The sequence below is a fragment of the Salvia miltiorrhiza genome, chromosome 4 (assembly GCF_028751815.1).
Source record: "Salvia miltiorrhiza cultivar Shanhuang (shh) chromosome 4, IMPLAD_Smil_shh, whole genome shotgun sequence".
Lineage (NCBI taxonomy): Eukaryota > Viridiplantae > Streptophyta > Magnoliopsida > Lamiales > Lamiaceae > Salvia > Salvia miltiorrhiza.
The window spans coordinates 40,812,540-40,914,708 of NC_080390.1; the positions used below are offsets into that span (position 1 = coordinate 40,812,540).

At 39.0% G+C, this 102,169-nt stretch overlaps 4 protein-coding genes, 4 long non-coding RNA genes and 1 other non-coding gene across 14 annotated transcripts; 4 read left to right on the plus strand and 5 right to left on the minus strand.

Moving 5' to 3' along the window:
* Positions 1-12,829: 12,829 nt before the first annotated feature.
* On the minus strand, positions 12,830-12,936 carry LOC131024016 (small nucleolar RNA R71). Its single transcript, XR_009101612.1, has one exon. It is a non-coding gene; the product is annotated as a small nucleolar RNA R71 (small nucleolar RNA).
* Positions 12,937-18,123: 5,187 nt separating this feature from the next.
* LOC131023439 (uncharacterized mitochondrial protein AtMg00310-like) lies at positions 18,124-18,744 on the minus strand. Its single transcript, XM_057952980.1, has one exon. The coding sequence runs from the start codon at positions 18,742-18,744 to the stop codon at positions 18,124-18,126; it is 621 nt and encodes a 206-aa protein (XP_057808963.1).
* Positions 18,745-19,141: 397 nt separating this feature from the next.
* Positions 19,142-21,518, minus strand: LOC131021669 (uncharacterized). Its single transcript, XR_009101027.1, has 4 exons — positions 20,549-21,518; positions 19,921-20,044; positions 19,633-19,701; positions 19,142-19,425 (listed from the first exon to the last, which is right to left on the minus strand). It is a non-coding gene; the product is annotated as an uncharacterized LOC131021669 (long non-coding RNA).
* A 33,295-nt stretch (positions 21,519-54,813) lies between these two features.
* Positions 54,814-57,969, plus strand: LOC131021670 (probable mediator of RNA polymerase II transcription subunit 26c). 6 transcript variants are annotated; one of them, XM_057950924.1, is made up of 10 exons: positions 54,814-55,687; positions 55,792-55,860; positions 55,942-56,024; positions 56,144-56,214; positions 56,369-56,427; positions 56,571-56,604; positions 56,713-56,799; positions 56,909-57,042; positions 57,365-57,455; positions 57,553-57,969. In XM_057950924.1, the coding sequence occupies exons 1-10, from the start codon at positions 55,196-55,198 to the stop codon at positions 57,660-57,662; spliced, it is 1,230 nt and encodes a 409-aa protein (XP_057806907.1). In that variant the 5' UTR covers positions 54,814-55,195; the 3' UTR covers positions 57,663-57,969. The 6 variants fall into 6 exon arrangements, with proteins under 6 accessions (XP_057806907.1, XP_057806908.1, XP_057806910.1 ...); XM_057950925.1 differs by having other exon boundaries at positions 56,144-56,211; XM_057950929.1 differs by lacking the exon at positions 56,369-56,427 and having other exon boundaries at positions 54,817-55,687; positions 56,144-56,177.
* Positions 57,970-58,754: 785 nt separating this feature from the next.
* On the minus strand, positions 58,755-60,011 carry LOC131023440 (F-box/kelch-repeat protein At3g23880-like). The gene has a single exon (XM_057952981.1). The coding sequence runs from the start codon at positions 60,009-60,011 to the stop codon at positions 58,755-58,757; it is 1,257 nt and encodes a 418-aa protein (XP_057808964.1).
* Positions 60,012-64,981: 4,970 nt separating this feature from the next.
* LOC131021673 (uncharacterized) lies at positions 64,982-68,262 on the plus strand. The gene is made up of 3 exons (XR_009101030.1): positions 64,982-65,543; positions 67,399-67,465; positions 68,067-68,262. It is a non-coding gene; the product is annotated as an uncharacterized LOC131021673 (long non-coding RNA).
* Positions 68,263-73,784: 5,522 nt separating this feature from the next.
* Positions 73,785-78,295, plus strand: LOC131021672 (uncharacterized). Its single transcript, XR_009101029.1, has 3 exons — positions 73,785-75,497; positions 77,351-77,417; positions 78,019-78,295. It is a non-coding gene; the product is annotated as an uncharacterized LOC131021672 (long non-coding RNA).
* Positions 78,296-79,316: 1,021 nt separating this feature from the next.
* LOC131021671 (uncharacterized) lies at positions 79,317-84,780 on the minus strand. Its single transcript, XR_009101028.1, has 3 exons — positions 84,466-84,780; positions 79,885-79,982; positions 79,317-79,640 (listed from the first exon to the last, which is right to left on the minus strand). It is a non-coding gene; the product is annotated as an uncharacterized LOC131021671 (long non-coding RNA).
* A 10,099-nt stretch (positions 84,781-94,879) lies between these two features.
* LOC131021674 (probable mannitol dehydrogenase) lies at positions 94,880-97,743 on the plus strand. Its single transcript, XM_057950931.1, has 5 exons — positions 94,880-95,072; positions 95,898-96,011; positions 96,197-96,710; positions 97,100-97,253; positions 97,412-97,743. Exons 1-5 carry the CDS (start codon positions 94,990-94,992, stop codon positions 97,612-97,614), a joined length of 1,068 nt encoding a protein of 355 aa, XP_057806914.1. The 5' UTR covers positions 94,880-94,989; the 3' UTR covers positions 97,615-97,743.
* Positions 97,744-102,169: the final 4,426 nt, after the last annotated feature.

Below are 102,169 nucleotides of genomic sequence, written 5' to 3' on the forward strand. Positions count from 1 at the left end.
AAATTGTAAGTCAAACTTTCATTTTTTATTTTGTTTTATTACAATTATTTTAAGACAAATGTTATTTCAATTTTCCTTTATTTTTATTGACTAATTAGTAAGGGTAGCTTTGTCTTTTAATAGCATTTTGACCCCTAAAGTCATAGTTTAAAAGTGGTGGCCATCAAAGTCTCAAACTATATGCTTTTGGTTAGTTGTGTCTTTCTCCCAAAATAGAATAGGTTTCTTTATCAAACACATAAAGACACAGAAGATATTTTGAACACCATAGAACTCAATTAGAGATTTTTTAGCTTTCAATTATTGGATTTTGCACTGTCATTTCTTTTTATATGGGATCTACAATATACGTGGATGTCATATGCATATCTACAATTATTTTCTACACAATTAATAAGGTGTTCTACTCCTAAAAAAAAGGGTTAATTGCGCCAAATATCACCAACTTTACCCGAATTCCATTTTTCCCATAATTTTTAAAAATTCCATTTTTTATCACAGATTTAATTAGTTTTTCATTTTTCCCACGATTTTTTGCTCCCCCCAAATCCGAGATGAGTCAGATGACGTGGCGCTGATGTGGCTCGCCGGCACACGCCACACACGTACCACTCCGGCGATTGAAAAAGTTGCATTTTTTTATTACACCAAATATCACAAACTTTGCCCGAATTTTATTTTTCCCATAATTTTTTTTTTCATTCTTCCCAGAATTCCTCTCTACCTTACTAAGTATTTTTCTTCATTCTTCACCCATCCACGCACCCAGAATCCCATAAATCCACTTTTCAAAGTAAAATTATAAAGGAGCAATGTGTTTGGAACTGAAATCATACACTTGAATATATGCAGAAACAATACATATATATGCGCAATAGCATAGTCGACATCTGAATTCGAGAAACCAGTGTTGCTACTACTTCGAGAACCAAAAAGAAGCCACAATTTTCCAATATTAACCACCAAGACTCTTGGTACATACTTAACATACGTAAATGTTCAACATTCCATATGCATTCAAGATATTTTGCAACTACCTCAGTTTCAAGTCAAAAATTTGTAAGGGCATTACAAGATTTTCGGTTAGTGCAGCCCCATTACAAAAAGTTGAAAAAAGAGGCGTTTAATAACAGCTACAAACAGTCAAAATCAAAAAGCTGAATAAGCCTATGCCGAAATCAAAATTCTAACTTTTATCCATTAAAATTAAGTAAAACTAAATAGCTACAAACAGTCAATAACCACATACCAAGCCGAAAAAGTTAGCAGAATCAATCACTATGGGGTGCTCGACGGCAGTTACAGCTCCGCCACTATGGGGTGGCAGCGCTCCGGCGACGACGGACTAGAGGTCTCAGGTGGCGGAGTTCGCGAGGGGACCGGCGGAGATGAGCGGTGGCATGGAGAAGAGGGGTGCCATTTTTTTGTGAAGAAGAAGACAACAATTTTTTTCTAATTCAAGTGATATTAGGGTTTTTTTTTGTGTGATTTTGCTATTTGATTAATTTTAAATTTATATATATATATATATATATATATATATATATATTACACATCAATATTATGTGTAAATTTAAATCCACATCAGCGCCACATCAACTTTCCGGTCATCGGAGCAAAAAATTGTGGAAAAAATGAACAACTAATTCAATTTGTGATTAAAAAAATAGAATTTTTTAAAAATTATGTGAAAAATGGAATTCGAATAAAGTTGGTGATATTTTGTGCAATTAACCCTAAAAAAATGTTCTTATTATTGCGTTTGTTATCTCCATACATAAATCAATTATTAATCTAAATAGCATTTTTTACTGTTTAGTTGCGTGGCTTTAAATGATTTCAAAAATTCTTATCAAAATTTTGATAGTGAAGACTTTTAATAGATTTCTATGGATTTTAAAAGTCTGGGTGTATTCGTTCCAGACTTTTAAAAGTCTGCAGAAATCTGGGTGTATTCGTTCAAGACTTATAAAAGTCCATATAAATCTGGGTGTATTCATTTCAGACTTTTTAAAATCCATACAAATCTAGGTGTATTCGTTATTCCATTGGCTTCAAATCCGGAATGAGTTTCATGGATTTCATCAAAAAAAATACACACGACGAAATCCGGCCAAGAACCACGAGAATTGAAATCCATGGATTTTTGAGCGAGCGCTGAGTTCCAGCGCCCGCGGCCAAGAAGCCAGCGAGCGCCGGAACTCAGCACCCGTTGAGAATGTCCAGCGCTCGCTGGGTTTGAGCGTGCGCTGGGTTCCCAGCGGCCGCTGGGTTGCAGCGGTCGCTGGGCCCAGGCAGCCCAGCCCAGCAACGCTTTTAAATACCCAGGTTCAGGGTTTTCCTCACACATTCGCCAGACGCCTACCACCCCTCAAAAAAAGAAGACAAGTTCAGTTCAGGGTTCTATATTAGCTTTTAGCCAGGTATTTTTTTCATAAATTTTATATCTTCATAGTATTTTAATTATGCAATTTTTCTATAACATGAATCTTGTACCTTTATAAATTGTTAGCAACCGTATGCTGTGTTTCTATTGCATGTGAGTTGATTTTAGTTTTTTGTTGATGTTTTTTATTTTTTTATTTTATTCATTCATATAGTACTGTTCGGTGTCTAGTAATATTATTATGGGAGACTCTCAACCACAAGATTCCAAAAAAAGGGCAGTGTATGAAGCATGGACGCAGGAACAAAGTGATGCCTTGTTACGAATTCTGGCTGAATCTGCAATTAGGGGATGGCGCGATAATAGTGGTATATTTAGCAAAGCAACAGTAGAGGAAAGGATATTGCATGTTCTCAATGAAAAACTTAGGTCCAATAAAAATTATAATCACTACCAAAGTCGTATCAAATGGTTTAAGAGCCGTTGGAATGCGTATTCAACACTGTTGAAGTTTAACTCTGGTTTTGGTTATGACAACGACACCAAAAAATTCACGGCCCCAGATGAAGTATGGGATGCGTATATAGAGGTAAATTTGTTATCAATTATTTTTTAAACACAATTTAATTTAAATAATATAGTTAATTAATAATTTTCTTATTTATGTTTTTAGGCTCACCCAAAAGATGCATACTTACGCACTGGGAGTTTTTCGGATTATGATGAATTGAGGCTTGCTGTTGGAAACGGTGTAGCTGTAGGAAGAAACGCAATTGGAGTGGGCAGTGCTACTGATGCTAGGACAATAGGAGTTGATGAAAGTAGAGGTCCGCTCATAGAGGAGTTGAATTACGATACTGCTACTGAGGCGTTTGTAGTACTGGGTGAAGATGATCCACCGTTATCCGCCTCCAAATCACCTTTGGAGCCCACTGAAGTGCCTGTGGAGTCCACTCAGAGAAGAGCTCCCGCCAAAAGAAGCAGAGGCCAGTTTGAGACAAATTCAGGCCACACTGAAAATAGTTCGCATCAGGAGCTCATGGTAGAAATTAAAAAAGTCACTGGCACAATGGATCGAGTTGAAAGCCTCTTCGTGAAACGAGATACTATGATGGAGAAAGGAGAAAAGAGAAAAGGAAAAAAGTTTTACAACTTGGGATGCTATCTTAGAAATTCCTGATTTGAGTGAAGATGACCAATACACAGCATTTGACTTGCTTGTTACAAAGTCACAAAAAGATGGATTTATGAAAATGACTGTTCCTCAACGCAAAAGATGGATAGAATTCAAGACTAGGAAATAGATGATAGTTTAGTCATGTTTTTTGAACTATGTTTTTATTTTTGTTTCACCATCTTTTTATGAGTACATTGTTTTGTTGGTTTTATGTTTTAATACTTTATTTTGTTGATTAATGAATGGTTTTTTATGAGTATTTTTAAAAGGCTATTTTTTGTGAGTCCCTTTTATTCTTATTTCAATTATTGTTTCATTGTTTTAAATGGCAGCATGAATTATGAAGATAAAATTAACATTGCAATTGAAGAAGACATAGATGAAGAACTTGAGGATGAAATCGAAACAGAGATGGAGATTGAACTTTATGATCTTGTTAGGCAACTGATGGAAGCAGCTAAGGTAGTTATCACTCTATTGAGAAATATTATGACGCTACATCCGACTGCTGACTCTGATGCGACGACCAAAGACTAGGGAAGGATTTCGTTTTATTACGAGAATGATGGATGGAGATTCGAGCCAGTTTCGACAGTTGTATAGAATGTATCCTGACGTCTTCATCAAATTATGCCAGATCATTAGGGAGAAAGCCCATGTGGATGATACACGATATACAACTGTTGAAGAAATGTTGGCAACATTCCTCATCATTGTAGGGCACAACGATCGTTATTGTAACGTTCGTGAAAGGTTTGGTCGTTCGCATTTTGCTACTAGTCAGAACTTCAACAAAATCTTGAGAGCATTGAACACCATAGCACCGGACATGATGGTTAAGCCGACTGGCGCAATACCCGCTAAAATTCGAGAAAGTACCAGATTTTATCCTTACTTCAAGGTATAATATTTCTGCTCTTGTATTATATTAAATATTTTTGGTTTTTGTATAACACATTCACCTATTATTTTAGGATTGTATCGGGGCTATAGATGACACTCATATCCCGGCCACGATAATAGATAAAGACGTGAGCTGTTATCGTAACCGTCATGGGGTGAATTCGCAAAATGTTTTGGCAGCTTGCAACTTTGATTTGCAGTTCATCTATGTGCTTAGTGGATGGGAAGGCTCAACCCATGATTCCAAAATTTTAAGTGATGCGTTGTCTAGACCAAATGGACTCCACGTGCCTCAAGGTAAATATTTTCTAGTAGATTGTGGATTTGCTAATCGTCGTCAGTTTTTGGCTCCGTTACGTGGCGTTCGATATCATCTCAAAGATTTCGGTGGTGACGGTCGTAATCCAAGAAATGCAGATGAGTTGTTCAATCTTCGACACGCATCATTGCGAAACGTGATTGAACGCATTTTTGGAATCTTCAAATCACGTTTCACAATTTTTAAAACAGCTCCTCCGTTTCCTTTTCAAACACAAGCAGAGTTAGTTTTAGCTTGTGCTGGATTGCATAACTTTCTCCGAAAGGAGTGTCGTTCTGATAAATTTCCAGTCGAAGTTGAAGAAGGAAATGTTGCAGCAGATGTTGAAAACGATGCAGACATTTTGGATTATCTTTCTCAAAGCCAGCTGTCTCAGAGGAATGAAGCTAATGCATGGAGAACAAGTATTGCTAATGCTATGTGGGAAAATAGACAAATAACTGAAACCAATCAAGACACACAGGCGTAGACCGAAGATAATAGTTAGGGAGGTGTTTTGATGGATGTCGTTGAATTAACGCTTTTTTTTTCAATTTGGAATTTTTATGGATGTTGACGTTATTTTGTTTTTTTAATGGATATTGGTTGATTTTATTGAGCATGAATTATATAATTAGGGGTGTATTAGTTGGGGATTTGATTAATTCCACGGAATTGAGCATAAATCAGGGGGTATTTGTTTGGGATTTGAGTAAAATCCGAGAATTCGAGCATTCTGAAATAGGGGTCCAGCGGCCGCTGGAAGGCAGAACACGCTGGGTTCCCAGCGCTCGCTGGGTTCCCAGCGTGTTCTGCCTTCCAGCGGCCGCTGGACCCCTAATTCAGAATGCTCGAATTCTGTGGATTTTAATCAAATCCCGAACAAATACCCCATGATTTATGCTCAATTCCGTGGAATTCATATTTTTTTGGGTTGCTTATGTTAAGAATTTGTGTATTTTTTTTATTTTCAGTTCATCATACGTTATATTCATGTAAAATTGTATGATCATAAAAATTCTTTGACATGATTAAAATGTAATGAAAACATGAAACTCATGAATTAAATGCAAACATAATTCATGAAAACAAACATTAATCATTGTTCAAAAGATAAAATTATCCAAACTCATAAAACAATGTCAACATTAATATAAAAACTCAGAAACGTGGTCTCCAAGAATCCCACTGGCGCTGCAGCTCGGCAATCTGCTGGTCTTGTGCATCAAAGCGAGCATTCATATCATCCATCATTGATGTCATCGATGAGTCAAAATGAGCTCGGAATGCTCCCATGGATGAATCAAAGTGTGCACGGAATGATGTGAGATCATTTTGAACCTGCTGATGGTAGTATCTCGACATTGAACCACCAGCTGCTCGCTCTCCATTCCCCTCGTCTTCTTCCTCTGCCTCTTCGGCTTCCTCTTCAGCTTCTTCTTCGTTCTCCTCTTCTTCATCATCACTGGCGGTCCCAGATGGACCAGCACCAGGATCAATGCGGGGACGACGGCCTGCTGCAATCTCGGAGTGTATGTAGTTAACTACACAAGTCTTCTTCTCATGAGGAACCAGCGTGTATTGGTCAGAAATCAATTGAGCTGCTCTGAGCTCATCATAATTAATGTACTCAGCATCCAGCTCACCCTGACCATGGATAGGCCCTTCTGTCGCAGCAAGAACTCCATTCTTGTGTGCCAAACCAGTGATAATAGCAGCGAAAGAAGCATGGGCAGTAGGGCGCTTCTTCGCCCGAATCATAGCAGCCCAAATAAACTTTGAGATGCACACTTTTGTGCCATCTAAAGCACACTCCAGCAAAAATACCTCAACTGCATTAACCTTATTCGCCTGTTCCTTTCCAGACACATTATATGCAAGAAATTTATGAACAATAGCCAATGCCGGATCCTTAATGTACCCACTAGGAATACCCGAACTATCCCAATTATCACAGTCAGTCAATCGATTCCACGCTTGATTAACATTCCATCCCCGAGTTTTATGAGATAATCCACCAATACTGAAACCAAAAACAGCTTTCATTCTAGCCAAACTAATGCGATACTCTCGCTCATACATCCTAGCTTTAATCCATTTCATATCACCAGCCATTTCCACAGTAGTCATGAACTCATAACATAGAGGATCATAGCCAGAAAAATCAATATTTTTAGCATATTCTTTCATCCCTAGATTTTGCAAATACAACTCAACTTGCTCCTCAAGATTCAAATCAGTAATCAACTCCCAATCCAAGTAATGCGGAGGAGTAATATAGTTATCGTTAAATTTCTTAAATATTTCTCCCTCTAATTCGCTTTGCAATTCAAATGGACATTCATACCTTTGGTTCAAAGTAAGCTCTTCTCTACCGACGTTTGCGTTCTTCGTTCGGACCATTATATCGTTGAAGGTGATTTTAGAGGGTAGTGGTATGGAAAAATTGTAGTTGAAGGTTATTTTTTGGGGAGGAGGTTCTGGAGCGGTGCTGGAGAGGAGAAGAATGAAATTAGGGCACCAGCGCTCGCTGGCCCTTTATATAGCAGTTATTTGGTCCCAGCGTTCGCTGGGTTTCCAGCGCTCGCTGGATTCCCAGCGCTCGCTGGGTTTCCAGCGGTGCTGGGACTCAGAAGTCGTTGGCATCATGGATTTCAATTCCAGAATTATCCCCCAAATTCTTCGAAAATCAGTGAAAATCGGGGTGAAATCCAACCACGAATTCTTTGAAAGTCGTCTGGAATCTATGTGAATGCCATGGAATTTAAAATCCATGGACTTTTTAAAGTCTGTGGAAATCCAGAACGAATACACCCCCTCAGTTCAAACTTGTAGAAACATGATTGCGAATTAAGTTCATCTCCTTAGAAAAAGTTTATTCACAAATTCTATTTTAAGAATGGAAAGTTCGTTAAATGTATAATTAAGTCATGGTTTTCACCCTATTTTTCAAATTGAATTATTATTAAAATATAACTCGAACTTTGATCTCATGGTGATTTTTTAGCTCAAATTTATAAATCATAGTATCGTAAATTTTAGATCTGCACTGTAGGTATAATGATCTTGAGTTGATCTCATGTGAGACTTGAGTGTATAGGTGAGATCGGTTCTGACCCGACCCTACCAAGGATGCGAGTGTGAGGATGTGAGAGCAGCAGAGGGCACGGGCGCTGGTGCAGCTTGGGCAGAGCAACGAGGGCGCCGGTGGCTGGCAGAGCCGCGGAGGGCAAGCGCGGAGCGAAGGGCACGGTGGAGATGTACTTATTTTGGTAAAGTAATTGTTATTGTTAGAAAAAGTAATTATTGGTATAAAGAAATGTAATATTTCAAAACTATCACTTTGCTTCATGTTGATTATTATTTTTCATCACAATAATAATTACTTTGAATAATTCATATTTTTCAACCAGTCCTGATTGGCAGAGTAGTGGAGGGTGTGGGCGCGGCGATGGTGTACTTATTTTGGTGAATGAGCAGCAACGACAAAACTAGCAATTAATGATAAGCCGTATAAAAATAGTCATTTCGATCATTAAACCATCTCCAATTATTTACACCTCATTTTACAGTATATGTCACTTTCATGTAATTTTACTTTAACTATTTTGACTAAACTCAAACCCAAAAAATATTCCCCCTTTTTTTAATTAGAATTACAAGAGATATCTAAATATCATCAAATAAGCAATTTGCACGCAAACAGAACCTCTACATCACGCAAAGGTGAAAAATAACCGCACGCTAGCGGGACCAATACCCACACAACAGTGGGTAAATTACACCACACACAAACAGAACTGAACCCAAGACCTCTTACAAAGGAGAGTCTTTGGGTACCTCAACTTTGACACTTGAGTTATGCCTTATTGACACACAAAAAATATTCTTTAAATATTCTCTTTCCATTTACTTTATATACTTATTCTATCATATCAATATATTTATTCCAAATTATACATGCACCCTCAAAACTTTTCAATTACAAATTTCATATATCGAAATTTAATTACTAATAAATAAAATATATTGAATTTATTATATATTAAGCAAGTTAAAAATTACAAAGTTTGAAAAATAAAGTTCATAAAAATCACACAACTTGAGATATAAAATACATCAAACATATGTACATATAAATTTAAATCAAACTGAAAATAGCTCAAATTCAAAACTCAAAATCGGTCCTATTAACTAGTATCATCTCATCTGCAACTTAAAAGATAAAAACTGACTTTGAGATTTGAAAAAATATGCTTGAAAGAAGTTTACTTATGGATTCTTGACTTTATTCAATAATTTGATTTGTAAAGCTTTATGAAAAAAAATTGAGATTCAAAATTTGTTTAATCAAAATTGTATAAAGTATATACTTTTGTTTAGGCTATTAACTGAAAAACTATCATAAAAATCAATATGATCAGATTCAAATTGTATCATTTTATTTTTACAAATATGTTTGTATATAAATTTTACATTTGCTAAAATATCGTAAAATTAAATATTGAATTATAGAATTAATAAAATATAAATAATATAAGAAAAATTAAAGTTATTAATTCATTATTTTAATATATGGACTCACATTATTCAATAAACTTTCTATATACTAAATAAAATAATCCAATCTCATTCTGAGCATTTCTTTCTTTGGAAGAGACTTTTTTTTTTTTGGAGGAAAAGAGAGATAACTTTATTAAACACAAGAGCATGGTAAATGGAAATGACCCTCTACAGCCATCGCGGGGTTCATTCCAAACATGGTGTGTATCGAAATCTCTCGCAGCCTTAGCTAGAAAATGAGCTATCCCATTATGTTCTGTTCTAACATGGTTCACTTGGATATCCGGCATCGACGCTAGTTCATTACGGCAAAAGGCAGCAAGAACACCCATCTCTCAGATATTCCTCTCGCTCGAACATAGCGCCTCACAAGCTCGCTTGCAATCGGACTCCACCCAACCAAGCAACAAGCCAAGAATCTTTAACCAAGAGAGCGCCTCTTTGATACCCATTAGCTCCCCCTCATCCACCCGACGAAGCCCCGACACTTTCATAGATTTTTCAGTCACAAAGTTGCCATCATGGCTGCGCACAACAATTCTGATGCCCATGGCATTAATATCAGAGAAGAAAGCTGCATCTACGCCACACTTAACATACCCCAGCGGCAAAGGGTGCCACCCGCCACAAGTGACAGCAGGAGACGAAGAGGGGTGCTAGGCAGACCTCTTCTCCTGAGCCAAGAGCCACTCAATCCGGGCCTCAGCAGCCTGCAAGGCCGAACGAGTCGGGGACGAAAACACACCCTTCCATACCACACCGTTCCTATCTTTCCAGATCTGCCAGAGCACCATACAAACTCTAGCTGTCAACTCTTCATTATTGCCTCCAATAATACGAAAGAGAGCCTCAACAAAGGAATCACAGTTGTTGGTGATGTCGCTGATATACTGCCCCAAATCATTACACCTCCAGCAATCCTCAGCAAAAGAGCAAAAGAAAAAGGTATGCCAAAGGTTCTCAAAGCTGTTTTTACACGTCTCGCACTCGCATCCAACCGTGACTCCTCTAGAAAGCAGACGCTCCTTGGAGGGGAGGTTGTTGCGAGCAGCTCGCCAAAGAAAGCTTCGCACTTTTGGAGGGACATTAGTTTTCCAGAGTCTCCCCCAGGGACCATCAACACCATGCATAGGATCAAGAGTGAGAGAACTCACCAACCTATACGCTGATTTCACAGTGTAACGCCCTTTGTCCTCAAAATGCCATACCACTTTATCCGGCTTCGGGTCAGGGAGGAGCGGGATACTAAGAACACTCTGGATATCAGCCTCCTCTAAGAAAAAATGCAGCGAATTGATAACACTCATGTTTCCATGGTTTTTAGTGTTCATATGATGTTATTTTATAGGAAACTGAGTGTTGGATGATTGTTTTATACTTAATTTGCTTTATCTTTTGAAACATGATTCTTATTCGAACTTTCAAGGACATTTCAGGTTTATTGAGTTCGAATTTGGAAAACTTATCTGAAATAGAAGTTGTAGAGTGTCTCGATACGAGTTCGTGAGCATAAACGGATCATAAATCGGAGTTCGGACGAGAAAGTTATGACCAAAACATGAAAGTCGCGCGCAGCAGCGAAACGGCGGCGACCCCGCGGCGACCGGGCGGCGACCGCCGCCTGAAGAAGGAAAATTGTGCAGCAGCCGGCGACCGCCGCGCAGCCCGCCGAGAAATCGGCGTGGCTGGCGATCAGGCGGCGCCCGCCGGGCGCCCGCCGCGTAATGAAGGAAAAACGTGAAGAATCCGGCGACCGCCGGGTGCCCGCCGTGCGATCGCCGTCAGCCCGCCTTTTTACGTTTTATTTCGTTTTTAAAGTCCTTTTCGAGCTCAAACTCTGTAGTTTTACCCTGACACTATATATAGGTCTTCCTTGTACCTATTCAGGGTTCCCAGCTTTAGTTTTTCAGTTTCCAACTTTCATATTTCAGTTTTATAGCTTTAGAACTTTTCAGCTTTCCAGTTTTCAAGGCTTGGATCAAGATTGAAGATTCAAGCCGCTACAATCGTTTTAATTCGGTTTTTATACAATTTGTTTTTACAATTGCGTTCAATTTAATTATGTTTATGTTTGATTTTATTATGTCTGGCTAGTCTTTTAATCTGAACCTAGGGTTTGTATATAGCTGATTGATTATGTGTTTTTGATTTATTGATATCAATTTGCCCTCCAACTTATGATTCATGATTCCTGGTGCTTAATCTCTTGTGAATTATCTGATCAATGATTTACATGTCTAGCTGTTCAGTTTGAGTCTTGAATGCGATAATTGTTCAGCCGATTCAGGAATGCGTGATATAGTGTTAGCCTTGAGTCTTGAATGCGATAGGTGAAGCTATAGGAAGCTATTCTTTATGTGCTATTGGGAGTTAATTAATTCCTTGGAGTCTTGAATGTGAAAAGGGATTAATTAATCTACGTTCATAGGTGGTCGTTAGAGACGCTTGTGGATAATATAGTGATCTTTCATCAGGGTTGGATTAAAATTGGTAATTGAATCAATAGGTTGAATGCATGTAGTTGATTGGTGAAAATACATCCCTAGGGTCAGAGTTTTCCATATTTGAATTTCTCTACGTATTTTTATTAGTTTCTATTTGCGTTTTAATTTACGTCAACCAATCTCTACCTTTCGTTGCCTGAATATTACTATAGTTTAATTAGGATTACTTAGAGTAATTCGTTATAATAGTCTCTGTGGATACGATACTCGGTTACTGATTTTGTGCTGCAATTGCACCGTGTTAGTTGCGGTAATTTGTTGCTAATATTTTAGTGATCAACTTTTTGGCGCCGTTGCCGGGGACTATTTAGAATTAACTTTAATATTTCTGATTAGACTTAAGCATTATTTCAGGCGTTATAAGTTTTAATTTTTTTTTTTTTTTTTTTTAGTTTTTAAATTTCTGTTTTTGTTTGTTGTCTCAGGCGTGCATGATCACGAGATCCAAAGGAAAGGAACATCTAGTACCTTTGAACTTGGAAATCGAAAAACAGTACAAAAGAGACAACCGCGAAAAGAAAAAGCAAGCAATGGCAGAGAATAACATGGACCTTCAAACTCTTGTGCAAGTCGTGACAAACCTTCAGAGGCAACTAGATGAAGAAAGAGAGCGCAACCGGGCTCCTCCAACAGAGCCACCACTGAATCACATGTATCAGCCTAGGGTTGATCAATTTCAAGGAGGCAGATGGGGACCAACTGTGCAGGCTACCACGTTCGAACTGAAGCCGGGATTGATAAACATGGTGCAAGCTGAACAGTTTAGTGGAATGGCTGATGAAAATCCGCATGTCCACATCACTCAGTTTCTAGATATCTGCGACACTATTAAGCAGAATGGAGTGCCACCAGATGCCATCAGAATGAAGATGTTTGGATTCTCTCTCAGAGATAGAGCAAAGGAATGGTTCAAGTGTTTGGACAGAGGTGCTATTACTGGATGGGAGGATTTGTGTAGAGCTTTCTTGGCAAAATACTTTCCTGCCTCTAAAGCTCAGAAAATCATTGCAGAGATTTCTCATTTTTCCCAGCTAGGAGATGAGACCATTCATGATGCCTGGGAAAGATTTCGTGAGCTGCTCAGGAAATGCCCACAACATGGTTTCACAGAGGATCAGCAAATCATTCACTTTTATAATGGTTTGACTGGTCTAACAAAGAGTATGGTGGATGCTACTGCAGGTGGATGTCTTCTCCATAGAAATACAAAGGAGGCGTATCGTGTGATAGAAGAGATGGCCTCCAACAGTTACCAATGGCCGAATGACAGAAATTCCACGAGAAGAATTGCAGCTGTGAATGAGGAGAGAGATGATTTTAAGGAGAAATATGAAGCTCTTCAAAAGCAGTATGAGTTGGAGAGAAAGACACTGCTAGCTAAAATTCCTCAGCAGCCGAGTTTACCTGATGTGTCGCAGTTGGAAGATGCTAATTACGTCCAGCGGCAGTACCAATTCAATAGACCAAACTATCAAGGACATCAGGGCGGAAATCCACCGTATCATCCAAATAATAGGAATCATCCAAATTTTTCCTATTCAAATCCCAACAATGCTTTGCAGCCTCCACCTGGATTTTCTGTTTCTAGTGGGGGAGTCATCAATGAGCCAAAGAAAGATTCAATAGAGGAAATGATGAAGCAAGTTTTGGTGAAGGTCACCGGGATGGAGACAAACTCGGCAAACTTGGGAACCAAAATGTTCAACATGGAGCAAAACTTTTCAGCACTGTCCAAACAAGTGCAAATGTTAGAGAATCAAGTTGGTCAGATGGCCAACCAAGAAGCTGCGCAGCACACACCAGGAAAGTTTCCTAGCAACACTGAAATAAATCCCAAAAATCAGTGTAATGCGATCCATCTTCGAAGCGGGACTGAGTACCAGAATTTTCCAGAGCTGCAGAATGACAAGGGAAAAAGCAAAGTAGTGGAGGACGATGATGATGACTTGGAGGAGCTTGCAGCGAAACAGCCGCCTACCCCTAAGAAGGATTCGAGCTCTTCTGCTGTGAAGGAGCCCAATCCTACTCCTACGTTTCCCAGGCCAGAGTACAAGCCTGTAGCGCCTTTTCCGAATAGCCTGGCAAAGCCGAAGATGGATAAGAAGTTAGCCAAGTTCATGGAGATGTTTTCAAAGCTTCACATCAACATTCCTTTACTTGATGCTTTGAGAGATATGCTAGGCTATGCCAAGTTTCTCAAGGACGCAGTCTCCAACAAGAAGAAGTTGGGGAAATATGAGACGATAAATCTTTCCGAGGAATGCAGTGCTGTGCTACAAAGAAAGCTACCATTGAAGAAAAAGGATCCTGGCAGCTTTACCATCGCTTGTATGATGGGAGGACAGAATTTCTCTCGTGCTCTTTGTGATTTAGGGGCTAGCATCAATTTGATGCCTCTCTCTATTTTCAACCGGTTGGAGATTGGAGATATCAAGCCTACCTCTATTGCATTGCAGATGGCAGATCGTTCCATCACATATCCCAAGGGAATTGTGGAGGATGTCCTAGTGCAGGTGGAGCAGTTTATTTTTCCTGCAGATTTCGTAGTCTTGGACATGCCGGAGGACAAGAATACTCCATTGATCTTAGGACGTCCGTTCCTAGCTACCGGCCGTGCGCTTATTGATGTGCAGGATGGAGATCTCACATTTAGAGTCAATGATGAAAAATTGACTCTATCTATCTATGATGCTATGAGAAAACCAGCCGAGCCGCCGTTGGATGAGTGCAACATGATCGACTCTCTGATAGCTTTTCCTGCAGCTGTAGAGGATCCTTTGGAGGAGTGTATCACACAGAAACCTCCACCAAAGGAAGTTCCCCAGAATGAAATGATTAATTTGGCTGACAGTTTTCTAGCAAATTTGGAGGATGAAGAGGTTGAGAAGAATGAGCTCCCCAAGTTTGAAGCCAAGAAAAAAACTCAAGAACCAAAAGAAGTTCTGACTTTTGAGAAGTGTTTGTTTTTGGAGTATGATGGGGGGTCTTTGAAAACCCATACCCCCAAGAAGAAGAAAGTGAAATTCCGGATTTTTCGGAATAAGAATGAAAAGGGGGCAATGCTTGTGGAGGATGTCCGAGCCAAGAAAAGTGTTTTGGTGGAGAGGGCACCTAAGAGTAGAAAAGCTTTCCAATGGTTAGAATGCTGTTTCCGACCTCCATGAGTTTTTGAGGTATCGTCGAGCTCTAGACGTTAAATTAAGCACTTGTTGAGAGGTAACCCAACCTTTTTCTTTGTTTTGTTTTCCTTTCGTTTAGTTTCTTTTTGTTTTCTTTTGTTTCTTTGTTTCTTCGTTTTGGGGTTTTAGTGCAGTGTTGAGCTTGGAAGATGCGGGAACTCGCGCCTTGTTCATATCACCACCGTGGAGCATGTGTTTCTGTGAGTAGTGACACACATATCATCATCCCTCCAAACTTATTTTCGAACTTATGTTCTGTAATAAGTTTGGGGGAGGGGGGTGAGAGTAGATATGTGTATCACTTTTATTTTTTTTTTGTTGGCTTTATTGTTTCATCTTGCTTGGTTGGTGGTGGGTGTTTGTGATTATTTTTTAGATGATTATTGCTCCATTAGATTTTTTTGGTGAGATGCCAATGATGATTTCTGTAAAAAAAAAATATTGAATTTGATTTTCTTTGATGATTTGAGCATAATTGGAACTAATTTGCATAATTCTAGAGTGATTTTAACCTTGACTTTTGGACGTTGAATAAACCTGTGAGATTTTGAGCCATAACTGTTTATCATACACAGTTTATTCTTTGTTGTGAGTTTTGTCATGCATATGTAGTGATCTTCTAGAACTTGCCATGGTTTCTGTGTTGAGGTTGCTGTTGTGCCAGGATTAGGAGATGATTTTAGGCCATCTTTTGTTAGCCACATTTTTTCCCAAACACTGTCATTAACGAAAAATTATCCTTTGTTATCCACTTTGAGCCTATTTAGCTTTTATTCTTTAGCCGGATGATAGGGGGTGATTAAGTATATGGGGATCTTTGTGTGGTGAATATTCATAGTGGGTTGTGAAAAAAGAAGGGATGATTTTGTGTTACTATTTACTCTTATGAGCTCTAGAAAAGTTGTGGAAAGAAAAGAGAAAAAAAAAAAAAAAAGTTGTTGAAAAAAAAAGAGAAAAAAAAGAAGAAAAAAAAAAGAAAAAAAAAAAGTGTAAAGTCGAGTGTTTATTGAGAAATTTATTAGAAAATCGGCTTTGTTTGTTGGAAATAAATGGAGAGCATAAAAGAGTGTTTAGTTTTGTATGGTGATGATTAAATCCCTTGAGTTGTGTTGATTATGGTGATATAGTTGGGTGGAAGATGGAATTTATTCCATGCTTGATTAGTGAAACTATAAGGTTGGTGTTCTTGATCTATTTGAGTCACTTAGCCTATATTTCCCTACCTTAACCAATGTCCCTACATTATAACCCGAATAAAAAGACCTTTTTGATCTTAGTCCTGGCACACTATTAGCGATGGAGATTGTAGACGATTGGCAAGCCTATGGTAAGAGATCTGCAATGTATTGAATTTCGATGAGAGTATACACGTCCTATTCCATCAAATTGAGAGTTGAGTGATACACATACCTTGTGAGATTCAATTGTTTGGAATGTCAAGGTTGATTTTACAATAGGTTGTGTTTATTGGTGAATTTTGTGCTTAATTATTGAGGATTTGAGAATTTTATCATTCTTTATTATTCGGAGGCATCGATGAACTAGATTTCTTACCCATTCGTGTTATTGATTTTATTCTTCCCATTATTCGAGGACGAACAATGGCTTAAGTTTGGGGGAGTTGATAACACTCATGTTTCCATGGTTTTTAGTGTTCATATGATGTTATTTTATAGGAAACTGAGTGTTGGATGATTGTTTTATACTTAATTTGCTTTATCTTTTGAAACATGATTCTTATTCGAACTTTCAAGGAAATTTCAGGTTTATTGAGTTCGAATTTGGAAAACTTATCTGAAATAGAAGTTGTAGATTGTCTCGATACGAGTTCGTGAGCATAAACGGATCATAAATCGGAGTTCGGACGAGAAAGTTATGACCAAAACATGAAAGTCGCGCGCAGCAGCGAAACGGCGGCGACCCCGCGGCGACCGGGCGGCGACCGCCGCCTGAAGAAGGAAAATTGTGCAGCAGCCGGCGACCCAGCCGGCGACCGCCGCGCAGAGAAATCGGCGTGGCTGGCGATCAGGCGGCGCCCGCCGGGCGCCCGCCGCGTAATGAAGGAAAAACGTGAAGAATCCGGCGACCGCCGGGTGCCCGCCGTGCGATCGCCGTCAGCCCGCCTTTTTACGTTTTATTTCGTTTTTAAAGTCCTTTTCGAGCTCAAACTCTGTAGTTTTACCCTGACACTATATATAGGTCTTCCTTGTACCTATTCAGGGTTCCCAGCTTTAGTTTTTCAGTTTCCAACTTTCATATTTCAGTTTTATAGCTTTAGAACTTTTCAGCTTTCCAGTTTTCAAGGCTTGGATCAAGATTGAAGATTCAAGCCGCTACAATCGTTTTAATTCGGTTTTTATACAATTTGTTTTTACAATTGCGTTCAATTTAATTATGTTTATGTTTGATTTTATTATGTCTGGCTAGTCTTTTAATCTGAACCTAGGGTTTGTATATAGCTGATTGATTATGTGTTTTTGATTTATTGATATCAATTTGCCCTCCAACTTATGATTCATGATTCCTGGTGCTTAATCTCTTGTGAATTATCTGATCAATGATTTACATGTCTAGCTGTTCAGTTTGAGTCTTGAATGCGATAATTGTTCAGCCGATTCAGGAATGCATGATATAGTGTTAGCCTTGAGTCTTGAATGCGATAGGTGAAGCTATAGGAAGCTATTCTTTATGTGCTATTGGGAGTTAATTAATTCCTTGGAGTCTTGAATGTGAAAAGGGATTAATTAATCTACGTTCATAGGTGGTCGTTAGAGACGCTTGTGGATAATATAGTGATCTTTCATCAGGGTTGGATTAAAATTGGTAATTGAATCAATAGGTTGAATGCATGTAGTTGATTGGTGAAAATACATCCCTAGGGTCAGAGTTTTCCATATTTGAATTTCTCTACGTATTTTTATTAGTTTCTATTTGCGTTTTAATTTACGTCAACCAATCTCTACCTTTCGTTGCCTGAATATTACTATAGTTTAATTAGGATTACTTAGAGTAATTCGTTATAATAGTCTCTGTGGATACGATACTCGGTTACTGATTTTGTGCTGCAATTGCACCGTGTTAGTTGCGGTAATTTGTTGCTAATATTTTAGTTATCACGAATCCAAATCCCAATTATTAGAGTCCGGGGACATAAGATCACATACACGAAGACCAGCAAAGCCAGACGGGCAAGGAGAAGAAACCCAAAAAGAATCGTCCCTCCTCAACCACGGACCATCAAAAACCCGGACATTCATCCCATTACCAATCCTCCAGCGCACTCCCCTTCGTACCAGCTCTTGTGCGGAGCAAATGCTCCTCCAAGTGAAACTCGGACTGTGACCCACTGGGGCAGTGAGAAAGTTACCGTTTGGGAAATACTTCGCCTTTAAAACCTTGCAAAAAAGTGCATCTGGATCCTCAAGCAACGTCCAACCCATTTTTCCGAGAAGAGCCAAATTGAGTAGCTGCAAACTTCTAAAACCCAATCCACCTAGCTTCTTGTCCACACAGATCCGGTCCCATTTCATCCAGTTTATCCCCCGGCTCGATCCACCCTTGTTACTCCACGAAAAACTATTCATGAGCCTTTCCATTTCATCAGTCAAACTGGTAGGTAGAGAGAAGATAGCCATGCAATAAGAAGGTATTTCCTGCACTACAGCTTTAATTAAGATCTCCTTCCCGGCTTTTGAAAGCTTTTTGCCCTGCCAACTTTGGATCTTATTCCACATGCGATCTCGAAGATATTTGAAAATGTCTCTCTTCTTTCTACCAACAAGCACTACAACAAAAATGCTGATAGAAACCGGTTTAAAACCGGTTTCTATCTATTAAAATGACCGATTTCGTAACTAGCGGTTTCGTAGGGGTCCCCAAAAAAACGCTGATAGAAACCGGTTAAAAACCGGTTTCGTAGGTATCTACGAAACCGATTTTTAACCGATTTCTATTAGCATGACTTTTTAGCGATTTCATTTGTGTAAATAGACACCACTAAAAGTAGCGCTAATAGAAACCGGTTTTTAACCGGTTTCGTAGGTTATGTGGGGAATAAAAAAAATATTTTATTTATTTATTTTGTATCCCCTATAAAATTAATTTTTTAATAAAATAAAATCTAATTAATAATAAAAATAATAAACATCAAATATGGATTTACACATCTAATTATCATTTACATTCATTACAATTATCTAAAATGTTTCAACTATGAGTCTAACAATTTTTCAAAATCTAACAATCATCTAGAATGATTTGCATCAATTTCCAACTATGAATCTAATAACTTATCAAAAATCTAATAGCAAGTTTCAAAATCAAAATTCCAAAGATGCAATGTTCTTCAAGCCTCAACTTTTCAACAATTAATTTTTTTTCCCCTTTGCTTCCCAAGCTACCATTCATCATATTGCCTGCAAAAATCAAGCCAATAACATTCTCATACCAACAAAGAACATAAGCAACCTAAACTAGAAATTTCAGATAACACGCTAGACTTTTTCTTCCTCCTGTGACAATCAGAAAACAAATTGAGTGTAGATACTAAATAAAACAAGATCAATTGACCAAGAGCCAACCTTGAGATTTTCAAACAGATACTTCACCAAAAAATAACGTACCTCTGAATAGTGCTCCTCAATCTTGTCAATTGCTGCATTATAGTATTTGCTATATTGGTCATATCTATTCTGGAAACGAGATACAAAGTGTATCTTAGATTCAATTAATACTTGAAAAAATAAAAAATAAATAGATTCTGCTGATATACATAAACAAAGAAGATTCAAAATCAGAACTAATGGAGATTAAACCATATAAGAAGCAGAATATAATTAGAGTTCCAATTTTAGTTATGCAATAGTTTCAGTCGGCAAGCAGATGTTCAATTTCAAACATTAAGAGCTTACGCATCAAGAAAAACCCTGCATCACTTAGGCACTTGGCACTTGCATTTTGTGGCAAATAACTAGTGAAGTTGTCAAAATGTAGAAAGGTGGCCAAACCCCCAACAAAGCAACCAGAAAGCAAAGCCTGCCATAATAAACGTACATCATGCATGAACTCTTATCTTATGCTGCAATTTTACAAAATTTCTAATTGATTAATTGACTACACAACAACCATGATCCGTCCACATTATTTCGAACAATAAGAGAAGCGAAAAGACAATATCAGACAACAAGCAAATTTCAAGACACTGAATATTAAGTGCTAATCAACAAAGAGTTGTTTAAGTCGCATACCAAAAAAATTCAAGATTATATATTTCATGTTTCAATAGTGCAATTCAATAAAAATAAAATAGTATGGTTCCAAATAATCCTGCATTTGAAATAAATCTTAAAATTAACACCAATCTAGAAGAAGCTATTTACATCCAACAACACCCAAAATGAGATTCAAGTGCTCAACTACTTAATTCACAGTAGGCCTATTTCTAATTTTCTATCAGCACACTTGACCCCAAAATGACATATTGCTGGAAAATGTAGTCACGACAAGGTAAAGAATTCAACAACATAAACAAAAACTAACCTCTATTAGGAAAATGTAGTCACGACTGGACGACCCGAGAAAGGCTCAGGGTGGCAACGAAGCACGTCGGACCAGGGTAGAGAAAGGCAGATCAGAAGCTCAATGCGCGCAAAGAATTATACTCGGATGAAACAAGATTGTAGTGCAGCATAAAATTTGAACATCTTAGTTACAAGCAAAGAATTATACTCGGATGAAACAAGATTGTAGTGCAGCATAAAATTGATTTTCTGCCAGTAATTAATAATGAAATTAAGCTACACATAAACTAACCTCAAGGAGCAGCGACCAAAGAAAGCCTCACAGCAGCGGCTAAGTCGAGAGCAGACCGGAAGAGTACTGCCCTCTGATTTCAGCTGCTACTTCTGCTCCTGCCTCGTCTAGTATGTTAGCAATTACAACATTCGCCGTCTGGTGTACAACAAGGTAAACCAGAGCAAGCTAGGGCGATCGAACAAAGGCTCAGAGCAGCGGTGGCGGAGACCGGAGAAAGCTTCAGAGCAACGGCGTTTCTGGAGTACAGCAGCTCAAAGCAGCGGCGAAGCACGGCGCTAGGGGGATCGGACAAAGGCTCAGAGCAGCGTCGATTTTCGTTGCTTGCTGACCGGTGGAGATTGGGGCGGCGACGACGGCAGGGACACCTACGGATTTAAGATTGGAGCGAGGCGGTAGAGAACGTGGTTCGTGGCTTCGTTGATTGTTGAGATAACGACGGCGGCGGAAGGAACGAGTGGCGTTGGTCGGCGTGAATCGGCGCCGGAGAGATCGACGTGTTTAGGGCTGAAACTTTGGAAGAAGATGGTAGGCGGCAGAAAGGGGTTTAGGGCTAATGACGTGTTTGAACTTTGAACTCAGACTTTGGATTTATTTTTTTTCTTTTTTTTTTAATTCTGAAAAAGTCTTTAAAACCGGTTTAAAAACGGTTTAATATGTTAAATTAAAACCGGTGTCGTAATATAACTACGACACCACAGAAAAGAAACCGGTAGTAAATAACCGGTTTCTATTAGCGCACTTTTTTTTAAAAAGAAACCGGTTATACCTACGAAACCGGTTTTACGAGCTATGAAACCGGTTTTGAGCAAAAATCGGTTTCTATTAAAGTTTTTGTTGTAGTGAAGAGATGGAAGACCAAAATAGCGACCGGTGTTCAAAGGAGAAGAAACACCCAGAACCGAGGAAGCCTCAGCGCGATCCACATCAGTCGTGTTGGAGCTAAAAAATATGCCAGACTTTTGATAGTTTATAGCCTGACCCGAGGCCTGTTCGTAGGCACCCAACACGCGTTTAAGATTGGCACAATCACTCGGAGTGGCGCGACAGAAGAAGATGCAATCATCCGCGAACATCAAATGGGAAATGACAGGACCACCGCGACCAAGTTGAATACCATGAAGGTTCCTGCTAGCCGTCTCATGTCGAACCATAGCGGAGAGACCTTCGGCACATAAGATGAAAAGATAGGGGGACAACGGGTCCCCTTGCCGCAATCATAATGAAGACTATTTATACGAAAGGTGAAGAAAGAAAAAGGTGTTGGAAAAAGACAAAAAAAATATACGAAAATAAATAAATAGAGAAGATAAGAATTTGGCGTAGTCATAATGAAAATTCAACTCGAAAAAGTGGAGCTTTTTTGGCATTCAAATATTTATATATTTTACATTTTTTTGAATATAATATAAGGTCTAAACAAATCGTACTTTGAGATACTATACTTATTAAGACTTAAGAGGAGTTCCTCTAGAAAAAAAAGTTTAGGGAAATGTATCTCTTCAAATCTTTTTCGTCTGCATCAAAACTTTAACAAACTTCATCTCCAAAGTATTCCATATTTTTCAAGAGTTTGACATTCTACTCCTCTCTTTAGCAAACTCCATCTGCAGATTCACAAGGCCCATTCATCATGGGCCTTAAAGTTGTACTCCCTCCGTCCCAGCCCAATAGGCTCGTTTTCCTTTTCGGGACGTCCCAGCCCAATAGGCTCAGTCTTAAAATAGAAATAATTAGGGCTTTAATAAAAATCAATAGTTACTTAATTAAAGGGGATATACCCCTTAATGAACCCTAATCTACTCATTCAAGAAACTTTCGTCCCAAATTTTTCTCCTCTCTCTCTGTAAACCGCCCCGTCCCCCTTCTCTCTCTCTCAACAACAGAGCGGCGCCGCTGCCTCTCTAGAGCTCCAGCCACACAAATCCGCCGCCGCCTCAAGATTACAGCCTCTGTTGTGCCGCCGCCGCCGCCTCCTTCGTCGGTGGACGGTTCGGAGCCCCTCTCTATCTCGACGGGAAATTCCCCTTTCCCTTCGCCTTTCCCTTCCCCTTCCCCTTTCCGTCAATTCCCCTTCCCCTTCGCCATTTCCGTCACCGCCGCCCCCTCCCCCTTCTCTCTCTCTCAACGACGAGAGACGAGAGGTGCCGCTGACTCTCCAGAGCTTCGGCCACCAGATTCGTCGCCGCCTCCATCGCGTGTACCGCCTCCACCGCCTCTACCCTCCACCTTCTCCACCTCGTCTACGGTCTCCACCACCGCCATCCGCCTCGTACATCGGGATCCCCAGATCTGGTGAAGGAGACGATGTGGTGGCTGAAACCGCTGAGTTTTTGAATGGGGTTGCAGATCTGGAATTTTTTTTTCAGAGTTTGATTTTTAAGTTCTTGATTTAAGGTTCCGTTCTTGATCTGGAATCTTCTCTCCACCCTTTTCTTTCTCAAAGTTCCGTTCTTGATTTTTTTGGAATTTTCTCTCATAATTTGGTGAATTGTTGAAGCTTGAAGAAAATGAGCAAAGTAATTTATGTATTGAATTTTTGTTGCTGAATTTCTGCATTGAGTTTCATAGTTTGCTGAATTTTTTCCATTATGAAACGATAAGATGATGAGATTTGCTGAATTTTTTCCATCATAAAATTTGCTGAATTTTTTCCTTCTCCCCTCTTGATTTTGATGCATCGAATATGCTCTGTTGGATGATGCTATGTTGAATTCATTGTGTTTGATTCCTCTAATTAATTTCCAGATTTTCTCCTAATTAATTCGTGCAGTAAATATCAATGCAAATTTAATTTAGTTAAATTAAATGAAAATTGAGATAATGAAGCAAATATGATTAAGGAAAAATTAGGGAACATTTAAATCCTTAATTATTGGTGGACCACACCATTTACCTACTAAAAAATGAGTTTCTTAATCTCCGTGCCGAAATGAACTGGGCCTATTGGCCTGGGACGGAGGGAGTAGTACTCAACTTATTTATTGGTGGGGTAATTTTAAACACAGCCTCCAATTTTCTCAATGTAGCCCCTTATTAAAAATAATAATAAAAATAATTATAAATTTACTATTATACCCTTATAGCTTATTTAAAATTTGTAATAAATTAATAAGTTCTTGAAATTAATTTTCAAAGAACACTGCGTATAACCTTAACTTTTTATAACCCCATCCAAATATTTCTAAAACTTCTTATTATAGCCTCAGCTAAATTAAGAACATGATGATGGAGAAGAAGACAAAGCTTTTTCTTCGTCCAGAGAGAGAGAGCCGCTGCGCTACCGCATTGCCGCCGGCCAGAGACAATTGGGCTCTAGCTGTCTGCATTGCCGGAGGAAATCCTTCTGGGCTCTGTTCTACTTGCCGTTTTGGGGGTTTTCCTCTTTTGTCGCTATGGGTTCTTGAAAAAGATTGAGGATAGTAAGCAATCGGACAAGGGAGATACCGCTGCCGCCGCCACCATCGTCGACGAGAGGGAATACAGCCAATTTAGGAAGCAAATACCCAGACTTTTCACGATCTTTTTATGAATGTTTTAGCGAAATATCTAAAGTTTTCGACAATTCTTTGAAAATTTCTTGTTTCAGGTTTGAGCTCTTGGTCTTCGATCAGGAAGCAAGCGAATGCGATGCTTACCCATGCTTACTCATTGAAACTCCTCTGTAAAAAAAAGAAATTCACACACATTCGTAATGAAACCCTAATCGTTGAGTGAAGGCATATATAATCTCGTGAAATCAATTCCCCAAAAATTCAATCCCGACGATTCTCTCTGGATCGCTCTTCACCAGGATGAGAAGAAAGAGAGAATAGAGAACGAAGCAGAGATAAGGAGAATGAAAGCGGAGCTATATAAGCAACAGAGAGAGAAGGATGCTAATGCCTAAGCCATCATTGCTGTCGTGGTATATCTTTGTCTTGTCATTTTTGAATTCCGGCAATAATGGTCGACTGTATTCAGATAAAAAAGTATGGATCTTGTACCATATATGCAATTAACACCAATGTACTTTGATTTGCACATTAAGACGTTTCACTAGGAATATCAGTTGGCTTTACATTTTTTGTGCTTTCATTCTCAGCAATTGCTTTCAAGTTGCTATATGATACCTTTTGTAAAACTTGTGATTGATCCACACCGTGGTGTGGAACCATTGCTTTTTGTGATTCAAGGCTTCATCGTTTTGCTTGGTAAAAAAAAAAAAAAAAGTCCAAAGTATTCTGCTAGAATTCAGCCTGATCTCTTTGCTCGATAAAATAATTCAAGAACAAAATTGATACCTATAATCAAGAACTATCCAAGAAGACAAATGCAAGCAACATCAGCATAAAGCCTTTCAAACATGAAGAACCATAAACAGCAACCCAATAATCACAGCATATAAGCAAGTCAATTAAAGTAGTAAAAACACAAATAACATATGAGTGCCAAAAACCCAGAATTATAAGAAAACATACTCGCACGATCAATCTCCTTCCTCGTTCTCTGCGTCTGCGTTTCTGGTTCTATTATCTGACGTGTTTAATTAAATTTTTGAGTTGGGGGCTATACTGATGGAGTTATTAGGGTTATTTATAAGTATTTTTAATATTAGAATCAGAATGGGGCTATACCTGATTTATTTGTTAAGAGATTGTATGCATTCTTCTTCTTTCAAATTAAATTTTATAAACTTTAATTTATTACAAATTTTAAATAAGTTATAAGGGTATAATAGTAAAATTATAATTAATTTTATTATTATTTTTAATAGGGGCTATAGTGAGAAAATTGGGGGCTGTGTTTAAAATTACCCTAATTGGTGTGTCTTTTAGTTCTATATTAAATCAAATGGGCAAATTCTGTTTGGGGCAAATAAATTAATCTAACCTAATAAAATTCATGGTTTCAAATCTAATTCAATAAATGACTATTTATAAAAAAATAAATAAAATATTTCCATAATTCAATTAGGTCAAATCATTGGGTGCTGAATTATATATCTGGCAGCCGAAATCACATGACTTTTTCACTCAAATATACTTAATGAGATGGAAAATAAGATTATATTCCTCTAAAACAAAAGCGCATGTGATTTTCGGTCACTTTCTACACAATTCGGCACCATAAAATTGATCCAGAGTTTTTTTTTTTTTTGGAATTAAAATTGATCCAGAGTTGATTTGAAAATCTTTTCAATTCATTATGAATCTATTTTTGTAAATAGAGGTTTATTTAGCTAAATTTGAAATCACAAACTTTTATTAAGTTGGATTTTTGTTTTCCCTTTTATTTATAACCCAATATGGAAATATTTCTCCTCATAGGCCCCCATAAGAAGCATATTAAAGAATCGCATAAATTATTTACTTAACTGATACTGCTAAACCTACATAATATATACATACATAATGTCCTTGAAAATTTATTAACTAATTTAAATTATTATCATTATTAAATTACCTTTAATTTATATTAGAAAATTTTCAAAGATTTTTTTTTCTTTCTTTTTTTACTTCAACAATTTTGGAAACAAACTATTGGCATAGCCACTAATCAAATCACAATCCTATTTACATGTACTTTAATGAAATAATCAAAGAATGTAGCTAGCATATGATATTATACCATTATAGCAATTCCTTCCTATTTTATATATTTTTTTATTTCCATTTTCTTCTAATAAATTATAATATAATGTACTATGGAGTATAATTTTATGAATTAATGGATCACTGGGCATAATGTATAACATTATTTCACAATTATAATCATTTTTTTTCGAGTTCACTCAATTTTTTTGTTGAGTTCACTAATTTATTACTCCATAATACATTTTTATGAACTAACCAAAGAATGTAACTAATATATGATATCATTACTATCATCATATCAATTCCTTCCTCTTTTTTTTCAAGTTCACTAATTTATTAATATAATGTCATATAGCATAATTTCATTGATTAACGATCAATGTGTTCAATGTATGATATTATTTTCACAATTATATTAACTTTTTATATTTTTTAATATTAAATTTTTTTATTTCACTTTCACTAATCTATTATAATAATATTATTCTACATTATATTTTATTGAGTTATCGATCAATGTTCTCAATGTATGACATTATTCCCACAATTATAATCGTTCATTTATATTTTTAAATTTTTATTTCAATTTCACTAATTTATTATGATTTTTTCATTAACATATAATTTTATGAAATAATCAAAGAATATAGTTAACATAGGATATTATTCTAACCATATTATAGTAATTTCTTCCTATTTTTTATTTTTATTTTAAGTTCTCTAACTTATTAGCACAATAAAATGTCCTACAACTATAAGAGTAATTGTGTTCTTCATTGTATTGCAAGTATTACTATTGGATAAGGTGGCAAATGACTTTCTTAAAACTCTTGGAGGTTGTGTGTGTTTGAAATATCTTTTTGAAATATTATTAAATTGTTATTTTCTTATGTTTTCTTTCTTTGGATGTTCTATATATTTGATACTAAGAGCATTTCCAGCCCTTGGCGCTTAGGGGTGACGCTAATTGGTGATCTCCACCTTAGCACCACCCCTCTTCAGTGCATTAGCGCTCAAAATGGCGCTAAAATCTTCATTTCCAATTAATCCAATTTTTACTCTTTTAATTTAAAATTCTACCTTTCATTGAAATTAAAATTAAACATTACAATAATTTAAATAAACTAAAAATTACATAAATTTAAATAATTAAAATAAACTAAAATTACATAAATTTAAAGCAATCTTCTATGTCGCATCACTTCTTCAAACATGCTCTTGTGCACCGTCAAATGAGCCTCCAACATCTTCGACGTATCCGCGAAGAGGATTTTGCTTTCAAACTCCAGTCGTCGTACTTCGGCTTCTTTGAGCCTCGCCTCGGCCTCTTTGTCTCGCATCGCGACATCTTTGGATTTTGACTGGCGACGGACTCGGTGTGAGTAGCATGTTCCTTAATCCTCTCGGCGACGGATTCAAGTGCCACATAGTACGCTGACTTGTCCGACGATGATTCCTCTTTCTTTTCTTTTCCTTTGTCGCGCTTCACCGCCTTCTGGCATTGGGGTCGCGTCGTGATGCTCAGCTCCGAGGATGTTGTAATGGTCGTTCCGTTGGATCCCTTTGACTTCTTGGAGGAATGAACATCCTCGTCCTGAGATGCGAACTTTTGACATTCGCGCAAAAATGTGCCAACATTTGATGTACTTGAATTGAGCTTTATGGTTGGAATGGCCTAGATTTCTTGCGCGGCTTCAGTGATTTGGTCGTCGCTGATCCCGCTTCCCCAATTATCTTTGCACTTTCGTATATTGCCTCCCAAGCTTTAACACTCTTTTGAACGCGTTGAAAGTGGAATTTGATAAGTCGGAGGTCACGGTAAATAGTTTCCGGTGGCCTTCTCACGTTGTATTTATCTGTGATGCTACCCCAATATTCGGTAGCCCTTTGCCCATCTCCCAATATGGAGTTGTGGGTAGCCTCCGCCCATAACATGCATATGAGCTCCAACTCGGCGGGGGTGTAGCCACTACGGGACCCCTTTGTAGCCTTTGGCTTCACTTCGTCGACAACATGGGGTGGGTTCGCCGGGGGTGGAACATTGCTCGCCTCGAACACGTTGGACGCTTCAGAGAAATGAGCAAACCCCATCATCGGGTTGGTACTTGGAACGCTAGCATCTTGAGAATACTTCTTGAAAAATTCATCAAAACCTTTCTCCATTGCTTGAAATTGAGATGAAATTTAGAGAGAGTGAAGAGAAATTGTAGAGAGATTGTAGAAAATGTGAAAAAGAATGTGAGAAAGGTGTAGTATTTATAGAAGAAAAAAGAAAAAAAATGAAATTCTTTAACGGTAAAAAAAGGAAAAAAAGAAACGAAAAAATAATAATTTTGACCATCGTCAAACGGTACAATTCAAATTTATATATATATATTTTTAAATCCCACGCGTGTTGCACACGCGCCTTCTACCTCCAGCCTCATGCCGAGGCACGAACGTCCATGCCTCCCTCGAGCCAAGGGGGGTCGCCAGCCCTGCCTCCTCCAATTCGCGTCGCTTCGAGTTGGCACCTCTAGCCATAGCTGGAGGTGACGCCTCATACTACTATATTTGAATTTTGAACTTTTTATGCACTCATTTGAGGAAAAATGTGATTGTCACTCACAACAATAGAATTTTTTTTAGAAAAAGAAGAAGAAGAAGCTCTTGAATGAAATTGATTTCAAATAATTTCATTCACCAAGGCTTACTTGCGTGAAAAAAAAAATCGAACAAAGAATTATATTTAAATTCTTACCATTGGCATTTATTGCTGTTAGTTGAAGGAAATAAATTTTAAATTATTAAGAAAGATTATGGGTAATCTTTTCCTTATTTATTAACATGGATTATCATGTAAATAGTAAATTTAATTAAAATAAAATTAATTACTTACTTTATGAAAATGTGTTAAATGATACAAAAGTCCAATTATGTACGTAAATTATGTATGTTTAGCATTATTGTTTTAAAAATAATTATCATTAGATCATTTTGTAGTTATAACGTGACTTTAATTTTAACACTTTTGCAATCACAACACCCCCAAATTTAATTTGATGAAATTTGTCGAACAAATCTCTGAAAAATTTTATGTTTACACTCTACATGCACAATTATATGTAACATTGACCATTTTGCTACGAAGAAGAATATGTTGATGGAAGACAAAGATTTAAAGTTCCCATCTGTTAATGGAATAATGCACAAGAATATCAATTGTGCAATGAACTCGATTAAGCTAATTATAAACACAAAATGTAAAAATCGTGATACTAAAAATTATGTGATTCGATTATAAAGAACTTCCATTCACAAGAAGTTATATGAATAAGATTTTGGACAAGAACACTTCCTTGCTCTCAATTTCCAAATCTGATTTTACTTTTTACGTAAATCTATCTTCTCATATTAAAATAAATTTTGAATGGGAAACAAAAATAATCTGCTTGCACAAAGACTATGACTATTTATAAAAATAAAAGTGCTTACAAACTTCGTCAGCTGACAACCTTTTTTATCATTTGACTAACTTTATCAGCTAACCCGTCAATTAACAACTCTTTATCAGCTGACTAACTTCATCAATTAAGTGTTTGACATATGTTGACTCAATCAGTTGAATAACTCCATCGGCTGACCTAACTTAGCTAATCTTCATAAGTAACTAAATTTTGTTGTCACACTTCATAAATCTCCACCTTGATAACATGAATTCCCTTAATTAAACTTAGTTTTAATCCAATCCAGTTTCATTACAAGACTTTCCCTTTATAATATTATTGCGTTGACAGATTTTATCAACCTTAAACAGTGCCCAAATTTTTGTATAGATAATGCCCTGGTCATTGGTCAACACATCCACAACATTATCTTCAGTAGTCACGTTTTCAACTTTCAAAATTCTCTTGCTGACAATATTTCTTATGAAGTGAAGTCTAACATCTATGCGCTTACTCCTTTCATGGAAAATTTGATTTTTCACCAAATGAATGGTTATCACACTTGATAGTAACACACATTTATGTTTGATACTAAACTTAGCCAATATCTTTTTAAGTCACACTGATTATTTTACTATTTCTGTGAGAGCCATATATTCTATCTGGATTGCGGATAATGTTACTCCCTCCGTCCCATTAAAGTTGACCACATTTCCTTTTTGGTTGTCCCACTATTGTTGGCCACTTTCCTAAAATGGAACTATTTACTAGTTAATTAAACTTAATTGGTTAATTTAATTAAGTTTTCTAATTAAACCTAAATACTTAAACACACGCACAGACACACACAAACACACACAAACATCGCTGAAGTCTTCTTCTCTCTTATCTCTTCTTCTCCTTCGCCCTCCCCCTTCTCTCTTCTTCTCCGGCGGACAACGGCAGCGCCGGCCGCCGCCCAGCCCCGCCCCCTTTCACTCGCCTCTGCTCTCTTCCTCTCTCTCTCGTTACAGATCTCATGATCTCTCTCTCCCTCCCTCTCATCGTCGCATCCTTGGGCGATTTGGGGGTTCGAAGCTCGCCGCCCAAATGCATGAGGTCGTGCGCCGATTTGGGGGCTAGGGTTCGCCTGTGCGCCGATTTGGGGGCTAGGGCTCGCATGTGCGCCGATTTGGGTGAGGTTGTCGCATCTTGTGCACCGATTTGAGGGCTAGGTCTCGCCTGTGCGTCGATTTGGGCGAGGGGCAGGCGCAAACGCCAACGCCGGCGTCGCTGTCGTCGTCGCCCAGATGTGGGGGCCTAGGGCTCCAGTTGCCAGCGTCTTGGTTGTCTGCCGGCGGTGGTGAGGCCGCCGGTCATCTCCCTCAACCTCCCTCTTCTTCTCTCTGAAACAAAATGAACACAGCCACTATGGTTTGAATTGATTTTTTGGTTTTTCGCTGAAAATTGGATTGAGGAAATTGAGGAAAATTGGATTGATTTTCTGCTTTTTGATTTTTGGCTATGCGAACAAGGGGTTTTTTGGTTTTTGGGACGACCGTCCGGCGACGGCGCCGCCGTCACCGTTGCCGGCAGCGAGAAGGTGCAGTGAGAAGTAGGATTTGGACTATATCTAATTAACTCTTTAATTTTATTGGACCACACTTAATTAATACATAACAATTTCCTTCTTAATCTCCGTGCCGAAAAGAATGTGGCCAACATTAATGGGACGGGGGGAGTACTGGTGAAGCATGAAATCAACAGCTAAGCTAGAAAGCGATAAACGAGATAAGATGTACGTGGTTCGATCATAAATGATCTACGTCCACGGGAGTTCTTCGTTGTTTTCACTATACTTCGAGGTAATTACACATTTTACAAGTGTGTTGCTCCCAAGTGAACTATCCTCCTAATGCTAATGCTAACCTTCTATTTATAGATGTGAGAGTGAACCCTAAAGGCCTTAGGCCCATGAACTTTAATGATTGGATTTAGGCCCAAAACTTAGTACAATGATCTTAATCCCCAAGCTGAACCATCATACGTGGCTGCGTGGAAAGGCACTTTGGTGGCGCTGCTCGCGCTGCTCTGGTCTGCGCAACTCTGCTGTGCTACTCTGGTCTGGCTGCGCAGCTCTGGTCTGGCTGCGCAGCTCTGCTGTGCTGCTCTGCTCTGGTCTGCGCTGGTGGTGTTGTACTTTAGCAAGGCAGCACCTCTGCACTTTGGTCAAGGCTGATTGACTCTTCGTATTCATTTGTTAGCAAGTCTTTTTAGTTAGCCCTGCGTTCATTAGTTCCTATTATAATTAATAACAATAATAGTAATCAAGTAAGATGCTTTTGTATTGCTAAGCACAGCGCTGATGAGTATTCTAGTCCTCATCAGCTACTCCCCCTAGTCTGGTTGAACCGTGTCTTCTTTGTTGTTCAACCAGTGGTATGTGATATAGAGTCAGCGCTGTGCTGCTCTCCCGTGTCAAATTAGTATACATGATTCCCTGTGCTTGTTAGATAAGAACTTGTCAATCTTTGTAAAAAAATAGTAAAAACAAAGTATTTCAACGCTGCAAATGAACTAAGATAAAAGAGAGTAATTTTTCCTTTGGATTATTTGGATGTCATCAATGATGACTAACTTAAAGCTCAAGTATCCGCAGAGCGGCTGAGTTGCCACTTAAGGCTCATCCCTAGTCTAACTTTCGCGGCTTACGATGTTTCTGCGCGGAGCATAGACATTGAGCCCTTCGTTGTGCAATTAATGCCTTGAATTTTGCAATTAATGCCCTCGTCGTGCAATTAATGCCTTGAATTTTGCAATTAATGCCTTGAATTGTGCAATTAATGCCCTCGTCGTGCAATTAATGCCTTGAATTTTGCAATTAATGCCTTGAATTGTGCAATTCATGCCCTCGTCGTGCAATTAATGCCTTGAATTTTGTAATTAATGCCTTAGTTAAGATAACTTTAGACGATCTGTGTCGGAGGTAACTTAGGTAATCTGTGGTAGATTAAACGAGACAATCACACTGACTGCACTGAGATAGCCGTACTAGTTGCACTGATACAATCGCACTGACTGGGCTGAGCTGAGATAGCCACACTGGCTGTGCTGAGATGATCGCACTGGCTGAGCTGAGCTGAGATAGCCACACTAGCTACGCTGAGATGATCGCACTGACTGAGCTAAGATAGCCACACTGGCTGCGCTGAGATGATCGCACTGGCTGAGCTGAGCTGAGATAGCCACACTGGCTGCGCTGAGATGATCGCACTGGCTGAGCTAAGATAGCCACACTGGCTGCGCTGAGATGATCGCACTAGCTGAGCTAAGATAGCCACACTGGCTACGCTGAGATGATCGCACTAGCTGAGCTGAGCTGAGATAGCCACACTGGCTGCGCTGAGATGATCTGGCTGCGCTGAGATGATCGCATTGGCTGAGCTGAGCTGAGATAGCCACACTGGCTGAGCTGAGCTGAGATAGTCACACTAGCTACGCTGAGATGATCGCACTGGCTGAGCTAAGATAGCCACACTGGCTGCGCTGAGATGATCGCACTGGCTGAGCTGAGCTGAGATAGCCACACTGGCTACACTAAGATGATCGCATTGGCTGAGCTGAGCTGAGATAGCCACACTGGCTGCACTGAGATGATCTGGCTGCGCTAAGATGATCGCATTGGCTGAGCTGAGCTGAGATAGCCACACTGGCTACGCTGAGATGATCGCACTGGCTGAGCTAAGATAGCCACACTGGCTGCGCTGAGATGATCGCACTGGCTGAGCTGAGCTGAGATAGCCATACTGGCTGCGCTGAGATGATCGCACTGGCTGAGCTGAGCTGAGATAGCCACACTGGCTGCGCTGAGATGATCGCACTGGCTGAGCTGAGCTGAGATAGCCACACTGGCTGAGCTGAGCTTAGATAGCCACACTGGCTGCGCTGAGATGATCGCACTCGCTGAGCTAAGATAGCCACACTGGCTGCGCTGAGATAAATGCGGAGCTGGCAGTCCCCAGAAATTTCGGTCAGCGCTGTCGCATACCGCCCACTAATTCGAGAGTTCTCGTGAATAAATATAAGTGTGGAAATACCCATTTTGATGGCCCTTGTAAAGAATAAAGTAAAAATAGAGCAAAATTAGTTCAAAGACAGATTCGAACCCAAAGATTATAACCAAAGCAAGTAGACGAAGATAAGGATGAGCCAGAGTTGGCTGCGCAGCTGAAGCGCTGCGCTGCTGAACCGCGACGAGAGAGAAATGCAGCGCTGGTTGCGCTGCTGAATCGTGATGAGAGAGAGGGCAGCGCTGATGTGCTGCTGAACCACGGCGAGGGAGAGGGCAGCACTGACGGGCTGCTGAACCGCGGCGAGGGAGAGGGAAGCTTCGCCGCTGAACCACGGCGAGGGAGAGATGCAGTTGCGCTGCTGAACCATGGCAAGGGAGAAGGCAGCGCTGACGTGCTGCTGAACCGCGGCGAGGGAGAGGGCAGCGCTGACGGGCTGCTGAACCACGGCGAGAGAGAGATGCTGCTGCGCCGCTGAACCACGGCGAGGGAGAGGGCAGCGCTGACTGCGCTGCCGAACGGCGGCGAGGGAAGAGGCAGCGCTGGCTGTTCCAGCTGGCCTCCGACGACGCCGTGGACGTGGCGTGGAACGAGCGGGTCCTGAAATTCCGGCCGCCGTATCCATCCGTAGAGGAGACCGACGAGAGCCTGGGACCGATGAGAGCGTATCATGCGGCATGGGCTGCTTCTTGATCATCTCTTTGGGGTCTGAATTCTCGCTGAAATACTTCTGCGCGTCGAAGATGCTTATCTCCGTGTCGTCGACGGCGGCAAGGATCTTTTGTTGGGATTTATGCTCGTTGGATTTGAGGTACGAGGAGAAAGATGCATCTTGGAAAGAGGTGGCGTTGTGTGGGGATGAAGAGGATCTATAATGAAGAGGAGCTTCCAAGACAACAAACATGGGCTGCTGCTGCTGTGTGGAACTGTACTTGAAACTTTTGACCATTGATGCTGGATCCATCTCACACACTGAGGGTGAGAAGGGACTATGAGAAAATATGTGAGAAGGGACCATTGATGCTGGATCCATTGCTGTTGAACCGCGGCGAGGGAGAGAAGCAGCTGCGCTGCTGAACCGTGGCGGGGGAAAGAGGCAGCTGCGCTGCTGAACCATGGCGAGGGAAAGAGGCAGCGCTGGCTGCGCTGCTGAACCGCTGCGAGGGAAAGAGGCAGCTGCGCTGCTGAACCATGGCGAGGGAAAGAGGCAGCGCTGGCTGCGCTGTTCTGCCGAGCGGCAACAAGAGAAAGAGGCGGCCAGAGCTGGCTGCGCTGCCGAACTTCTATGCTGGATTCCGATATGAGAAATTTGAAATTTCTTGCAATGGAAACTCAAGAACGGCGGCGGTGCTCGCCGGACTTCGATTGCAGAAAATTACCGGAGATCTGCTTTGAAATACAAAGAAATACAAAAAGATATCAGGCTTTATCAAGATTTGTATGAAATTGTTGAAGAATACGTATGAATAAGAAAATTGGGGATTTTTCCCTCTTCCAAGCAAATCAAGAGATTCATCCCAGAATCAGAGGTGTTTATCGATCCTTAATTTGGGATTTTTGTTGCCGATCAAATCAACAAAACTCCGGCAATGACGCTAGTAATCGTCGATTTGCTGTGAGAGAGTTAGGATACTCGATCTGGGCACGACGATAATCGCCGATTTGAAAATATTTGAAGAGATCTGGATATTGAGCAATTGGTGTATGACGATAAATAGTACCCTCGATGAACAGTAACCCTCCGATTTCCCATTTTATTTTAGAGGCTCGTCGGAACTCACGACGTAGCCCCCATTTCCCACAGACGGCGCCAGTTGGTGAAGCATGAAATCAACAGCTAAGCTAGAAAGCGATAAACGAGATAAGATGTACGTGGTTCGATCATAAATGATCTACGTCCACGGGAGTTCTTCGTTGTTTTCACTATACTTCGAGGTAATTACACATTTTACAAGTGTGTTGCTCCCAAGTGAACTATCCTCCTAATGCTAATGCTAACCTTCTATTTATAGATGTGAGAGTGAACCCTAAAGGCCTTAGGCCCATGAACATTAATGATTGGATTTAGGCCCAAAACTTAGTACAATGATCTTAATCCCCAAGCTGAACCATCATACGTGGCTGCGTGGAAAGGCACTTTGGTGGCGCTGCTCTGCTGTGCTACTCTGGTCGGGCTGCGCAGCTCTGCTGCGCTGTTCTGCTCTGCTGCGCTGCTCTGGTCTGGCTGCGCAGCTCTGCTGCGCTGTTCTGCTCTGGCTGCGCAGCTCTGCTGCGCTGCTCTGCTCTGGCTGCGCAGCTCTGCTGTGCTGCTCTGCTCTGGCTGCGCAGCTCTGCTGCACTGCTCTGGTTTGCGCTGGTGGTGTTGTACTTTAGCAAGGCAGCACCTCTGCACTTTGGTCAAGGCTGATTGACTCTTCGTATTCATTTGTTAGCAAGTCTTTTTAGTTAGCCCTGCGTTCATTAGTTCCTATTATAATTAATAACAATAATAGTAATCAAGTAAGATGCTCTTGTATTGCTAAGCACAGCGCTGATGAGTATTCTAGTCCTCATCAAGTACTACCGACTTCCAGCTCATAGCTATTCCATTTAAAGTGAATACATAACTTGATGGAGACTTTCTTGAATCTATGTTCATTGCATAATCTGAGTCAAGATAATCAAGTAATGCTTAGAGTGGATTTTGAAAATGGCCTATTTGTTTTAGTAAAATTAAAAATTGTCCACTAAGATAAAAAAATTAAAAAATGGCCATTGTTACCATTTTACCCTTTCAACATCACCCCTTTAAAAATTCGCGCATTTCACAACCAGTGGAATTCACAATCAGTCGAATTCACAACCAGAATTTAATTCACAATCAAAATTTTTTGGTTGTGAATCCACAACCAGAATTTAATTCACAATCAAAATTTATTTTGATTGTGAATTTGAGTTTTTAAAGTTTGAATTCACAATTAAAACTAGAATTTATATTAGTTGTGAATTCGAATATTTGTTGTGAATTCATAGATCTGGTTGTGAATTGAAGAATATTAAGTTGTGAATTCATAGATGTGGTCGTGAATTCAAGAACATTAAGTTGTGAATTCATAGATCTAGTTGTGAATTCAAGAATATTAAGTTGTGAATTCATAGACGTGGTCGTGAATTCAAGAACATTAAGTTGAGAATTCATAAATCTGATCGTGAATTCAAAAATATTAAATTATAAATTTATAGATCTGGTTATGAATTCAATAACATTACTCTAGTTTTCATATAATTATCGATTTCCATATATAATTCACAACAAATTTTACCTGGAGGCCTCTACGAGTAAATTCTCTCATATTTATAAATTCCAAGACCTTCTTTTTATATCCATTTACTACAGTATTTGTTTTCCATGTTACTGTAGATTAGCTTGAGCTCTAATTTTTATATCTAATTAATTGCTTTCTATATTACTCCCTCCGTCCGTCAAGATTATGTAAAAATTACTATATCGAGCGTCCGCCAAAATTATGCCACTTTTCTTTTAAGGCAATGGTCCCACCATCCTCTTTAATATTTTATCCTTACTAACACTCTTTATTTACAAAAAAACTCACCCCAAATTCAATCTCAACCACACATCTCATAAAGTGGTGAAACCCTTTCTCCACTACATCAAAATCATCACCAATTTTATTAAATCTTGTGCCCAAGCAATTTTACATAATCTTGGCGGACGGAGGGAGTATATTATTCCCTCACTAGCTACACTTTTTCATACCACTGCGGCACCGCCTCATTTTCCCTTTTTATTAGGTTTGTGTGCTATTGCGATAAATTACTTAGTACTCATCTAGCTTCTGCTCAATTCAAGCAATATTTTTGCTAAATTCAAAAGTGGGGGTAAGTTAGAGATAGAAGTGAGAGAAGAGACTGAATTCAGGTTAGATCTCAGACCTTTTATCAGGCGAATAAAAGACAGGTGGAGGTGGCGACTGCGCGCCGCTGCTGGGCGCTACCCGGCCGTGGAAGACGAGAAAAAGAAGAGACAAGAAACTGGAGGAGGGGATAAACTAGGGCAGTAGAGAGATAGAGAGAGAGAGAGAGATGCCGAGGGATGAAGGCGCACAACAATGACGACGACAAATCTCGCCGAAGTAGGTGACGGCAGTGGATCTCGCCGGAGGAGATGGCTGCGGCAGTTTCAAAGATTGTGTGAGATGAGAGCAGAGGAGAAGCATGTGCATGAGATGAGAGGAGAGAGAGAGAGAGAGAGTCAAAGCTGTGAGAACAGTTTCGAAGGTTTGAGAGATAGAGGAAAGTGGCCATTTTTAAAAAATTTAATGTAAGGGATATTTTTGATATTTTACATAAAAACTGGTCATTTTTTAATGTTTTTATTTCATAGGCTAAATTTTAATTTTACAATATGAAAGTGGACACTTCTATATATTAACTCTAATGCTTATCCACTTCATTTATAACTTCTTCAAACATAATTCCACAATTAGTAGTAGCTTTTAGATACTTTAAAATTCATTTCAAAATATGATCGGGCTGCAAAATAGCTAGCCCAACCAATCCCTCTCAGGCCACCGAGCAGTCGGGCCAAAATCGCCCAATAATTTTTTTCTTAAATCCTATTTTTTGTTATAAAAATAATAATAAAATAAATCGACTAACCAGGGGGCTTAGCCCACTGGCCACCGGGTCCTCACTTAAGTGAAGTGACCCGGGTTCGATCCCTCTTGGGAGCGAATTGGAGATTGGAAATATAAGGTGGATTTTGGTGAATGGAGAGATAAGGTGGTTCTTGGAGTGGATGGGGAACTAATTACTAACATCTAACATGACTTTGCCCGATCAAAAAAAATAAAATAAAATAAATCGACTAACATCAAATAAATCATCAATTCACAAATATAATTAAAGATAAAAATAAAAATCTTAAATTATATTATAGTAAGTTAAAACACAACAAAAAATAAATAAAAAACCTATAATAGATAGTTTATTAAATAACACTTCAAAGTATTTATACAAATTTAAAGTCCTAATAGTAAATATATTAAGCATACTCAAAATTAATAAAATTGTATTCAAATCAAGAAAGCACCCATTTTAAACTACTATAAAATTAGCAAAACATACGTTCACATTTCATATTGCACTAATTAAAGTCTATTCTAAAAATGGACAAACTCATGATCACGACAAAGTCAAAGAGAAATGGTAACACTCATTATATCATGAAAGAGTTCATAAAAATAAATAATTTTAATGAATGCAATATGAATATATATATATATATATATATATGGAGTAATTATTTTACACCAAGTATTTAATTCAATTTTATATATAATTTAGAAGTAAAATTTCTCAATTAATAAGCTAACATAAGAGTGAAATTTGAACATGAATCTATTTCTAATTCTTTTTTATTTTGAATTTCAAAATATATATAAAATTGAGAAATAACAAAAAATCTATTTTTAATTCTTTTTTATGTGAGTTTAAGTTCACTTAATTATTTCTTATTATAAGTTAATAATTAAAAAAATTGAGCGGGCCAAAAAGCAAAAAATCTAGGGCTTTTTAGCCTCGGAGCCTAGTCAGCCCAACGGGTCGTCTGGACGGGCTTTTTAGGCCCAATTTTTTTCGGACCTCTATTTTATCCAGCGCAATCAACCCTAAATCCAGGCGGATTGGGCCCGCCCATCGGGCCGGGCTAATTTTGACAGCTCTACTCTCTACCAAGATTAGCCATGAATATATACTTGTCACACTTATTGCACGAGCTATGTATGGCCAAGTGCAAATCATAGTATACATGATACTACCCACAATGTTAGCATAAAGAATCTTAGCTATAACATTTCTATCTTTTTTACCCTCTGGTCTTTGAGACACTGATGATTTGAATTGTTGCCCAAGAGGTATTTTAACCTTCTTTGCTTCACTTATTTTAAATTTCTTCAAAATCTTATGTATGTAATCATATTGCAGTAACCATTGCTGATCACATTCATTTATATATCCTGATCAAATCCATTCCAAGAATTCTTCTTGTAGATCCTAGATCCTTCATCTCATACTCAACCTTCGAGTCTGTTTTCAGTTTAGCTATCTCAGCATGTTTTTTCTTGATACAAGGCTATCATCAACATATAGAAGCAAGAGTATAATTTCATTATGCTAATTCTTTTTCAAATAAACACTACTATCAAACTTTGATCTACTAAAATCAATATTGATCATATGTTCATCAAACTTTAGATACCATTGTGTAGAGCTTTGTTTTAATCTATAAAGAGACTTTTCAACAAATAGACTTCCTCTTCATCTCCAGATAGGATAAATCTTTCAGGTTGCATCATATATATATATTCACTTTTAAATCTCCATGTAAAATACAATTTTAACATCAAGTTGTTGTATTTCTAGACCATTTTGGACTACTAGTCTAACAAAATCCTTATTTAAGTAAGTTTAACAACAAGATAGAACACCTCATTAAAATCGATATCATTTTGTCTTAATCCTCTTGATAGAAGTCTAGCCTTGTACCTTATTGTGCCATATGCCTCAAACTTCTTTTTGAATATCCATTTTGTCGGTTCAATTATTGATCGATTTTTTAAAACTTGATCAATTGGTTCCATTTTGTCACCAGTTCCATAATTTTGATTCGGTCGGGGATCGAATTGAACCAATGCACACCCCTATGAAACAAGTTTCAATCATCATTATCTAATACTCACTCTACCTCGGAAAAGTGTATTAATTTTTTATTATTTTAATATATCACACAAAAGTGTGCATATTCGATTTTTTGACACTACCATTCACCACAAAATCTTTATTTTTTATCATTACTTTCTTAGCTTATTCACAACTTTATCAAATATGGCCTTTCAAAAACCTTTTTATTTATTTATTATTATTCTTATCATAATACTATAACAAAAATGAGCATAATGCACTCATATAATATTTATTAAAACTCATATTGGGTTTTGATGTGCCTATATACTAAGTTGTGTAGATTATAGAGAATAAGAGAAAAAAGATAAATATCTCGCACTTTAGACAATAGAATTAGAACAGGTTAGATTATAAATAGATTGGTGTGTCAACATGGATTAAAATGATGAATTTGATTCAAGTGAAAATTTTCAAAAAAGAACAAACAAGTACTCCCTCCGTCCCAAACGAAATGTCCTGTTTTTCATTTTGGGCTGTCCCAAACGAAATGTCATGTTTCCTTTTTTGGCAATACACTCTCACTCTACACTTAATATTTAAATAATTTCCATCAACCCACTTTATCTACTTTATACATATTTTTTAATCTACGTGTCGAAAAGAAATAGGTCATTTCGTTTAAGACGGAGGAAGTAAAATCCAAGGATCAGATCATAATGACCCCCTGCTGATGAATCAGAGGATATCGTTCCTGGGCCGATTTCGAGTTTGTCAGGGCAGGGGCTGATTGATGCTTTGATAGCTCGTGTCCACTCAAAGGACCAGGAGAAAGTGGAGCAGCTGTCCCGAGCAGCTTTGGCTACTCAGCTATGCCAGTTAGCTCTTCAGGTACCCTGCATCTTATACTTTGGTTGTAAAAAGTTTAAGTTACTAACCTCTTTATTGTTCTGTCGGAATCCCTTTTGCAGGTGGAGTCGCGGCTGTGGGGAGCTGTTAAGTGCATCCATGACTATGAAATGTCAGAGAAAGAAAGAGAGAAGGAGCAGGCGGACATCGCCAAGCGTGATGATAATGTCGCTAGGGTGGTGGAACGTCTGAGTAAGGCTGAAGCAGAGATTGCTGAGTTGAAGGCTCAGCTGGCCCAAGCAGATGTGGAGAAGTCCTCCCTGGTTTCTGAATTGACCAGGACGACCAAGGAAAGCCATGAGAGCCTTGCCAGGTTCAAGGCGGGGTACGAAAAAGCCTACAAGGAAACCAAGCGTGGCTGGAAGAAGACACTTGTAGAGGCTCAAAACCGTGCTTACATCCTGGGGGTACGAGATCAACGCCTGGAGTATTTCCTATCTCCGCAGGGTCAACACTTCCTGGGAGTGATGCTAGAGGGCACTCTGGGGGCTTTCAAAAAGACTCCCGAATACCTGGAGGATTTTGGGCCCCTTTTTGCTTACGTGATAGAGCATACTGCTACAAAGGCACTGGAGATGGCGGGAGCCACCCCGGAGCAACTCGCTTCCTTGAATTTTCGAGCCCTGATGGATAATCTCAAGGATGAGGAAATAAATGAACTGATGGGGATCCCTGCAAATTCTCCAGGGAAACCAGAGTGGTGGTATCCAGTGCTGGAGAAGGCCATTCCCTATTTTACTCTTGGGATTGGATTTGACTCATTGCCCTCTGCTCCCATGTATATGCCTGCTTTCTCTGCTTCCCTGGTACGCTTTGTGAACCGGCTGCAGGATCCCACTGGCAAGGGCACCCGGACATTTTCTCAGTTCAGCATGGAGCCTCCCCTGCCCTCTGACTTAGCGCCTTCAGCTTTCTCCGACTCTGCCTCCTCCTCTGCCGCGGTGGACCAGCTGTTTGATCTGTATAGAGATGAGAATTTATATGTGCAGGAAGCTATGAAGCTGTTGGATTTGGGAGCTCGTCTTCCCAAGGTGAAAGAGATCGGCATGCTGCCTGTGTTTACAGAGGGGGCGTCTACTAGTCGGATCCCCATGAGTGATGTCCCTCTATTGGATTCCTCTGCTTCTGCTCCTACTTCCTCTACTTCCCCTGAAGATGCCTCCATCCCTCCTGCCTAATTTGATAACAATTTCTGTAACTCTTTATTTTGTACAGACTGAATACTTACCCCTGATTTTTGGTGTACAGCTCTACCTCTTGGGCATGTTTTTAATAAAATTTCTTTCCCGCTTGTACTTCTTTTATCTTTGTTCCTTATGTTACCTTTGCTGCTTGTTGATGTTTGAATTTATATTCCCGCCTCTCCTCTGTTGGTTTGATTTGACCCGTTGTGTTTGTTATTGATGTTTCTCTGATCCTTTCCTCTGAGGTTTCTTTACTTTCTGCTTTGGGGGCTCTGCTGGTTCCTCTGGCGAGGGCTTCGGTTGACTCTTCTGGCAATAGTTTGGAGGATTCCTCTGGCGAGGATTTTGATGATTTTTCTGGAAAAGGCTTCACCGCCTCCTCTTACGAGGATTTGGTTGACCTCTATGATAGGGGTCCCACCGCCTCCTCTTACGAGGATTTGGTTAATTTTTCTGATAGGGATTTCACCGCCTCCTCCTATGAGGATTTGGTTGATCTCTCTGTTAATGATTTTGTGATTACTTTTCATCCAAGCGTTCCTTTGCTGCTTCCCACCTAAGCTGCTTCCTATCCGAGCTGCTTCCCATCCCAGCTGCTTCCCATCCCAGCTTGAGCACTCTGCGCGGAGCATGGAGGACCCGGGGGGTGCAACCAACTTTCGCGGCTTACGATTAAATAGTAACCCTCTGCGCGGAGCATGGAGGACCCGGGGGGTGCAACCAACTTTCGCGGCTTACGATTAAATAGTAACCCTCTGCGCGGAGCATGGAGGACCCGGGGGGTGCAACCAACTTTCGCGGCTTACGATTAAATAGTAACCCTCTGCGCGGAACATGGAAGGCCCGGATGGCACGACCAACTTTCGCGGCTTACGATTAAATAGTAACCCTCTGCGCGGAGCATGGAAGGCCCGGATGGCACGACCAACTTTCGCGGCTTACGATTAAATAGTAACCCTCTGCGCGGAGCATGGAAGGCCCGGATGGCACGACCAACTTTCGCGGCTTACGATTAAATAGTAACCCTCTGCGCGGAGCATGGAAGGCCCGGATGGCACGACCAACTTTCGCGGCTTACGATTAAATAGTAACCCTCTGCGCGGAGCATGGAAGGCCCGGATGGCACGACCAACTTTCGCGGCTTACGATTAAATAGTAACCCTCTGCGCGGAGCATGGATGGCCCGGATGGCACGACCAACTTTCGCGGCTTACGATTAAATAGTAACCCTCTGCGCGGAGCATGGAGGACCCGGGGGGTGCAATCAACTTTCGCGGCTTACGATTAAATAGTAACCCTCTGCGCGGAGCATGGAAGGCCCGGATGGCACGACCAACTTTTGCGGCTTACGATTAAATAGTAACCCTCTGCGCGGAGCATGGAAGGCCCGGATGGCACGACCAACTTTCGCGGCTTACGATTAAATAGTAACCCTCTGCGCGGAGCATGGAAGGCCCGGATGGCACGACCAACTTTTGCGGCTTACGATTAAATAGTAACCCTCTGCGCGGAGCATGGAAGGCCCGGATGGCACGACCAACTTTCGCGGCTTACGATTAAATAGTAACCCTCTGCGCGGAGCATGGATGGCCCGGATGGCACGACCAACTTTCGCGGCTTACGATTAAATAGTAACCCTCTGCGCGGAGCATGGAAGGCCCGGATGGCACGACCAACTTTCGCGGCTTACGATTAAATAGTAACCCTCTGCGCGGAGCATGGAAGGCCCGGATGGCACGACCAACTTTCGCGGCTTACGATTAAATAGTAACCCCCTGCACGGAGCATGGAAAACCCGGGGGGTGCGACCAACTTCCGTGGCTTACGGTTAAGTGCAACCTCTGCACGGAGCATGGAGGACCCAGGGGGGTACAACCAACTTTCGTGGCTTACGATTATGTGCAACCTCTGCGCGGAGCATGGAAGGCCCGGATGGCACGACCAACTTTCGCGGCTTATGATTAAGTAGTAACCCCCTGCACGGAGCATGGAAAACCCGGGGGGTGCGACCAGCTTCCGTGGCTTACGGTTAAGTGCAACCTCTGCACGGAGCATGGAGGACCCAGGGGGGTACAACCAACTTTCGTGGCTTACGATTATGTGCAACCTCTGCGCGGAGCATGGAAGGCCCAGATGGCACGATCAACTTTCGCGGCTTACGATTAAGTAGTAACCCTCCCTCTGCACTGCTGGAACGTGATTCCTCTGCGCTGCGGGAGCGTGATTCCTCTACGCTGCGAGAGCGTGATTCCTCTGTGCTGGGGGAGCGTGATTCCTCTGCGCTGCGAGAGCGTGATTCCTCTGCGCTGCGGGAGCGTGATTCCTCTGCTTTCCTTGAGAAGAAATTTTAGAATTTAAAAATTGGGACCTACGGGTATACACCCTACTCCCCCCTCTGGTGACATGTGCAATACTCTGTTATGAACATGTTGGCCCAATTACTTGTTATTCCATCTTCGGCCCAATTATTCACGTGGGCCCATTATCTTTTAGCCCTTCCCTTGAGCCCAACACTGCCTCTATATATACCCTCCACACTTCATGACCTAGCTTAGAATCCTTCATCTTTTTTCCGCCGCCTCAAATTGTTTTCTTCTTCAAACCCTAGATCTCCCGTCCTTTTGGCTTAAGCTGCCTTCTTATCCTGGTCGTAACGCCCTCAGTCGGGGGAGTGAGTCCTTTTGCGAAAGTACGCCGGCGCCCGTTGGTGACTGAAAAAATAGGACTCCCCCCCGCCTGAGGGTTTTATCTCCAAGATTCTTACAGGAAGCTCCCTCGTTGCCCTTTTCCGGCTTCCTCTCAGACCCTAGATCTACCGTCCCTTGCCTCTCGTTTCCCGTATCTTTTCCCGTCTTGGTTGTAAAGCACTCAAGTAAGGGAAGTTCCCCTCAGAACATTCGCATCCTTGAAGGTTTTGCTTTTCCCTCTGTGCTTCCAGTGCAGGTCTCTAGCTTTGTGGTTGTAAAGAGTGGACTTCCCGTACTTGAGAGCATTATTACCGGTTTCCCGAGATCTGGACGTTGGTTGGTCTTTTTCTCCGCATTCTTTCCTTTTGTCATTTTGACTTGTTGTTTTTCTTGGTATTCTGCAGGTGTGGGATAGATCCGGGGTGGATCTGAGGTAGATCTGGCGTGAATATCCCCCGATGGAGGAGAAAAGCTTGAAGTGTTGACACATGGAGGCGAAGTCGTCAGCTCCTGATGTCTTGCTTTCCCTTTGACCTGCTAAGAAGCAGTTTTTGTATTTGTTTCTCCCTTATCCTGCTAAGAAGCAGTTTGTATTTTGAATTTGAAAATTGGGGATTACGGGTATCCACCCTACTCCCCCCTCTGGTGACATGTGCAATGCTCTGCATGAACATGTTAAATAGCATATGTAATGTAAGAAAGCAATAATTGAAATAAACGAACACAACACGAGGGAATTCCCTAGAACCACATATCTGTTTTATTGATATCATGGCCCCGGACCTCGTTAAAACCCCTGTGGGGAAAAAGAGTATCCGGTCTACAAGTGATTACTCCTGCTAAGAAGCAGTTATACATAGAACTTTTTGAGTGTGTTTATATTCCATGGCCTGGGGAGAGCTCTGCCGTCTGAATCCGATAATGTGTACGCTCCGCCACCCAAGACCTCTGTAATGATGAATGGTCCTTCCCAATTTGCTTCAAACTTGCCCACTGCCTTTAATGCGTCTGCTCTTTTCAATACTAGATCACCCTTGACCAGCTTCCTTGCTCTGACCCTTTTGTCGTACCCTGCTTTGATGACACTTTTATATTTTGCTGCTCTGATTTGCGCTTCTTCCCGCTGTGCTTCCACAAGGTCGAGCTCAGTTCTTCGAAGGTCAGCGTTATGCTCTGTATCATAAGTGATGATACGGTATGATTCCAGTCTGGCCTCCGCTGGTATCACTGCATTGGATCCATAGACCAGCGTGAAAGGTGCCTCGCCTGTGGCCGTCTTTGGGCTAGTTCGGTAGGCCCAGAGAACGGTGTCCAACTCCTCCACCCATTTCCCTCGACTCTGGTTCAGCCTCTTTTTAATCCCTTCACAGATTGTTCTGTTGGCTAACTCTACTTGGCCATTTGCTTGTGGATGAGCCACTGAGACGAAGCGCTGAGTGATGTCCATTCGATCACAGAAATCTGCTATCCTCTGCCCTGTAAACTGAGTCCCATTGTCAGACAAAATGATTCTCGGTACACCGAATCTGCAACAGATGTTCCTCCAAATGAAACGTTCCACTGTCACTTCATCTATCTTGCCCACAGCCTCAGCCTCAACCCATTTAGAAAAATAATCTACTGCCACGATAAGAAAGCATTTTCCTCTCGGTGCTGTAGGCAACTTTCCGACTATATCAATGCCCCATTTGTCAAACGGACATGCCGCGTACATGACACCCATAGGCTCCCCTGGTACGTTGATTCGCCCGGCATGTCTTTGGCAAGCTTCGCACTTGCGGACGAACTCTCTAGCTTCCTTGTTGATGTGAGGCCAATAGAACCCGGCCCGGATAATTTTGCGTACAAGATCCCGAAATCCCGTATGCCCACCACAGCAACCTGCATGAATTTCTTTCAGAGCAAAATTAGCCTCTTCTGGAGATAAGCATTTTAGTAAAGGCTGAGTAAAAGATCGTTTGAAGAGTTGATCGTTGATTAAGCAGTAATTCTCATAGCGAGCCCTCTGATTGGATTCTCTGCTTAGCCGTTCCCCTGTCTTCAGAAAGTGTATAATCGGAGCCCGCCAATCGTCCCTGATCTCTACCAAGAAAACCTGCGAAGTCTCCATCTCTCTGGTATCACAGAGTAAAATAATTTCATCATTCCAGGTTTGCTCCACCGCACTGGCCATGCGCGCCAATAAGTCCGCTTTCGTATTTTCCTCTCTGGCAATTTGCTCGATCCTGAATTCCATAAACTTTTCTTTCATTTCACTGATTTTGGAATGGTACGCCCTCATCCGCTGATCCTTGATACTATAAGTTCCTGAAAACTGTTGGGCAACCAACTGGGAATCTGTCTTTATGATGACACACTCGGCCTTGAGCTCTGACAAGATGTGAGCCCCTCTGACCACGGCCTCATATTCCGCTTCATTGTTGGACAACCGACAAGTGAATTTGATGGCGAACTGGTATGTCCCATAACCTGGTGAAGTGATATAAACCCCGATCCCACATCCCTCTTTCGTCACGGATCCGTCCACAAAGGCCACCCAAAACTCTGGTATAGGACGACGAGTTGTTTCTTGTATGAAATCTGCCAATGCTTGCGCTTTGATCGCTGTTCTCGGTTCATACTCTACATCATACTCCCCTAATTCCACAGCCCATTTAACCATTCTTCCCGACAAATCCGGGCGCCCCAAAACTTGTTTGAAGGGAAGAGACGTACGTACTATCACTCGGTGTGAAAGGAAATAGGGCCTCAACTTTCTGGCCGTGACCATGACTGCCAGAGCAGCCTTCTCAATCTCTGTGTAATTTTGCTCAGGCCCTTGTATGATTCTGCTAACGAAATAGATAGGCTTCTGATGACTTCCCTCTTCTCTGATAAGCACAGAGCTGATCGCATCTTCTCCCACCGCTATATACAGATACAATGTTTCCCCCGGCACCGGCTTGGTCAGAGTCGACAACTTGGCTAAATAGACTTTAAGATCCTCAAACGCCGCTCTGCATTCCTCTGTCCACAAAAACTTAGTTCCCTTCCTCAATACTTTGAAAAACGGCATGCTACGCTCTGCCGAGCGTGATATAAATCTGCTCAGAGCAGTGATGCGCCCATTCAAAGTCTGCACTTCTTTGATTCCTCTGGGCGGTGTCATGTCCATAATAGCTTTGACCTTTTCGGCATTAACCTCAATCCCTGCGGGCGTGACCTTATATCCCAAAAACTTCCCTGTTGTGACTCCAAAGGTGCATTTCGCTGGGTTCAGCATAAGCCGATGATCTCTGACCACCGTGAAGACTTCTTCCAGATCAGAAACATGATCCTCTGCCCTGACACTCCGCACAAGCATATCATCCACGTATACCGAAATGTTCTTTGCCAATTGTTCTTTGAAAATTTTCTCCATCATCCGCTGATATGTAGCTCCCGCATTTTTTAAGCCAAAAGGCATACTTCTCCATCCATACACTCCGCAACAGACGGCAAATGCTGTTTTGGCAATGTCTCCCTTATTCATCCTGACCTGATGGTATCCCTGGTATGCATCCATCATGGACAATAAAGCACACCCTGAAGTGGTATCCACCAGCTGATCGATCCTCGGCAGAGGATAATGGTCCTTTGGGCAGGCAACATTTAGATCTCTGAAATCCACACACATCCTCCAGGTGTTTGTTTTCTTGGGTACCATCACCGCGTTTGAAATCCACTCCGGGTATTGCACTTCAACAATGTGCCCTGCTTCCAACAATCCGTAAACCTGTTCCCTTATTGCCGCGTCCTTCTCTGCCCCAAAATTCCTTGTTCTCTGTTTTACTGGCTTCACCTTAGGGTCCACGTTGAGGCAATGCTCTGCCAACTTTCTGTCAATCCCCTTTAAGTCGGTGGTATTGAATGCAAACACGTCTGCATTTCTTCGAAGACAACCAATGAGTTCCTCTCTGACCTGATCACTCATGGCAGACCCAATTTTTGTCTGGAAACCCTCTCTCCCTGGAAACAATTCTATCATATTGCAGACATCACTGGTGGACACCAGCGCGGTTTTTTCTGTGCTATCTCTGTCTTTTAATAAATCCGCCAACTCTTGGCGTTCCTCTGCTAAGGCGTGCACCTCACCCACCTTTCCCCTCTTCTGTGTATCTGATCCTTCTGTCATTCTTTCCCTCTTCTGGCCCGATGAGTGTGCAAGCATTTGGACGTGACATGCTTTCGACGCTGTTTGATCCCCACAAACTTCTCCTACTCTTCCCCCCTCGACTGGGAATTTCATTTTCAAATGGAACATAGAGATCACGGCCCTGGACGCCGTCAAGGCAGGTCGTCCGAGTATGATATTGTATGCAGGTTTGGGCATGTCCACAACTAAAAATCGTACCATCCTTGCTCTGCTGATATTGGCTGCACTGCCGAGGATCAACGGCAGCTCCACATACCCTAACGGCATAACCATTTATCCCCCGAACCCAAACAAGGGAGCATTTGTGGGCTCAATGTGCACTTCTATTCCCATGTTTTGGAGGCATTCCTTATATAAAATATTCACGGCGCTCCCTGAATCGACGAAGACACGGTGAACCATGCAGCCTGCTATGTCCGCCGTGATGACCAGCGCATCATCATGCGGGTACATTAATGTACGTATATCCTCTGCTCCAAAAGTAATCGCCGGCTCCTCTGCCGCACCCGTAATTTCCATGACCCTTTTAGGATAATACCCTGTTTTTACTGCTCTGATGACTTGCTTTTTAGCCCGATTTGATGTGGGCGTCCCGTTCTCTCCGCAAATCATGTGCACTTCTCTTCTATATGGTGGAGGAGGGGCTTGCCTCTCTGCCCCTTCTCTGCGATTATCCCGGTTGTCATCAGGCCTGCGATCTCTGTTGTTCCCCTGCTCTTGTCGCTGATCCCGGTTATTTCTTTGATCCCTCTGATCTCGCTGATCCCTCTGATCCCGCTGATCCCTCTGATCAGTCCGCCTCTGGCCCTCATTTCCTCTGTCAATGAACTGGTCGAGATATCCCTGGCGCACCAACAACTCCAGTTGGTGCTTGAGATGTCCGCAATATTTTGTAAGGTGACCGAAGGCATTGTGGTATTCACATAACTTGTTATTGGACCCTTCCTGTGGCGGCCCATTCCGGTAGGTTCCCGGTGCCCGAAAGAACGGTTGGTCTTTTATCAAATGGAAAATTTCATCTTGCGGCTTATTCAAGGGCGTGTACTCAGTAAACCGCGTAACCTCATTTACAGTGCGTTGTTGAGATGGCATTTCTCCCTGGGGTGGCAATACCCTTGGAGGCAACCCTCTGAATGGGGCCCTATCTTGGTGTCTCTGTCTCTCAGGTGCTTCCTCAGCTTTCTTGACCCTATGCTTATCATTTTCCACCTTTCTCGCCATCTTGGCATCTTCCAACTGCAGGTAACCTGGCAACCGTGCCATAATGTCATCAAAATCCCTTGCTGGTCGGATTTGCAATTCGTCAAAGAAGATCCCCGGCCTGAGTCCTCTGACATAGGCGCAATTTTTTATTTGTGATTCTGCCTCTGGCACTTCCAGAGCAGCGAGGTTAAATCTTGCTGTATACTCCCTCAACGTCTCACCTTGATCCTGTTTGATATCCATCAATGAAAGGGCTGACTTTCCTACCCTCCGCGAACTCGCAAACTGTCGTAGGAAGTGAGTCTGTAAATCTTCAAAAGAGTAAATAGAATTCGGCGGAAGTGTTCCAAACCACAACTGAGCTGGTCCAGTCAAAGTAGTTGAGAAAATTCGGCACTTGATGCCCTCAGTGTACATGTGCAGCGTAACCAACCCTTCAAACCGATTGAGGTGCACCTCCGGATCGGTAGTGCCATCATAATCCAGTGAGATGGGCTTGTAGCTTCTAGGTAAGGTGTCTGCCAAGATATCGTCAGAGAAAGGACTGCGGTTGTTGATAGGGTGAAACCTTGACGTCTTAGCCCTCTTGTCTTCCTTATATCTTCCCTGCTCCCTTCTGTCTCTTGGCATATCTCGGTCATGACGTTTGTGAGCCCGATGCCCTGGCCTGCCAGAGGAAAACTCCAGCTCCCTTTCTTCTCCTCTTTCGGTGTACCGTGATTTTTCCAAGCGATGAGACTTCTCTACTCTGTAGGACCGTTCAGATCTCTGTTCCTTGTCTTCCCTCCGGGATTTCTCCCTCAGCGACTCCTCCAGATTTTCAAGCTGATGTTTCAATTGTGATACTTGCTTTTTCAGCCGTGCTTTCTCCTTCGGTCTCTCCTCATCAAATACAAGGGAGACGGATTGACTATCAGACTCGTCAACCCGCTCTCTCCTGACAACACTATTAAGCCTAACGCGGCTCCCCTCTGGTATAGCTAGCTCTCTGTCAACATCGTCCCCTTGCCCCTCTCCAGGCATCACGGCCTGTTTGTTGATTGCCAATATATTTGCCTCCTGAGCAGCGGGAGGTGGGGCCTCAGTGCCCTGTAGGTTGGCTGCTCCCACCGGGGTAGCCGCAGTAGGGATGACGGACATCATGGGAGTTCCCAATGCCTGCCGCATGTTAGCATAGCTGAGCAAGGCCATCATTTGCTCTGCCAGCCCAAAGTTGATCGATCCTCCTCCGGACGCGGGAGCCAGATTCGGCAGATCAGAACCCGGTGTGACCAAAGCAAACCTCTGTGCGCTGACATTCAGCCCTGTTGTCGGCGTGGCTGAGATAGCCTGGAATCCCGGTGGCACTGTGAAAGTAGGATTGCCCTGAAGGCCAGTGAACAACGAGGTAGGCACCTCAGTAGTGACAGCAGCGGAGTCAAACTCCTTCTCCAAGTTCCGGTGAGCATCAGAGGATCCCATGGTACCTGCATATAAACAGAGTGAGAGAAAAATCCCAGCGACGAAAGCATAAATCCCCCATTTACGGATTGAAGTCCCGATATATGAAATCCAATAAGAAATCCCCGATACCGGTACAGAGACCGTTAAGAAATTCCCCTCAAAGTATCGCTTATGCACTGGGAAATAAACCCAGGGCATAAATCTAAAGAACAGAACCCGCGTAACGGAGTTTTCCCCGGTGAAACCGAATTAAGAACCGACGGAAAAAATAGAGCACCAAGAAAACCAAAGCAACCATCAAAAGGTTTGTCAGTGCAATTCGTTAGAAATGATAGATAAACAAGAGCTATGTAAGGAAATGAACAGGATTAACACGGCAATCAACCCAAGATTAACACGATCATGTCCTATAATAATCACAAAGCCTATAAGCAACAAGATTATCGCGGCAATCAACCAAATTATCAGCATAAGGCGGTATTCAATGCATAGGACGAAAGTTAGTCTAAGCAAGCATGAAGGACATCCTTAATTATTCCTTTTAAACGCAAATTATCCACCCGTCAGCAGCATAAACCCCATTACAATAACAACAAAGCATTAACCGACGTATTAATCGGTGCAAAACCCATGAATTAACAGCAAAAAGGTCCATGAAAGAAGAGACAAAGTGCTAAACAATCTTTCATCAGTGCGAAGCCCCTAATTAACAACAAAACCCCACATCCTCCCAAAAACAGAGTAATATTCAACAGCCCACCAGCATAATTCTAAGATTATCGGAGAAAACATGAAGATCATCTACAACTTATCACGTTTACACGTAAAACACCCGTACACTAACAGCATAAATCCAGGATACCGGAGATAAAAGGTCAATCCGCCGTTCATCGATGCAAAACACTAGATCCGTAAGAAAAAAGCACCCAACATAATCAAAACAGAGCCTCACACCACAATTTTCCCATATAAAACATTAGATCAGTGAAGAAAACATCAATTCTACAAGGAAACCCTTCGTCCGTAAACAACTAACCCAAACAAACGGTAAATAAACGTAGAATTCCCCGATTCATGACTTATGCCCGTCGCCACCTTTCCCCATGCACCAAAAACATAAATCAACGCAAATCATAGCAGATTAGTAGCATATTAACCCGGAAGACGCAATTAACCGATCAAAAACAGCTGGGTGTCCGAATTATCGGCTCGATTGGTGCCAACGCCCGCAAATCCGATTGGAATTTCAGATCTGCGTACGCCGGCGACCGTGATCTCACATCCTAGCTCAGTAGCCTTCCCACAGACGGCGCCAGTTGGTGTTTAACGAAACCAACACCTAAACTATGAGGTGAAAAGCATAAACTATACCTAGTAAAGTTGATCGGAAAGAGTGAAGTGACGATCGGAGAATTGAGCACGAGAGCAAAATATAACTGTTGTATTCAAAAACAAATGGTCGCGTAATTATAATACATGAGTTGAGGTCTATTTATAGATTACAATTGAGGGTAAAAAGGTAAAATCAATGCCCACGCATGCTCCTTGCGTGGTCGAAGGGTAGAACAGTAATTTTGCCTTTACGCGGGAAGTCTCCCGCGTTTCTGACGATCCCACTGATGGAGGTGATCTCTCTGGCGTGGATGACTTCTCTGACGATGATGATCTCTCTGTCGAAGATGACTTCTCTGACGAGTGTGACTTCTCTGGCGATGATGATATCTCTGTCGAAGATGACTTCTCTGACGAACGTGATTCCTCTGGCAAGAGCCATTCCTCTGGTGGATGAGTTGTCTCTGATAGATGAAATCTCTCTGGTAAGAATGATTCTTCTGACCAGTATGATTCTTCTGATGAAGATGATTCCTCTGATTTGTATCTTTTCTCTACTCTGCATATATCACTCCTCACCAGACAATACACTCTCACTCTACACTTAATATTTAAATAATTTCCATCAACCCACTTTATCTACTTTATACATATTTTTTAATTTACGTGTCGAAAAGAAATAGGTCATTTCGTATAAGACGGAGGAAGTAAAATCCAAGGATCAGATCATAATGACCGTTTATTTCAAGTAATGAATGAAATGTGACGATGCATTCATCATAGTAAATAATAATGAAAAGCTTCAAAAATTGAGGGTTTACAGTGAAATAGTATATGATTTTTTATTACAGCACCAAGTATCCTTTATACATCTCAAATAGTGATTAAATGGTGATGCCGCAAGTGGCCAACCAGATATGAGATATATGCATAGTTTCCAAATTTAACCAAACTCTCCGCGTATATTGATCTAATGATATAAATGATTAATGTTTAAAGACTTAAAATTAGAATTTAAATTTATCGTAGTGCAATCATTAAATTTTATTAATATTTAAGATTTGAAATCATAAATTCAAATTCATGGTGGTGCGATTATTAAATTTATTTATTTATATAATTCATGTAAAAAAAAATTAGCCAAATTTTATGAATCACAGTTTGGAACACGATTTTAGCCGAGATGATTTTATCTAGTAAAAATTTAAAACCATTCTGTCAATACGGTAAGGAACAAAAAAATCAGAAACAGAATGATGACTCCTCATTTTTCAATTTGGAAGTTATTGTTTCTATAAATACTTTAAAGGGTAGGATTGGAAGCATCAAATTAGTTGCTTCACAGCTCACCTATACACATTTTCCCACTCAAAAAATGTTGGCTACAAATGAGAACAAAATAATAATTGGGACAAAAGAAAAACACAAAACAAAGATTTTTAACCCAGAAAATACCCTTAAGAAAAATAATTCAAGAAAAAAAAAAAACAAATAAATTTTGTCGCTTCCGTTTCTGAGAATACATCATTCTTCCTCCTCACATTCGGTGAATCCACGGGAACGAAATCTTCGATACGGCGTCGTCTCAACGCACCATGGCAATATCATTAGATCCGCTGATGTAACCCTCTCGCTGTCTCCTTTCCATTTCTCATTTTTCCAATTCCTTTTCTTCTTCTTTTTCCACCAAAAGAGACCAGGGAAGCACGACATGGATCCCGAAGAATTTAGAGCCATTTTATCGAGATCGAGGGCCGGGATTTGGGCGCTGATTGAGGCGGCGATTACCGTTGCCGGCTCGGATTACGGCAATGAGTTGCGCCGCCGCCGGGATAAACTCGTCGAATTGCTTTACGCGCCGGAGCCGCAGGTGTGTCGGAACTGCAGCGGCGGCATCCGCCGTGACGTCGTTGATCACGAGCCCTATTTCCCGGAGAATATTTGTAATAATTATAATACTAGTGATAATATAGATAATATTAAGTACGAAGAAGATGATGATGAAAATAAGAATTTCAACAATAATAGCAATAACAATAGGGACTCGAATGATGATTTTACTAAGAGTCCGTTGACTCCGGAGTCGAATAATCGGAATCTAGGCGGCGGAGAAGAGGAAGAGGATGGGGATCCGTATGGCGGCTTGTTTGATGAAAAGGCCAAAATCTTCAGCATCAAACAGCAGCTTGAAGATCTAAACCAGGTTTGTGATTTGTTTCGCCTTTTTCCAATTCTGATAGTTTTGTTGGTCGAGTGTATATGTTTGCTTCATTTTTTTGCGTGTTCAAAGTAATTTGATTCGTTCAGAGTGAAGATACTGTGATGGAATTGCTGCAAAACCTGGCAGATATGGATATCACGTTTCAAGCTCTCAAGGTAAAAAAGTTGTATTTATGTAAATTAAAGGGGACTTCGTTTAGTTTTTTTTGGCTGAAAGAAGCTGAGGTTGTTGTGTAGGATACTGATATAGGAAGGCATGTGAATCAACTGAGGAAGCATTCATCAAATGAAGTGAGCAGATTGGTGAAGCAGCTTGTCAGGTTTTCAGCTTCTTCTCTTTGCAAATTTTGGAAAACCTTTGCTTTTGTGTTTACTTTTCTCCTCTTGATTTGTATGATTGTGTTATTACTGATTAAATTATGTTATTGTTTTCGGGCAGAAAATGGAAGGAAACTGTTAATGAATGGGTAAAGGTGAACCAACCACAAGCAACTTCAAACCTTATCGGTAGTATGTTGTTTCTAAATTAGAAACTGCTGTTTTTGCAATTGCTTCATAGACGCAATAAAAGTAGTTTATGTGCAAAAAAAGAAAGAAAAGAATGAACAAATTTGAAGTAAAGAAGTGTTGATGTGTTAATACTGGGTGGTGATGGTGGTGGCAGCTGATGGGGACTCGCCTCAGCAGAGCATACCCAAAAATCAACAAAATGGCCATCACCAGGTGAATCGAAAATTACTTCTGTTAGCTACATTTATGGGAACAGCCAAACAAATGCTAAAAGATAAAAGAAATGAGGAAGAAAGATTGATAAATAACTAGTTGACAAGAAATATGTTGCAATTCTGAATTTTTGGTTTTCACAGGTTCCAGATTTTGGGTACTCCCCGAACCCACAGAGTGAGCTTCAAATTAGATACTAAATTTTTAGCTGGAGTTCTTGATTTTGTTCTTTTCATATGTAGATTGACATTGTGTTCTCTCGGTCTCTTCTTCTTTCCTGTCTAGATGGGAGTTCCAGTGTAGAAAGAAAATATGCAGAACATGAACCAAAGCCCAAAGTTCCAGATTTTGGGTACTCCCCGAACCCACAGAGTGAGCTTCAAATTAGATACTAAATTTTTAGCTGGATTTCTTGATTTTGCTCTTTTCATATGTAGATTGACATTGTGATTCTCTCGGTTTATTCTTCTTTCCTGTCTAGATGGGAGTTCCAGTATAGAAACAAAATATGCAGAACATGAATCAAAGCCCAAACCACCGCAGTCTGGTGCTCGAAGAGAAGCTCTGTTAAGGCCACATCAATCAGTTCCTAAGTCTACTTCAGCTCCTCCTAATGTACTGACTGCTCTGCTAGAACTAATAAACTTCCATACATATCTTGCTCTATCTGCTTAAATGAGTTTTCCAAAGTTGATTTAAAAAAAAAAAAAAAACTGGAAATTGTGCCTTTATTGATAAATTAGCCTGCTTTATCTAACATTGAGGGCCTTACCAATCATGTATATTATCAATTGGGGAGTGTTGTCAAGTCTTTTGATGTTAACCACATTGTCACCTCTGAGCTTGTTGTAATGTAAAGTAATTTATTGAGATCTCTTTGTAAACTGGGTGTAAAGACTACTGGACTAGTGTTGATTACCATAACGAGATTTTGCAGAGAGCAGTAAAAAGGGAATCGGTCATGGATGATGAGAAGCTGAACTCAGCAAGAAAGCGTCTTCAGGAGAACTACCAAGAAGCTAATAATGGTCTGCTTTCAATCTTTGGAATATGGTTCTATAACCTTTTACTTGTCCGTCAGTACTGATTGGCTCTTATTTGTTGTTTTATTTTTGCTCTATGAAGCCAAAAAGCAGAGAACGATTCAAGTGATGGATATTCATGATATTCCCAAACCAAAGAATGCCTTCTTTGCCAAGAACAAAGGCAACTTTCAGGGGAGGCATCATCGGTGATTCTGCCTAAATTAATCTTTTATACTAGGTTTTACTGCATAATGGCGTGCAACTTTGTTTCTGCATAAGGACCCTTGCCTTACCAGAAGGAAGTTGGTTTGGCATCCTTTTCTACATTATGTCTTGCGGCATAAATTGAAGTATAGAACTTTTGTGGATCTGTGCTTTAAAATTTTGTACTAGCATGTTGCTACCGATGATGCCTCTAACCTGACTGTAACATATATACCGGGCATCTTTCTTCACTTCTAAGGTAATCTTTCTGGCTGGTTTTGGTAATGAATTTAATTTAAGATTTTTTGCAGAAGCAGTGTGTGCACTTATTGCATTTCCTTTCCAAATTACTTAATTCAGAGTTATAATATCACATAAATAGGTCCTTAAATTTCAACGTTTGTCTTTTAATTGAGTCCTTGTACTTTCATATCATTCAAAGAACTTTATATTATGTTATAATTGAGTGTCATTGAATTTTAGATATGTCCGAAATTCCAATTAAAACATGATCATTCGAGAAATTACAAAATTCTGTGAATGCTCGAGATCTAACTGTAGTATTATTCTATGCATGCTTGTCTGTGTAGATGTTGGGCTAAAAATGTAAGGTGGTACATGACAATTCGGCAAGAAACAGAATGTACACTGTTCTATATTTTCTCACGCCTACATTTGCCATGTATATGTTGCCATTTTGATTGGATAAACAGAATTTTTTTTAAAGGCCCCCGTCTTCATCCTATAGATATTTAATATAGAAACAAAATCAAAGTATTTAGTGTCACTTATTCATTAGAATATACTAGTATTGATTAAAAAATTTGTTCATTAGAATATACTAGTCAGAATCTCAATCAGTCCATTCAAATGGAAATTTACGGTTCAAGTGCAACCACACGACTCTCCTAAAATCTAGACTTAGCAAAGTTCTAAAATCTAGAAACAGGTAATGGGAAATAATCATAAACTACTAGACTTAGCAAAACAGGTTGAGTGAAGTGCAAACTCAAAACAACAAAACATCAGCAGATTCACAGATAATTCCAAACACCAAAGCAACAAGAACAGATTCACAGATACTAGGTGGGGATTGATTCATTTGGCCAAGGCATAGTAGCAAGCAACCTGGCCGTTGCTGTGGCGGAAACTGGAGACGAAGAAGCCCTCTATGTCGTTGAACACGAGCTTATCTTCCTTGTTGATGAGAGCCGCAGCAGCAGGGGTCATGTCTTTGACACATGCCAAGCTCTCATCATACCCGAATATTTGGAAGGAACAGCCTCTCCCTCTCTTCACCTCGCTCACAACAACACCACCCGTTTTGGGATCAAAGATGAAGAGCTTCCCGTTTGTGCATCCACCAACAATTTTGCCCGACCTCGAACAGTCAAGGCATTGATCCACCTTCAAATCGTGTTTTACATCAAGCCTCTTCTTGAGGATCCACGCGCCATCGCCCTCATGATAGCACCATAAATCAATGGCCTGTAACCAATCGCCGTCTTTCTTGATGCAGTCGAGCATAGCAATGGAGCCTTCCCAATTGACAATGGGCCCATTTCCAACAATGTCATACCTGGGCAGTGGCACAACCTTGAATTTCATGTGGGTAGCATCAAATCCCAGTAAAGCACTAGCCTCCTCAATCTCGCCATTTTGGTTTAGTCTCTCGGCGAAGCAAGTGTCCCAATAGGGATCTCCATTAACAATCACGTGATTCTTGGGATACTTGACTCGACACCTGATTCCCACATCATCCAATACTCTCCATGAAGCAGACTTGGAGGAGTAAACCTCAACCCCAACCTTCATCTTCTTCCCCTTCAAACAAGAAATCCTAACCACCTTAAAGTCATCTCCCTCGGCGGTGCACCCGAACCCCAGCGATACCATCTTCGTAGCCCCAAAATTAGTCCTGAAACCGGGAAGAACTTTCCACAGATTGGTGGCAGGATTCCAGAGAATAACCTTATCGGTGAATGCAGGGCGGCCCATGCAAACGAGGCCGTTGCAGTGATCCAAGAAGATTTCGTATGGGTGGTCTGCCTCAATGGGAGAAACCCTGTTGGGGTTGATTCCTAAAACAGAGCATGTTAGGAGATGCGACTGAACAACGGAGGCGGAGGCTCTCGCTCTCGGGGACAGATCGGTGTGAAGCTTTACGAAATCTGGATTCGAGACGAGCTTGCACCACGGCTTGCATACGCACTTGAAGCGGCACAGAGATTTCACCGGTAGTCGCGCCAAAATGGCGATCATCATGTCCGGAGGTAACTTGCAGTCGCCCATGGCGTTCGTCTCCGCCGCTGCCTTGTTCTTGTTGTGGGATTTTGAGTTTCTCTTGGGAGGCATTGTGATTTCGTCGAGGGTTTTGGGAGGCAGCGTAGGGTTGAGTTTATTTGCTGTGAATGTGAATGTGATTGGACGGAATTCAGGAAAGGTGGCAGACGGAGCAGAGAGAAGTAGCGCCCAAGCTACACTAATTGAGTAATTGTTCTACGTTTTCAACTCTCATCAAATTGTACTGTTAACGCTTTTTAAGATCGAGTATCTGAATAATATGGCTTCACTAAATAAGCTGCATTTTTTCGATCATCAAAAAATTAACTTTTTTAATTTACACTACCTAAAAAGAACGAGAGAGTTAGAATTATCATTTTGTATTCAAACTACAACAAACAAATTTTAGTTAAGAAATTTAAACAACAAACTTACACTCTAATATGAGTTTCAGTGTATTATTAAATTGAGGTTTATTATAAAGTGAAAAAGAAAAAACATCCCTTGAAAGCACAAAATGCAGACTAAGGGTACAAAAACTTAAAAAGCGAATGAGAAGAACTCAAAAAGGAAAGTCAGGATCATTATCCAAATCATCCGACCAACGCCTATGGACGACATTATTCATTGCAATCATACTAGGCCTATTGGTAACGTCAACCACAAACTCCATCGGTTTGTTACCCATTTCTTCCGCATTCCTGAGACGACTTTTAATACAACCTTCTGGAATTGCATGTATAGGGTCTCGTCCCTTTACCGAGCCCTTTGGACGACCACGTCCGCGCTTCTGCTCCGAGAGCAACTGCATCCCCTGATTAACTTGCTCCTCTAACCTAATAATACGACTCGCCATGTCATCCGGAGAAGAAATGGATTTATTATCAAAATCAACTTCCTTAATCGGCGAATTAACCCGCTGGCTCGCTGAATCTTCTGCCCCAACTACCGGTTGTTGCTCTGCCACAGCTCCACTATTCGTTCCAGAATCCAACTCCAAAGTTCCCTCTACATTCGAGCCCTCCTTATCACTAGCCTTGTCCGTGTGATGCGACCCAACATTTTCTTCCTCATGTAAAGGCTCTGCTTCATAATTGGAGTCCGCAATGATAGTCTCCTCCACTTCCTCTTCCTCATCCTCATCTAGCGCTTGATATCGGTTAGCATCCCCCGCCAGAGGGAGATCATTTTTCTTAAAAGGTGCCGCGTCTAGAAGATCAGGACCTGATAGAGGTTTAAGAATATCAACTTTGGGCTGCCATGCAGGAGTCGGACCCTCTTCCTTATCAAGATTCTTCACAACCACAACAGGAGGCTCAGTGATCTTTTGCTTGCTCGTGGCTCTCTCAGCTCTCCGGCATTTATCCGTTGAATGACCTGTAAGTTTACAACGCGAGCAAAAAAGGGGCATAGATTCAAAACCAAACTCAATGTAGAACGATCTATCGCCGTCATCAATGTACATCGAGTTGAGAATAGGCAAAGCCATGTCAAGTTCCACCAAAACCCGCGCAAAGTGTCCCACATGACCAGTTGCGGAGGCATTATCAATTCGCATAGGATGACCAAGCACACGACCTATACCAGCAATAATCACCGGAGTCCATAACTCCACAGGGAGATAATATATCCGAACCCATACCTGAGCCAGAGACGACACTTCCTTATACGGATCGAAATACCTAGTCCATTCACGGAAGCGTACGTGGCCGATTGACAGTTGGAGAAAAGAACTCCCCTTAGCTTTCTTTTTCGCTTCCATCGTCAAAAATTTAACAACGAAGAATCCCTTAGCCATGGGCACCAGTTGACAGTCGGCGCACTGCCATATGGTTCGAAGTTCATGAGAGAGGTCGGCGAACGTGCGTGGCTTGTCCCCTTTACGTTGGATAAGTCTACCGATTAGTGCAAATTGAAACTCTTCCAACTTTGTTTGATATTCCGATTTGGGCACTGAAAGGGTGACAACCTCTCCTTGTCGATGTATTTGAAGGCCTCGGAGGCCATATGCTGCAACATCCGGCTTCTTAAGGGATTTGGGTTGGACTTTATCAGCTACTTTGGCAGCGAAAGAAACAGCCGGAGCAGAACCCGGCACCTGCGCTACTGAAGTCGGCAGCGGCTGTATCAAACCAGGGATGGCCTGGTGAGGCTCATCGATCAAACTCTGCGCCGGTGAAAAACCCGACGAGCGCTGCCCAACAGCCACTGCGCCGGAAGAATAACCCAGCTTTACGAGAGGCGGGTGCTGAGACGGAACATTGGCAGGGGAATTAGATCGAGACCTGTCAAAATTAGAAGAGACCAGGGGAAGATTGAGGCCCCCCTTGTCACGATGGACTTCCGGCGAACTCGAATCCATCACCGGCAGGAGCGCCGGTGGAGAGTCTGGATTCGCGGCCGGCCGGAGAAGAGCCCTCGCGGTGGGAGAGTCTGGAGTCTGGATCGGTGAAGAGCCCTTGACGGAGGAGAGTCTGGAGTCTGGATCGGAGAAGAGCCCTCGCGGTGAGAGCCCTCTGGATCGGCAGGCCCGTCGTGCTATCAGCGCCGCCCACCGGATCGAGAATCCGAGCAGATGAGAGACCGTCCTGGAGCGCGGCCGGCCGGAGAAGCGGGTGGGGAGCTGGAGAAGCGGTGGAGCCGTCCAACTCGGCGTGCTGCCAAAGTCGCTGCGTGCTGCCAGCTTTTCTTCACTCTCTTGCTCTCGTTCCAAATCCCATATATTTCTCTCTTGTCTGGATCGGCAAGCGGCAGACCTGGAGTCGCGGCGTGCTCTCGGCCGCGCTGTGCAGGTCGCTGGTCACCGGTCGCCGGAGGGCCTGGAGGCGTGAAGCGAAGGCCGGACCTGGATCGGCGTGCTGCCAAAGTTTGGCGTGGGGGACAAAAAGCTTGTCTAATATATGTACACAGAAACAAAGCAGAATAAAGCAAAGTATCTATTTATTATTTTATATTAAAATAAAATATTGAACAATATGATTTTTTTTTTCATAAATATGACCACATTTTCTAGTAATTCAAATTTTATACTCTCTCTTGTTCCCAATTTCATACTTATTTTCCTATTTTAGGGTGTCCCTCAATTTCATATCTTTTTTTTTTTTAATTTTTTTAGTAAAGTTACTTCACACAATCTGAGACATTTATTTAATTTTAATCACTTTAACTCTTTATAAAAAAATGACATCATTATTCTATTCACAACACACTCAATTATTTTATTGAAACTCGTGTTATTCTCAAATTGATATGAAATTGGGGACTGAAGGGAGTATAAATTAGCGTACAAACTGTTGAATTTCAACAGATCATCATCTTACATTAGAGCATCAACAATGGGGACTTGGAATTGAGCTCAAGCCTCACAATTTGCGAGCCCCCATTGTCGCGCCCAGGGCTCGCGAGCCTGCTCCGCTGCAGCGCTCCGGGCTCAATTGTTGAAATGGTTAGGCACGTGTTGTGCACCCTCCCATTGCCAAGCCCACTCCTTACAAATTTAAGAGCCAAGGTTGGCTCTCTCATAGTGGAGGTGGGCTCTTAAATGGTGGGGACCACATTTAAAAGCCCATCCTTGGCTCTGCATTGCTGATGCTCTTATAACTTATAATTATAAATTATAAAAATAATTCTATACTTATGTAGGGTTTTAGCTATCTGGAATCGTTGGTCGTGATGAAATACGACAATGAATCAAAATAACGAAGTTAGTACAATTCATCAGCTAAACTCATCTTGTCACAGCCCGCTATTCCTAATGGTGGTTTAGCCGCAATTATGACTTGGGATGGGAGTTAAGAAGTGGAGGAAGAAAGGGCATTTACTTAACATAAAAGTATTTTGAGAAAATATGACATTAAAAGAAAGTACTAGGATCATATTTGATCATTCAAATACTTACAAAATATTTACATAAAGGTGACCTAATCAAGGTGGATTACCCAAAAACGAATACATTGACTTCATAACGTAGAGTTACCATAATCAAAGTGTTTCGCAGCGAAAAACGTGTGAGATATACATATGAAGATGTATACTCAAGGTTACATTTCTTGAAACGACAAAGGAATACCCGCTTAACACCATTCTATTCCATCACCTTCTCAACATGCACATTTAGAAATACATGCAGGGCTGAGTATAAAAATACTTAGTGGGCACATGTCGAAAATACATTCATGCATAACTGACTCAACTAGAAACACCTCTAGATTGACTTGCAATAGAACAAGGACACTCTAGTAGTGGTAAGTTAACCCAATGTCGTCTCTCAACGAAGATCTTTAAGGGCTTTTAATTATGTCACAAGAAAACCTTAAACTAAGGATTATTAAACTAAAACATGGAAAGTAAATTAACGTGAATTAAACTTAACTAGGCAAAAAAGAATTATTAACTAATGCTTGTAATTTAAACTTAACTAAAAACTTAATCTTAAAATTATCTAGGCGTAAAACTATTAAACCCTAGGCAAGAATTAAACGCATAAAAGTAAAAGAACTTGGAATTTAAATACTTGTACTTTAAAAGCTTCTAATCTAATGAGCATAAAACTAAATTGCATAATTTAAAGGAAAGCATCATAAAACGCATAAACTAAATTGCATAATTAAAAAGGCAGAATTTAAAGAACGCAACTAAAAGCAAATAAATAAACTTGATTAAAGAAATACCGTAAAACCGTCTCGAGAAGTAATCTGTCACGTAAATACAACTCTAAACGGGAACTACTCTAAAACATGATGTAATACCCGTGCTTTTGATGACGTGTTTAATTGCTTAAGTTTGAGTAATTAGGGTATAGATCCCTTGTTTGATTACTTTGTAAAGAGATGAGGAGTTATATGAAGTTTTTTTTTTTTAAAGATGTTGAGATGTTCTTTCGATGATGTAAGAATGATGTGAGATTTTATATTCGTATTTGAGTTTGAGTATTCGAATAATTCGAGATAATTATTTGAATGAGAACGGTGAACTCGGAAGTGAGATCTGAGTCCGTTAAGACGTTTTTGAAAATTTTGACTTTTTGACGATAAATAGTAAAATACTGCTATTTCGTCTTTTTGTCGACTTTCAAAATCTTACGTGCACGTCGTCGAAAAATATTCTTAGTTTTTCGATACGAGTCCAATAATGAAAGTTTTTATTTTTGGACGACGAGTGAATAGTGAACTAGATTTTCTCGATAAACGAACCGAGCTCGTTTATCAGAATTTCGAGAACGAGCTTGTGTTTTCTATATTTATATAGAATTACGAGTGCAATGAAAGTGAGTAGAGGTTGAGAGGGCGAGTAACGAAGAGTATGGGTAGTTAATCGTTAAAACGAGACGAAACGAGATATTTAACGACTAACGGGTTAATATCCTAAATATCTAACCTACCCTACCCCTAACCACCCCCCCAACTGCCCACTATCCCTCTATCTCACCTAACTCACGCTGCACACACAACACACACACTAATTTGTGCTGCACACACACTAAAACACATTAGAAACACACACACACTTCACGTTAACACCATTTCTTTGGTGTTCAAGCTTTTGACCTCCGATTTGAGCACCGAGACGAGCGCTGATCATCTTTTCGATCACGTATCTAAGTAGGTAAGATCTCTACCTACGTTTTGATGGTTTTCTTTTCGATTTTCGTCGACGTCGAAAAACGTCGATTCTCGACTTTATTTTGAAACGACGTCGGATCGTCGTGAAATTTTAGTATGTTGTTCTTGGGTAGATGTTGAGCATGTTTAATGAAGGGAGTAAGAACGGAACGAACCGTAGCTATGAAACCCATGAGGGCAGCCCCGTTTTTTCACATATTAGCTTGTCTTTCGATTTTTGTTTGATCGTTTTGACTTGATATTTGTGCTTAGGGGTATGCTAGAATCGATATATATTAAATTCGTATTTTTCCAAGCACGAAAATTGTATAAATTTTTAGAGTATGATTATTTAAATTCGTGAAGTTTGAGGCGTTGCATAATGAATATTATTGCGTATATGTGTTCTACGATATCACATAAGCATGCTAATTGATTTACAATTTATGGATGATAATTGTTGAACGAAATTAAAACTGGAATTCTGTCAAAATTTTACAGCAGTTTCAAGCTTATGTTTCGATGAGTTTTCATTGCTTGATGGCTCTGAAATTTTAGTATGTTTATCTATGATATGTGTATTTCGTTGCTGCAAAATTTCATGTCTTTTGAATGATGTTTGCTATTTTAAAGATATTTTGAAAAATCCTTGACAGAATCTGTCAACTATTGGTAGACTTCACAAAAACGTTTATATCTATTAATCCATGAAGGATTTTGCATCACCGTTTTTTTTAAACGAAACTAGACTTCAATACTTTTCTAAAAACATAAGATTTCGATTTTTATGACCTCTGAAACAGAGCAGTTTATTATTTCAAAAATGCCCTGTTCTGCTGTCATATTTGTCCAACAGTAAAAGTGTATGAGTTTCATTGTTTATTTGGCAGATCATATGAACGTTTTCTCTTGTGAAAATTTTAACCAAATCTTCAAGGATACCTTTAGTTTTGGCTGATTAAATTTGATGGAATTTTATTAAGGTTTGCCTTGGTTTCTAATGGCCTAAACAAAATTGGCAGAAACTGTCAATCTTTGACAGCCTGCACTAAAAGAGCAATATCTCCAAAAACCTTTAACCTTTTTGGTTAACTACCATTTTTAGAGTGAACTACACTTCATGAAGTTTTTGAGATCAATTGGTATGAGAGTTTATGATGATTGAGTTGGTTGTTATGAATTTTTAAAGATGACACAAAAACAGCAAAACTTTCTAGAAAACAACTTGATTATATTTGTTTTGATGGATGATACGATATGACTAAATGGTGTGAGTTGTGAGAGTTATGATTAACGCACATAAATGTTGGTATCTGACACTCGAACAATTGGTGTCGAGTATAAATGATAGTTTACTGATAAAGAGTTTTGATGATTTTGAATTGTTTGGTTTGCGTTGAAAAGATGTCAAGATGTTAAGTTTTGAGTCGAGAGACGAGTTCACGTAGTGAGATTCACGCGTTGAAATCTCGTGGCTGACATTATATATGAATAGGTCATGCCGAAATTTTTAGTGAAATTAGAATTTGAGCATAGTCAATTCTTGTTGACCTGTGACTCAAATACATACCTAATGGAAAGTTTAACTTTCTAATTGGTTAATTAGACGAGATGAGAGCGAATAGATCTGCTAAGAAAGTGGACTTTTCGATGTGTTAAATATTTCTTTTAATTGAAGCGCTGCTAATTATAACATAAGGATGTTATAATTAATGAGTAATGACGAGAGATAATAATTGTTATATTGATTAACAATCAAGAGAGATGAACATTAGAGATACTAATGTTTCATAAAAGAGATTAGATTATTAATCGAGGTTTCTTTTATAACTTCTCACCAATTCTTCATAACGATGAAGGTCCTTTTGGGAAGTAACGACTTGAGGGAGAGAGTGACGTTACTCATTGATACAGAGACACAACGAGGTGGGCATTACTTTTACTATACGTATATAGAGATCCCCTGCTTGTCGTAGGCCTCTTATACGAATGAATGCATGAGATGATTTAACTGTTAATTTCAGTTTTATATATCTATCAAACGAGTTTAATGCTACCTTTGAGCAAGTTATTTCATGACAAAATCTTTGAGTTAAAGTTATTTCAAGTATTGTCTTGCCATAAAATGTTTAAATTTTAGTATGATATCTATCTGCTTTGGCTTTGCCAATGATGCAATCGAATTCGGGTCCTGAGCAGTTGATAGCTATCCTGCCAGGGCTAGTGTACACCAGTGACCGTGAGTCATCTAGCGGGTTGGCCGGTCAAGTGACCGTGAGAGGTGGCCACCTCTCCGGCACAAAGTTCCAGATATGATAGATTACAAGATAACTTAGTCTGCAGACGAACTTTAAGAATCACAAATGAATTTAGTAAGCTTGGGCCTTTTTAGCGAAAAACTCCCTTGCTGTACTGTTTATGATGGCATGACAATTTACAGTTTTGAAGCATGTATTTTTATACCTAGGCATACTTGCCCACTGAGTGCTTTTGTACTCAGCCCTGCATATGTTTTCTAAATGTGCAGGTTGAGCTGATGTGATGATGGTGCTGCAATGAGCGGAGTCTCCAGGGTTGTTAATAAATAGTTAACCTGTCTAGAATATGTCTTCATACATATGTCTAGCTACTTTCCGCTGCAAGATGTTGTTGATGTTATAGTATGTTATGTCATACTTTGAGTCTTAAGAGAATGGTTTCATATGATGTATAACTTGATTAATGATACTCCCTCCGTCCCTAAAATAACTTCCTCTTTTTCCATTTTGGGACGTCCCCCAAATAACTTCCTCTTTCTTTCTTTCCATTTTTGGAAACCTACCCCACCACTAACAATACTTTATTTATTCTTACTTTTCACTTTTCACCACTCCCAATACTAATTATAACACTTTTCACAACTTCCAATAATAATTATATCATTTTTTCTCCACTATCAATACACTTTACAACTTTTTATTAAAACCCGTGCCGTCCCCAAAGAGGAAGCCATTTCAGGGACGGAGGGAGTATTAATTAACTTTTATGCAGTCTTTCATAGACTGTTTTCAATTGAGTATTAATGAATAAAAATGACGAGTTTTATTAAGATGAGTAAGTTTTACGGCTATAAATGACGCCCCTTTTTCTTCCCCTTCTTCTTTAACCCCATCCCTAGTCGTGGATCACTCGGCCTAACTATCCCTAGTTAGGGCGGGCTGTGACAGAGTGGTATCAGAGCGAAGGAAAGCTCTGAATTAGAAGTCTTGAGTTTAGTCTAGAATGAGTCACTAGACTAATAGTTATTAACAACCGTGAGCTCAGCGCACCATCACACCAGGCTCAACGAGGTATGTAAAATTTCAAAGTTTATTTGACGTTAAATTTTGAAGAGCATGATGTTGAGGTTATATGATGAGTTATGATGTTACACTTTAAAGGTGCATAGTTTGAGTTTGAGGATGACAACATGATTAATAATGAATTATTATGTTGTAAGAGCATATGTTGATGTTACATGATGAATCATGAGAGCGTTTATATCATATGATGTTATATGATTGAGGATGCATAATTATGAGTTATGATGTGATGTATTTGAGATGTTTTGTGATGAGAATTGTTTGAGCAATTGTGATAAGTCACGATGATTTAGATGAAGGAATCTAATGTCATTGTTAAGAGAGATTTTTTTTACTAAGTAGAAGGATGAAATGAGAACTTAGAGCTAAAGCTTGAGAGAATTAGCAATTGCTTTAAGTACTTGTTGGTTTGAGTTATGAGTTTGAGTTATGAGCTTGAGTATAATAGCATGATTAATGATGAGTTATTAGCATGCTGCAATGACATATTGTACGATATGTTGAGTTGTTTTGTGACGCGAGTTTTGCTCACGCAACCTTAATGGTACTTGAGGAGGTATCATGAGCCATAGTCTTTGGAGATGGCTTTGAGAGAGAATTGTTGAGTTGTCTTACTGAGTCACGATGATTTAGATTAAGGGATCTAATATCATTGTTTAGAGAGATTCCCTACTAAGTAAAGACGGGACGAGATGAGAATTTAGATGTTTTGAGCTTGAGTTTTAAGATAACAGTACTACTTAATAGGAGTTTTGCTAAGTTATGTTTTGTTTATTTCTGTTGCTGGAGCCAAGTAGAGTTAGTTCCTAGAGTCACCTTTAAGTTCTCCTTATAGGTTGGCCAGGACTGTTGGCACTGCACGAAAGTGGACTGTTGTGAGATCGAACTCAGGAAAGATCGGATACGAGGACGAGGCGTACAGTATGTGGTACAGAGATACCTTAGCAGATTTTCAAACACATGTTCATAGACTATGAAAGGATGAAAGCCTTATGGTTGTTACTAGACTGGATGGCATCGTGCACCTAGTCCCCGTGCTACCAATCGAGTGGTAGGATTGAGCAAGGAAGAAAGCCACTCAATATGATGGGACATGTCGTCTTGAGCATTTGACCCACAGGAGATGGGATTTGTTACAGATACCCAGATTTTCTATGCGGATCTACTGACCGGATGCCTGTTTTCTACCAGGGACTCTAGAAGAGTGTAGTAGATATCGAGTCGATCCTTGAGTATCAGTTACCAAAGATGATAAAATGATAAACGATAATGAGGATGAGAAGTAGCCGAGGAGGGCTAGAGTTGATGAGGATGAGAAGAGAAGTCGATGTAGGCTAGAGCTAAGGATGACCTTGAGAGTATGCGCAGTACACCCTCGTTTTTGATTAGTTGCAATTACATTGCGATGTATATAACTTACTTAGGAGATACTGGTACTTGAGATTTTGACATGATGATAGATAAGCATGCAAATATAGTACCCTACTGATGTTAAATAGATGGATGTTCCTAGTGTGCTAAAGTAGTAACTAGATGAGTTAACTAGTAGCAATTACCGTAGGAGGTCCAGACCGAGACATAGTACTATTAATGGTGTCGGTTTAGAAGGGACATTACGATAGATACTATGGTTTTTGTAGGGTTTAAATAACCCCTTTATGTAAGCCCTCTAAAAAGAGGCATTCTACTGATGGATATATTAGGTTGACCAGAGTGGTCTTTTTGTTAGCATTTCGTGAGTGCTTATTGCCTTACAGATGAATGTTAAGGTGACCGTGAGGGTTTCCTTAAAGTTGAGTTAGTAAATTGAACTTGAGTTTTGAGGATGCTTAGAGCGTTGGTCGAGTTGAGTTTTCCTTTTGTGATTTCAAAAATGCCTCAAAGATGTCATCAAGAGTGTGATGTGAAGGATAGGCGGGATAATACTCCGCCACCACCACCGCAACATGAGAGGAGAGTCGAAAAATATTGAACTTTCGAAACAAGAGTCTAGAACATAGGACCCTGAGTTTAAGCTTTTAGCTTGCTGGTGTGAACTTAAATTTTGTTATGTATAGTATGTTGAGGGTTTAGAAGACACAGAATTTCCAAGTTCGGGATAGTATATCCCGTGTGACTGGGGAGTGATTATGTTGGACCTGGCCAGTCCGCATGATCCAAATCTCAGTAGACGTGTTTTGGGTTTATAAACCCATGTGTTTCAACTTTCGGTTGAAAAGCCAGATGGGTTCTTACTCTAGGTCATTTTTGTTCGACCTGGTAGTTACTTCATTCTACCCTCTGGTCATTCATTTGAGTCTCTTGAACAATTTGTTTTGATGTCGTTCTAGTGTTGAACCCTTACAACTTTTGAGTTATCCTAGTAGATTCTTTTGATGTATAAGACTAGTGAGAGGCACGTCAGAAGACTTTAACACCCGAGTAACTGGTAAACTACACCTGAGAACAATTCAAGGCTACTCTTGAGAAATATGTACCAAGGAGTACAGTAAGCAGCAAGAGGCTGACTATCGAAGTTTGATGCAAGGAAAGAAATCAGTTGTAGAGTATAACCGAGAATTCTGTGAGCTATCACGATTTGCTCATCAGAAGATGGATACTGATGATGAGATGTCTGAGTTTTATGTGCCGGTTTAAGGCAGGACTTTAAGGTAGTATTGGGCAAGTTATTGGATGCATCAGTTAGAATCCTGTTTAATACAGGAGCCTCGCATTCTTTAAGTGTTTGAAGCATGTTACCTTCAAACTCGAACCAAAACGAGCTAGTCCCAAGTTGAGAGTAATCACTCCTGTAGGAAGAGCTACTACAGTTTCTCACATGATTTCTAAATTAGAGTTTGAGTTAGGATCACTAAAGATGAAAACAAGAACCTTGTACTTAATGCCTATGTGGAACGTAGACATTATTCTAAGGATGGACTGGTTAGCAGAGAACCTTGCCCCGATTGATTGTAAGAATAGACAGATAACTTTCCAACCACCTGGGAAGGAACAGACATGTTTTCACGACATTGATAGAAAGAAGAGAATTCCAATCATTTCGGCACTTCAGGCGTCGAAATTGGTAAAGAAGAAAGGAGCACAAGCTTACCTAGTTTACTTGAATGATGAAGGAGAATCAAGTAAAAAAACTTTGAGGATGTAGCAGTGGTAAGGGAATATAGAGATGTATTTCCCGAGGTCTTACCAGGATTGCCACCAACAAGATAGTTGGAGTTCACTATCGACCTAGAACCTGGATCAGCACTAGTGTCGAAGGCACCCTATAGAATGGCGCCTAAGGAGCTACAAGAGCTGAAGATTCAGCTACAAGAATTGCTCGAGTTAGGTTTTATTAGACGTAGTGTATCCCCGTGGGGAGCACCAGTCTTTTTGTCAAAAGAAGGATGACACGTTGAGAATGTGCATAGATTATCGAGAGCTGAATAAATTGACACTCAAGAACAAATATCCTTTGCCGAGGATAGATGACTTGTTTGATCAATTACGAGGAGCGAGTTTTTCTTGAAAGTTGACTTGAGATCATAATACCACTAGTTCAAATTTTGACAGGAGGATACACCTAAGACAGCTTTTCAAATGAGGTATGAGCACTATGAGTTCATAGTTATGCCATTCGGTTTGACGAAGGCACCAGTAGTTTTCATGGATCACATGAATCGAGTGTTCCATCAATAACTGGATAAATTTATCCTAGTTTTCATAGATGATATTCTCATCTATTCGAAGAATGAGCAGGAGCGCCAAAACATTTGAGAACGATGTTGGAAACGCTAAGAGTTGAGAAGCTTTTTGCCAAATTCACCAAGTGCGAGTTTTGGTTGAACGAAGTAACTTTTCTAGGACATATTGTATCATCCAAAGGAATTAAAGTTGACCCCGTCAAGGTACAAGCTGTACATGAGTGGAGATCACCAACTACGCCTAACGAGATTTGCAGCTTTTTAGGCTTAGCAGGATACTAGAAGAGGTTTATTGAAGGATTTTCCACGATAGCAAGACCGAGAAAAGAAGCTAAGTACAATTGGAAAGAGGAGTGTAAAGAGAGTTTTTAAGAGCTTAAAGGAAATTGACTACAACACCAGTGCTGCTAGTCCCGGAAATGGATAAAGAGTATACCATCTACACAGATGCGTCAAAGAATGGGCTAGGATGTGTTTTGATGCAAGAAGGAAGAGTTATAGTCTTTGCATCACGACAACTTAGATCCCACGAGATAAATTATCCAATGCATGATTTAGAGCTTGCAGCCGTTGTGCATGCCCAAAAAAAAAAAAATTTGGAGACATCATCTCTACGGAGTTAGATGTGAGATTTTCACGGACCACAAAACTTTGAAATACTTTTTCAAGCATAAGGATATTAACATGAGGCAAATGAGATGGCTCGAATTAGTAAAGGATGTTAACTGCGACATTAACTATCACCCTGGCAAGGCCAATGTAGTAGCCGATGCATTGAGCCGAAAGGTCTCGTCAAAGTTAGGATGTATTCTCACGAGAGAGGATGAGCTTATAAAGGACTTTGACAAGATGAGGATAGAGATGATAAAACCACCAGGGACGATAGCAAGTATTGTTGCGACGATGCCTAGTTTGAGGAAAATGGTGATTGAAGCACAAGGAAAGATGAGACAATGAACAAGTTACGAGAAAGGGTAAGAGCAGGAGATCTCAAGAGTTAAAAAAAAAAATACGATCATGAGTGAGACTCATAACACGCCTTACACCGCCCACCCAGGAGGCACAAAGATGTATCAGGTTGTAAAAAAATAGATTTTTGTGGGACGGAATGAAATGAGACATAGCTTCGTTTGTAGAGCGATGCTTAGCTTGTCAGCAAGTGAAAGCATTACACCAACGACCCTATGGGAAGTTAAAACCATTGGAGATTCCCGAGTGGAAATGGGATCACATAGCGATGGATTTTGTGACAGCTTTACCCAAAAGTCAAAGAGGAAATACAGCAATTTGGGTGATTGTAGATCGACTAACAAAATCTGCACATTTCATACCGATCCTAATCGCGTATGGACCAGATAAGTTATCACAATTGTACGTTCGTGAGATTATAAGATTGCATTGAGTACCGGTGTAGATCACCTCAGAAAAAAAAAAATTTACATCACGTTTTTGGATGAGTTACAGAAAGAGTTGGGTACAAGGATGAATTTTAGCATAGCAGGCGATAGAAGATATTATAGGAACTACTATCCTTGATAGAGGAGTAAATCGGGAGAATGTGTTGCCACTAATTGAGTTTACCTATAAGATGTGAGACAAAGTTTCGAGATAAGAGACAAAGTTTTCTTGAAGGTTTCACCCTCAAAGGGGATGAATAGATTTGGAGTTAAAGGACAGCTTAGACCCAGAGTTATAAGTCCTTACGAGATATTGCAAAAGATAGGTCCAATAGCGTATAGGTTGGCTTTGCCACCTAGCTTTGGAAATGTGCATAACGTGTTTCACGTGTCACAATTGAGAGGATACATATTTCCGACCCAAACCATGTGGTTTACTAAGAAGAAATGATCTTAGAACCAGACTTGAGTTATGAAGAGAGACCTCAGATGATGCTAAATCATAAAATTCGGCAATCGAGTAATAAGTCGATTGCATTGGATAAGGTCCAATGGAGATATGATACTTAGAAAGAAGTGGAAAGAGAGCTTGAGGATAAGATGTGAGAGAAGTACCCGAAACATTTACAAGAGGTACAAATTTCGGGACGAAATTTATTTTAAGGGGGAAGGTATGTAATACCCGTGCTTTTGATGACGTGTTTAATTGCTTAAGTTTGAGTAATTAGGGTATAGATCCCTTGTTTGATTACTTTGTAAAGAGATGAGGAGTTATATGAAGTTTTTTTTTTTAAAGATGTTGAGATGTTCTTTCGATGATGTAAGAATGATGTGAGATTTTATATTCGTATTTGAGTTTGAGTATTCGAATAATTCGAGATAATTATTTGAATGAGAACGGTGAACTCGGAAGTGAGATCTGAGTCCGTTAAGACGTTTTTGAAAATTTTGACTTTTTGACGATGAATAGTAAAATACTGCTATTTCGTCTTTTTGTCGACTTTCAAAATCTTACGTGCACGTCGTCGAAAAATATTCTTAGTTTTTCGATACGAGTCCAATAATGAAAGTTTTTATTTTTGGACGACGAGTGAATAGTGAACTAGATTTTCTCGATAAACGAACCGAGCTCGTTTATCAGAATTTCGAGAACGAGCTTGTGTTTTCTATATTTATATAGAATTACGAGTGCAATGAAAGTGAGTAGAGGTTGAGAGGGCGAGTAACGAAGAGTATGGGTAGTTAATCGTTAAAACGAGACGAAACGAGATATTTAACGACTAACGGGTTAATATCCTAAATATCTAACCTACCCTACCCCTAACCACCCCCCCAACTGCCCACTATCCCTCTATCTCACCTAACTCACGCTGCACACACAACACACACACTAATTTGTGCTGCACACACACTAAAACACATTAGAAACACACACACACTTCACGTTAACACCATTTCTTTGGTGTTCAAGCTTTTGACCTCCGATTTGAGCACCGAGACGAGCGCCGATCATCTTTTCGATCACGTATCTAAGTAGGTAAGATCTCTACCTACGTTTTGATGGTTTTCTTTTCGATTTTCGTCGACGTCGAAAAACGTCGATTCTCGACTTTATTTTGAAACGACGTCGGATCGTCGTGAAATTTTAGTATGTTGTTCTTGGGTAGATGTTGAGCATGTTTAATGAAGGGAGTAAGAACGGAAAGAACCGTAGCTATGAAACCCATGAGGGCAGCCCCGTTTTTCACATATTAGCTTGTCTTTCGATTTTTGTTTGATCGTTTTGACTTGATATTTGTGCTTAGGGGTATGCTAGAATCGATATATATTAAATTCGTATTTTTCCAAGCACGAAAATTGTATAAATTTTTAGAGTATGATTATTTAAATTCGTGAAGTTTGAGGCGTTGCATAATGAATATTATTGCGTATATGTGTTCTACGATATCACATAAGCATGCTAATTGATTTACAATTTATGGATGATAATTGTTGAACGAAATTAAAACTGGAATTCTGTCAAAATTTTACAGCAGTTTCAAGCTTATGTTTCGATGAGTTTTCATTGCTTGATGGCTCTGAAATTTTAGTATGTTTATCTATGATATGTGTATTTCGTTGCTGCAAAATTTCATGTCTTTTGAATGATGTTTGCTATTTTAAAGATATTTTGAAAAATCCTTGACAGAATCTGTCAACTATTGGTAGACTTCACAAAAACGTTTATATCTATTAATCCATGAAGGATTTTGCATCACCGTTTTTTTTAAACGAAACTAGACTTCAATACTTTTCTAAAAACATAAGATTTCGATTTTTATGACCTCTGAAACAGAGCAGTTTATTATTTCAAAAATGCCCTGTTCTGCTGTCATATTTGTCCAACAGTAAAAGTGTATGAGTTTCATTGTTTATTTGGCAGATCATATGAACGTTTTCTCTTGTGAAAATTTTAACCAAATCTTCAAGGATACCTTTAGTTTTGGCTGATTAAATTTGATGGAATTTTATTAAGGTTTGCCTTGGTTTCTAATGGCCTAAACAAAATTGGCAGAAACTGTCAATCTTTGACAGCCTGCACTAAAAGAGCAATATCTCCAAAAACCTTTAACCTTTTTGGTTAACTACCATTTTTAGAGTGAACTACACTTCATGAAGTTTTTGAGATCAATTGGTATGAGAGTTTATGATGATTGAGTTGGTTGTTATGAATTTTTAAAGATGACACAAAACAGCAAAACTTTCTAGAAAACAACTTGATTATATTTGTTTTGATGGATGATACGATATGACTAAATGGTGTGAGTTGTGAGAGTTATGATTAACGCACATAAATGTTGGTATCTGACACTCGAACAATTGGTGTCGAGTATAAATGATAGTTTACAGATAAAGAGTTTTGATGATTTTGAATTGTTTGGTTTGCGTTGAAAAGATGTCAAGATGTTAAGTTTTGAGTCGAGAGACGAGTTCACGTAGTGAGATTCACGCGTTGAAATCTCGTGGCTGACATTATATATGAATAGGTCATGCCGAAATTTTTAGTGAAATTAGAATTTGAGCATAGTCAATTCTTGTTGACCTGTGACTCAAATACATACCTAATGGAAAGTTTAACTTTCTAATTGGTTAATTAGACGAGATGAGAGCGAATAGATCTGCTAAGAAAGTGGACTTTTCGATGTGTTAAATATTTCTTTTAATTGAAGCGCTGCTAATTATAACATAAGGATGTTATAATTAATGAGTAATGACGAGAGATAATAATTGTTATATTGATTAACAATCAAGAGAGATGAACATTAGAGATACTAATGTTTCATAAAAGAGATTAGATTATTAATCGAGGTTTCTTTTATAACTTCTCACCAATTCTTCATAACGATGAAGGTCCTTTTGGGAAGTAACGACTTGAGGGAGAGAGTGACGTTACTCATTGATACAGAGACACAACGAGGTGGGCATTACTTTTACTATACGTATATAGAGATCCCCTGCTTGTCGTAGGCCTCTTATACGAATGAATGCATGAGATGATTTAACTGTTAATTTCAGTTTTATATATCTATCAAACGAGTTTAATGCTACCTTTGAGCAAGTTATTTCATGACAAAATCTTTGAGTTAAAGTTATTTCAAGTATTGTCTTGCCATAAAATGTTTAAATTTTAGTATGATATCTATCTGCTTTGGCTTTGCCAATGATGCAATCGAATTCGGGTCCTGAGCAGTTGATAGCTATCCTGCCAGGGCTAGTGTACACCAGTGACCGTGAGTCATCTAGCGGGTTGGCCGGTCAAGTGACCGTGAGAGGTGGCCACCTCTCCGGCACAAAGTTCCAGATATGATAGATTACAAGATAACTTAGTCTGCAGACGAACTTTAAGAATCACAAATGAATTTAGTAAGCTTGGGCCTTTTTAGCGAAAAACTCCCTTGCTGTACTGTTTATGATGGCATGACAATTTACAGTTTTGAAGCATGTATTTTTATACCTAGGCATACGTGCCCACTGAGTGCTTTTGTACTCAGCCCTGCATATGTTTTCTAAATGTGCAGGTTGAGCTGATGTGATGATGGTGCTGCAATGAGCGGAGTCTCCAGGGTTGTTAATAAATAGTTAACCTGTCTAGAATATGTCTTCATACATATGTCTAGCTACTTTCCGCTGCAAGATGTTGTTGATGTTATAGTATGTTATGTCATACTTTGAGTCTTAAGAGAATGGTTTCATATGATGTATAACTTGATTAATGATATTAATTAACTTTTATGCAGTCTTTCATAGACTGTTTTCAATTGAGTATTAATGAATAAAAATGACGAGTTTTATTAAGATGAGTAAGTTTTACGGCTATAAATGACGCCCCTTTTCTTCCCCTTCTTCTTTAACCCCATCCCTAGTCGTGGATCACTCGGCCTAACTATCCCTAGTTAGGGCGGGCTGTGACACATGAATTAAAAGAACTATAAACTAAACTAACTAGAACATGAATCGAAACTAGAACTATGAAAGCAATAAACCTAAGCTTTGGCTGCCTAGCGGAAACTAAAGATTAGGGCAAGGGATTGATTTTTTTACAATGAAAAGTATGGCCCTATTTATAGACTTCAAATCATTCTGGATCACCATAAAAGTTGCCATGTAAAACCGGACTCTAAAAGGAATAGAATCGTGCAAAGGAAGGTAAGTCCAGCTGTGACGCGCTCTACAAGTCATCTCCACCCTAGCAGAAATCGCGGCTCTCGCCAGCGGAATGGCTTCCGCTCTGGCTTTCGCCAGAGGAATGGTGATTTCTCTGGCTATTCGATTCCGCTGTAATGGACTTCTATCCCCTCTGCTCTGACTCTTGACTCCTCTGGTGATTACTTGGCTACACTGGCTTCTTGATTTCGCTGACTCCAGAGAAATGATGATTTCTCTGACTCCAGAGAAATTGTGATTTCTCTGGCGTTTGATTCCTCTGCACTTATGATTCCAGCAGCGAAGTGATTTCTCTGGCGCTTCCGCGCTCGCTTCGATTCCTCTGGCGCTTCCTCGCTCGCTTCGATTCCTCTGGCTCTTCCTCACTCGCTTCGATTCCTCTGGCGCTTCCTCGCTCGCTTCGATTCCTCTGGCGCTTCCTCACTCGCTTCGATTCCTCTGGGGCATTTCTATGGCTTCCCATTTCGCTGCTCTGGCAAGCGAGGCTTTGCTTCTCTTACATGCCAGAGTATGCACAAAAACACGATTCTTAGCCCAAACTCTCCAACATTTGCACTCTTCATCTTGAAAACCTAAATCTCCTGCAAGGCATAAAATACACCATAAAACGCACCAATTTCCAGAAGATTTAACTTAAAATATGCACATGCAAACCCCTAAAATTAGAACAATTAGGCATAAATCAATAACATATACATATATACATTGTACTGCCAAACAATAACACACAAGGGTTTTCTTGAAAGACCTGTGCTTACTAAAACATTTCTTTCATTTTCATAAAGTCGACTGGCCAATCACGTTTTCCTTTCATATGTTCCATATCTGTCCTTTCTGTCACGCGCCGGGAAGGAGGCCTCCTCCCACGGATGCCAAGGCCAGTTGCAAGCGACTCGCGGTCTCCATGAGTGTACACGTTAACCCGTACTAGCATACCTTCGTCTATCATAGGGTCGTAATTGGATTTCCTTTAAAGCTGGCGAACCAACACAGATAGGATACATACGTAAAACATAAATATTTTTTTGGCAGACAAACATTTCATAAACATTTTATTTCATTTCATAAATCATTTCATATCAGTTCATAAAGAGCCATTTATCATTTGAGCATAATATAAAACTGAAATTAACAGTTAAATAATCTCATGCATATATTTGTATAAGAGGCCTACGACACGCAGGGGATCTCTATATACGTATAGTAAAAGTAATGCCCACCTGAAGATGTTAGCTTACTCTCGTAGCACTCGAGGCAAACTCACTTCTGTCCTCTGCTCGTATCTTCTGATATTATAACATCGGAGAGTATCCATGGGCTAAGATAAAAGAAATCGGTTAGGAACTTTCTTAGTAAGAATGCTCTTCCTATCTTAGTACTATTCTGTCACTCCTCATTGCTACACTCCAAATATCTCAATCTCATAAGTATAACGCTACTTAAGTAATCATTAATCCTACTCTCAACTTGTCGCTCATATAGAACTAAACTACATCAACAAACAAACTGTAATACCCCGTTTCCTCGAGCTAAGTTTAGAATAATTTTGAACTTAGATTTAAGATGATTCACGTCGGATCGAGAAAATGAATTTATTTTAATTCCAACAAAAATGATTTACAAAGCTTTTGTAAATTTTAGTTATTTGAATTTATATGCATTGCATATTTATTTAATTTAGTATTCAAGCATTTTCACGAGTTTTAATTAGCCAACCCTGAAGAATTTCTACAGTTTCGACAATCTTATCATGAGGGATTTTATTTGTCCAATCAGCCCCAAAAGTTAGCTAAAAGCATGCATCCCATCAGCCACCCTACACTATGCTATCCAACTTTTAGCCATGCCTTTGCAGGCAATCAAATCCCTCATCTACAATCCAACTATACAACAGCCAAGTTCCCTTCTCTCATTTCACTCACTCCCCTCGTTCCATCACCCCCAATCAAAGTTCAAGAGCAGAGCAACCAAGCAAACTCAGCAGCCAACCTTTTCAGTATTTGAGTGAACTTCTAAAGCTTCAAACTTTAACTCCTTTGTTGCTTTATTTCACATTTCAATGGAGCAACCCAAATTGAAATTCAGTTTTTGTGTATCAAATTTTTGAAGCAAAATGACAGTCACATACATGAGCATACAATATGTGTTTCTACATACATCAGAGCATGATTTACAAAAGAAGAAAGAAAAGTTTTGAGCTTTGTTTATGTCTGTCGATTTTGGGCTGGAAGGTCGACGGCGGTGGCTCGGCGCCACTGTCGGTCTGACCGGAGAAGAGAGAAGGTCGGGGGCTGTGAGGCGGCTCATCGTCGTTACTCCGACGAGGTTTTGAGAAGAGAGCCAGTCAGGAGAGGCCGACCCTAGGGCTCCGGCGAGCGGCTCCTGCTGCTGCTTGTCGCCGGAAGTTTAAGAGAGGGAGTGGTGTGCTGACGGTGGTGGCGCGGAGCCACTGACCGAGGCCGCCGGATCTGTGAACATGGGAGGGTTGAGAGAGAGAAGAGGGAGGCAGGGCTCCAGTGGCGGATAGGCTGTTGTCGCCGGGAAGTTTTAGAGAGAGAGAGACTTGAGGGCTGAATCAACGAAGGCGGCCATGGCAGCCGCTGTGGTCGCTAGAAATCGAAGGAAAGGGTGTCGGGGGAGGTTTAGCCTAGAGCTTCAGGCGGCGGCTTCACGCTGTTCTGAGCCGGAGCATGAGAGAGATAGGAACAGAGAGTGACAACGGAGGGAGGCGGCGGCGGTACCTATCGTCGTTGCCAAGGAAGGAGGCCGGTCGACGGCTGCCTCGCCGGAGGGAGCTGCGGCGGCGGGATTTGGCTGAGTGAGGATGAGGGAGAAGGGGACGAATTTTGATCAGTCGAGAGAGAGAGGAAGTCGATCAGTCGAAGGGGGGGAGAGACTGATTTGTTGCGTGACTGATCGGGGGAGAAGAAGATGGGTGTTGGGCTAGGGCTTGAGGGTTGGGCTTTGGGTGTTGGGCTCCTTATTTGGGCCGATTCTTGTTTTAAATTTTCAGATGGGCCAATGTTTTATTTATTTCTTTGGGCCCTTAATTTATTCAGTTGGGCTGTGCAGCTTCTTCCTTTTAAATGGACTGCACTATTTAATTAATTAGACTTCTTTGAGTTTGATTAATTATTTTAAAGAATAAATTTCATAATAATATTAAATTATTATTATGTGCATATTTTAAGTAATTACTTATTATATGTTAAGCATGACATGAAATCGCATTTATTTTGCAATAAAAGTATTTATTATTTAATTGGTTTTATTTATAATTCCAATTATTAAAGAAAGATGAGTAAGAATATTGTTGGTGTTCTTAACTCAAGAGAAATGTTTTCAATTATTTATTCATTAAATTTTGAAAACCCGGCTAAGTGAATCATAGAATGTTAAGCACTTCACCATGACTTAAGATTAGTTTCATGAGACCTATTAAGGATATAATTTCTTGTAGGCTTCGTGGACCAAGGGGATTAGCACTGCTTTCCCAAGATGAGTTTATGTGATTATGATCTTCAGGCTTTGCCTATCCAGGTGGGCTTATTTTTCAAATGTATGATTGAGCTAATGAGCTTAAATGTTTCGCGGAATATAAATTGTTTATCCAATAAATATTTTTGTGCACTCTGCTCTGTTTAAGGCTCGCCACAACGAATCAATTGAGGTTCTCTTATAGCCTAACACGTTATTTGAGAATTGTGTACACCGTTAGCTGACTCGGTGGGTTGATCTCCATTCGGGCACTAACTAAGAGACGTTATAAGGATGCTTGCTGGATGTGTTCTGAAGCATAGAATGTAAGGGCCTGCCTGGGTAGCGTCCCGAGGTCAAAAGTAAACTTGTCTGGGTTACGCCCTCAGTTCAAGTAAATGGGAGAAACGGATCCGTCGGTGGCTAGAGGTCCGGGATCACAGCGAGTAACAGAAATGAGTGTGACAGCTGCGCGCAATGAAAGAAAAATATATAAATATATGAAATGTTTTAACATGCTTAGAAGTTATTTCACTTTAAAACCTTCTAAGTTATGTCAAGTATGATTGGATAAACTGTCTTTACGAAAATATGAAATGTTTATGAAAATGCATGCCCACTGAGTACATTAGTACTTAGCCCAAAAATACTTTCAAATGTTTTCAGGTTGGTTGGCCGGTGCTGACGGGACGGAGCTGAAGCTAGAGTTAAATTCCTATGTTAGACTTCCGATGTAGCAATTACTCATATCAGTCTTTTGTTTTCTCAACTTAAGATGACTTCATGTCGAGCTTCAATTTAAAATTTCTAGTTTTAAGTCAATGAACGTCGGTTGTAAGAAACATGAAACAAAACTTGTGATCCAAATGGGCCTAGCCCGACTCGTTATCTTATTATTCGGGTTTTAACAAGGTTGTTCCTTGTTTATTTCTATGAATTATTCACACCTCGATCATATTTATTCCTTCAAGAATTGGGGTGTGACACAAACACATAGATATGCATACACATAAGCAATATAAATCCCAAATTAGTCCTTGGAAAAACTAATCAAGTTTAATAACATCTTAGCAATCATACTTAAAAACTTTTCATAAAAAAAATCGAAAAATATTTTTAGTTGGGGAAAATTTCCCAAAAATTTAATTTAGAAAGTCAAAGATATATAATAACACATTCTTAAATCATTTATCCAATAATAATTCACATTAACAAGTTATTCCACTTTATAACATTCTTGACAAACTAAACTCTAGATTTCTTCGTTGAAAAATTCTCAAAAAATCACATTAAGCTCACATAATATACAATAGCACGAATATATGATCAAACGACTCAAGAAAAATCATACTCGGCTTCTTCTTTTTCTCATCACATTCTGTCAAGACCTAAATCCTAAGGGGTTGGTTCGTTTCGTCTCATATTGCATACATGGGCTCAATTAATCATCCATTAGCCACATACAAACATATTCGACATATAACTCATCTCATATGGAAGTTCTGATTCATACACGCAAACTAAACTCGGGAAACTTTCACAATTTAACAATATTACTCAATTAAATCATGATATCATCCTTTATAAGGTCCAATTAGCATATAGATATCATTAATCTAAACATTGACCTCATAAATAAAAAATACTCAAATCTTAGTAAACTAAACTCAAGCAAGTTTATATATATATATATCCATCAATTAACCAAATTGATCATTAATGAATAGTCATATCATGCTTATAATCAATTAACCTTAGCCAATTTAATCATTTAACACATAAATTAAAAAGTCTCAATTTTAAGTAAACTAAACTTTTTGAAAATCTTTAATCATGCATAAATCATCAATCAAACTTTAGATCTATCAAATTATCCCACTTAATTACATATATAAACCATCAATTAGCAAATTAAAGCATATAAGCAAATTTGCCGCCCAAATTCTATCACATCAAACTTCACTAATCCATCTCAATCATTAATCCAATCCATCAAATATCATATTAGCATCCTCAATAACACATATCAATCATCAATTCATCAATCAATCCTCAAGATAAAAAATTCCCAAAAATAGGTAAACTATACTAACTCAAAATCCATAATTCATTTTAAATTCTTTCTTTACATATAGAAATAGACTCAATAGGATCCCAATTGTTTAAATATCACCTCAATTTAAGAAAAGAAAAAGAAAAAAATTTAAAGGGCATGAACCCTAATTTTCGAAAATTTTAAAAAATAAAAAGGGTGATGTTTTCTTGCTTGATCAATCCATATACACTCGTATCTATCACAAATATAACTAGATCCAGGTAATTACCTCACTTACTCAATGACTTCAAAGAAAAGTAGAGACTTTCTTGGCTCAAAACTTGAAATCCCTTCAATCTTGTTCTTAATTCAAAGTAGTAATAGTTTAGGCTCGATTTTTGATGGAGATCTAAGTATAGAAGTGATTTGTGAAGCTTGGAAATGACCTTCAATGGTGGTAGTGAGAGAAAAGAGTGAGAGGGAGAGAGATAAGAGTGGGGGCGAAAATGAGGATAGGGAAGAGAGAGATAGTTGTTTTGTTTTTCATCACTAATCTTGCTCCCTAAGCTAAATGCTCATTAAAGCTCACTTGGCCACTTGTTTGCAAAATATCCCATGCTTGATAAATGAATTATTGATACTTTAATAATGTAGTAAAGTGTAGGAAAAGCTACTTAGGGAAATCATGTACTAATTAAAAATAAATATAACACTTAGGCACTAAAAAATTCACTTCTCACTTATCTTAGAAAATAAATTCCGAGAAATTCCGTTAGGAATATTATAAAATAAATAGTAACATTACTATTCGCCAATTAAAACAATCATAACATTACTACTTCCGATTAAAAATAATCTCGTTTGTTACAATTTTTAAAATTAATCTCGGGTGCTAACATGCTCAGGAAAATCATAAATCACTCAATCAAAATCACACATGTATCAAGTAGGTCACATAACAGTCAATCAAATAATCTCACTCAAAACATATCATCGCAATCAGTTAAAATCTAACGTCACTTTACTCGCATCCCGAATCTGACTCTATTTCTCTAGCGATTCTTTACTCACTCACCCCGACTCTATTTTTAGTCAGGCATCATCATAAAACTTAATAAAATAAACAGTCACGAAGATAGTTATGCTTCCTCAATTGGTAACAAAAACTATAATCTTTTCTCGATTCAATCAGTATCTCTATCTAAACTCATCTTATAAATATAACTTACTTAATAGGTCCATCATCGGACTTCTAGAATACTCGCATCTAAATCTACTGAGAAAACTCTATCATATCCGCTATAACCTCTTAAGCAAATATTAGAAAAAGCTCGAGTCACCAAGACTCTATGCTCAGGTTTGCAGAACCTTAATGTATTCCTTAACACTAATTACCAGAATAGTAATAGAATAATATTAATGCGAAAATACAGGGTGTTACAGAACCCTAATTATCAAAATTAAGCCTTTAATCCATAATTAAAAGCAGGGGCATGACACATCTAAAATATATGTGCTCACGTATCTGTCTCAAATACAATTAAAATATGTGTGCTCATATATCACTTGGTGAATCAAATTAATGGAGCCAACCAAGCTCTTCTAGAGGTAAGGGAAAGTTCATGTAGACATATCGATTAATGTTTGAGTTTGTTTTGAAAATTTAATTTACTGTCCATTTATGTCCCAAACATGTATAATAATACTCACTAATTATCCAAATCCACTTTAATTTATAAATATTTAATTAATTAAACATATTGTGTTTTAATAATTGGTTATATGTCTCATACCTGTGTAGTGATACTAGTTGATGATCTCTAAACTCATTTAGATTTATAAAAATAAGTTTTTATAATAATTAACTATCTGTCTCAATAAAACCTTTATATAGTGATCATTAATACTTGATTTGTTTCATTGATAATGACTTAATTTCTAGCTTGACATTTATTATTGTAATATCAAAAGCCTAGTTCCTGAACACACCAAATACTCTTTTGTTCTTCATTGTAAAAATGTGTTCAATTAATTGGGAGATCCCCTCGAAACCTTACACCCCTTGTAAAAGATAGGTGTTAGAGTTCGACGAGTAAGCTACGAGTGAGTAGTTTGAAAGTTGATAGAAAAGACGGACACAAACCGTGCAAATTGCTTGAAACGGTCACGACGCGTAACCTGTAGATCAACTTAACGGAACTAGTTGGTCGGTTGACTTGCAGCCTAAAAACAAGGAATCATAAAGTGAAGTGGATTCCGTTGTTCAATAGGGTGATGGATGTATGAGCAGTTGGCTCTGAACCACGATAAACCTTTGGATGTTGTACTCTATTCTATACTTATCACAATATATTTGTCATCATCAACAGGGCCGGCCCAGGGCCCCAAAAATCTGAGGGCCCAAATTTTTTATTATATTTCATTAGTTATTATAGGCCCATAATTAAATAAAAATATTAAACTTGTTAATTGAGTCCAAAATCTGTTATCGGTAAATACCAAATCGTTAGATATCTAAAATCAAACATTAAATCTCATTTGTTTCAAATTCCAGGCGTAATTCTCGGGGGAAAAAAAACGCTTCGTCTTCTGCTTCAAGCTGTTGCAGACGTCAATTTTATTTCATGGGAAAGGTATTAATCTCTTCAATTTCTCAATTTTTACCGTTGAATCAGAATCAATCACATATATAGTTGTATAAATAGAATGAGGTAAATTAATTCTTCTCACCAATTTACTCTTTGATTATTGTCCTTCTTGTTCTTGAGCAAAAAAATTCACATTGCAATTTACAGACTGTCTTCGTTTGGGTTCGTAGCGGGGAAGATTGTTGTTGTACCCTCATTGTCTATTTGCTAGATTGCATAGGTGCGGGGGGGCGGGTGCGGGAGCGATACGATTCCAGTGCGGGGATACGGATTTTTCAAAAATGGTAGGGTGCGATTCGTAAAGGATACGTCTGTGTTATATATATATATATATATATATATATATATATATATATTGTTATTATATATGACCATTTAAAGAATTAAAATTTGTTAAAGGCCCAAAGCAATTAATTAATTAGAAGCCCATGTTCATCATTTAATAAAATTAAGCCCATTAACCTAAGTGAAGCCCAAAGCCCATTTTCTTTTTTACCCTAATTTAAAACTCACTCACACCACAACACACACACACAACTCACGCTGCTCACTCTCCTTCTCTCTTCCTCCCTCGGCCCTCTCCCTCTCGGCCTCTGGCCGCCGCACCACCGGACGGCAGCACCGTCGGCGGAGACCGGCAGCTCCGCCTCCTCTCCCTCTTGCTCCATCGACTTCTCCCTCTTCCCCCTTATCTCTCCTCACCATCCTCTCCGTCCTTTCCTCCCAGTCGCGGCCTCCTCCCTTTTCCGGCGACAATCGCCGCCCCTGCTTCCACAGAGGCGCGCCCAGCCGCCTCCCCTCCTTTCCAGATCTAGCACCGCCCATCCGTCTCCTCCCTTTGCAGCCGAAGCCACCGCACCACCGTCCCAGCCGCCTCCCCTCCTTTCCAGATCTACCACCGCCCAGCCGCCTCCCCTCCTTTCCAGATCTAGCCGGAACAGCACAACAGCGGCCGAAGCCACCGCACCACCGTCCCTCGCAGCCGGATTCGTGAGATTGGCGCACCCGATTCGCGAATCCGAATTTTTTTTTTTTGATTTTTGGGGGGATTCGCCAGGTGGCGAATCCCGTGCGAATCCCACGCGAATCGTGCCCGCACCCGCCCCCCGCGCGAATCGGATACTGCACGGGGGTGATTTCCGGCGAATCCGTGCATCCTTGTCTATTTGTCTTCTGGAATCTGGATTCTGATAATTGGTAAGTTTGTTCGATTGTTCCGTTCCTTTTAAATTTTTAATGTTGATTTTCATTTTTTAATATCTTCGGCTTCGCCGCCTCGGCAAATTTTAGGATATAGTCATCACGGAAAAATTCTGGTAAATTACATCACGAAAAATATTAGAATATAGTCATATAGCCGCAATAAGTTAGTAGTTAATCGGCATTATCTAATTCAAGCCAAATTATTCTATTATTTTAATGCTAGTTTGGCAATTGGCATTAGGAATTTATGATATAGCCGCAATAGGCAGACTATCATAAGCAATAAGCATGTATTCTGCAAACTAATTTTGGATCATAGGATGTAGTCTGCAAATTAATTTTTTAATGCTAATTTGGTATTGATTCGATAGATATAAGGATGTCTTTTTCTAATTGTATTTTTATAATTCGCATACTATCAAGTTTGGGGCTACCTATTACAAACTCTCAAACTCTCAATCTGCAATTGCTTATAGAATCATGTTGACAATGCCGGTTACTGTTGCGTGAGCTTCTCAAAGTTAAAGTTGTTGAAAACATATTTGAGATCGTCGATGTGCCAAGAGAGATTGAATGGCTTGGCAATATTATGTATAGAAAAAGATATTTTAAATAACATAGATTTGGACGATGTTGTAGATGATTTTGCAAGTAAAAACGCTAGACGAAGTCATTTTTATAAGTAATAAAATATTTGTATTTTTTAATATATTGCGCACAATAATATATTGATGGCCCATTTTTTTAGTTTCGCCCAGGGCCCCATTTTTGCCAGGACCGGCCCTGATCATCAAGCATACAATCATTTTGCATTTATCGTATCACATCAAGTCAATTTGTGTCACAATCTTTTTTTTTTTTTTGATAAATTATATAAGTAAATAAAGAAATTATAAGGATCGCACGACGGAGGACTCGAACCCAGGACCTCAGGTCTTGGACATTAACCTCCTACCGCTAGGCCAACACACGCACACAAGTCAATTTGTGTCACAATTCTTTTGATAAATTAACAGTATTAAATAAAGAAATTTAAAGGTCGCACCACAAGGGATTCGAACCCAAGACCTTTGGCCTTAAACATTAACCCTTTATCACTTGGTCAACACACGCACACTTTGTGTCACAATTCTTGTTCATATTAAGGGCTGACAAAGTTGATTTGATCATCAAAGAGATTTTCATACAACGAGTATTACCAACCAGGTCCACCACATTTCACACATATTCAATCATCGGTCAAGCTGATTGCTGACGAGTAGTTAGTTAGATTGATAATTGATCAATTAGTGTGAATTAGTATGAACATGCTTATCTTAAAGCTGATTAGTTTACTTAGCTAGCTTATTAGAATCAACACTAACTGAATTGTTATCAATTGAATTTGTTCTTTAGACACAACTTTGAATAGCAACGAAAAAATTGTAATTGGTGTATTCTCACATTCACCAATACGCACTCGCTCAAGACCAATAGCTGGTTATGATGAAAAAGAACAAAGAGAAAAATGTTCTGACGTCCACGTAATAAAATTTTGGGCATTCACATATGATTAAATGTGTCTGTAATTTTAATTCAAACTGAATTTCAAAAAAACTGAAAATTTATGTATTATTAATTGATAAAAAAACTAATTTTTATTAAAAAAAAAATAGGTATACTTCCTATCCCTTCTTATAATCAATTACTATAATTCATATTAATATTTTAATAGTTTTACATATTTTAAAAAAAAATCATAATACTATATTTTCTAGCATTTCCATCACACAAGAGTACGTACTAATACAATATAAACTTGTCCCCAAGAGGACACCAAGCGATGCGAACTTTTATTTATGAACAGTGAGGTCCAGGGATCAAACTCCACTGCTCCCCCTCCCCGAAGTTAAAAAAAAAATACAATATAAACCTAACTTCTATCTACATTAATAAGTATCATGAACATAACCGGAGAACATGTTTCTTCGACGAATTATTTAAAATAAATAATAGATTGAAAAAAAAAATACACTTTAATATGTTTCGATATAAAGAAAATGACAATTAAATATCCAAATTATCAAACTTTTAACAATCGCAAAGACTTGTGTGCGGGTGGCCGCATGGTATGCGGACCACCCGAACACATGTTTATATATTAAGTTATAGTAATGATCTTCAAACTTATGATGTGGTGTAGCCACTACTCTTTCTCCCCAAGGTCAGGATTTCTAATCCTGTTGCCCCCATTTGCGTTTTTTGTTTGTTTTTTTTTTTTTTCTATTTTTATTTCTTTCTTTTTTTTACATTTTTTTCCTTTTTCTATTTTCTTTATTTTTTTATCTTTATATATATATTCTTTTTCTTTACAATATTTTTTTTTCTTTGCATTATTTTTAAATTTTACTATTTTTCTTTTGCATTTTTTAATATATTTTGGTTTTTTTATTCTTTCGGTATTTTCTTTATTTTTTGTTTTTCTTTTGTATTTTTTTTATATATTTTTGTGAAAAATGTAATATTTTAAAATATTACATTTCTTCATGTCAATAATTATTTTTCATTATAATAATAATTATTTGATAAAATAACTAAATGTAATGTTTCTAAATAATTACATTTGTTCACGATAATTGTTACTTTTATTTATGAGAATTTGTACTTTTGTTATTTGATCAAATAATTATTTGTGTAAGCAAAAGTAATAGCACTTTTAGGGTTTAGTATTCCCTATTTAGGGTGTAGTATTCAGTGTTTAGAGTTTACAAAATATTGAATGATGGTTAATACTTATATTCACATATGTATACATTTAAGCATGGAAATGTATATCTTAGATAAAATTAAAGTAAATATTGCCATTTGAATTTATTATTGAATGGCTAGGGTTTATTATTGAATATGACTAGGGTTTAGTATTCAAGGTTTAGGGTTTAGTATTCCGTGTTTAGGTTTAAAAAATACTGAATGATGGTTAATACTAATATTCACATAAGTATACATTTATGCATTAAAATGTATATCTTAGATAAAATAAAAGTAAATATTGCCATTTGGGTTTATTATTGAATGATTAGAGTTTAGTATTCAGTGTTTAGGGTTTAGTATTCCCTATTTAGGGTTTAGTATTCAGTGTTTACAAAATATTGAATGATGATTAATACTTATATTCACATAAGTATACATTTAAGCATGGAAATGTATATCTTAGATAAAATTAAAGTAAATATTGTCATTTGGATTTATTATTGAATGACTAGGGTTTATTATTGAATATGACTAAGGTTTAGTATTCCCTATTTAGGGTTTAGTATTCAGTGTTTAGGTTTAAAAAATATTGAATGATGGTTAATACTTATGTTCACATGATAAGTATACATTTAAGCATGTAAATGTATATCTTAGATAAAATAAAAGTATGCATTCAGTGTTTAAGTTTGAAACATTACATTTCTTCACAACAATGTTTATTTTTATTCATACGAATGTTTACTTTTAGTTAGTTACTTAAGTAATAATCTTTGTAAATAAAAGTAATTATTGATGTGAAGAAAAGTTATAAGCTTTATAACAATAATTACTTTTTAGACAACAATGATTACAATAAATATAATATTTTTGAAACATTACATTTCTCCATATCAATTACTCCCTCCGTCCACGAAATGAGTATCCATTTGTGGACGGCACGGGTTTTAAAAAAATATATGGAGTGTAGTGTGAATAGTTTTAGGGTCCCACTTTTTAAGTGTATTAATTAAAGAGGTGTGTGGGGTACACTTACCAAAAAGGGAAATGAGTACTCATTTCGTGGACGGACGAAAAAGGAAATATGGGTACTCATTTCGTGGACGGATGGAGTATTACTTTTTATTATATATATCAATGATTATTTTTAATAAACATAAATAATAATATTATTATTTGATCAAATAATTATTATCGTAAGAAAAAATAATTATTGATAAGTATAATGCTTTATATTGAATGAAGGTAAATATTTATATTACCATAAGTATACATTTGTGTATCAAAATGTATATCTTATGCTTATTAAAAGTAAATACTCATATTAGGGTTTAGTGTTTAGGTTTTAGGGTTTAGTTTATAGGGTTTAGGGTTTAATTTATAGGATTTAGGGTGTAAAAATATAATACTTTATATTAAATGAAGATAAATACTTATATTTACAAAAGTATATATTTGTGCGACTAAATGTATATGTTATGCTTATTAAAAGTAGCATTTACTATAAGCAAATGTAATAATTTGGGGTGACGGATCAAATGGGCGCGGATCCGGGTCAGGGTTGGGGCGCGGGTCGACCCGGCCGCATCCCATGCGGGTGCCCTCACCCAAGTCCAACTCTTTAACAATTACTTACATATCGATTTTCGATCCTCAGTTATAAAAATACATACTAGGTGGCATACGCATATTGGAAGTTGAGTTTGATTTTACATAAAAAATAGTAAAACTTATCCGATATCAAATCGACATTGTTCTGATGCAAAACATTCCATTTATGATACACATCAACCAAAAAATATCTTACTTTTTAACATAAAAATAAGGGTAAATATCACTTTAAACCCCAAACTATTTTCGCACTATCAATTATATTCTGAACTATTGAAAATCATTTTTTAAACCTTGAACTATCAATTTTGTATCAATTGTACCCTTTATTCATTTTTCATCATTTGAATTTTTAATGAGTAATGCATATAATCACGTCGTTTTATATAATATAGGTCAAAAAAAGAATGATTCTAAATACATTGTCGTATCCGGTGAGTCACGTCAAATTTTTGAAGTTAAAAAAATGAACGAATGGTACAATTGATACAAAATTGATAGTTCAAGGTTTAAAAAATTATTTTCGATAGTTCAGGATATAATTGATAGTGCGAAAATAGTTTGGGGTTAAAAGTGATATTTACCCTAAAAATAATGATATTTTATTATCAATTGTATTTATTTCAGATTCAGTTGTGTGCCACGCCACCCCGTATTTCCATCACCAAAACTTGAACCTTGCTTGGAATGTAATTGTAAAAAGTTTGATACTTTATACTCCCTCCTTCCCAGCTGAAATGTCTTGTTTCTTTTCTGCACAGAGATTAAAAAATGTGTATAAAATAGATAAAGTGAGTTGGTGAAAATTATTTAAATATTAAATATAGAGAGAGTGTATTGTCAAAAAAGAAAACATGACATTTCAAGTGGGACAACCCAAAAAGAAAAACAGGACATTTCAGCTGGGTCGAATGACGTATTATTTAATTGATAAAAGTGTAGTTTCTCAATGAAGGAAAATATGAGAAACCTAGTTGAATGTAAGTGAGTTTTTTAGAAAAAGAAAAAAAATAAAATGAAGGGAAATATATATCCCCAACCAATCTTCACCCAGTTCAAAATTTCGCTGTAATTACTATAATTCGATTGTGTTACTCTTATATGTAAATGTGATATTCATTATTGAAATCTGATTTTAATTTGACAGACACACACAATAATGTAAAGACTACGTGTAATGTGTCCCGCAAATTATTATTTTATGTTTTTGAATAATGAGTTGTTTATTTCCCTCAAAAAAAAAAAATCTTTATTATTTTTCCTCGATAGCCCTAGGGGTGTAAATGAGCCGAGTCGAGTCGAGTATTGCCATGCTCAGACTCGAGCTCGACTATTTTGATGAAGCTCGAGCTCGAGCTCGACTCGGCCGAGCTTGATTTTTTTGAGCTCGAGCTCGACTCGATGTCATATTTGTGAGCTCGAGCTCGACTCGGTTAAGCTCGATTGTGGAGTCTTGCTTGAGTTTGAGCTCGAGCTCGTTTAAGCTCGTTAAGCTCGAGCTCGTTCAAACTCGGTGAACTCGAGCTCGTTTAAGCTCGTTTCATACATCTTATGTTCCTCCTGTTTCACCATCTCCACTTCCACCTGTTTCACCATCTCCACAGCAAATATTGCTAACTGAAAGTTAAGAGCAACACCCAACCAATAAAAAATCAAATCCCAACAGCAGCAAGCAATGAAATTCAGCAAGAAATTCGGCAAGCAATTAAGATATCAAAGTTCCAAACTCTAATCCACAAATTGAGCTAGATATATACCTTGGGCAATTTCATTATCTATTTAAACTCAGCTCAACCAAGCATGATTTTGGCAAAGAAAGAAGAGAAATAAATAAAACAATACAAGCATCGTTTGAACAAAAAAAAGAGAAATAAAACTAAGCTCAACCAAACTTACCGGAAAGTCCCAGAAATTCCTTGCTGCTCCGCTGCTGTCGCGCGCGCCGGGGTGCGCTCCGTGCTGCTCTGCTGCTGCTGTCGCTCGCGCCGGGGTGCGCCGTTCGCGTCACCGGTGGCCGGTTAGACTCAGCCGAGATAGAGATGAGAGATTGGGAAAATGAGAGCTAAAGGCGGCGACTCTGTGCTGCTCTGCTGCTCTTGCTGTCTCGCGCGCGCCGGTGGGCGCGTCACCGGTCGCCGGTCGTCGTCCGAGAGAGAGAGATGAGAGATTGGGGTTGGGGCGGCTCACGGCTGGTAGGATTTAAGGTTTCAAATTAAAGTGTGTAATTCAAATTTAGATTTTGTTAGAATGGGCTTAGGGTTTGGGCCATTTTGTGGATTTTAAATATATTTAATTTTGGGCCAATATATAATACATTATATAATAATTACTTGAGCTCGATTAGGCTCGCGAGCCTAACGAGTCGAGTATCACGAAACTCGAACTCGGGCTCGGTACCAACTCGAGTAGCTTGAGCTCGAGCTCGACTCGACTAACATCGAGTCGATTTCGAGTAATCTTCGAGCCGATCCCGAGTAGCTCGCGAGCTAGCTCGACTCACTTTCACCCCTAGATAGCCCTCCCTTGTCTTTACTGTTAGACTAGTGCGAGAGAAAAGATTCTGTGCATAGCTTTACTAAGAGAGAGAGAGAGAGCGAGCGAGCGAGTAGAGGAGGAGATCAATGGCGGAATTCCAACAGAAAGCTTTTGGTTTAGCGGCGACAGATAGCTCCGGCGTTCTCTCTCCCTTCCATTTCTCTCGCAGGTATGTACGTATACGTATGCTTGTGTGTGTGTGTACGCGTGCTCACCTTCGGAAACCAATCGCCACTAGTGTTGCGTGTCTTTAGATTGTGATAAACTATTTTTGATCTGCTTGTATCGATGAATCGACATGTATTGCTGGATTTAAGAAGCGACTTTTTATATGATGCTTCAGTTTTGTTTTTTCGCTCTCAATTGGTGGTTGTTTTTATTTTCTGTCCGTTTATGGTAGATTGTTGATGTTTATTGATTGGACTGAGTATGTTTTTATCGACTTTTTGGTTTTCTCTGCGGCCTTACAAACTACTATGTCATCGCTTGGTTCGATTTGTTTGATGTGTATTATTTACAATTTAGTGAATTACTTACTTTTGTTTCTGGAAATATATGGAGATGGAGAGAAACTTTTATGTTCGACTCCATGGATAACACCAACTGCCTTATCGTATGTCCTTGAACTCACAATCAAGCATAAATCTCCATGTATTTATCCAGATCTTCTCTAAACGGGACATATCATCTAGATCATCAATCTCTAATTGCAACATCTACAATACTCAGTAACTGTCTTTGCGGCATCTATGATTTCGGATTTAAATGGTTTCTTGTGTATATCTATGTTAGGGAAACATGCATTTATCTCTTTTAGGTGTTAGATAGCGATAGGTGAGACAAATTGTTGGTGCTGCTCTTCTTGTTTCTTTGGTTATTTCAATTGTGGATATTCCCAGGATGGTGTCGTGTGATATGCACCATTCATGATCTTTAAAATAGTACTTACCACTATGTAAATGTGAAGTTAAATATTTTAATGTTATGGTTGCAGGGACAATGGAGATGATGATGTAACAATCAAAATACTCTACTGTGGAGTTTGCCATTCTGACTTGCACACTGTGAGGAATGAATGGGGTTTCACACAGTATCCTGTTGTGCCCGGGTATGGTTAAATTTTCGTTCACTTGTTTTGGATCGAAAGCTGTCAAAGCTTACATCGAATTGGCAATAACTTTGATGGATTTAAACCACTTATGAAGTTAATCTGCTTAAGTAGCTTTGCATTTGAATTGTTTGAAACTACTTCATGATGAGCTCTAGATTGAATTTTGAAAAATGTTTGTGCAGGCATGAAATTGCCGGTATTGTGACCAAAATTGGGAACAATGTTGAGAAATTCAAGGTTGGCGACAGAGTTGGAGTTGGGGTGATAGTAAACTCGTGTAGGACATGTGATGTCTGCCAACAAGACCTAGAGAGCTACTGCCCTAAAATGATATTCACTTACAATTCCACCGACAAAGATGGCACAAGGACATATGGAGGTTATTCTGATATGGTTGTTGTTGACCAACATTTTGTGCTTCGTTTCCCCGAGAACATACCATCAGCTGCTGGTGCTCCTCTGCTGTGTGCTGGAATCACTGTCTACAGCCCAATGAAATACTACGGAATGACTGAGGCTGGAAAGCATTTGGGTGTTGCCGGACTTGGAGGGCTTGGCCATGTTGCAGTCAAGTTGGGGAAGGCTTTTGGGCTGAAAGTTACAGTTATCAGTACCTCTCCGAAAAAGAAAGCTGAAGCCATAGACAAGCTTGGTGCTGATGCTTTTGTTGTTAGTACTGATGCTGCTCAGTTGGGGGTAAGTAACACTCGTATTCAATATATTGGACCGGTACTTCATTGACATTCTAATTCTCTCATAAACTTGACCAAAATTTTCTTCAGTTTTGGGACAAAGGATTTTAAATCTTTGTGAGGTCCATACTTGTATAATGCTAACAAAAGCATATTAGCTTCTATCTGAAATGGTTTAGGCCTGCACCAAGCCTTTCTACTAACTTCTCAGACATCATTCTCATGTTTATATTGGTAATTACATGGTCAATGGTGATGAATTTCACGATTTTCTAATTGTGAATTTAGTAAAATGAAGTTAAATGAGTTATAGTTTTCATCTTAATAAACTCAGTTCCTACAATTTGAGTAGAGAAGAAAATGAAGTTGATGAGGTTTGATTTATTGTTTCAGGCTGCAACGGGCACAATGGATTTCATCATTGATACCATTGCTGCAGTGCATCAGTTGGCTCCATTGCTAAGCCTGTTGAAGATGAATGGGAAACTTGTAACAGTGGGATTGCCGGATAAACCTCTCGACCTTCCTATCTTCCCTCTAGTTTCCGGTGAGAACATTGCTACCTTCAAACACGTACATCACCAGATTACATACAGCTTAGCTGCTTTCCCCTGCAATCTCTGCTCTGATTATAGCTATATGAAGATCTGTATTTAATGATTCATGGTAAAAGCACTTCCTGAGAAGCTTGGGTTGTTTTTTCAGGTCGAAAGATGATTGGTGGAAGTGACTTCGGCGGTATAAAAGAGACGCAAGAAATGCTGGACTTCTGTGGGAAGCATGGCATAACAGCTGACATTGAACTGATTCGCGCGGAAGAAGTAAACACTGCGATGGAACGACTTGCCAAATCCGACGTCAAGTACCGTTTTGTGATTGACGTGGGAAACTCCCTCTCCAATCTCTGAGGGCTGCAAACAAATCCAATCGTTTTTGAACTCTCATTAATAAGGGTATTCAAGAATTTGAACAATGCTTGAGAGATTGTTACAATAGCAATGCTATGACATTCTTAAAATACCGTCATATTTGTTGCATTTTAGTATTGTCACGTCGTATGATAAACATAAACTAGGGGCCCAATTTAATTAGGCTGAAACTTTCAAACTGTGATAAAAAATTATGCTAACTGAGAACAGAAAATTTAATTTTGTGCTCATTGGACGGAAAATGATAAGCAAATGCAAATCTGCAATACAGTGATTTATATTTTTCGTTTGAATTATTTGGTGGTTAGTTGCTGTCCATATGCGCGGTTAGATAAATGGTAGCGTCATGCACGCAAAACCTACTCCCTTTTTGAATTAATAACATGTAAACGGTTAAGAGTTATTTTAATTTTAATAATTTATTTATTTATTTATTTATTTATTTTATGAATAAAATTTTGATCTTATCTTTTTTATTAAATATTTTTAAGAAAATTAATATCTAGATACATATATTTTTGGAGGGGAGAGTTCAATGGAGACCACTCCCCTATATAAAGAATGAAGACCAAATCTGGTTCCTTGATCTAACTTAATCTAATGGTGGTAATTTAATTGATTAAATTTATTAATTTTAATTTATTTTATAATCAAAAGGTTAAGCATGTCATTTTCTATTTAACCCTAATCTCACTCACTCTCTCTCATTCACGCTCTCTCTCTCTCAATCACTCTCCCCCCTCTCCCGCTGCCTCCCCCAATCCCCTGTTGCTCCGCCGCCTCCCCATCTCTGCTGCTCCGCCGCTTCTGCTCCGCTGCCATCCCCTCCATTCTCCCTTCCACCGCCTTCCTCCCCTATCGCCTCCATCTCCTCCTCCTTCTGCTGCTCCGTCGGCGTCGCAGGCGGAGGATTCTCGAGGCTGTGCTGCCCCGGCGTCGTCAGGGTGAAGCCGATGAAGACGACAATGGTAGAACGCTCGTGGTGGCGACCGCCGTGCCGCGCCGTCGCCGGATTTGCAGATCTGCATATCGTCAATGAAGTGTTCGTAGAAAATATCAATGAACATTCTGATGTTCGTTAATATGTTCATAGAAAACCAATGAACATACTGATGTTCGTCGATATGTTCGTAGAAAAACCAATGAACATACTGATATTCGTCGATATGTTCATAAAAAACCAATGAACATACTGATGTTCGTCGAAATGTTCATAGGAAAACAATGAACATACTAATGTTCATCTATTATGTTCATTGACGGATTAGGTACCAGAATGGAAAAAGATGAATTTTCGGGATTTGTTCAATGGGATCCCATATTTCAGTAGATTTGAGTGGACGTTTTTGCCCTTTCTGGATTAAATAAATGTAATTAACCATTATTTAATTACATGAAAAATCAAATCATGAAATAATCTGGATCATTGATTGGATTGAGATGAATGGTCTTGATTTGGTCTTCATTCTCTATATAAGAAATGGTCTCCATTGAATGCGACCCTATTTTTGGATATTTTAAAAGAAAGGAGAAGAATTAAATCTATCTAAACTTAGGTCTAGATAGCTAGGGATGTCACAAGAGAAGAGAAGAGAAGAGAAGAGAAGGAAAATAATTGAAGACTTGGTCTTCCTTAAATTTAGGGATATTGGTTAATTTACTTAACTAATACATAAACTTTGGCTTGAAGAAAACTCGTGTTGCCCCGTCTATAACCCACGATTTCATCCACGTTTTGTATATTTGTGAATCATAGATTAGCTTCATCAAAAGTTTAGTTGTTGCTAGCATTATTGATAGGATTAAAAGCGACCTCTTGTTCTATCAGTAGCATTCAATAAGAGAGATTCTATTGAGTGGATTCATGTACATTCATTGTAAAATGAATTTTATAGTGAATACACAACTGCAATTAATTAAGATTACAATATAAAATCATTCAATTGTGCGTACTTTTTAGTTTTTATTGCTTTTCCTTTTTCATACGGTAATGTTGGATTAATTGTTCCATCATTCTATTAAACATTTATGTGTTTGCGAAAGTAATAAAACTTTCATAAACTATAGAGTGTCAACGAAAAACTAATTTACATTATAAATTTTAAAATGTTGAAAGTTCATATATTGATTGAGCAAAAAAAAATTCTTTAACAATACTATTGGCTCTAATACTTTGTTACAGGCTAAATTCTCCATCAGGAAGCTATATCTGGAAATGCAAGGAGAAGTTCGAAGCGTGGCATGACACATGATGATTACAAGAAACATTGCTCATCTCAAATTCATGTTTATAACTTGGTTGGCTATTATGAAAAGATTGTCTACATGTGATCGTTTGGAGAAGTTTGAGGTTCAATGTGAGCAAGAATGTTGTCTCTATCTACAAGAAAATGAGTTCCATAACCATTTATTTTTTAAGTGTTCTTTCTCTTCGATGGTGTGGAGGCAGATTGTTGATTGGTGTGGGTTGCATGCTCATGTATATGATTGGCAGGATGAGCTGGAATATATGAAGTCTCAATGCGCAACCAAATCTGGTAAACAGTTTCTTTACAGATTGGTTGTGTCCACAGTGGTGTATTGACTTTAGAAAGAGAGAAATAGAAGAAAGTTTTGCGATGAGAATAATATAGTGGAAAGAATGGTAAGACAATGTCAATTATCCATTGCCACAGTAGGGGATCAATATGGCAAAGTGATGCAGTATTTGAAGTCATAGAGATTAGAGTAGATGATAGAATTGACTAGTTTGTTGAATTGTTGGTTGTAAAGTTTTGCTTACACTGCTTCACTTGGTAATAAAAGTCATTCTAATTACCAAAAAAAAAAAAATGTTGGTTGCACTTCATATTTATTGGCAATTGACCCAAATTTTAAAAATAAGTTCATACTTTGGTAAAGTTCAGCCGTTCGGAATCGTTGGTCATGATGGAGGATAACAGTGAACCAATATGATTAGGCTAGTACAATTTAGCCACTCAAACACCATTAAGAAATAATTTTATTACTTGTTCTAATCTCCAACACGTATGTCAACACTCACTATATTACTCAAATCCGTTTTAATTTATAAATTTAATTTGTTACACTAAGATATACCGCTGCAATAACAACATAAATTATAAAGTAAATATTAATAATAATTAAAGAATACATCAAAGAAAAATTTGTGTAAACATATCGATTAATATTAGAACTCGTTTCAAAAAATGATTTTAGTACTCGTTGTTGTCCCAAACTCGTACAATAACCCATTAATTATCCAAATCTATTTAAATTTATCAAATATATAGTTGATTAAATTTAAATTATTAGAATAATTGTTTATTTGTCTGACATCACAAAGTAAACATTAATATATTATATTAAAAAATATTATTTGAAAATCTTGTGATATTTATACCAACGGATGAAATAAAGATAATACAAAGTATTGAACCAAGAAAAACGTAAAAGGGAACGAATATATGTAAAAATAATAATATTACCATATATTTAAAAGTGAAGCTTTGATGTCAGATTCAAAAAATGTGAAAATATGAATTAAAAATGTACAAAAAATGAGAAATTTTAAAAATAAATTTAAATAAAGTGTGTAGGTTATGTCACATAGGACAACGAATTAAAGAGAATTAATTTGAATCATCAATCGTATTATTTACTCCCTCCATTCCGCTTCAAATGTTTCCTTTCTTTTGGGCACGGAGATTAAGAAATGTGTATAAAGTAAATAAAGTGGGTTGTTGGAAATTATTTAAATATTAAGTATAGATAGAGTGTGTGTGTATTACCAAAAAAAGAATGAGACATTTGGAGTGGGACAACCCAAAATAGAAAATGGAACATTTAGATGCTCAGACCCATTTAAAATTTATATACTTAAAAGTGTCTCAAATACAATTAAAAAGTGATTTAATTATTCGTTCTTTATCCCCAAACTTTTGCTAGTAAAATTTGTAATTACTTGCCCCTATAAATAAATTTATAAATATAAGTTATTATAATAATTGATTATTCATTTTAATGGAAATTTAAAAATAACTAAAAAATATAATAGTTTATAAATAATAAAAGATTCATAATGAATAAATTTTCATATATATGCACGTTGATTACTGTTCAGACCTATTAATCAACTCAGGGGCAAACAATAAATAATCAACTCAAATAGCAACAAATACGAACCAACGCTATATAGTAACAACAAATAAGTGCGCACAAGTCCCCAAGGGGACACCAAGCGGTGCGACCTCCTGTGTGTGAACAGTGAGGTCCCGGGTTCAAACCCCACTGCTCCCCTCCCCAACTCCCCCAAGTCAAAAAAAAAAAAATAAGTGCGCACAAATTCTTTAAATTGCAATCTTTAAATTGCCCCGAAAAAAGACACGATTTTTAATTGCATAAATATTTGTTAATCTAATAAATACAATTAAATTATATAAATAAACTATATTAAAATCTATCAGATTATCAAAATATTTGGGATTTAATTTTCAATATGATTATAATGCTCCAACTAATTACTTACATTGTT

Bases quoted from the DNA above. Each gene is read 5' to 3' on its own strand.
- LOC131023439 (XM_057952980.1), bottom strand. From the start codon at position 18,744: ATGTGGAATAAGATCCAAAGTTGGCAGGGCAAAAAGCTTTCAAAAGCC.
- LOC131021670 (XM_057950924.1), top strand. From the start codon at position 55,196: ATGGATCCCGAAGAATTTAGAGCCATTTTATCGAGATCGAGGGCCGGG. The intron at 55,688-55,791 runs GTTTGTGATTTG...TGATTCGTTCAG, and splicing joins AGCTTGAAGATCTAAACCAG to AGTGAAGATACTGTGATGGA. The intron at 57,043-57,364 runs GTACTGACTGCT...GAGATTTTGCAG, and splicing joins CTACTTCAGCTCCTCCTAAT to AGAGCAGTAAAAAGGGAATC.
- LOC131023440 (XM_057952981.1), bottom strand. From the start codon at position 60,011: ATGCCTCCCAAGAGAAACTCAAAATCCCACAACAAGAACAAGGCAGCG.
- LOC131021674 (XM_057950931.1), top strand. From the start codon at position 94,990: ATGGCGGAATTCCAACAGAAAGCTTTTGGTTTAGCGGCGACAGATAGC. The intron at 95,073-95,897 runs GTATGTACGTAT...TTATGGTTGCAG, and splicing joins CCCTTCCATTTCTCTCGCAG to GGACAATGGAGATGATGATG. The intron at 96,012-96,196 runs GTATGGTTAAAT...ATGTTTGTGCAG, and splicing joins CAGTATCCTGTTGTGCCCGG to GCATGAAATTGCCGGTATTG.